Source organism: Mytilus californianus, unplaced genomic scaffold (genome assembly GCF_021869535.1).
Source record: "Mytilus californianus isolate M0D057914Y unplaced genomic scaffold, xbMytCali1.0.p SCAF_10, whole genome shotgun sequence".
Lineage (NCBI taxonomy): Eukaryota > Metazoa > Mollusca > Bivalvia > Mytilida > Mytilidae > Mytilus > Mytilus californianus.
In genome coordinates, this window is record NW_026262582.1 from 36,252,764 (window position 1) to 36,396,942 (window position 144,179).

General features: G+C 32.5%; 5 protein-coding genes and 2 long non-coding RNA genes across 8 annotated transcripts; 2 read left to right on the top strand and 5 right to left on the bottom strand.

Moving 5' to 3' along the window:
• Nucleotides 1–230: 230 nt before the first annotated feature.
• Nucleotides 231–8,277, bottom strand: LOC127718036 (E3 ubiquitin-protein ligase TRIM71-like). The gene is made up of 2 exons (XM_052223931.1): nucleotides 8,215–8,277; nucleotides 231–3,213 (listed from the first exon to the last, which is right to left on the bottom strand). The coding sequence occupies exon 2, from the start codon at nucleotides 3,199–3,201 to the stop codon at nucleotides 1,528–1,530; it is 1,674 nt and encodes a 557-aa protein (XP_052079891.1). The 5' UTR covers nucleotides 3,202–3,213; nucleotides 8,215–8,277; the 3' UTR covers nucleotides 231–1,527.
• A 4,527-nt stretch (nucleotides 8,278–12,804) lies between these two features.
• Nucleotides 12,805–16,956, bottom strand: LOC127718037 (uncharacterized). The gene is made up of 2 exons (XM_052223932.1): nucleotides 16,854–16,956; nucleotides 12,805–15,801 (listed from the first exon to the last, which is right to left on the bottom strand). Exon 2 carries the CDS (start codon nucleotides 15,790–15,792, stop codon nucleotides 14,119–14,121), a length of 1,674 nt encoding a protein of 557 aa, XP_052079892.1. The 5' UTR covers nucleotides 15,793–15,801; nucleotides 16,854–16,956; the 3' UTR covers nucleotides 12,805–14,118.
• A 21,385-nt stretch (nucleotides 16,957–38,341) lies between these two features.
• On the top strand, nucleotides 38,342–63,815 carry LOC127718040 (uncharacterized). Its single transcript, XR_007989536.1, has 3 exons — nucleotides 38,342–38,439; nucleotides 42,620–42,705; nucleotides 63,693–63,815. It is a non-coding gene; the product is annotated as an uncharacterized LOC127718040 (long non-coding RNA).
• Nucleotides 48,871–60,271, bottom strand: LOC127718038 (uncharacterized). Its single transcript, XR_007989535.1, has 6 exons — nucleotides 60,155–60,271; nucleotides 58,493–58,569; nucleotides 57,996–58,059; nucleotides 57,630–57,701; nucleotides 56,400–56,470; nucleotides 48,871–49,101 (listed from the first exon to the last, which is right to left on the bottom strand). It is a non-coding gene; the product is annotated as an uncharacterized LOC127718038 (long non-coding RNA).
• A 22,022-nt stretch (nucleotides 63,816–85,837) lies between the features above and the next one.
• On the bottom strand, nucleotides 85,838–93,876 carry LOC127718041 (E3 ubiquitin-protein ligase TRIM22-like). Its single transcript, XM_052223933.1, has 2 exons — nucleotides 93,811–93,876; nucleotides 85,838–87,578 (listed from the first exon to the last, which is right to left on the bottom strand). The coding sequence occupies exon 2, from the start codon at nucleotides 87,567–87,569 to the stop codon at nucleotides 85,881–85,883; it is 1,689 nt and encodes a 562-aa protein (XP_052079893.1). The 5' UTR covers nucleotides 87,570–87,578; nucleotides 93,811–93,876; the 3' UTR covers nucleotides 85,838–85,880.
• Nucleotides 93,877–99,398: 5,522 nt separating this feature from the next.
• Nucleotides 99,399–105,182, bottom strand: LOC127719078 (FK506-binding protein-like). Its single transcript, XM_052225119.1, has 4 exons — nucleotides 104,821–105,182; nucleotides 101,868–102,019; nucleotides 100,351–100,481; nucleotides 99,399–99,630 (listed from the first exon to the last, which is right to left on the bottom strand). Exons 1-4 carry the CDS (start codon nucleotides 105,012–105,014, stop codon nucleotides 99,463–99,465), a joined length of 645 nt encoding a protein of 214 aa, XP_052081079.1. The 5' UTR covers nucleotides 105,015–105,182; the 3' UTR covers nucleotides 99,399–99,462.
• Nucleotides 105,183–113,429: 8,247 nt separating this feature from the next.
• Nucleotides 113,430–136,239, top strand: LOC127718042 (uncharacterized). Of its 2 annotated transcripts, XM_052223934.1 has the most exons (12): nucleotides 113,430–113,518; nucleotides 115,302–115,385; nucleotides 116,400–116,458; nucleotides 117,038–117,192; nucleotides 119,868–119,990; nucleotides 123,992–125,590; nucleotides 126,405–126,546; nucleotides 127,305–127,378; nucleotides 128,099–128,256; nucleotides 131,890–132,083; nucleotides 132,864–132,998; nucleotides 135,105–136,239. In XM_052223934.1, the coding sequence occupies exons 2-12, from the start codon at nucleotides 115,341–115,343 to the stop codon at nucleotides 136,099–136,101; spliced, it is 3,681 nt and encodes a 1,226-aa protein (XP_052079894.1). In that variant the 5' UTR covers nucleotides 113,430–113,518; nucleotides 115,302–115,340; the 3' UTR covers nucleotides 136,102–136,239. The 2 variants fall into 2 exon arrangements, with proteins under 2 accessions (XP_052079894.1, XP_052079895.1); XM_052223935.1 differs by lacking the exon at nucleotides 119,868–119,990.
• Nucleotides 136,240–144,179: the final 7,940 nt, after the last annotated feature.

Consider the following 144,179-nt stretch of genomic DNA (forward strand, 5'->3'; position numbering starts at 1 on the left):
CATCCAGGTCTTCTACCTTCTGAAATATAAAGCTTTAAACAAATAGTTTACGCCGCCGCTACCGGATTGTAATCCTTATATCTCGCATTCTGCGACGAAGCAGTCGAGACATACATCAGTTCATAATTGATCTGAAACTAATCCATGATTGGTTCACAATGATCACTGATTCACTTGAGACAATAAACAAAAGTGTGTAACATTAACTTAATTGTCTGTCTAAACTGCAATAAAGTTTAAATATGTTTATTTCCCATTTAATTGCACATGGTGTTTGTATATTAAGACATAGGAAATGTGTGTTAATAACTTAAAATTCTTTATAAAGATACATTGCAATGCTTTTTTTCTAAAAAAAAAAATGAAATAAAAATTATATGAAAATTACACCAAGGCACTCTATGAAACCTTCTCTTTCCATACATATACATATACAAATTATTAAAGATAAATTATATATCAGGGGGAAAACGATGTTAAAATAATGCACCTTTCAAAATCCTAGAAAATTACATGAATCCTCATACTTTTGACATCAGAGTAACAACTAGATATTGAAATTATAAACATGAAAACTATCCACTGCCATCCTACAATCATTCATTTTCAATGGCATATAATTTTACCATATCAATAGGCAATCCTAAGAGAAGTTTGAAAAATAATAGACCACTGCTTGAACAGAGCAATGCCCCATTAACAGCCTTTTGCATGTAAAAGAGGGACGAAAGATACCAGAGAGACAGTCAAACTCATAGATCGAAAACAAACTGACAACGCCATGGCCAAAAATAAAAAGACAAATAGACAAATAATAGTACAGATGACACAACATAGAAAACTAAAGACTTAGCAACACGAATTTTAGGGGGAAATGAAATTGAAAAAAATTTGTTTCATGTCCCTTTATATATTGATCCCAAAGATAAGGTTTAAACCCAATAGTTATATATATAGAATAAGCGGTGTTTGATTTTGAGTCTACAAAAATGGTGTATAATTATAAATTTAAAAGAGACTCTAAAAAATTTACAGTCACCACCAAGTCCATAAAGGACATTTACAATTAAAGATAAAAATTAAAGACATCACTGAGTTAAGATAGACACACGAAGGTGTGTCGGGGTTAAATTACTGTTTGTGTTACCCAAACCATCAATTCAAGCATTAAATCACATCAACTGCTACTTTGAGTGCTTAACGCAATAAAAACAGTCGAATAATACAATGTAAGTATTTAGACAAAACCTAGATAGAATGGGAAAATAATCCGTTTAAATTTGATTGAGAAAGCTTTAGCTTAAGTTTTGTGTGGAGGCACAATTGTTTCATCTCATTTTTAAATAATTCAGCGTCAGTACAATTGTGATCATGAAAATTGCATAGAATACAGAAGGGCACTAATCGCGCCACATTATTATCCAACTTGAAAACAAAACAGATCAAACGTTTATCGTGTTCTTATGTTGTATATTGTATGAACGTTTCTACAAAAAAGGAATTTAATCCTACATGATTTGAAAAGTTTTAATTAACTTTGTATAGCGTAACCCGTCCCCTTTCGTTGCATATAAGTAATGTTCTTTTTTCTATGTCAAAATACACATCATTCGGTTTATTTAGTCCATCTTGTACTGTCAATAAAATCGTGCTGTCCTTCCCATCATGTTGTATGACTGTAAGATTACGGGAACTATGACCTACAACATACACGTTTTGCTTATTGTCTACTGTAATACCTACAGGCAAACGAATGGATTCACTTTCAAACTGCCATAACTCTTCTCCGTTCAAACGACAACAATGTACTTTGTTTTTGCTCGTGTCTGTGTAGAATATCCTGTCTTTGCTAGTTGTGATGTAATATACATCATTCAATTCCATTTTCAGTGTTTCCAGCTGTCTTCCCGATAGATCCAGGACTTGTATTGAAGAGTATCCTACCACGTAAAGTCTTCCATCCTCTTCAGATACTCCAAAGCAATCATCCTGTAATTTAATTCTCTTTTCAACGGTAAAGGTATTGATATTTATTATTTCTAAGAACTTTGCGTCACCGTATGACACAGCAATACGATTAGGTTTAATTACTGTAATATCATATGGACGGGAAGAGACCGGAATTGCACGCACATGTTTACCTTTATCATTATACTGTATTAAATGCTTTCCCTTCCCATTCGCCATCAAAAAATGACCATCTGGCAATGTAACACAACTTGAAATATTCATTGTATGCTTCCTGTATTTGAATATATCAAATGATGTCATTACCTGAAGCTTAATCTTGGACATGTTTCTTGATGTTGGGACAGTGATCCCTATTTGAGCTTGATCGATTTTTATGTCTCTGAAATGTAGACTGGTCGCGCAGTCTGAGACTTTAATCTGACCAAATTCTTTGACTTCATTTAATAATTTCGCAATTAGGTTGTGAAAAACTATTTTTAATTCATTGTCCTTGGTAGTACCGATGGCACTCTTAATTGATTCCGTCTCGCTTACGACCAAATTATTAATTTGACGTGTTCCAAGAAACACTTGTATATCAGAAGAAAATTGTTTCATATGTATTGTTTGTTCCCTCAGTTTGGTGAGCTTGTCTTCTGTTGATTCTAAATTCTGCAGGAATTTTGCACATTTCGATTTACAAGTGTGAGATGCTGACCTTAGTTCAAGTAATAATTTTTCCTCTAGCTTGTCTAGGTGGCCATTAATTTTTGCCCGAGTTTCATGAATAATGGTTTTAACCACTAATTCTCGTTTTTCAATTTCCTTTGTAGCGGATTGACGATTTATTATGCATTGTTTCACATTGAGCAGTGTTCCCTCAATCGTTTCTTCCAGGTCAGCTAACGCAGTCGATTGCGTTGCATTTGTTGAGGCAACGCTAATTGGTACAACACCAGAACATGACTTGTGATTTGACGTGACACAAACCATACATAAGGCTTTGTCGTGAGTTGTACAAAACCACTCTAGATTTTTTCCGTGATGCCCACAGACCTGTGAGATCGAAAAATTTTCAATCTTGCGATAATCTTCTATTGATATAACCTTATGATTCCTTGATATTTTACTTTTCCTGTGAACGTTTTCACAATCTTCACATAATCCTTCTTCACAATAAGTACACCATCTTTTTGCCACCCCGGCGACGTCATCATACAAACACGGACCACAAGATAATGCTGAGGCCATAATTGGAAGTTCCTATAAAAGAAAATGACATGAATGAGAGGTATAGTAATTTCCTCAAACCTTTTTATATATATTATAACCACTCTGTCTCAGTGTTGATGAAGGTGTTCAAATTATATTTTTACCAATGGATCGGAGCCGCTCATATAGAATCTTTTCCAAAAAAGTAGCATCCGTTCAGTAACCCATTTTAATCGTACAATGTACTGTTACTATCAAAACATTACAATGTATCTACTTATGTTTCAAATAAAGTTGCAAGTACCTTAAGCAAAGTTGAAGTTTGGTAATCTCAGCCATAATATCCATGCTAATTTAAGTTCAGATTCTGTGTTCTTTTATGATTAGATGCTAATACTTGTATAGTCTGAATGATGGTAGTGTAATAAATACTTTTATTTGAAAGTGAAGACACTGATAAAATACTTTACATTGTATGTAATGTGCAAATCCTAAAATGTCATTTTTACTGTATCCGTGATGAATTTCTGATGTAAATTGATAAATAAACAGACGACAGATTCAAGTTTTGAATAAAATAAGAAATAATATATAATGTGCACTGTTTTAATAAATTCATGATATAGGTATGAGATGCGGACGGGTTTTCATCGCGCCTACATCCATCCAGGTGCGAAATTGATACATAAATAGATAAATATTAAGAATAGTTCACGAACAGAGCGTGCAAGAGATATAAAAGTAGCAGTTAAGTTTCATTTGCAGTAAAATGAACCTTTTAACATAATTATTAATGTTGTTTAACTTAAAACAGGTTTTGTTATTCAGCTTGTTGATATTGAATCAAATTCCACTATGCTGTTTTCGTTATGCGATTCATGTTTACTGGCGAATAATGATACTAGACTTTCAATTTCACTGTAGGGCGATTCATTTCTATTGTATATGCGATGCATTTTCACAGAAGGAAATTAATTAATTTTCATTATATAAAGTCTTAATTCAGCCGACTCTCTAACAAACTTTATGAAGTCAGAAGGATTGATTATATATGCATACTTAGTGAGTGAAAGTCTGAGGTAATATATCAATAAATTCCTTAAACATGGTATCTATTGCTAATATAGTCAATTCTATTTTCTCAAATAATTTGTCCTGATCTATATGCAGGATAAAATTTATTCTTTCCTATGACACGTCATCATTAAATACATATATCTTGGACAGTTAAGCCAATCCACGTCACCGGAAAAGCACAGTTTCTGTGTCGGACTAAATCTACATTGCATACTAATAAATTAAACGTCATAAGAGCTAATTTCCTAATGCTTGTAGTTAAAAGGTGTGGTTGGCCTTGGTTGTATAAATGTTGCCTAAGCATTGTTATTAAGATTTAGCAAACGTTTATACAAACAAAGCAAGCCAACCAAACCTTTAAACTACAAGCGTTAGGAAAATAGCTCTAATTGCTGCATTTGAGATAACAAAGAGCATTCACAAAACGATCTTCATTTCACGATTGAATGAGTGGAAACGTTTTCATCTTGCACAAAAACAATTGACGCTTGGATGACTGGATAATTAATATTTATCATGCCATTGTGTATAAATCTTATACAGTAAAGAAAGTTCGAGCAACAGTCGAGTCACCTTAAATATGCTTGAATTTCTTATAAGTCGGTGTTACAAATAAGCCAATACGCAATTGTGAGAATACAAAGAAATATTGAAAACTGTTTATTGTTACATGTTTAAATGGTTCTATACCACGGGGTATAACCGCCGCACAGTTGATTCCGGACGTTAATCGCTACATCGCAAAGCAATGTTGGTAGATATACCGTTCTTATATTTACACCAAAGACTAATTGACTAACTGTTCAGTTAAGTATTCAATGTTTATGAAAACAAAGTTTACTGCTCCTGGCAGCATTGTATATCAGGTCTGTGAATTACTTGTAAAAATCGCGAAACAAACACTATGTGTAACTCAAACTTGATTAAACTACAAATTGAGCATAGTTGGTTGGCTCTTTCATTAAATGCGACCGTGTATTTTGTGCTTTGTTGTTGTAAAAATACATAATACGAATGAGAAACCCGTTGTTTTAATTTTATTTGAAGACATTTAGTAATACTTGAAAAACTGACCTCAGAATTTTGACATTGTACGATTCATTCTCTTTGTAGTTTGTTTTCTTTTTTAGTACCGTTCGGTGTACATTCTTGTACTGTTCGTTGTGCAAAAGCCTATCAATACGGTAGAAATATATATGACACGGCGTGACAAATGTTCAAGGCTTTATTAAGCAAGTTATAAAACTTTTCAAAGAAAATTCGTCGTAGAAAAACGTTATATTCATTGATGTTCTGCCCCAGTACATTTTCGGATCCATACAAGCTAATAGCAAACTCAACAACAATATTTGAATATTCATGATATGAACGTGGTTATACCCGTGTATATTCAAGTAAGCATCTACGACTAGCTTGCATTTCAAATTGTAAATATTATCAGTATTAAAGTCATTTAAAAACTATTTTCAGTTGTTGAATGTCGAATAATCATATAAAACGACAATGAATATTCATCGCACTTCCAAAACTTCCACATCAGAAATGATTGCACTTACAGTGATAATTCATCGCATCTATAGTTAAAATGAATCGCATTCAGTAATCAATATTATGGATTCTGCTGCTTAAATAACACTTTTAGTACCTTTTATGGACTTAAATCCTGTTATTATACATTAAAAAGTTATATTCTAATGAAATTGTGTTAAAACATACATTCAAATCTATTATTTTGTATTTTCAAAGAGTAAACAAACGCAGTTTTTCCCATCATCCTTTATTCTACAATAGACATACTCGCATACAACAATGAAAATAAACTAACTGGATTCGCACTTTATATACACTGCTTTTACATGTTTTAAAAGTACACTTTTAAATCTCTACACTATGTTCTGGATATTTCATATTTTTCCTTAGTTTCAATTTTCTAATCAGGAAACTGGTATTGATGATGGGTATTTGTCATTCAAAATATATTTTCGTTTTCACTTTTTTTTTATTTCATAATCTTTTCTTTACATAGTTTATTTGGTCTTTTACACATATAAGTTGTATATTAATCTGATATTTTTTAACCAAAACAATTTGCCTGTTTGTAGGGTATCTTCCCTTTAAGGCGATCTGGTACATATTACATTTGCTGGTTGGGTTTTAAATATATATTAACGTGTGTGTGTGTGTGTTCGTTTACCAGGCGTAGTTTTGCCAATACGAAAGAAACACACTATGTTTATAAGATATTACAAATTGTCTTGGGTTGTAACAATTTCAAAAAGGTATGCTAACATTCCATGACAAATACAAATATCTAGGTACAATATCATAAAGAACAATGCATTGGCATAATTAAGTAAACAATAGTTACATGTGACAGCAATCCAAAATGATTTAAATCAAAGCAGAATTATCCCTAACGCGATTTTGATACAAGAAAAGGCATCTAGAGGTCACGACCAATTTAAGACTTTCAGCAATAGAAATGGAAAGAATCTTTAGCTAGCATCAAGCTCTACTTCATTTTACTTTTAACCTATTTAGATTCTAATTGAAACAGAGCATACTGATAAACAAATTTTTTAATCAAATTACTTAAAAAGATACAAATACAACAAATACTGAGATTAATTGTCTTGGGAATGGCACATTGACTTTCTTTGGATATGTACATCAATTTATGCAAATGGTACAACCTTTTACTCCCCCTCACCCAATTTTTCAGGTCTTTCAAAATTACAATTATAATTCTGGACAGCAAAACACAAAATGTATGAACAAAACAGACTGTTTATCTTGGTAATTTAAGAGGGGCGGTAGGAGGGGATGTTATCCCGAATTCCCGAAAAAATAAAGCATTTTTTCCCGGTTCCTGAAAAAAAAATCTTTAGTTCCCGAGTCTTGATAAGGGTAAATCCCGACTTTCCGCGAACATAAAGGCCCTATCCCGAATTCCCGCAAAAATAAAGGCCGACGTCCAGAAAAAAAGTTTTCCCGCCACTCACTATACATGCAAACATCAGTAGATGACATTACTTTTAGATTCTTTTGTGAATCAGAGTCGATAATCGAATACGTCAGAAATAAGAAACCACAAAGTACATAAAAAAGAAATGATGATTACACTTAACTTGTCTTATAGCACATTTTGCTTTCAGTAGTTATTAACAGGCTATAAATACTTGTTTAAATGCAGACGACATTCAAATTCGTTCAATTGATCTATTGAGTCTTTTCATAGGTTGTAAAGAATTTTATATAAAAAAAAATGTACTTGTCAGTTTCAATTTTAAACTATACATTTCAAAATCATTTACGATAGATACCATACATGAACCATTGAAAACTGTGTTCTTGTTACTGTACGATATATATACCATTTATGTAGGTAAACACTAATTTAAATGAAAATACACTATCTTTGTCAAATGAATGGATGATATGATTTGAGTGGAAAATAGTGGCGTTTCCTCGAAACGCTGTCATTTATGATTTAAAAAGTATTTATTATGCTAATACTTATAACTACACTTTGAAGCAAATTGTTCGTGTTAGTTTGATACTTATCTATGTAATTCCCAAAATCTCAATTTCATACCACATCTTAATATTTTATATGGAAAAATGTTCAATACAAATGTATATTGTTCTTACCTCGAGTAATTTGTTTACTAATTACCTCCACTGAGTGCAGTATCGAGAGTCGATTCAGTGGTTGTATACCAAATTTTCAGATGACATAAACATGCTTAAGAACACGTTTTATTAAATAAAGAATTTACAACCAGAACAATTATTACAGATAAATCTGACATTTTGTTGAACACATGTTTTGTCAGAAAAGGAAGATAGAATAAGAAAAAATCCAGATTTTCTTTTTATGAATAACACATAATATACAATAACTTCTTGAATATGTTTGATATCATACAGTTATAAAACGGAGAACAAAATGAAGAATTAGAAACAGCTGCTTACCTAATTCTTATTACTAGTTTTATACCTGGACACGTCAACGTTTACCTTGATTACAACATAATATATCAGGTGACACGGGGAAAAAAATAATGAAAAATGCAATCTTTAAAATTCATTTTACACAGGTATGTGTTATGACATAACAGATACGATAAAAATAGTCAAACACGTTTTTAGATGTATAAATGATATTAAAACACGAAAGCAACGGAAAATAATTCGAATTTTTTTTATTGTTTTTTTTAACAGAAAATGGGTAAGAATTCTAGAAGTATGTCATTATTGTTGCACTCAATAATTTTCAGAAGACTGAAGATTATTCCCAAAATTGACAATAATTTGGTTTGCCACCATATTTCATTTTTGACAAGTGTTCATATTTACCATAAAAACGTTTTTAAAAAATCATGTATTTTTTTCAATTTGTTTCCTAAATATATAAGGATGTTTTGAATTTTACAGATGCTTTTTGTTATACTTAACATTTCGAAATTGAGTTTTTAATTCAGATAACAAACTATATCATTAGCAGAATTTTCAGTTCAATCAATAACCACTTGAAAAGTAAAAGGTGTTTTTGAGGATTTCGGTTTTTTAATACCAGGTTTTATACTTCATTTTTAAGAAAGGATTTCTTTATAACATCTTTATCTTTTACATCTTTTTAAACAGGAGTAGATAGGGGAAAGGGGGGGGGGGGTCATAGCTACGTTCTGGCCGAAGATAATGATGTGTATAAAACTAACTTAAATGGAGAATTACATAAAATCAAGAAATATAAATAAAAGAATTCTAAATGTTATGAAGTCACTCTTATATCGTAACGAGCACATATTCTAGGTAAATGAATGAACAATGCATAATTTATTTCCTTTGTCATCGAGCACAATCGAGAAACAGTACATTTAATCTAGATTAAAATTTATACAAATCAAGAAAAATCTGTAAATGTTATAACAAATTGTTGCCATAATAACTCGTCATATGTGTTTTACTTTACTACTGGGCTCCGCATAGAAGTGACTGAAATGACATAGTAAAGTTTTGTAGAGTTCACTTAAAATTTGAACGTTTTTACCTTATTACACACTTTTTGTGACGGACCCACGGCATCGTAACAAATCTTTTCAATATTCAGAATTAATCCCTGATTGACACTTATCAAGTACACTTTTCAAATATTTTTAAAGGAATTTTCTGACTGAAGTAGCAATACTTGTGAGAATTTGGAAACCTTGGTTTAACAGAACATGTAGAAAATCCCACTCTATAATCTTCTTTGTATCTGCTTTTATTTGTATTTATACGAAAAATAAAGGTATACATTCATGGTTTTCATAAATTTCGCCCTATGGAAGGGATTTTGGTGGGTAGATTGGATACAAGGCTGTATGTTATTATCCAAGTCCTGGCTATCGTTTTGCATGATAAGAAACAAATCAATATGTTAAGAGGGTTCATCATCAAATAAAACAATCCGGGGAAGTGTTCTCGCCTACAATCAGAATGTTTGAATCATTTGTAGTCTTTCAATCTTTTATTTATGGATTCAATGAATAAATATCTGAACTGTATTGATTCATTCAGATAATGGGGTTCGCTGTGTTCAATCGCTTTACCTTTATTTATTTGCATATTTCAAAAGTCCTTAACATCACACTAAAGTCATTCTAGTCTTTTGGCTAACAGTTCAATATAAACACCAATGGAAATAAATTTAGCCGAGTACTTGAAATGAAATGCTTGAACTTTCTTTTAAATAGTTGAAACTTATGAACTTATTTTCTAGTTACCCTTCGGTACTCGTTCGTCTTCGCCGGTCTTCTCAATTTCTAAGCCTAAGTCAAACAATCAACACTGTTTTTTTTTTAGCATTAACATTCGTGTAAATAATTGATAGAATTGGAACAAAACCTGGTCCACTGATACATGAACTATTACCACCTTCAGTATTAGAAACTAACCTCTCCGAAAAGTCTATTTCAATATTTAATGATAATATGCGTTTTGGTAGAAACAAGATAAAATTTGTTCAATGTTTTGTACTGAATCACATCTTAATCATAGTCAAATGATTTGCAGTGATAAAACTAGTCAACACTTTTCGAACTTAATCAAGCGATAAGATGTATAGTTCAAGGAACGGCGGTGGATTGCTCATCTACTCGAAACAAAATATTTCTGTTGTTGGAAAATCCAAATTTGAAAATTATTTAGATTAAATTAAGTTGGTTTAATTCAGGTCCAAAGGTCAATCATTACTTTAATGTTACACAAACATCATTACTTGCTAGCATTTTGATAATTGGACTGAAAAATCCCAGGCTTATACTTTTGTACGACAGACCCACTTTCCTATTACAAAAGTGACGTTCTTAAAAAAAAGAATAAAAAGGCCAAATAAAGAACAGAGTTGCCGAGCATTAAGGACCCAAAATTCCGAAAGGTTTTCTAAATACAATTAAGGTTACTTATCCTGGGAAGAAAATCCTTAGTATTTCGAACACAATCCAAAGTTGTATAAACAGTTAATTTATAAAAATAGATTTTGATGTTGCATCACTTGAACACATGTTAATGAACTTATCAATTGATGAATACATATAATTAAAAACATCATTATTAATAAACCAAGGTGGTTAAGGACTTACTTTATCTCATTGTTTTACACAATATAATATAATGATTTATGATAATGTTTATGACGAGTAATACAGATGTGCATTGATAAACAAATATGTTGTCTAAACACTGAAATATTTTTTCCTTAATTAAACTTACCAACAAATGAAAGAATTGACAAATTGACGAGTTAACTTAACATCAAATTATTGACATCATCCAGGTTCTAAATAATGAATTGGTATAGATCCAGGTGAACGATACAGGCTCTTTAGGACCTCTTTTTTAGTTTTTGATATATAAATGAATACATATTGATTATTAGAACTGAATAACTAAATTTAAGATAGGAATATAAATACTTGTGTCTTATTTGGATAGCTTGAGAATCTTGGATTTATTAATTTTTTCAAAGAGAATGGAAAATGGACGCAACAATTTGTTTTATAGTAATACCTTTCAGTGGTGTTGGGCTAGTGAGCTTGCTTGTTACATTTATTTCTTTCTTTTCATGATTATTATTCACCCACAAAAAAAGTTGTGGGAGGAATAAAGGATTTACTATGTCCGTTCATCTGTCCGACCTTTGTCCATATGCCTTATAAACGCGTCTTCTAACAGCAAGACGAATATTGATGAAACATTACACTTTTAACATATTATCAGGAGCAATTTCTACTTAACGAAATGCCTGTACCAAGTCAGGAATATGACAGTTGTTTTCCATTTGTTATATGTGTTTGAGCTTTTGATTTTGCCATTTTATAAAGGACTTTCCGTTTTGAATTTCCCTTGGAGTTCGGTATTTTTTTTTTTATTTTTTTTTTTTTTGCAGAACACAACCAGAGAACTCCCTGTAGAGAATTGTAGAACTGTACTACATTATAAGGCTAATTAATTGAAATTGATAAATTATATATCGCAATTCGACAAATAATGTCTTTTCAGAAATGCTCGAAGCAAAAACAAATATTTGAAAATCCAAAACTTATTAAATATGAAGATATAAAATTAACATAAACACTTCCAATTCAATACTGGATTGGACGAATATTAGTTATAATGGACCTCGAAAGAAAATCATTTATATCAGGTCAACTCTCCATGAACCTTAGTGTCTTTAGATATACACTAACTGTTCATTAAGGTAGATCGGGTGTCTTCCGCTATCCTGGGTTTTGAAATAGTAGGAAATAAACGGTATAGATCTTTAATGAAATAGGCAAAATTCGCGAGAAGAATGTAATTCATTTCTAAAACTTTTCAACGAAATGAAGAAAATTATGTTTTATGATATTTTTACGACTGTTTCTTACAAATACAGAATATTTTTGGTTTGATTCAATTTGTTTTCAACTTTGCCCTTCAAGGGGAGATAACTTAGATAAAGTTACTTTTATAAAGGAATGTGTTATGAATTTACCTATTTTGTTTTGTAGCAAGAAAACGAGTGCGGTGACCCAAAATTTTCTTTTTATTTTCTGAAAGCTCATCATAAGAGCTATCTTCTCATATTCTATCTTTATATTCTAAGGTTTAGTTTTCTTTATATCACACAAATTTTGATAATTTATCGATAATACTATGATTTTCTTCTTTTACTTCATAATCTTTAATAGGACTAATTTCACCTTTCATGTATTTTATCTCGCTTTCAATCAGCTTATTGACGTGACGAGTTCCCAGAAACACTTGTATGTCAGACGAAAATTGCTTCATTTATAGTGTTTGTTTCCTCAGTTTGGTAAGCATTTCTTCTGTTGATTCTAGCTTCTAAATGATATTCAGGGGGGGGGGGAGGGACATTTAAAAACGCCTGAAAGTTTGTCTAAGTTGGGATATTATATTAGTTATTTGAACTAAAAACAAAACAACAAGATAAAAGAAGAAAAACGCAGCTTAAGAAATCAAAACATTTAACTTGTTCATAGACCTTTTACTAGTTTATTAGAGTTCACTGGAAATTTTACAAAAAAATGAATAGTTCATTCAAAACAAGTGCATACACTTTCACACTTTAAACTGTAATGTATTTGGACTTATGTGTAATGATAAAACATTTCTTTATTCTATTATTTAAATAATATATAGCATCTTATAACAAATTTAACCTACCTGGATTTTAAATCACATTAATGTTCACGAAGTACTGTGTTTAGAGTTTAAAACTCAAATCATTGTGTATTTTTTTAATGTAAAATTAATAAAACAATAAAAACTCAATTAACAAAGTAGACCATCTAGATATATTGAAAAATTGTAATCGTCATACCTCATGCATCCTTTGTAAATAAGCTTAAACCATTTGGACTCTTGCTATGTGAAATTGTCGAAATCATTGTTTGAAGCTCCTATCACATTTTTTTTTCATAAAGTTGTAACAGAAAAGGCTTAATCAAAGTTTTTTTTACAAAGTTATACATTTTAAGGGTGCTCAAAATAAACAACACAAATGGAAATTTTTTGTCCTTTTTAGCTGTTAAGAATTTTTTTTCAACGATTTACACCACTTTTCATAACGTCTCCTTAAGACATGTTCAGTCCAATAACAAACTTTTCCGCTATCAGCTATAGTCACATGCATTGTTTTGTAAGAAGTCAACTGACAAAAAGGCTTTCAAATTAAAAAAGAATAACATTTTTGCGTCATACACTCCAAACTTTATAAGCTTATCTCCAAAGAGCAATGAATGGTACTTTGATGTAAACGGAACAATCCAGTGAGAAACGTAGTAAAGAGGAAACAAATCACTTTAAGATTTCACTTTAAAAAGAAATTCAAATTTAAGATTTAGTTATATGATATAAATCCGAATAAAAGATCAGAGGTATCCACGAGGAAGACATGTTTTTTTCAATTTAAAATAATTTACATATTTATATGTCTGTATCGAAGTACTGGCTACTGGGTTGGTGTTACCCTTTGGGACAAACAGTCCACTAGAAGTGGTATCGACCTACTGGAAGTAATAACAAAAAGTATATCTAAGATGCACATGTTGACATCTATTGTCTCTTCCGTGATGTTCGAAGCCAACATATTTGAAAAATTTGTTGTTTGAAAATATGTAACTAATGTAATGAAATGATCCGGTTACCAAACTATTGAAATATCAAAGACGACTATACTACATTTATTCTAACCACACATTCCAAAGTAACTTTTTTTTATAACGAAGGCATTGTTATAAAGTGAAATACTGCAGAATAGTGTTTACGGTTCATCTGCAAATCCCAATTGTCTAGAACGATGGAATCAATAGGATTTGAACATTTAAGTTGTTAAACGACTTTGTACAAGGTAACATTTCCTCTTTCAGAGCAAATGTGTAATGTACTTTTATCTGTATCAAAGTTCACAACTGTTGGACGATTCTGTCCATCTGATTCTGTCAGTAACGTCCTACTGTCTTTCCCGTCATGTTGTATAATTGTTAGATTATTGGAAATATAACCTACAACGTACACATTATGGTAAGAGTCTACTGTTATATCGTGAGGAAATTTAATCAAGTCACATTTGAACTTCCATAATTCTTCTCCATTCAAACGACAACAGAGTATTTGGTTCGTGTTGTAATCTGCGTAAAATATCTTGTCTCTGCTTGTTTTGATGCACGCTACACCTTTAGCTGCTGCTTTAATTTTTTTGAGTTGTCTCCCTGATAGATCCATGACTTGTATCTCGTTTTTATATACTACGTAAAGTTTCCCATCCTCGTGAGATACCTCCAAGCAACTATTTTTTAAACTGATGCTATTTTCAATATGGAAAGTATTGTTATTCATTATTTCTAGGTATAATGCGTCCCCGTACGTCACAACAATACGATTAAGATCTATCACGGCAATATCGTACGGTTTGCCGGATACTAAAATGTCTCGGATATGTTCACCTGTATCACTGTACTCTTTTAACTGATTCTCTTGTTTATGCGTCATCAACAAATGACCGTTAGGCAATATGATACAACCATAAATATTCATGTCATTTGTTTTCTCTATTTGAAATGTTTTGATAACCTGAAGCTTAATGTCGGATATATTGCTTGGTGTTGGGATAGTGATTCCAATCTGAGCTTGATCGATTTTTTGTTCTTTGAAATCTAACATGGAGGCGCATTCAGAGACCTTTATTTGTCCAAACTCTTCAACTTCGTTTGATAATTTCTCGATTATACTATGAATAGCTACTTTTAATTCATAATCTTTTGTAGAACCAAGTTCACTCTTGGTGGATTTTATTTCGCTTTTGATCTGCTTATTGAACTGACGCGTTCCCAGAAACACTTGTATGTCAGAAGAAAATTGTTTCATGTGGAGTGTTTCTTCTTTTAGTTTGATAAGCATTTCCTTCGTTGATTCTAGCTTCTGAAGGATTTTCATATATTTTGATTTACAAGTGTGAGATGTTAATCCAAGTTCGTTCAACAATTTTTCCTGTAGCCTGTCTAGGTGGCTGTTTATTTTCATTCTCGTTTCAAGAACCATGGTTTTGACCACTATTTCTTGTTTCTCGATTTCTTTTGTAGCGGATTCACGATTCTTGATACATTGTTTCACGTTGCGCAGAGTTCTCCCAATTGTTTCTTCCAGGTCAAATAATGCAGTTGATTGTCTCGAATTAGCTGAGTTAACAGTTATTGGTATAACATCAGAACATGACTTGTGTTTTGACGGGACACAAACAACACAGAGGACCTCGTCGTGAGTTTTACAGAACCACTCTAGGTTTTCCCCGTGGTGCTCACAAACCTGGGAGATTGAAACATTTTCAATCTTGCGGTAATCTTCTAGTGAAATAACTTGATGGTTTCTTGATGTTTTGCTTTTTCTGTGAACGTTTTCGCAATCTTCACACAATCCTTCTTCACAATTAGTGCACCATCTTCCCGCATCCTTCGTGACGTCATCAAACCTACATGGACCACAGGGTATATGTTTTCCTGAAGCCATTTGGAAATACTGAAAGCAATGAAAAAGATGATTTAATTTTCTTAACGTCGATAACAATATCTTTAATCTTAGTTCGTTTAAAAGTCCTTCTCGCATATCTATTAATCAATTAATTAATTATGCTAACTAAATCTTTCAAAAGTGTCAAATAATTTTGTTGGAATGTCAGCATCCGATTTTGATGTTAATTGTTTATATAAGAGCTTACAACTTCTTATACCTGGTAACAAGTAATTGATGATTGCAATGTTATATTAATATTTGGTTTCAGTTGATAAACAGATATGAAATAAGTAATTTTGGTGAGCATAGCGAGGGAAATGCATCAAAACTTTAAGCAGATACTGTATTTCTGTATATAAGTCATTATCACTTAAAGCTGATGAACAAATGAGAATAAATAAAGTAGGTCCCTTTCCTATGTATCTTCATAATAATATCACATTTAACTACATGTACTAGAAACGATTTTTTTCTTTACTGTATAAACAGTTACCAATGTATATTCATTCGTTCTTTAATTAAAATAATAGTAAATTATTTGAATGTTCATATACCATCCATACCACCTGTCCTGTAAAACAGCATATACGCCGAATAAAAACAAGTTGAAACTAAAGGTTCTGTGAGTGACGCAAATGTAGGTCAAAAGGATGAACTGATAGACGGACGGACGAACGGTTCGTCGGACTCACCAATCACTTTTCCATGCCACTTTAGAAAGCGGGTTTACAGTAAGCTGTGGAGAAACTGTTATGTCAGCACAATACACTCTGTAAAAGAAACGTACAGTACTAATGTCAAAACGTCTCATTCGCCTGTCAGCATAGCAACCAACGCTATGTAGGCAAAGACCAACACTACATCGAGTAGATCAGTCGACAAAATCCTTATCTAAACAAATATGCGAGATGTTGTTAAAAGCGATATCTTTCGAACAAGGAAGTTGATTATAATACAAAATTTCCCAATATTACTTTCTATTTTCAATCAAACACAATATCTTAAGAAAGATAACGTTTTCGTCATTTATAGGATAATGATATTAAGTTAAAGTTTACCTGCTATTCTGTTACCACCTATTTCATGTATATTTGTCCAAACACATTTTCTTATCCTTGTTTATGAACAAATATAGTGTAGTTCGTCATAGGTACAGTGACTCGTTATGAATAAATTTAAAAGCGGGATACTTTGAATCGTTTAAAAGTGTCGGCTAAAAATAAAGTATGTTATAATGTAATTATTTATTTTTTTCGTTGTTAATGTCTTTTCTTATAAATGCTATTCCTGACAATGACTTAACCATATACTGTTATGATGTTGTAATTATTATGATTATTTGTCGGCCTTATTTGTTTTGTGTGGCCTTATAATTGTTTACAAAATATTGTTATAACTGTGCAGTTTAGAAATCCCTGGAACAATCATAGATACTGATGGAATGATTAGAACTTTCTATTTGACTTACATAATGATTCCAGAATGATCATTATCGACGATGCTTAATTTAAACTTCCATTGTATTCTAGAAATTTCCCTTCTACAGTGTACTAGAAGTTTCCATTCTACAGTGTTCTAGAAGTTTCCGTGGTAACTATTTATAAAGACACCGAAATTAAACAGATCAGACATTAATATAGTTGTATTCTCAGAAGATCTTTGGAGTTGTTGGATTGACATTTTTGTTTACGAACGACATCATACTAGATTGCGAACTTATTGGACATATGTATTACATTGGATTACATTCTGTACAATTAACAGAAGAATTCCGGGTAAAGAAAAGACAAAGGATCGCGGACATATATTTAAACAGTTAAGTTGGCATTTCAATTTGTATAATACTTCTTGTAAACATATATGATAAATCTTGTTAAATTTTATCATTGATTTGACATGTGTCTTTTGTTGGCTACAATTTAAAGGTGATTTCTGGCCGTAACCCTTCTCAAGAGGCACACAAGCATTTCATCACCGTGATGGCATGATAACAAAGTATCAAAGTAGTGCATTTTTATAACAATTAATGAAAATTTCCCAAATCTCGTATAAGTACAATGTACCCCAGTATAACAGAAAAATCTATCAGCTCTTTCATTTTAATGCAAGGGGTATTAATTCGATTTGACAACTTCAGACGTACTCATCTTTCACCTTTTGTAGCTAAGCTGATCTCTATTCATCTGAGAAAACGACAATTTTATTACCCTTTTTTTTTTATCAAATTGCATGCTTGAATATGCATAACAGAAATTGGAGAGGTATGTTAAAAGTAATAAAGTCAAAAACACGTACTTACAAAATTAAAGGGGTTATCTGATTAAAACGATACTCTCTAAATTCTAAATCTAAATAGTTAAATATCAATCAATTCAGAAGAAGACAGTCTGTATTATCAGTATGACGAAGAACTAAAATACACAATCAAGTAAAGCAGTACGAAATAATACTTTTTTGAAGTTTGAATATCGTTATGAAAAGCAATCTCCTGGCCAATTGACGTATTCAACTTCCATGTTCCTCCCTCTCCTCCTTCATATATTCAAAATAATAATAATAAGTGAGTTTCTACTGTGCAATTTGCAATACATTTGTTATATATTAATTGTTTACATAATATAAAGTGCCACAGCTACCTGATATATTGTAGCTTATTGATATATACAGAATACATTTTGTTTGATTAATGGTCGTAGAAATACTTAAAATCTTATTTCAATATGACATGTCTCTTTCGCTTTGTAAACAACAGCCTTATCAAATTCTCGATATATCTTAACATTGCACTGACTTAGAGATGTACATATTAATTGCTCATATAATGTACCTCCCACATGAATACACATGTATCATAACCTATGTGCAATTTCGATGTTTTCAAATAATTGAAAAAAACTCCTACGTCTATTCTAATGCATAGCAAAATAATTAAAGCACTAGAGCTTCGAAAAAATACAAAATCAAAATGAAATAAAACTATTCGAAATTCCATGAATGCTCTTGATGTATTGACGTCATTTAAAAAAAATATCGTAATACGAATGAAAACTCTCAAGCTGAAGGTTATTCCGTCACATGTACGCCCAAAGATCGGATAATATTGTATAAACATGGAGTTTTGAGGAAGGTGTTGTATTATTTTCTATTTATTTTTATTTTTGGCACAATGATGCATTTATGAAAGTCGATATGGCGGCTCACTCCTTAGAAGTTACGATATGTCAGCTGTAGATTTGACGGTAAATAGTGGCCAACGAAAACAATGTTTTGGTTGAAAATTATAAGGATTAAACACATTTTTCTAGAGATCATTAAAGGTACATATGCAAGTCATAGATTTATTAGAGTTAATGTTCCTATTAGAATGGAAATATTTCATACAAGCCATCGATTTGTTCTCATATTCGCGTTCTAAATTTAAAGTTTAAGATGTGTAAAGTAAAGGTCTATTTGAATTTCTAAAGAATATAAGTCAAGTATTGCTATTTAAAACATGTTCATCATATAATGACTACTTCAATGTACACTAAGTGGTTTTACACTAGTAATTTTTGGGGCCCTTTATAGCTTACTGTTCGGTGTGAGCCAAGGCTCCATGTTGAAGACCGTAATGTGACCTATAATGGTTTACTTTTATAAATCTTGACTTGGATGGAGAGTTGTCTCATTGGCACTCATACCACATCTTCTTATATCTACTAAAAAGATTTATCCTGTTGAACTAACTATAATTAAAGCTAATACTAACAATGTACATTGTCCGTTTTTGGATCTTAATATTCATATCTCTTACGGGAAGCTTATTACTAATATTTACGATAAAAGAGATTATTTTTCATTCCTTTTGTTAATTATCCGTTTTAGATGATGACGTTCCCTTAGCACATCGTATGGTTCTTATATATCTCAACTTGTTCGATTCGCTCGTGTATCAACGTATTTGGTTATAACAAAAGAAATATATGTATTACTGAGAAATTATTACACCAGGCTTTTCGATATTACAAACTTTTAATTAATTTTCTCATAGGTACAAGGACATTATTTGTAAATATAAATCAACGTGCAGACATCTCATACTTTACCGTAAATCACATCCCATCTTTTATGGTAATATTCTATACAAAGCGCAAAAATGTCGCCATTCACCACACATTCAAACAGACTTGTTCACAAGGTATATAGTTACTATATTGTTGTCAAGTCATTAACTCATTAACGATGGCATTTTTTAAAATGAATACTGATTCACTCAAAGAATCTTTGCATCGGAAATGAACACATTTGTTCTAAAACCAGTTGTTGGCATGACACGGGTTAAGTTTTTCTCGTATAATTTATAATGACATGATACTCAATCCCTAACTGGAGGTATTGTGGCTGATTTTCATATGATGAAGACATAATCTTTCGATCAGTTTAATTGAGGTCTGGAGCTGGCATGTCAATAATTGCTAGCAGTCCTTTTCTAAGTTATATTATCATTGTCATTTTGCTTAATTGTTTCTGTTACCTATTCTAACATCGGACTCGGACTTCTTTTCAACTGATTTTGACTGCGTTTTGCTGTGTGTTTGTTCACTCCACTCAATATTTTCTGACATCGACCAACATGATCGAGGGGTCAAAACTAATAAAGCATGTACTTTTTGTTTTGTATGATAAAAAATAAATAAAAAAATATATATATGTCAGTCATCCAGTTAACCAAATCGTCCTCAAATAAGAAATCAACAAAGCATTAGCGATTAATGCAATGAATTGAAGATCTTAAATTTCAAATCAGTTTTACTGACTATCAAGGTTTATTTACAAGATAACATCCAAACACATTATAATTATCAGAAGATCACGCTAGAGTTACCCGAAATTTCTGTAGAGTGCATGATTTTTCTTTTAAACAATCCAATATGTTTTATCATTCATGTAAATGTTATGATATTACGATTATGTTGGCGGTAGACCAAAACATTAGGAGTTAAATTTTATTCCCACTAAAGATAATTTGAAACAAAAATGCAAATAAAATGTAAAAATATGTTTGTATTCCTTTATCTAATACACGTGCCTATGTTACCTTGTACACATTCACGTTTGTATGTTTATTTATTTTAATAAACATTTGCCGTTGGACAAGTCCGAATAGGTTCCTTAACTTAAGTTACAGTCTGAGTTTAAAGTTGCAACTAATTTTGCATGAATTTCAAAAGCGGCAGTAGATGTCTTTATTTAATAAACTACACCTTATAAACATTCAAAGCTCGAAATTAAGTGCAGTTAACCCACCCTTCTACTCATAATCATGTGTATGGAGAATATATATGTGTTTTCATTTATTTCTATACTGACTGTTTCTGTCTTTGTAGATATTTCCACAAGGCAGCGGAAAGTGCAGATGTCACATGTTACGATCTTTTTGATACTTATCCATCGTCATCTGTGGAACAGTTTTTCCAATTTTACGTGATGTAGTTTAATTAGGTAGTTCACATTCGGGAAAAGGGGATGGGATTGTTTTTACGACATTAGGAACATATTCGCTATCATCTGTGAAACGGATATTCCATAACGGTCAACCAACTCGTAATGGCGTCCGTAAAATTTACGAAGGGATGATTTCAACTTCACCACTTGGTTTAATAGCTTCCTTGTGAGCAGCAACCCTCTATCAAGGAAATCATTATAGGAAAAACAAGCCTTGGAGTGTCATATCAACTGGGAGATATATACTTCGTATGCAGGCGCTGCTGGAATGTTGCTACATAAAAATGGAAAGTTCACAATTGGGAAGCTGAAAACGTCTCCTTTGTCATAAAGTTTTGTTTTAAACCGACCCTCATTGTCAATATCTAGATGTAAGTCAAGATATGAGGCAGACTTAACTGTATCTGTTGTATACTTTATCTCAAGTTCGATGGGATAGATGCGTTCAACATAGTCACCAAATTTTGAATTATTTAGTGAGAGAACATCATCTATGTAGCGGAATGAAAAGCTAAAGGATACTGCTAACTTCTGTTCTTTCTTCCTAAAAAGTTCCCGTATGACGTCAGATTCATATGAATAAAGGAACAAGTCGGCAAGAAGAGGGCACAGTTGGTTCCTATGGGAATGCCGATTGTTTGTTGCAAAACACGTCCTCCAAACGTAACAAATATGTAGTCAATCAAGAAATCAAGCATCTTGATAATGTCAGTTTCAGAGAATTTTTTGTTAGAAACAGAGTGATTTTTTACCAAATAGGATTTATCCCTCCCTAAGACAAGATACTTGTATCTACGTTGGCCATTCTTCATCTTTGGTTAACATTCCAAAGGAACATATGTAACAGACCTATGATTATCCAGGATTTCCTCTTCAGTAAGTGTCGTGGGGGTATATGTTGAGTTTCCAAGTGAATTGTCAATACATAATTCATTTATCAAGCAGTTTATGTAATCTGTTTTACAATCGTGTTTATCCAGTCATGCAGGGACATAATATATAGTGTTAGTATACCATTTCTAGAGTCATTCGATATATATACGACATTTTGTATTAAATTAATTGAGGATTGAAGGAATAGAGAAAGCAAATCACTTTAATTTGAAGTTAACCTTTTTTTATAATTGAAGATGATAAAATTCCAAATGTTTGTTTCTATTATCACGTTAAACGTTGTTGTAGCCCAAAAAATAAGAAATATATAATTAGAATGCAATCAAAATCTAAAACGCAATAAATCAAATAAATGCATGTTGATCTGGATGTTAAATCAATACATAATCATACAAATTTTTGTCTTTTCAATGAAATTAAATTGTTTTTATTCACATTTAATCAAAAAAGAAGATTTGATTTGACTGCTGATGAGACAACTCTCCACCAGAGACGAGTTGTTAAATTTTGAACTTGTACTATTAGTGCGTTTTCTTGACAACCCTGAGATGATTTTTTTTAGGGAATTTTAACAGGATTTGAATACACAGTCATACAGAAGAACAATTCCATAACGTCGGTCTTTTATAGAGTGTTTTAAAATAACATTTAGAATAGTGGTATCTATGATGAGTTACTGAATTCGACCACTTGATTCGGCAAGATGCATTTAAATAATATATTTGACATCACACCGAGTTTCTATTAATTGATTTCTTGTAACCGAATACACATGAAACATTTAAAATAGGTGTCGTCCCTTCTCTAGGTGCGCACAATAAATTGGAAAGTTTGCACCTTTTATGTCTCAGCTGTTAAATACTTGAATGGCAAATTTACTTTCGCCGTAAACCGAAAAAGAAACTTGTTAATGGCAAAAATAATTGAACTTAATACATCTAAATTGGAGAAAAATCTTGTATAAAATGAAAAACTACTTTTAATTGAATTCCCTTGTCATTTATTTTTTTTAAGCTTTTCCGCTCAATCAAAATGCATTGAATAGAAACAATATTCAACAAAAAGAAAATAATTCTAATTCATCTTAAAACGATAGCAGTTGTTATATATCTTCAGGTTTTGAATGACAATTAGCGTGTCGGCTTAGGTATATACCTGTGGATATATGGTGGAAACGATGCTGGAAGCTTTTCTGGTCTATTGTTTGCGTTGTCGATGATAATATAATGTGAAATACGGGGTTAATATCCACGAGATGACAGACCTTTCACCCACAAAATTCACCAAATAGAGGTCTCTGTAAACTTTTACAGCATGAACTGGCTGCCACAATGTATGAAAAGCTTTAAATCCCCGCCCCAGGTGACAATGTATTTGAGCAAAATGATTCATTCTCCGGAATATACACGTACATTTAAAAATAAATATAAATACTGTAAATCTCCGAAATGAAAGAAAATCACACAGATAATAAAAGGCAACAACAAAAATAAATAACTTAAAATTTAATTTTCAACGGAGAAGGATGACTTGAAATACAATCGTTTACCTTAATCCTTTCATTTCCTTGTGCTATTCTTGAAAAAAAAAGTCCTTGCGTATTTAGATGATAAAATTGAGAATGGAAATGGGGAATGTGCCAAAGAGACAACAACCCGACCATAGAGCAGAAAACAGCCCATGGCTTCCAACATATATCTGACATGTTCGATCTTGAAAGTTAATATAATAATTAACAAAATAAGATGCGGTAAGATTGGCAATGAGGCAACTTGTCACCATAGACCAAAGGACGTGTGTGAAAGCAACTATAAGTTACAGTACGGCCTTTACCAATGAGCTAAATCCATTTCTAATAGTAAACTATGTAAGACCCCGCCATGTCAAATATCGAAACAATTAAAGCGAGAAACCCCACAGGCTGGTTTATGCTAAAACCCAAATATTACAGACAGACAGCACCCAACGACAAGCACTGGATTACTGGCTTCTGACTTAAGATAGACACATAAATAAAGTGGCGGTGTTAAACATATTTGTGAGTGCTGAAACCCACATTAACCTAGGTCAGTGGTAGAACACCACCACATCAAAACAAACTGTTGAAAACAGTTGGAAAGGCTTGACTTGTTAGATAGACAATAAACTATTTGAAAAAAAAAGACAAAAGATGTAAGTACCGATGTGAAGATAAATTGTTTTTCTGTACACATCCAACATGAATATTTATAGTTCACTGAAAGATGGAAATTTGCTGTCGATGTATACTGTTCAATTCAACAATTATAAATTGTCAATGGATGTTTATACTTTTAAAAAAAAGGACAGACAAAACGAATTGCCGATGGATTGTTACGAAAGAACTGTATGATAACAGCTTTTCGGCTGCACAATTATATATTAAATATTAAAATACGTTTATATCAGCATGCTCAATCTATGTTGAATAAAGATATCTATTTTATCTATATGCATTTTTTATTTTCTAATTTGGTAAAACGTATAGCGACGTTTCAGTGTTTTAATTGAACTAATACACTCCCAGGTTTCAACAAAGATTGAACAGGAACTTCGGTATTTAATTAATTTTACAAACTTCACCAAACTACAGAAAACATGAATCCAAATTATTTTATGGATAACATCTGGTATTGGTTTTCACTGAAGTTAGCTTTTAAAGATCAGCGGGTGTTAAACCCCTTAATTGTTCGTCTTATCACAGACGTCAAATTATCCAGTGACCCCGCATGGAGCTTGGACGGGTTATCGTCCTTGTTCATACATAGATTTAATTTCAAATTTGGTTATCTCCCTTAAACCGGACTGATTCTTGGCAATGAAGGATTCAGTGGACGATTTTATTAGATCCAGTGTTACAAAATAACTCTATTAAGCTGTCAGATGACAGGTTCAGTCAGATAAGCATCAATCTAATTAAAAAACCGATTTGCATCGCTTCCGTATTCTGACATTTCGTGAATACACTTAGCATTTGTTGTATGTTTAACATTTTGGATAATATTCTCAACACCATTTGGCAAGTTAAAACTTACCTTGTGCACGATGATTAGAAAATGTCATAATTTGTATGTGTATTAATAATAAGCTAAATAGGAAGCTTGGTCATACCACCATTAGACTTTAATATCTAAGCAGAATGTTAAAGTACTGATATCACACATACGTTCTTGCCTTGGTATTTTTTTATAAAAAGTATTTATTCAAGAAATGCCAGTTTTATAGCCTATGGAGAAAAATTACTACCGTTTTTCCTGTGATGTGACTGGTAGAGAAAATATATAGCCTTTGACAAGAAGGAAAACAGAAAGATAGAAAGTAAAACAGAGAAAAAAGTTCTTGCTAAATATTTCCAGAAAATAGAAATGATAAACAGCTGCGCCATGAGCGCATAATACACCCGTCGCTTTTTCAAAGAATAAAGTTCAATTACTTCTCAATGTCATATCAGAAATTTATAAAAAAAACTAAAGGGAGGTTATTTAAATATATATAAACCAGTCACCAAAGTTTCATGAAAACTGCTCAAAGCACTTTTAAGATATTGTCCGAAAACTGGAAAATCACCCCTTTTTTACTCGGAAACGCAAATTCTAAAATTTATAGAAATTGAAAGGGAGCTTACGTCAATATTTATAAACAATTCAGCAAAGTTTCATGAAAACTGCTCAAAGCATTTTTTGAGTTATTGTCCGAAAACTGGAAAATCCCCCTTTTTTAATTAATAAAATCCCATAATTCGGAAATGTAAAATCTAAAATTCATAAAAATCAAAAGGGAGCTCACGTCAATAGATGTAAACAATTTACCAAAGTTTCTTGCAAATTGGTGAAAGTGTTTTTGAGTTATTGTCCGAAAAATGGAAAAAAAAACTTTTTTAATGAATAAAACCCCATAACTCGGAAACGTAAAATCTAAAATTTAAAAAAAATCAAAAGGGAGCTCACGTCAATAGATATAAACAGTTCACCAAAGTTTCATGCGAATTGGTTAAAGCGTTTTTGAGTTATTGTCCGACATGTTGACGACGGACGGACAGACAGATGGACAACGGTATACCATAAAACGTCCCGTAAATGGTCGTATAAAAATGACGTAACCATTTTTATTTCTTCGTAATCATTCTTTTAAAAACAATAAAAATTAATTTACAGTCAATTTAACATAAACTGAATTAAACGTATCTGTATCCTTTCCCAATACGCGCACCATAACTGTAAAGGCTATTATATGACGTGTAAAGACTTAAACGACTTTGTATAATGCAAGAGTTTTTCCTCTATTGCATATGAGTAATGTTCTTTTATCCTTATCAAGGCCCGCACTTATCGGACAATTCAGTCCATCCGATTCTGTCAGTAATGTCTTACTGTCTTTCCCGTCATGTTGTATAATTGTTAGATTATTGGAATCATAACCTACAACGTAAACATTATGGTGATAATCAACTGTTATATCACAAGGCAATTTAGTAGAGTCACTTTCGAACTGCCATAATTCTTCCCCATTCAAACGACAACAATGGACTTTGTTTGTGTTGTAATCTATGTAGAAAATCTTGTCTCTGCTAGAAGTGATGTGTACAAAACTATTAGATGCTATTTTCAATGTTTCCAGGTGTCGTCCTGAAAGATATCCGGAACTTGTATAGTAGATTTTCCACTTACTACATACAGTTTACCATCCTTTATTGCTATTCTCAATCGACCTTTTTTTAATGCTATTTTCTTTTAAAACTCTAAAGTATTGATATTCATTATTTCTGCGAATAAGGCGTCAGCGTATGTCACAACAAAACGATAAGGATCTATCACTTGCAATATCAGATGGCATGTCTGAGACAGGAATTTCATAGACAAATTGACATGTACCACTGTACTCTGTTAAAAGATTTTCCTCTGTGTTGTTTGCCATCAACGAATTACAGTTAGGCAATATGACACAACCTCTAATATCCTTTGTATTTTCCCTCCCTGATTGAATTGTTTGGATTCACTGAAGCTTGATGTCGGATATGTTATTTGTTCGTCTGACGATTATCCCAATTTAAGCTTGATCGACCTTTAGGTCCCTGAAATTCATCTTAGCGTCACATTCCGAGACTTCTATTTGCCCGAAATCTTTAACTTTTTTGGAAATATTCTTAATTAAACTATGAAAACCTACTTTTAATTCAAAATCCTTGGAAGCACCAATTTAACTCTTGATACATTCTATCTCGTTTACGATTCGCTCATTGATCAGATGCGTTCCAAAAAAGATCAGAAGAAAAATGTTTCATGTGTATGGTTTGTACCTTTTTTGATAAGCATTTTTTCTGTTGTTTTTAGTTTCTGAAGGAATTTCATGTATTTTGATTTACAAGTGGCAGATGTTGATCTCAGTTGGTGTAACAACTTTTCCTCTGTCTTGTCTAGGCGGAAGTTAATTTTAATTCGCATTTCATGTATCATGGTTATGACTGTTGATGTCTGTATTTCAATTTCCTTTAATGCCGATTCACGATTTTTAATGCACTGTTTGACATTGTGCAGTGTTACATCAATCGATTTATCAAGGTCAAATAAAGCTGTTGATTGCCTTGCATTTGTTGAGGCAACACTAATTGATATCACATCTGAACATGCCTTGTGATTTGACGAAACACAAACCATACATAGAGCTTTGTCGTGAGTTTTACAAAACCACTCCAGGTTTTCTCCATGATGCTCACAGACCAGGGAGATCGAAACATTTTCAATTTTCCGATAATCTTCTATTGAAATAACTTTGTGGTTTCTTGACGTTTTGCTTTTTCTGTGAGCGTTTTCGCAATCCTAACATACTCCTTCTTCACAATTAATACACAATCTCCCTGCATCCTTAATGACGTCATCGAACTTACACGGACCACATGATATATGTCTTGTTGAAGCCATTCGGACTTCATGAAAGGAATGCAAAATATTATTTAATTTCTTATAATCGTTATCAGTATCTTTGTTGTTGGTTCGTTAATAACACCCCCCCCCCCCCCCCCCCGAAAAAATCTAATAATATGTAAATGTTAAAAAAGATCTTTCAAAAATGTCAAAAAATATGTTGGAAATGTCTGCATCAGATTCAAATAAATCATTGATTTAGGCTACTTTAAAATTTATCAAGTTAGACCAAATGTTCAATGTTTAAGCATAGGAATTGTGGTAGCAGAAGATCATTGAAAGCCCATTGCACAACCCACTGATCAATTTATATACTATAAACATTCCCGAAAAATTGCTTAATCCAATGTCTTTTCAATATGAAAGCATGTTTCAATACAGTAAGATTATGGTTTTTTTTAATATCGTATTTGTTAAATTATTAGCAAGGTATACAGTCATTTAAGAAGTAAATACATTTCCTGAACTGGTTTTTACTGTATGTTCTTTTCTGTAAGTTTTGTTAATCTACTGATCGATATTTAAAAAAAAATGTGGGTTGAGATCTAAAATTTATATTTTCACCCCGCGACATTTTCATAATCCGGTGCCAGTCAGAAACTTCGTAAGTAGTCATATATCATAAAGCGGGAGGTTTGGCATGCCATGAAACCAGGTTCACCCCACCTTTTTTTCTTAAAATGTCCTGTACCAAGTCAGGAATATTGCAGATGTTATCAAATAGTTCGTTTTTATGTGTGATGGCGTTTGTTTTTGTTGCACTTCAGTATTCCTGTTGTTCCTTTGTTTTCCTCTTATAGTTGTTGTGTTTCACTCGGTTTTGTTTTGTAACCCGGATTTGTTTTCTCTCAATCGATTTATGACTTTTGAACACCGGTATACTACTGTTGCCTTTATTTCATATCTTACTTGAAGTTATTTTCGTTTTTTCGTACAATTTGGTTTCAATTACAAATTTTATTTACTATTTCAAATGTATTCATATTCACAATTTTTATAAAGTCCCGGGACGATTTAGAGCTTGCCATTCTAATACACTTATCTTTCGTTGAAAACAGTATGTTGCCCTCTAGATTTCGTTTGGTTTTTTCGTTGGGTTTCTGTCTCATTGACTTTAACTGTACATCTTCTTTTTGTTGTTCACCCAATTTTGACAATATAGCGGAATTATAAACAACTGACATACAAGTGGGAGGTTAAGCTAGCTTTAAAACCTGGTTTAACCCTCCAATTTCTTCGGAAAATGCCTGTACCAAGTCAGGAATATGGCAGTTGCTTTTCACTTGTTCCGTTGATTGATAGCGTTTCATTTTGTCAGTTTTTATTGACCTACCCTTCTGAATTTACCTTGGAGTTTGGTATTTTTGTTACACTTTTTTTATATCAATGACAAAAGCATCTCTACTTTTTTAAATAAACGCACAATACAGCAGTGTTATCATGCCAGTGTTCAACGCTGAATTAGGAAGGGAGAATGCCGTAAACTCTAATAACATTAACATTTGTGATTTATTTGTTTGTTAAGTATCCAAACTCAACAATTGTTATACTAGTAGTTTGAACAGAAAACTATTTTTAAAAAAGGTCAGGCGGGTACCAATACTCTTCTGTATGTTCTGGATTTTGAATTTTTTGATTCAGAGTTCATTTTGCAAGTCAAAATTAAGAGGTTAGCTGAACAGTTTGACATTCTCTTGGGTTCTCACAAGAAAACTTTAAATAGTCATCACTGGATGCCTTAAACGAAAATTGCTATAATTTTTAAACAAATTAATGCTTGGATATTTCAATGCAAGATTAAGTTGTCAAAGTGATCACAGTGTACCCAATAATGACCTTGAATAAAAACAATAATAATGATTCATAAGACAGACCTGGTAGAGTAAAAGCTCGTAGGCCAACATTTTGTGGTTTAGTGCATTTTCTAACTGCAAGTCAATTAATTTTTGGTACTGCTTACTCAGTCCTTGGAGAATCTGAAATACGCCACTAATTGAGGAGAAGGAATGACAAGAACCACTATCTGACCCCAGATGTTTCACAAATGATAAGGTATGTTATGTTTTTGATAAATCAATAGGATTATAAAGTCGATTGTTACTTAGGGCAGATTTGTCGTTTATCAGCAGTATAAAATTAATAAAAAGCGTGAAATAGTAGTTATGCCTTGCCTAAATTGTCTGCATGTATGCAAAACAACCAACTGCCTTGTAGGCAAACCAATTTCTTAGTTGTCGTTAACCATTTACCTAAATCTTTATTCAACAAAAAGTAACCTGATGTTGGAATCGAAATAAGTCGCACACATTTTCACAGTTCCTTTCTTTTTACAATAAAACGCAGTGTTTTAAGAAAATTAAGTGCTTCACCATTTACAAAAAAATAAAAACAATAATGATAAGTCTATATATACGAAATTTTACCTGTTGATTGTTGACAGCTATATTTCCTGACACGTCTCATGCAAAGGCATACGTTCATTGACCTGATAAAAAGCAATGAAGTTATAATATTTCAAACCATTCAAGGTGTCGTTTTCTTGGTTTGTGTTTTATTATTATCTCATCCGGCCTAGGTAAATGTGAGATTTTGTCGTCACTTGGTGTCCGTCGTCTGTCTTACGTCGTTCGTTATTTTTTTTATAAATGGTGAGATCCCATTTTTGTAGTTTTTTGCATTACCTAGAAACTGATTACTGATATAAAACAAAAATGATCGAGGAAAATGTTCACAAACATAATATTTACAAATAAATAATATGGCCGAAATCGTCAGTCGACTACTTATAGGAGTTATTGTCCTTGAATAACATTTAGAAATTATTTTGGCATAATAAGCAGAACTAAAGTATGTAAAGAGCAACTGTAATCAACAATATGATCAGCAAAAAAAGATTTAAAAATAATTCAACATACCTAACATCGTCAGGAGTTATTGCCTTTGAAAAAGATTTTTACCATGTTTGGTGCTTTGGCAGAAACTATAAAATATAGAAAAGAACTTTCAAAAACCAAATAACTGAGCAAAACGAGATCTCAAATTGTCAACATGACCAAAATCGTTAGTCAACTTCTTATAGGTGTTTTTGTTCTTGAATGATAATTTTGTCCATTTCTAATTAGTGTTTTTCAAAGAAACCATTATACGTATAGTGAAACTTCAAAAAGGATAAAAATGATCACCAAGTTAAGACAAGATCTGCTAATAAGTTATTGAATAGACAAAACTTAGTGCGGCAAAAAGTATCGGACAAACAGAAATTTGGCCCATACACTTTCCATTTAAAACAAATATAATCAATGCATCCTTGTAGCGGCCAAATTTGAGAACAAAAAACATTGTTGCCTATTGTTGTATTTTTGGTAATTAGTTATATTCTATTTTAAGATAAGGTGTAAGTTACTTTCCCTTTACCTTAATGAACCCCTTTAGGCAATTTGCACGAAATGTGATTGGTGAAAATCTGTGATTATGATGAAAACAAGGAATACCAGAGTCAACCAATATGGTATGTTTCTTTTATTTATTACAGATAAATTATCTTTCATGTTAAAAGATAGAAAGTTTGAGTTTAATTGATGTAAAACTGATAAAACTTGACCTTTATATTTTGGCAATTATTTACCGTAAATGTTCAACATATTACTATTTTGAAAGAGAACAAGTGTATGTTACTACCGTAAATGTTATAATAGATGCACTTTTGTATTGTATTATAGTTCAGAAATTGTTAGTTTTGATAATAGAATTTAGTGTGTTTTATCCTTTATTTTGTAGTTAATCTTTTCGTACCTGAATAAAGAGATTTGAACGGAAGGAATAAGTATTTATTTGGTATAGACATCATATCATTAACATATTGACATGGATTTAACAGAAAGCGACACAAAAGCTACTGAAGATGAAGAAAGTGCAAATATAATAGACACGAATGTAAAAGAAGAAACGATCAGTACGACTAGTTCAGAATCAGAACATACAGATGGTGCCAGAGCAAGAACATTATCGGAAAAAGGACAACAATACGAATTTGATAAGCTAACCCAGAGTTACGGTGGCTTAAATCGTCTCTCTGAAAACATCATTGATCTGATATCGGACAAAGCACCATATGATACCATCAAAGGGAAGTATTCAATGTGGATGGACAAATATGAGATGTTCATTGAACAACACCAAAACATTATGTTTAAGATAGGTCACGAGGCCGACAAAGAATCGTATATGATGGTTTTCCAAGAAAGAGATGAATCTTTACGCGAGATCAAGAGATCAATAGAAAATTATTTCAACGTTATTCGCGAAGAAAATAAACAAACACAGAGGTCAAAAAGCGTAATTACTAGTAGTAAACGATCATCGCAACTATCAATATAGAGTTTATCATCGCAAAGGTTAAAAGAAGAACAAAAACGAGTTGAATTAGAGACAAAATTGGCAGCACTAAAACGAAAGAAGGACATTGAGTTAGCTAAGTTAAAAATAAGATTAGACGAAGAAGAACTGCAATTAGACACAGATATAGCAATAGCAGATGCAAAAACAAAGTTATTGGACAAGTATGAAAACCTTGAATTAGAATCAAATAGTACACACGTTTCCAACGTAGAATCAAAACCAAAGAAATCTGACATTGTACAAAAACAATCAGTGAATTAGAATGTAAAGGCAGAACTATTTGTACCTCAGAACGAGATGAAAGAAGTACTCGATATTAGACCTATTAAACCAGTTAAGGTCAATAAAATTGTTACTACCGCAAACAACACACATTTGCAAGAACCTAAAAATGAACCTTATATGACTATGGTATCCAGAATAAAACATGATGAAAATATGAACAATATACAGGCTAATACCGTCGAAAATAGTATGTCTGCAGTAGTGAAACACTAACAAAAACCAACACCTGATATTACGAAATTTAGAGGAAATCCTTTAGAATACAGAAAGTTTTATAGACAATTTCAGGCAAGAATAGTTGCAAATACAGATAACGAGGAGGAGAAAATGACTTATTTGGAACAATTTACATATGGCGAAGCAAGCAAAGTAGTAAGTGGATTCAGTCATTTAATAGGCGAACAAGCATATAGTGCAGCAATCAAACAATTAGAAGAAAGATACGGAGATACAGAAGTTATTGCAAATACATTCATTAAATGAGCACTAGAGTGGCCTACCATACAAGCTGGAGATTCATAGTCACTTGATGATTTCTCTTTATTTTTGATTGAATGTGAAAACGCAGCTGAAAGCATGGAAGCTATGCGTATTCTGGAATACTCTAAGAACATTAAACGACTAATGATTAAATTACCATTCTACTTTCATGATCGATGGAGAAATGTAGTAATGCGAACAAAGGAAAAGAAAGAGTCATTAACATTTACACACTTTGTGCAATTTGTGAAACAGGAAGCTAAAAAAGCCAACGACCCAACTTATGGAAATATAGCGGTTTCTGCAAAACAGAATAATACAAGAGACCAGAAGGCTAAAAATGCGACTGATAATAAATCGAAACAGACTCAAAAGATGAGCTTTGCCACAGATGTTAAAAACGAACATGATAAGCATGTAAATGAACTGAAAGGTACCTACTGTGGAAACTGTCATAAATTGGAAGATTGCTAAGGCATACTATCTTTGAGTATTCGAAACCGTTCTGAACATTTAAAGAGCAAAGGTCATTGTTTTGGTTGTCTCAATAAATAGGACACAGGATAGTTAACTGTTAAATGCAAGCCACATGCCTCATTTGTAACAAAAGACATCCGACTTTACTTCACGAAAAGACAAAGTACCAAGAGATATTATACCAATGAGACAGAGTGAAAGTTCGACAGAGGTGGAAAACAAGACCAGCGCATGCACAATCTATTTATCAGATACTAACAGCCAAATAGGGGCTGGAGATATGTCATGTGCAATGGCTATAATACCAGTAAGGGTAAAACTGAAAAATAAAGCACTTTGTGTAGAGACATACGCATTCTTTGATTCAGGAAGTAGCGTGTCTTTCTGTACGGAAAATTTGTTGCATAAGCTAGGTGAAAATGGTAAAAGAATGCAGATAACACTTAATACCATGGGAGAACCGTATAAGATGACAACTTATGCAGTTTCTGGATTACAAGTATTAGACCTAGAAATGAATGATGTTGTAGAACTCCCAAGAGTCTACACAAAGGATGAGATGCCAGTCTCAGTGGATCACATTCCGAAACAAGAAGAAATCTCGAAATGGGGTCACTTGTCGGGAATAACATGGCCTAAGCTAGATGCTAGTATTGGACTTATGATAGGCAATAATGTCCCAGATGCCTACACATCATTTGAGGTAGCAACAGGACCCATTGGATCCCCACATGCCACACGCACTAGATTAGGATGGATTATATGGGACATGATGCGAGAATGTACATGATCTAATAAAGTCGTTAATCGAGTACAGATGTCTGCGATTCACGAAGAAGAGAATTCAAGGCTTAACGAGTTAGTTGAAAAATCTATGAACTTTGGTTTTCCTGAACGCATTATAGATGCCAAGAGAGAAAACTCAGTAGACGACAATTCTTTCTTAGATTATGTGAATAAAAATATTCATTTTGAAAAGGGACAGTACTACATTCCACTACCCTTCCGTGACAACAATGTGAAACTGCCGAATAATGCTTCCCAGGGCCAGCAGCGACTGAGAAGTCTTAAGAACAAGTTTATCAAGAATCCTAAATTCAAACAGAACTATACTGATTTTATGGAAAAACTGTTAGAAAGAGGTTATATGGAACACGTCCCAAAAGAACAGTTCAACAGAAACGATAGACGAATATGGTATATCCCGCATCATGGTGTTTACCACAGTCAGAAACCAGACAAAATTAGAATTGTGTTTGACTGTTCAGCTACATATATGGGTGTGTCTCTGAACAAACAACTCTTACAGGGACCAGATCTCACTAATAACCTTCTAGGTGTTCTCGTAAGATTCCGTGAAGAGAAAGTTGCAATTTTGGGAGATATAGAAGCTATGTTAAACGTTTCACCAGGTGAAAGTACCACCACTTGATAGAGACTGCTTAAGATTTTTTTGGTGGCCGAACGGTAACTTTGAGAATGAACCGGAACAGTATAGAATGACCGTACATCTGTTCGGTGCCACGTCATTGCCAAGTTGCTGTAACTGTGCGCTAAAAAGAACAGCTGAAGACTTCGGTGACATTATGACAAAGTAGTAGCACACACAATAACTAAGAGCATGTACGTTGATGATTGTCTTTCGTCATTATCGACTGACGTTGAGGCAATATCGTTGATAAAGAACGTAACTTCTTTGTGTGAAAAGGGTGGATTTCACATGACAAAATGGATCAGTAACAGCCCACTCGTAATTAAATCGATACCAGAGGAGGGGCGTGCTAAAGAGGTCAAGCAGTGCAGTCTTGAGGATGACCTCCCAGTTGAACGTGCATTAGGTGTGCAATGGTTTATAGAGACTGACACTCTTGGATTCAGAATTAAGTGCAAAGAAAAGATAGCGACTAGAAGAAGTATTCTTTCAATTACTAGTTCAGTATACGATCCTTAAGGAATAATATCGCCGTACGTGCTGAATGCTAAATCTATTCTACAAGGTTTGTGCAGACAAGGATTTAGTTGGGACAAAGAACTTACAGGAACTGATTTAAAGAAATAGAACGATTGGTTAGATAAGCTTTCCGACCTTGAGAACGTGAGAATAGACAGGTGCTATAAACCTGAAAACCTTGGAAAGGTTGTTTCAACTCAACTTCATTGCTTTTTGGATGCTAGTGAAATTGGCTACGGAATGGTATTCTATTTACGCCTTGTTGATGATGAAGGAATGATTCATTGTTCTTTTGTACTTGGCAAGTCTAGAATAGCACCATTGAAATGGGTAACTATACCTAAGATGGAGCTTACAGCCGCAACGCGCGCAGTAAAACTTAGCAAAGTAATATTGGAGGAGTTAAACTATAGTACAGACAAAACATTCTTTTGGACAGACAGTATGTCAGTATTACGCTATATCAGCAATCAGAATATACGTTTCCACTCTTCCGTTGCAACCCGCTTAGAAGTCATTCATAAAGCTACAATCGTTGACCAGTGGAAGTATATTAATACAAAGCTTAATCCCGCAGATTATGCATCTACGGGAATGTCAGTTTCAAAGTTTGAATCAAACCCCAGACTGGTTCAATGGACCAGAGTATCTTTGAAAACCAGAAATAGAATGGCCAGAATGGCACATAGACAAGACTATTATTGATGAAGATAAAGAAGTGAAACGATTCGTTAACACTACACTATTGTCAAACGAACATCATGGATTAGATAGACTGTTCTCTCTTTTCTCAAAATGGAAGAAACTGAAGAAAATAACTAGTTGGCTATTTATTGCTTTGGACAACTTTAGGAAACTTGTTAAGGAAAGAAAACATATAAGAAACAAACGTCATTCAGAAGATGAGAACTCAGTGGATAATCAGAATGAACTAACAGTTAGAAGATCATTGAACGGAGTAACGAAAGATGTTCAGATCACGTTACCGACAACTGAAACTCTTCATAGATCAGAAATGGCTATCATTAAATATAAACAAAATGTTCACTTTGAAGAAGAAATACATGTACCTCAAAATATCGACCGAGGTAAAGTGTTAAAGAAGTCATCTAAACTCTTCAAACTTTATCCATTTATAGACGACGATGGTTTGTTAAGAGTAGGAGGAAGATAAGAGCGTGCTGATTCACCGTATGATGCGAAACACCCAATAATATTACCGAAAGACTCTAACATTCCAAAGTTGATCATTGAAGACATTCACCGTTCAGTAGGACACTTGGGTAAAAACTCAATTCTGGCGGAACTAAGGCAAAAGTTTTGGATTATTGGTGCTAGCTCTATCATTAAAGGAATAGTATCAAAATGTGTAATCTTTAGGAAGTACTGTGCACCATTTGTTGATCAAAAAATAACTAACTTACCAAAGGAGAGACTTATATCCGACAAACCACCATTTACGATGGTTGGAATGGATTTTTTCGGACCGTTTCAGATCAAACAAGGAAAACGTTCAGTGAAACGATATGGAGTTATCTTTACTTGTCTTTCCATCCGTGCCGTTCACTTGGAAATCGCACATTCTATGGAAACAGATTCTTGTATAAACGCAATCAGACGCTTGATATCTCGCAGAGGAAATCCAGAATTCATTAGATCCGATAACGGAACAAATCTTGTTGGAGCAGAAAGGGAAATTAGAGTGGAAATAGAAAGATGGAACATAGACAAGATAAGTGATTTCATGCTTCAGAAAAGTATAAAATGGGCATTCAACCCTCCTGCCGCGTCACACTTTGGAGGCGTGTGGGAGAGATTTATAAGATCAGTAAGAAAGGTGTTATATTCTGTCGTGCAAGAGCAGAGCCTTCGATTGAACGATGAGAATCTAAATACATTGTTTTGTGAAGTGGAAGCAATCTTGAATAACCGTCCGATTTCTGAAGTATCTGAACACGTAGACGATTTAAAGGTGCTTACTCAGAATCATCTTCTCTTATTAAGACCTGGTGAATACTTTCCTCCAGGAACCTTTTGTAAGACAGACAATTACGTAAGAAGACGATGGCGACAAATGCAATATCTAGCAGACATTTTCTGGAAGAGATGGACTCATGAGTATTTGCCTTTACTACAAAGTATGCAAAAGTGGAACACTGAAAAGCGAAACCTGAAAATAGGAGACATTGTATTGATCCAGGATAATACACCGAGGAACCTTTGGAACTTAGGAAGAATCATTGAAGTACTAAAGGAGAAATCAGACAATGTTCGTATAGTGAGGCTAAAAACATATTCAACAACTTTATTACGACCAGTTGCAAAGTTGTGTTTGGTATTAGAAGCTGACATTTAGAGTAATTTTTTTTCATCTAAAAATATCTTTATTGCACTTTTCTTTGCTGTATTGACAAATTACTCGACCTACAGCAGTTGGCCGAGTATCCCTGTGAATTAGTCACTGAATAACCGGGGAAATTACCCAGTGAATTCATATTTATAAATAGTTAGTTAGTTTTACAACTCATACTTAATACAAACATTTTTGGAAATTACATGATCGCATGATTACGGAAAATGTACAGTTTTGTCCGGTTTTGTTTCTAAGTATTAGAACTTTATGATCATTGACCTTAACCTCTTGTAAAGAACCGTTAATCAGTTGTCCTGATGAATTCATGCGTCTTATCGATTGTTCTCGCAAACAGCTTAAACTTTAATTAAATATTGGAAGTGGTAAGTCTTGGAGTCGTAAGTTAGTATCAACATTCTGATTGAGCCGTCATGTAATAAATAATGCGCATATGAGTTTGGAGACAACTACTGTACTTTCGTTTTCAGTAAGCATGCTGTTTTAATTTCTTACCACGTGTTCAGATCTATTTAGTGCATACATGATGAGATTTTACACAAGTTTTCGTATATCTGAAAATAGTAGATTTCTAGCTATTCATGATTATATGTATCTTTTTATATCATTTAAAAATTTGCTGTTTTTAGCATTAATGAATTTGTTAATTTCGTATGTATTCAAAATTTCATTTCTGAAAACTGCATAAGCATCTATACCTTTTTGTTTATAATTTGATATATGAGTACTTTTATGAATTGAGAAGATTAAGATAGTTAAGAAAAGATTTATATCATGATACATAGGATCATGTATTTTATAGCCCAAAACTAAAGTTTTTATATTAAATATATATGACCCTATCTTTGTTTTGCTTACAAGCGCATATACTTTATTCCAAAATTCATGAAAGTATTGACATTTGAGAAAACAGTGTTCGTAGTCTTCAGTCAAACTACACAGGACACACATACTTGTATCTTCTATGTTCCATTGTTGTAGTAAATGTTTACATGGGAGGATGAAATGGAGCAATTTCCATCTTAACATTTTATATTTGTTATTTATTAAATAAGAAAAAGTATATTGAAGCATATTACTTATTGGAGTGATTGATTCTAGCTTGAAGATGTTTTTTCCATTTAAAGAATCCTATAGGTCTCTCGTCATTCTTGATATTTAAATTGTTGTATATTTCTTTAGATAACATATTTTCAATTAGTTTAGTTGTTCTGTTAACAGTCAATGACAAGTTTAAATTTGTTTTTACCGAAGTTTTCATGGATATATCAGATTTTAATGTATTAAGCCATTGTTTTGGAATTGAATTTTTCAATTTTGAAAGTTCTGAGATCCAATTAGGTTTAGAGGTTAATTTCTCCAATATAACTTTTTGTGAAATATGCCCTTTATAATCAATAATATCATTGATGTAAATAATACCATCTTTTATCCAATTAAGATAAACTAAACATTTTCCTTTTAAATTTTATATTTTTGTTACCCCACAACATTTGCTGCCTAATATTTGTAAAGTTTGTGATGGGTATGATACTTGTCGGTGTATTATTTGCTTTGTACCAGCTCTTTAATATGTTCAAGTAAAATGAGGGTAATGTGTTACTTAAATTGGATATTGAGTTTATGTTGTCTGGCATCATATGAAATATAAGGTTGTTTTTACCAAATTTGTTAAAATAATATGTTGGAATGACTTTCCAATTAGCAAATTCCTTTGTAGTTAATCGTTTAACCCATGAAATTTGTAATGCATTTAAGAAATTATCAATGTCTGTCATTTTCAGACCCCCATTTGTGTGATCTTTGCTAAGTGTTGAACGTTTAACTTTTTCTTGTTCATTGTTCCATATAAAATTATATATAAGTTTTTTGAAGTCTTTTATGTAGATTTAGGGTATATAGACAACCGATGCTAAAAAAGTAAGATTGGTAAGATAAGTGACTTAACAACTGTTATTCGACCTTTCATTGTTAAATTTCTTCTTTCCCAATCGAATATTATTTTTTGACTGTTTCATTATTTTTTCAATATTTAATTTGTCACATTTGTCTTTATCTAACCCAAAGTAGACACCTAAACTATTTATTGGTTCTTTGCTCTAGTGTATATTTTCAATTTTTTCTTTACAATGTTTGAGTCTACCCAACCATATACCTTCTGTTTTAGATTTATTGAGTTTTAAACCAAAAAGTGTTCCGAATATTTCTATTAGGTTTAATGCTAGGCTAATTTCATTTTTGTCGAGCCTGCGACTTTTGTCGCAAAAGCGAGACATAGCGATCCTACATTCCGTCGGCGGCGTCGTCGTCGTCGTCGTCGGCGTCGTCGTCGTCGTCGGCGGCGTCCACAAACATTCACTCTGTGGTTAAAGTTTTTGAAATTTTAATAACTTTCTTCTTAAACTATCCTGCATTTCAACCAAACTTGGACAGAAGCTTGTTTATGATTATAAGATAGTATCCAGAAGAAAATTAAAAAAAAAAAAAAAATATCCTGGTTTTCCGTATTTTACTCACAAATGGACTTAGTTTTTCTGCTCGTTAACATTACATTCACTCTGTGGTTGAAGTTTTTGAAATTTTAATAACTTTCTTAAACTATCCTAGATTTGTACCAAACTTGGACAGAAGATTGTTTATAATCATAAGATAGTATCCAGAAGAAAATTTTGTAAACAAAAAATCCTGTTTATCCGTATTTTACTCGTATATGGACTTAGTTTTTCTGCCAGTTAACATAACATTCACTCTGTGGTTAAAGTTTTTTGCAAATTTTAATAACTTTCTTAAACTATCCTGAATTTGTACCACACTTGGACAGAAGCTTGTTTGTGATCATAAGATAGTATTCAAAAGTAAACTTTGTTAAAAAAAAATCCTGTTTATCCGTATTTCACTTATAAATGGACTTAGTTTTTCTGCCAATTAACATTACATTCACTCTGTGGTTAAAGCTTTCAAAATTTTAATAACTTTCTTAAACTATCCTGGATTTGTTACCACACTTGGACAGAAGCTTCTTTATGATCAAAAGCTAGTATCTAGATGGAAATTTTGTAAAAATTTATTTCCTGTTTTTCCGTATATTACTTATAGATGGACTTAGTTTTATTCCAGTTAACATTACGTACAGTCTGCAGTTAAAGATTTTAAAACATTTATTAGATTCATAAACCTTCTTGGATTTTTACCAAACTTGAACAACACTTCTTTATGATTACAGCTAGTATCTAGAGGGAAAATGTTAAATAATTTTTTCCCCATTATTGTTGAGCCTGCGACTAACAGCAAAAGTAGGCGAGACACTGGGTTCCGCGGAACCCTTACAAATTTTTAGAATTAAGAAAGAGAGTTGTGTCATCAGCCATTTGGGAATTTTTTAGACTATGCGTTTTTTCTTCAAGTTTAATTTGAAAACCTTTAATGTTAGAATCCTGTCTAACTCTACAGGCCAGGATTTCAACTGCTCTAACAAAAATTAGAGAACTTAATGGACATACTTGTTTTATCCCACGGTGAAGACTGTAGGTTTCTGAGATCCATCCGTTATTCGTCAGGCACCCTTTAGTATCATTATATAAAGTTTTAACCCATTTTAGAAGGAGTGTGGTAATCCAAATTTTAATAAGGCTTCATACATGAAGGGCCATTCTAAAGAATCAAAGGCTTTCGAAAAGTCGATGAACAATACAACTCCATCTATATGAAATCTTTTTGAGTAATCTATAATATCTTGAATCTGGCGAATGTTAAAACCTATGTAGCGATTTTTTATATAAACATTCTGATCACTATGAATAATTTTGGACAACACCACTTTTAACCGTTGCGCTATGGCATAGGCCATAAGCTTAGTATCTACATTCAATAAAGTTATTGGCCTGTAGTTTTCTAATGATAATGGATCATTTTTTTATATAAAAGGGAAACAACAACAATTTTTTGGAGAGTTGTCATTTCTTCTTTTTGATAACATGTATTTAATACTTTCACTGCAGATTCTTTTAGGTTTGACCAAAAAGTACGGTAAAATTCTACACTTAGACAGTCTAGTCCAGGGGATTTATTCAGTTTCATATTGAATATAGCATTTGTGCATTCTTCTATTGTTAGGTTGCCGCCCAATGGTTGACTATCATTATTGGATAATGAGTGATCTACCTTTGTTTCGCTAATATATTTTTTTTATTTCAGAAGGGTCTGGTTCAGTACTTTTATACAAGTTTTGGTAGTAATTTTCCCAAAGAATAAGTATATCTGATGCGTCTGTAACTATATTACCTTGATAATTTTTAAGGGCAGAAATAGTTTTTTTTGTTTGTCTTGATTTTTCAAGACCCAAAAAGTATTTTGTATTTTTTTCCCCTTGTTCTGCCCATCTGACTCGGGACCTAATTTGTGCACCTCTTGTTTCCCTTATGTATAAATTTTGTAAATTGTCTTCTACATTATTTATTTCTATTTTATAATTTTCTGAATTACTTGATTTTTCATATAAGCATTTTAACTTGTTTTCTTAAATTTTTATTTCATTTTTACTTTCAGCAGCCTTTTGTTTGCAGTATGCAATGGTTACCTCCCTTACTTCAGTTTTGAAAATGTCCCAAGTAACTCTAGGATCATTATTTTTGGTGAGTATTTTTTCTTTATGGGTGTCTATAAGATTAATTATTATTTCTTTGTACTTTTCATCATTCATTATACTATTATTTATCTTAAAGAAACCTTTGCCTTTATTTTGAGCTTTAAGTCTTATTTGTATTGAGATGGCTTGATGATCTGTATGTGAAATTAATTCTGGGCTTATTAGAAACAAATTGTAGATTTCATGAGGACACGAAGCGTCCAATATGAAATATAGATTATACTAAGAAAATGATTAAGATATAACATTGCAATTGCCTTCATTTATGAACTCTAATCGAGCTGTTTAAAGTTAAACCACTCAGGTGAGAAAAACAGCTCACCTGTGTACTATATAAACATGCGTGTCACTTAAATACTCGCTTTCAATTGCGAGCAGAACTTCTAGAATATAAGAATCCTCTTTATACTAATCAACATACATGTACCAAAAACAATAATAACCAACGACAACTGTAAACCATGGATATTGAAAACAAGAAATGTATAATTCTGCTGCCACTGCCAGTGCTGGTACAAATTTCCTTTCCTTTCATATATGATTAATAAAAAGAATATTGTTTCACCATTTAATTGGTCAACAGATATATCTATAACATATACAAAATGTATTGCAAATCTGGACTGTTCCAAAACTTTAACATGTCTCTATTGGAATCTATGAAATGTCTGTTGACAAGAAATTAAACACAATGATTCTTCCACATTATCATCACGAATGAATCGAATCCATAAAATTACAGTTCAAAAGTCAATCATCACAATCTCTCTGGCTGCTAGGACTCCATGGTTGATGCATCTGAAAAATAAAGTTTAATGATAATAAACCTGTTCTTCATAATAAATATTATCAATTCAATTGATATGTTATCATTACTACATGTATTATTTTATATAAAGATCTTGATTTTTTTGATTTATTTATTTTTTTTTTTTTTTATTTTTTTTTGCGTGTGTATATATAGTGTATCATGTATATGTAGTATCTGGACATGAATAGTCTCTTATACATTGACTCTTTGTACTAATCCACATAAAATATTATCTTTGGGTATTGGGTGGGAGGAAAATTGCAATGTTATATCTTAATCATTTTCTTAGTATAATCTATATTTCATATTGGACGCTTCGCGTCCTCATGAAATCTACAATTATACGTCAGAAAAACTCATAAGATATAACATTGCACGTTCAAAGCGTTAATCATAATTACTAACATACCTGAAGGTAAACTTAATACTTTCTTTGAAAACTGATCACTAGTACTATCCTCCAGCAATGGTCTGAAATAGAATTTTTTTAAAGTTAAAGCATTTGACCAATCAGCTATTTTCAAAATCTCTGATATAGAAACTCCTTGACATTTAGCCTTACTAGTTGAGGACCCTCTAGTTGAATGAGCCTTAAACTTAGTTGTATCAATACCGGCTAACTTCATAATATCCTTTATCCAATTAGCTATAGTATTAGACGAGGCACCTCTGTGTGGTTTAACTAAAGTTCTAAGTAATGGATTTGGCTTAGACTTATCCTTCACTCGAAAATCTACAGAACGATTTAAATAAGCTTGTAAACAATCAACCACACATAATTTAAGGTTGTCCTCAAATTTTGGATAAAATATTTCTTTGGATTACAATCAGATTGAGTTTTTGATATACCTGGGAGCTGAAACTTAGCCCCTTCATTGTTTATTTGCATAAATCTAATATCAAGTCTAGCAATTTCAGAAGATCTTTTCGGAGCAGCTATTGCTAAAAGAATTACTAATTTCTTGGTTAATGTTTTAAGATCCAAATCAGGGTTAACAGACTGAGAAATGAGAAATTTCAGAACAATATCAATGTCCCACATTTCCTGATATTTAGGTAAAGGTGGATTTTCCCTCAAAATGCCCTTCATTAATTTTTTAACTAATTGTGTCTGTCCCACTGGTTGACCATCAATATGAGGAAGAATAGAGGATAATGCAGACCTATGGACATTAACTGTTTTGTATTGAAAACCCTTTTGGAACATCCATGCCAAAAAATCTAGAACAGCGGTTAGAGGTGCTGAAAAGGGATCAACTTCCCGTTCCACACACCAGCTAACCCACTTATTCCAGGCCGAATCGTAAGATTTCTGAGTTCCTTTCCCCCAGGAGCTGAGCAAAAGTTTTTTAACTTCCTCTGATATTGACATTGTTTGATATGATCTCCTGAGACAAGCCATCCGACTAGTTGAAGCGATTTGTTTTGAATCATTGGGTGAGGTTCCCCTTGATGTGACTGTAGCAGATGTGGAAATGTTGGCAACAGAATTGAATGTTGTATTGATATTTCCAGCAATATTGCGTACCATGGCTGTGCCATCCAAGCAGGAGTTACCAGAACTACAGTTTTTTTCTCTGCTTTGATTTTTTTCAGACATTGAGCTATCAAGCAGAAAGGGGGGGAAGGCATAAGCCTTGAAACTTGCCCAAGGATGTAGGAGAGCATTGAACGCTAATGCTCCTGATCGGGAAGCCAGCTTATGTATGTTTGAAGTTGATTGTTGGACCGATCTGCGAAAAGATCTATGTTGCAGATCATTGTCTGCCTCATTAAAAAATTGAAAACCTTTGAATGAAGTTTCCAATTGCTGGAGTCTAAATGATGTCTGGACTCCCAATCTGCCATCAGATTTTCTCGACCTGGGATGAAATCTGCTTTCAGCACTATGTCTTTCTGGAGACACCATGTCCAAAGCTCTAGGGCTAGTTTGTTGCAAACTTTGGACACAGTCCCTCCCATTTTGTTGATATAAGTCATTGTTGTTATGTTGTCTGTCTGAATCAACACCTGTAAATTGTGTCCGTCTTTTAAGAAAGATTTGACTGCATGAGTCACTGCTATTAATTCCAGGGCGTTTATATGAAAACTTTTTTCTGATTGTAACCAAGGACCCCCTATGGACACTTTGTTCATTACTGCTCCCCATCCCACATTGCTTGCATCTGTTTGGATGATTACAGATGGTTGGATGGAAATAAGAGACCTTCCATTCCAATGAATTAACTCGTGTATCCACCAGTTTAATTCGTTTTGTGCTTTTTGAGACAGGACTAGTTCTGAATTGTAACTGAAAGTCTGATTGAGCTTTTGATTTTTTTCTACCTGTAAATGTCTGTAATGAAGTGGGGCTGGAAAAATTGCTTGAATTGAAGCCGTCAGATTTCCTATTAATTCTGAAAGTTTTTTCACTGTTATTTTTTCTGAATTTTTTACTTCCTTGCATAATTTTTGTATTTTTTGAATTTTTGGGGTCGGAAGGGACAGACTCATATCTACCGAGTTCACTAGAAATCCTAGAAAAAGCATTTGTTGAGATGGGACAAAAACTGATTTCTTTTCGTTTATTAGAAATCCTAAACATTGGAGAAGCTTTACTGTTACTTGTGCTTCTAACTGACATTTCTCTTTTGATTGGTTCATTATTAAGATATCGTCCAAGTAAACCACTAGACGTATACCCAGTCGTCTTAGAAAACTTGCTGGGACTTTCATTAATTTTGTAAATACTAGTGGGGCGACTGAAATTCCAAAGGGAAGTACCTGAAATTGATAGGTCTTTCCCTGCCATTGAAACTGGACATATTTTTTATGTTGTTTTAACACTGGGACGGTCAAATAAGCATCCGTCAGATCTATTTTTATCATCCAGTCTGATTTTTGGATTAAATCTTTTACTGAATGAATCCCTTCCATTTTGAAATGATTGTACATCAAATAATTGTTCAACTGCTTTAAATTTATTACAGGACGGTGTCCTCCCCCTTTTTTCTCGACCTAGAAAAGGTGACTTAGAAAATACTCCTGACTTTGGGATATCTGACATATTGCTTTTTTGTCTAACAATGATAGAATTTCTTGATTGATCAATGTTGTTTTCTCTTTGTCGAAAAATAGTTTGGGGCACTGAATTTGTCTTGGCGGTATTTGACAGAATTCTAGTTTTAGACCCTGAACTGTATCTAAGACCCAAGGATCTGATGTCAACCCCAGTTCTGGACAAACAGTTTTGTTCTCCCCCCTACAGGTAAGTGAGCAAAATGGTCTGTTGTAACGGGGAAAAAACTTAATTCTTGAACCTTTACCTGTTGTATGTTTAATTCTTGGGATTGAACCCCTTCCTTTGGATCCCTGGTGTCGATCTTGACTGACCTCTGCCTCTGCCCCTGCCTCGGCCCCCCAAACTTCTGGTTCTGGTTGTTTGGGGGCTCGAGCCGAAAATACTGGTTATTGCCACGGCCACCATTTCCATGACCACCACTGAAGTTACCATTACCAAATCTAGATGATTTATTTTTGGAACGGCGTACAGTTTGAAGTAAGCTAAACAATTCCCTGTTGTCCTTACTTTCTTCAGTGAGCAATTTCCTGAACTTACGGCCAAATAGTTCATGAGAACTTTTTAACAGAGCTTTCTTGCCATCTTTATCCGCTAATAAATCTAAACATTCTGGTAATACTCTACCAAGCATAGACCTACGACGATCAGATAAGTATACATATGACATCTACTGGATTTAAACCACGATCACGTCTCTTATTTTTCTCTGCTTCTGTCCATAAAATTGCTAAGGGACCAGTAGCATCTAATATTCTGTTTTCAGAGTTAATAATAGAACGTTCTTTCTTGGCATTAAGTGGTTGATTAAACTTTTACGAAACAGTTTCTTTATATATCTATCCGTTTCTTTCGAAGCGAGCTTTTTACTTATAGGAATGTTACAGTTCTTCGTGACTTCTAACCTTACGTTCTTAGTGATGCCCTGATTAGCATATTTCTCAATGTATTTTGAAATTTTACCCGGTACCTTGATACCTTTCTTCAAAATTTCAGACGGATCAAACAGATTGTCATTATCTGAACTTTCCCCACTATCCGAGGAGGAAATCTCGGTCTCCTGTTCCGATTCATCACCAGAATCCTCCACATGTTTTCGTTTACCGGAAGAAGATGATTCTACTGGATTTCTTTTATCCGGCAACCAGTTACGTGTGGCTCTCTCGTCACTTTCACAATCTAAACCAGACGCCCCATCGTCTGATTGTGCATGAGTTTTGCCCTTATTGGCACTTAATTTGCCCTTATTGGCACTAAGTTTGCCCTTATTGGCACTTTGTTTTTCCTTATTGGCATTGTGTTTGTCTTTAGTGGCACTTGAATTGCCCATATAAGTATTGCCCTTATCGGCACTAGAAACATCACCTTCATTGGCATGTTCAATGTCACTAAGGTCACTAAACTGACCATCGTCAAACAGTTCAATTTCATCTTGAGATTGAACATCAGACAAGTAGTCTAAATCTTCCAACAAATCTCGGGAAGGAGTATGTTTCCCTCTAGAACTGGGCGAGTTTAATTGAGTTTGAGCCATATTATTTTTTTTTCAACATTAAATCTTACCGAACATCTCGACTGCGAGCTAAATTTGAAAGCGAGTATTTAAGTGACACGCATGTTTATATAGTACACAGGTGAGCTGTTTTTCTCACCTGAGTGGTTTTACTTTAAACAGCTCGATTAGGGTTCATAAATGAAGGTAGCTACTTCAGGAAAAAAATTCAACTTCACTACAATCTACTTTTCTTCATAAAATATTCACCTGGAGACCTTCACCTAAATTGTAAATATTACACTTTTTGATTGGATGCTAATTTAAGGACGTTATTGAAGCATCTTTATATAGTAACAAATAGGTATTTCCCAAAAATTGACTTGGCAAAGAGAGATAACTCTTATTCATTTTTATTACTTACTATAAAAAGTTTGATTAAAATAAACTATAGTCTCTTTCTTAAATCAATATCTGAAAAATTAAAAAAAATTATTATGTTGACAGAAAAGAACAATGGAACAAATTGTGATCACATAATTCTTCGATTCAATGTTCAAATGATTTTTTTTTATCGTCAACATTTTTTAATAAATTCTAAGTTTTTTTTCTACAAATTAAATTAAAATGACCACTTTTAAAACTGTCTGAATGGGTAGCTTTATTTGTTATTCTTACTTTGTGAGATCATGTTTCTCTATTCTTTATGTTTTTCATTCATTATTTCTAACTCTTCAGATTTAAGCAACACATTCTTTTCTATTTTTTTATTTTTAGGATATATTTTTGATTTTAAGGGTCATTTTGAGTCCTTCATGGACATACTCCTACATGTCCAAGTTTTCCTTGTAATTTCAAAAGATAACATCTAAAATTATTTCAATTTATAGTTATTGAAGAACACTTACATAATCTTTAAAGTCCCTTCACTTATGTCTTTTTTCAATTCATTCACTGTTAAGTCATACTTTTCAAGGTTTGTGTTCTCTATTTGGCCCTCCAGTTCATTCCAATATATTACCTGTTAAAAGAAATATATTCTTATTTTAGCTTTTGTTAAAGTAGATTCAAAGTCGTATTTCACAACACTGTACAGTATTAGTAAACAAATAAATTTTCTCAAATCATTATTTAAAAATAAAATAAAAGCAACACAATAATTAACTGGCACAAAGCAGCAACATAAAATGACATGAAGTAACATAAACTAAAAAATGCAATATGAAGTAACACAAAGCAACATAAATTAACACAAAGCAACATAAAGTAACTAACACAAAGCAACATAATATATAAAAGCAATGCAACATAAAGTGACAAAATGCAGCATGAATAAAGCAATGACAAAGCCACAACTTAAGCTATGAAAGCATTATTGAACAGTGAAATAAAACTAGTGTTTTGTTACATACAGGGGAGCAGACTGAAGTAGTCATTCTTTATGGCAGCCATATCAGTAATTTTATTGCAATGAATTAAATTTTGCTAATTAACATATAAAAGAGTCAATTTTTGTGGTAGGCTTCAATTTTTCTTGTCAAAGTTTATATGGTTTGATATTAAACTTTCAATTTGATCAGTTCCATTGTACACAAGTCGCTAAAATATTCAACATGGAAAATTTTAGGAAATTGAGTATAATGGAATTACAAACAGGAAAAAGATAGACTTGGAATTTATTTTTAAATACTGAATAATTGCAGTTCCATATATATATATATACATGTATCTACATTCTACAATCTATATATACATTTACATAGCTGACTATGCGGTATGGGATATGCTCATTGTTGTAGGACGTACGGTGACCTATAGTTGTTAATGTCTGTGTCTTTTTTGTCTCTTGTGGAGAGTTGTCTCATTGGCAATCATACCACATCTTCTTTTTTATATATATAATTAATAAATACAACCTTTAAATGTGTGTAAACCCTTGAAATTAAGTTTGTACAATGCGTGAAATATTGTGTTCCTACCATAACTTGTGAAGGGATGGGGTGTGATGATGTGTTGTAATCCTACACCTTGGATGTAACATGATATATATATTTAATGATAAAGTGTGTGTTAAAAATTGCATGCATCAAATGAAATAAAAACATTTGCGAATATATGCTTCAACAATGAATAAGGAAGGTATTTTGTTCACCTCAATAAGGTTGTTATATTATTATTTTCCCATGGTGACAATGTAAGTCTAATTTTTCAGTACACCATTAAAACAAATGTGAAACGAGGAGTCTACATGCACGCCAGATAAATTTGAAATTTTTTTTTACCCTAAAAGTTTTTCTGCGTGCCGCATAATGTACAATTTTCCCATGGTAGGTTGTCAATTCTGACCCCTCATCCCAAGTATGTGTTATGTACTTCTGGTTAAACCAGCATGGTGGTTTAGAAATTAATTCATGTTGTGTTGGTGCAGATGGAGATGCAGACTGATTACGTTTTGGAACGGATGATGATGATGGCGACTGAGAATTATTAGCTGTTGATGGTTCAGGTGTAGATGGTGACTGATCAGGGTTTGAAATTACGGTTGAAGAAGCTGGCAGTGGTGATGATGGGTTGTCATGGTTACTTAATATTCCACTCAAATTGATATCTGCATCTACCTCCATTGGAACTATGGCATCCTCAAGATTTGTTATTTTGTTTTCTTCTTCCATCAAATTTATCAAATTTTTTCTGTAATTGCTGTATATCTAAATTTCTTCTAAATAGGGTTTTGTCAGAAATTTGTTTTTCAACATCTTTTCGGAATAGAATTTGGGTTTTTAAAGCATTCAACTTATCTTTTTTATACTGCAATGCCTGAATATAGCTGTTCATTTCAAATTCATTTTTCCATTTCCCCCCCATTTTGTCAATTTGGTTAATTACATCTTTTAAATGTTGTTGTGATTTTTTCAATTTTGCCTCTTTTTCTTCAATTCTTTCTTTGATAGTTTCTCTCCTTTCCTGCTCTATTTTTATGTCATCTGCAATAGATTTTTCTTTTAAAATTTCAGCATCTTTTCTTGCCTGGGCCATAATTATACTTTTATCCTCCTCATTTTTTTCCCCTAGCCATGCCATTGTCTTGTTGTTTTTCAACATCAACTTTGCATTTATTGTCGGCAAACTTATGTTGGGTGAAATGGTTTTTTGGCGGTCGAGTTGTCCCATCATTCTCTCTAAAGAAATATTATTAGACGGACAAGTTGATGACTCATTAATTGTTTTTAAAGATGGATTATGGTATTTTCCTCCTGGAAGATAATTTGTGAAAAATTTCCGGCATTTACTTAAGATAGACAATGCCATTTGTCCAAGACATTCTATGACTGTAGAATATGCTACCAGTGGTTTTAAAACTGCCATATTAAAAGTAGAAATTTCCGAAGGATGACCTGGAAACATTATATATTCTGTATCTAAAAGTAAAGCGGGATTTTTAACGATTTTTTCTAATTCATCAACCAAAGTGTTGTAAGTTGTTGCCATTTCCAGTGCAGATTTGTTCTGAGATGCCAAAGAAAAATAAGGAGCGGTAATTTTGATGTAGATGATTCCAATAGATTGTATTATTGCTGTGATGACTTCATTCTCAAATAGTTGCAGAATAGATGTGAACATAAAATTCGGTTTATCTTTTGAAGAAGTAATGTATGATGTCAGAAGATCTTTAAGGCAAAAAGTACCACAAGCATTATAAAATAGAGTATTGAAGCGATTGCCCACAAAGTCTAATATAGGGACATGTACTATATCATTTTGCCGTAAAAAACTTCGACAAAAAAGGGGGTCTCCAACTTTGTCACTATGAAATAACTTGGAAACACACCGTATCAAATTATGAGAATACGATTCGCCTTTGTTTCGGAATAAGTTCTTAAACTTCACATCATACTTCTTTTCAATTTCCTTTGCAACTTTTTCCACTTCATCCGCAAATTGTAACAATGGGTGTACGGAGCACTGAAACTCATTGAGTTCACTGTCATTTGTCAATTCCTCTTTTTTTAGTTCGATAAGTAACTTGTTGGATTTCAACTCGGTCGCACTCCTGTCTGTCATGCAGTTCGTTAATTTCCCAACAAATTCAGTAGTGGTTGAAGCCTCATTGACCATATCTAATGTCGCTTTTACATATTTGTCTGCCGTCCCACTTGATATCTCTTTTAATCCTGCAAAGCATATGTTTGGTGATTCACATATAATAATAATACTATGTGTTCATCCTGTCTTGTCAGGAATATGCATGAAATATTTGCCACTGGCTGTTATGGTTTTCATTCTTTTCCCATATTTTTAATCAATTTTATGATACCTTAAATATGTTCACAGTTCACAACTAAATTATATGACAGAAGAGATAGAAAATCTTAAAATGTGAACATTCCATTTCTCTATAATTGAAATCATGCAAGGCCTGTACACAGTTTAGGTTTATATTTTGGTGGGGTCCTTGTTGTTGTTGGACCCCTATTTGTGACCAACCGAATTAGACTATTTAGACATCTTTTTTTACATGAACTAAAAGTAATATCAATTACCTAAAGTAAATTCTCCTGTGCTGCAATTTATTTTCGCACCATAAAATTGTCTCCCTGGTTTTGTTGTAGCATCTTTCATTATGGTTAAATTGTCAGAATGTTTAATTGCCTCTTCAAGTTGCTTATTGCATATTGCTTTGGCCTCTCGTGAAATGTTATGAATTGATGCAACTGGGGGCAAAGTGTCTATTTCCTCTACATTAAAAATTTTGCATATATTGCCAATCACATCTGAAATATTTTGCATTGGCACATTTTTCGAAATGCATGCCAATACACATTCCCTGATTTTATGGGAGAATGGATTTCCTCTAGTTTTTTCTTTCACCGATGGTACAGGTTGATCTCGTTCATTCATTTGGTTGATTTTGATGACTTCATTTTGCCAGTAAGTTATTTCATTCTTTAATTCCATGCTGTCTAGCCTTGTCAAATTACACTGGGAGCCCATGCTGATTTTAGGTAATGTTTTTACTGCATCTGTTTGTACGTACTTTGCTGTAGATTTTGGCCTCTTGTTCAAAACTTTAATAAAATCAATTTCTTTCTTCAAATTTGTTATTTTAGTATTTTTTCTTTTCACCTTTTTCTTCTCATTTGCCAATTGTAAGTATAAAACAGAAACTTTCTTCTTCAGGGAGATTAGTTTATGCTGAGAGTCCAAATTTGTGCTGGTTGGTTTAATGTGAAATCTCTTTGGAATTTGGAATAAATGTTTTTCATATGCATCAGCTTCTTCATATCTTCGTGTGGTTTTTAGTTTTCGAAGATTGGCAATCACGGATTTTATTCTTTTGAATAAACTGCTCAAATGTATCTCATTTTCATTTTTATTCAAGAAAGAGCATACCCATCTATGCAGGATACGCTGACTTCCTGCTCTAAAATGCGTTTTACTTTCGTGAAATAATTTGATCACATGTTTATTTGTTAGAGTTTCCATGTGAAATGGAAGAGGAGGAACGTGATCCATTATGTGCAAGTTTATTACCTTTGTATAAAAAGTGTGCTGTAAGTAAGACACATTTTGTCAATTCTAATCGTAAAATAAACATCCCTTATACATGTTACCCATAACACGTTCTTTTTTTTATATGAACTAAAAGTAATATCAAATACATAAAAGGGACTGTACTCTAAATTCATTTCTTGTAAATGATCTGACAATTTGTAAAAGTAAAGATTCTAGCAAAACATTATAAGTGTTGGAATATCCAGTACCACTAAGATAAGTTTTGCTTATTGAATCATTGAATCAATGTCAAACTTGTTAAAGAATTTAAATAATTCATATTCCAAATTAGTTTTTAACCTGAAATAGTGGTAAAATGTATTGAAAATATTGTGCAATAACAAATATCAAAAGCATGTGATTTTTATTAAAGCTTTGGGAATAATTTCTCACCTTACAAATAAATTTTAATTCCTTTATATAAATGATTCTGGTCTTATTAGAAGTCATTTCCATTATTAAACATTATATGCTCATTTGCCATATTAGGTTTTCTTCATTGGTAGCTAAAAGTGTGTATTATATCCCGGAGTTTGCAATTTCAAAATTTACCAATATAACATCACAGATTTAGAACAAACTGACTGACTGATAAAAGTTTTCAAACACATAAAAATATTTATAAATACATGTTTAATTGACAAAGTTTTAAAATATTTTCATAACCATTATTTCAAATAAAGAGCTGTTGTGATAGTATGAAAATTGCAAGTAGCTATTTCTTCATAAAAACTAGAGTACAGTAAAAAGAAATCTAAATCCAAATGTATGTGACGTTATCACAGTTATAGTTATACTCTAGCTTTTGTATAGACATTGATAGAAGACAAATAAGATGTAAACAAGAGTCCTGAGATAAACAGAAATTTATTTATTCAATTTGTTCAGACATGCAATTACCGAAAAATTAATTCAAAGTAAAAACCATTGAAAAATGTACTCATTAGTTTGGAATTTAAAATTGATTGCATGTCTAATTGCCTGCATTTTGCAAAACATAATTTTTAAAAATGTAATAAATATAAAAGGAACACATAAAATTGCACCACTTTACTTCATTTTCTTGAATTTGATAAGGGAAACAGAATGGGATGAACAATCTGTATCACTATCTTCATCCTGTTCACTTACCAAACTCTGGAAAGAAAGTATTCCTCCTTCAAAATCAGTTGGCCATTGAGTCTCGGCATCACTGAAACTTGGTTCATCTGATGCTAAAGGCAATCCATATACAAAACCAGCTGGTGCCTGAGTTTCAGCATCACTAAAGCTTGTTTCCAATAATTTTAGGGATGGTAAGCCATCAACAACAGATGGTAATTGAGTTTCAGTATCACTGAAACTTAATACACCTGCTGCTGAAGGTAGTTCATCCTTAAAATATATGGAAGGCTGAGTTTCAGTATTGCTGAAACGCGCATCAACTAGTTTTGGATATGGTATACCAAAATAATCATTTGAGCACTGACTTTCACCATTACCAATACTTAGACCACCTGATTCTGAAAGGGGTTGGTTGAATATGTGTTCGCCATCAGACAAACATTGGCTATCTAAATCATCATAACTCTTCGAGATATTTGATGACTCAGTTAACCAATGTTGATCTAAATCTAATTCCTCATCAACTGAGAACGACTTGCTTTCAACAAATATTGAAGCAAATGATTCATTATGTTGGTGAGGAACTTCAATGTCCTTGGAATCAGAGGTTATCCAACTTTCACTATCACTAAAATGTGATGGTGAAGTAGGAACAGCCTGTGATTGCCATGAAAGTTCAATTAAATCTGAAAACCTGTTGCTTAATGCAAACAGAGAATCAGATGAATCAATTGTACTAGGTGCCGCTATAGTACTTGCTCTTCTTCTACAATTACAACAGTCACAATCTCCTAGATATGTACAAACATTAGATAATTCCTCAGAAATATTACTATCTGGAAGTACATTACAGTATTCTCCAAAGAGAAACCTATACATAATGGCATCACGAGCATTTGTATAATAAGGAATAACTTCAGTCCAAAATTCACATCTTGCCATTGTCTGTAAAAACAGATTGAAGTAACTTCTTAAAAGATAATACACCTTAATTCATATTTATAAACAGTTGCAACAAGGAATTAAAAACTATGTGTTTAAGGTAGTTCAGGGGTATACCGCCATCTTGAATTGTACAATCACAGTACATAATCGGTCTGGTTCTTTGCCCAAATCTGCAAATTTGGAAACAGATTTGCAATTTATTGGTTACACTGTTTATTTATATAAAGAAAACTTAGTGATTCATTGCATTATCGAAAATGTTTTAACAAATACCAAATATTTGTGTTTTTAGAATCAATTTTTCAAATAAGCCATTTAAGGGGAGATAACTCTTTTAGTACAAAATTTATACTGGACATATAGGGAAATTTTCATTTTTTACTTGTAGCAAGAAAACAAGTTCGGTGACACCATTTTTTCTTTCTATTTCCTTAAAATATATTATAAAACCTATCTTCTCATATCTTATTTCAAAATTCTGTCTTATAGATTTCTTTTTATGCACAAAAATGTGTTTTTTCATGAACAATCTAAGCAAATTTTGGCAATTTTGAACGACTCGTACCTTGAAAAATAGCGCGGTGACCCATACTTTTTATTATTTTTTTTAAAAAAGCATAGTAAAATCTTCATTTTGGCAAAGTATAAGAAAATTCTGTCATTTTTTTTCTATACCCTTGAACTACCTACAAAATATTGAAAACAAAAGGTACTTACTTAACAGTGAGGTAAAATATAAATTTTCTGTATCTAATATAAATATATGGTCTTCTAAGGTTGCAGATTCTCTGTAAAATAAATAAAGTATATATACATTTATCTTACCTCCTATAGATTTATAGAGATATGATTGGTTAAAGGACTACACGTGGTGACTTTGTATATTTGCTATAGGGTGTCCTAAAAAATATACAGTTAGCAACCATACATGGTTAGTTACCATATGGGGTTAGTAAGGAGTTACTTCCCTTTCAAAACATAAATGATGCCACAACCCTTCATTAAAACAACAATGCTCTCACCCCATATTGAATTTACTGACCCAATATATCGTATTAGGTCACTTACACATCATGTAACTAATATTATCAATTAGAATTTATATGAGGCAAATTTAAGTTAGGAACAGAAATTTGGCCAATTGTAAAGGGGCATAACTTCAGAACGGTAAACGTTTGTCCACATGTGTCAACTGTTGTGAAGCTCATGTTATTCTCTAAAGTCGGTAAATAGTATTAATTCAGAGATATATACTACGCATGCAGGAGCTTCTGAAAGCGAATCCACTGTCACACAAACTTGATCTGTATGTTGTGGTAATGTATTTATTATTTTGTGTGTTAGGATGGATTCTTTGTATGTGGCTCTGATCAAATAAAGCAGTATTGTATTGCATGCTAGTTTCACTTATCTATCCATTAAATAGTCATGATAATCTTACAATTCAAAAAACTAAAAATTTAAGTACTTACCTCAACAACAAGATTAAATATAAATTTCCTGTATCTTAATGTAAATAATTAAGGTCTTCTTAACTTGATTCTCTGTAAAATAAATAAAGAATATATATATTTATCAATTAGAATTCAAATTGGTTGCCTCAAGTAAATAAGTTGATTAACTATCTGAAAAAGTGCATAATAAAGAACAATAACTCTTTGTTTCAGTCTGGCATCTGCAAACAATTACTAAATGTATGCCATAACTGTGTTTAAGAATTCAAATTTTACTTGCTTCAGTTAAAAAATATCTATGAATATGTGCAGATCTTTATTGATAAAGGGACGTAACTCAATGTATTTATTATTTTGTGTGTTAGGATGGATTCTTTGTATGTGGCTCTGATCAAATAAAGCAGTATTGCATTGCATGCTAGTTTCACTTATCTATCCATTAAATAGTCATGATAATCTTACAATTCAAAAAACTAAAAATTTAAGTACTTACCTCAACAACAAGATTAAATATAAATTTCCTGTATCTTAATGTAAATAATTAAGGTCTTCTTAACTTGATTCTCTGTAAAATAAATAAAGTATATATATATTTATAAATTAGAATTCAAATTGGTTGCCTCAAGTAAATAAGTTGATTAATTATCTGAAAAAGTGCATATTAAAGAACAATAACTCTTTGTTTCAGTCTGGCATCTGCAAACAATTACTAAATGTATGCCATAACTGTGTTTAAGAATTCAAATTTTACTTACTTCAGTTAAAAAATATCTATGAATATGTGCGAGCAAATAAAGCATTATTACATTGCATGCTAGTTTCACTAGTCTTATAATTAAAAAAAGTAAAAGCTACTAACCTTTACAGCGAGAATAAATGTAAATTTCCTGTATCTTAATATGTGGTCTTATAAACTTGATTCTCTGTAAAACAAATAAAGTATAAATACATTTATAAATTAGAATTCTGGTTTGTTTTCAAAATAAGTTGTATAATTATGTGCTTTTGGAACTACCTGCAATAAGATGTGTTATCTCTATGTGATTTCATTAGCAATTTGTTGCCTACTTTTTTTTATAAATTTCAGAGGAAATAAAGAAAATGTGATGTAATTATTAATTTTCACCAAAGAATAACTGAAAACAAACAAACCACACCTTCATTAAATAAAAATAATCAGCAGGTCAAGAAAATGATTAATCTAATGAGAATAAGCATAAGGGACATAATTATTAATTTGTGTGTGACTCCAAATAAAAAAACACAGCAGTATCCATTGCATGCTTGTTTCCTTTATCTACCTATAAGTTGTTGTATAGTTCTACAATTCAAATATTGATAACAGAAGGTACTTACCATAAAGGTGATGTCAAATATTACTTCTTCTAAACATTATACATGATGTATATATATGGTCTTTGAAACTTGATTATCTGTAAGAACAAATAAAAGTATATATTCATTTATCAATAAAAGAACTAAGTTTCAATGTCCCACACATTAGGCATATTTGATTTATTCAAGGAAGGGCGACTAGTATACAAAATAATTTAGGGGGTTCTTTAAAACTTTTTATTAAAATGAATACATTGTAACTAGGAGAATTAAAGGCTTCATAACAATTGTACACATGAATGAGGTGACAAGACCTGTCGGACACACACATCAGACAGTATTTATATGTCCCCTGCATGGCGTTTCGCAGGGGACAATAAGAACTGTTTGTTTATTTTTGAAAACCCAGAAATTAATTGGACTAAAAATTCAAAAGAGAAGTGCATAATCATGATAATGGCAATACATCAATAATGTTCTGAGAAATGCATTCATTTAGTTAAAGCAAATGTGAATGTGTTGTTAAATGTGATGTGTAGCGAAAGAATTCCATTTTGTATGATTAGAATACAAAAATGGAATCATGAGATTTGAAATAAGTATTTTGTCATTCAGTAGTTCTCATTTGTTGCAGTATACAGATGTACACTACATGAAGTTGTCAGTGGCAGATCAACAAATTTTATGGGCCGCGCCCACTGACTGCCTCAGAGGGGTCCTGTTCTGGTCATGCTTCAGTGATTCTCTATATAATTAATCATTTTTTTACAGGGAAACGGAGGGCCGGGGCCCTGCCCCTAAATCCTACTCTGGTTGTCATTTGTTGCTTTATACATTTACAGTACATAAGGTTGTAATTTGTTGCAGTATATTAAAAATTTACAATATGTCATGACTCATGAGGTTGTCATTTGTTGCAATAAACATGTACATCACTACATGTATCTAGTTAGTTATATTATGCCTTAGCCTTATATGGAAGATTGGTCATTTAGTTTTAAATAAATCATTAAACAATTAGGACAATTGATCATGGCTTTGAATTGTATTCATGATACTCATTGATATTGATCCTTGATTGCTGCATAGATATATCTACATGTATGTGACCCTCAGGCAAAGCTTACAATTAGGTTAATCATATTTGATAATCTGTAAGGTAAAAGAAAGGATTGTAATCAGAGACTGAAAGTGGGATTGTATTGAAATGGTTTAAATCACATGTTAGTAATCAACTCATTATGAATTAAGGGTGACAGCTAGGTTTTGAATGACTACACCCCCCCCACCCCCCTTTCCCCTTCTTTTGTCAATATCAAAGTTTTTATATAAAATTTGGAAAACGGGATTTCATCATTGAATGATATTCCCCATGAAAACCTTTTTGGGCAAGGTTTATCATACTTTTGAAGAAAAAAAAATGACTATAGATCTAGGGGACCAAACTTTCATTCTCAAAATAAACTTTTTTTTTCACATACTAACACACAATTTTTTGGTCAAAACTATTACATCCAAGAATAATTGGTCCCTATATATACGAAAAATACAGGTACTTTTAGGTATAATCAATTCTTTATTACAATTTTTGAACTTTAAAAAAAAAATTCGTACCTTCTTCCGCAAAAACTCTCCTTAAAAATCGTTTTTTCTCAAATAACATGCTTCAAAAATAATTTTTACCTGTATTTATATTAATTGTATTATATTATGATCTGCATGCAATATCCTTTCAAGTCAAAATAAGTTGTTCAATAAATGATATAGGTATATCCAACCGTCGTGCATCCCGTGCGTAATAAGAGTGATGACCTAAGCAATTTTAAAGTCATTTTTTTCCTGGAGTTATCTACCCTATCTTATGCTCTCTACAAAAGGAGGTCGTTTTCTGAAGTAGCTAATGAAGGCAATTGCAATGTTATATCTTATTAACCCGAATAATTCAGTCGTTATATTACGATCACTACGATCACTCCATTAACGCCTGAATGCACGTACAGTCAAAACGCGTCAACCGGAAGTTAAAGAAACGAGCTGCATCATGGGATTAATATATCTTGACGTATGGCGCGAAATAGAGGAGGAGTTTAAAATTGTTTGTAAACATGTGCAATGGAGCAAGAAACGTGTTTTCATTGTACACATGTGTTTGATCTGAAGAATTTAACGAAGGAATGTAGGAGGAATATTAATAAGATTCACGGTGAAATCAATATATTAGAAACTTTGGAGTCAGTTTACGGTGGTGTTGAACTGCATGATTTCAGTGGTAATGAACAAGACTGTTTTGTTTGCAGTAAGTGCTATAATGTTATACAGGGTATATATAGGAGTCAGAAGAAACTTTCTACTTTGACAGACTCTTTGAAAAGTGTAGCATGTACAAAATTTTCATCGCTGAATCCTGACAGGGAGAAGTGATACCGTGCATGTGTCATATCGTATCATTTGGAGTTTCTTCATTATTTCGGTTCTCATGGCTTGTGTTGCTGTTGCAGTAAGGGCTACAAAGGCTGTTTTTTCTGGAAAAACTGATCTCAGTTCATTAAGTCTGTTATATTCTTTTCTAAATTCACCACCCCTGAAATAAGAGTACATTTAAACTTAAAGGATAATTATAACACAGAATAAATCTATTTTAAAAGAAGCAATTCAACATAATTCAAACTCAGTGTTGCCTATTTTATTTAAGCAACTGACATACATTACTGTTAATTCAGAAATTTTTGCAAGGTTTTTATTAATGTTGATAATGTGACTACCCGACGACTGTAATAATAAGAACTCTCATTATGATATATACCAAAAACATATATCTGATGCAGCTTTCCCCAAATTGCAATAATTGAACTCTTAACTTTTATTATTTCTTCAAAAATTACAATAATAATACACGCAATGATGAATTTACAGTATTTCATTATCATGTGCAATGAAAATTTATTATACATGACCAACAACATTTAGAATTTATCATTAAAAATTTAATTAAGATCAGTATTTTTATTTTTTTTTTATTTTTTTCCTCAGTATATGCATTGTATATACATGTATGGAACAATTCAGTAAATTTATAACAATTTAATACATGTTAATACAAACAATTATGAATAGCCAATTTATTTTTTGGCAGTGATCCCTTCCTTTCATGCCTTTCAAGACATCATAAATACTGGGACCAGTAATACATTGTACATGTAAGAGGGTCTTGATGTGATTCCTCAGTTCTTTGGTCTTTAATAGTTTATACCATTTTTCTTTATACTTTTTTATAAAATGATTCCCATCATTTTCTTTTCTAAATACCCAATCCATCCTCTTTTTTTGGCATAATGTCAATTATGATAGATACAGTACAAGGATGAATATACAGATCTAGCCATGTTTAAAATTTAAAAGGGGGTCCTATTGTATGTCCTCATTTATAAAAGCATTGATCATAAAAAAGGAGGGTTCAAATCACCAGACCCCCACCCCCTTATCCTGGATCCGCCACTGCTATAATACAATCAATAAGAGATTAAACTTACCATTTAGTTATACAATGTGCTTCATCAATGACCACTGCCTTTACACGATCATGGAAAACACCTGATGTCAGACTCTTCCTCCACATTCCAGATGTCAATGCAGCCTCTGGCGAGGAAAATACTATTGAAAATTGTCTTTCTGATATTTTCTGGCCGACACTTTTGTCTTTCTGGCGTTCACCAACCACAACTGATGTTATTGACAGTTTTTCCAGTTTTTGCACTTGGTCCAGCATTAATGCTTGTAGCGGTGAAATGACAACAATAGACGATTTCTCTCCAGTCAAGGTCTCAAATATCTCGGGCAGTTAAAAATAAATACTGGACTTTCCATAACCCGTCGGCAGAGTAATGAATGTATCATTCAATTGGACAATTGCTTTAATAGATTCTCCTTGTTTTTCTTTAAACTTGAAGTCATATTTATCTTCTATCATTCGGAGGCATTGATCGATGTCCATTTTGAATTTTGTAAACAAGCGGTATTTACCACGGAAGTAATCTTTTGCGCAGACTCGCCATGGGATAGACTCTGATTGGTCTGTACAATTTGTACAGGGCTGACGCGACCAATGGTCACTATGCCTTCAAGCCCTCGAGAAAAGTAGTGGATAGAGGGCGCTGAATTATTCGAGTTAATATCTTATGAGTTTTTCTGACGTATAATCAATTCTGCTTGCAACATTTATATTGCTTTTTCTTTATCCAAGTAAACTGACTGGTGTTTTGATTTAGTTCTCTCCATATATCAATAAGTTTATGTTTTTTTATTAGTTGTTTTAAACTATTGACAGGTTTATTTTGATTATTACATCTAATGCTTTTTCTATCATATGATGTTAAAGTTTCATTCATGTCACCCCCCATTATGATTATTCCTAAACGGTTATTATTAATGATATTATTTAATTTTTTGAAAAATGAGTTTCTGTTTCGACGAGTATTTGGAGCATACACATTCAGTAGTGTAAAGATATCACCATCAAGTTCTATATTAACGAGTATTATTCTTCCATCATTATCTCTAATTTCGTTGATAGTTTTATGTTTAATGTTTTCTTTGATTAGTATTGAGACCCCTCTTGATTGAGAATTTCCGAAACTGTGGAAAAATTTGCCTTTTATCTCATTGTTTATGACATTTTCATTTTTTCCAATAAAATGTGATTCTTGTATGAATAAAATATTACACTTGATTTTTGAACAATAGGTTTAGTCTTTCTCTTTTTTCTTTTTGCCCTAAGCCCTGACAGTTTAAGGAACATATATGTAGTTTTTCACTCATTATAGATGTAATTAATTATAATAAATATATGTTGTGCACAAAAAATAAAATATATCAAAAAACAATCTATTGAACTAGAGCTTGACATACTTTCTTTTTTGCATTGTTTATATATGTTAGTATTCATTTCTATATTCCACATGTCTTCAAAAGTATACAATATAGACAATAGTTTTAGCATATCAAGTAGATAAGTTGAATACATATATAAAGTATGCAGATTAATTTCTGAATTACATAATATCATAAGTTTAATAACAACAACTTCAATAACAATGAACATTATGTTGTATGATACATAGTTATCGATATATATGGTATACTTTATTTTCCTGTTATTTTTAACCTGCTTGTGTTTGAAAGAAATTTTCAATCTTATTATTGTTACTTTTATTTTTATTTTCAGGTTAAATCTGTTGTTTGGCAGAGATATTGCATTGTGCATTTGCACTAATTTACTTTTTGGAGTTTCATGATACATAAATAGGAGCAATTTTAATTTTGTTTTGTGACGACTGTGATTTTGGATGTAAAGTAGAATCATTTAGAGTCATAGTTTGGACTAGTCATGTTAGAACAGTAATTTGTGTTTAAAAATACATTGTTGTATAAATAGACTATATATAGCTTTAGTTTATTAATCGTCACTTAAATTGGGAAATTATGTGGCCTCCTTATAGTTTAGATAATTGAGTTCTTTAAAACCACAATTAAGGGGCCGGAATGTAGCGTCCAAATTTGAGAACAAAAAATATTGTTGCCTATTGTTGTATTTTTGGTAATTAGTTATATTCTATTTTAAGATAAGGTGTAAGTTACTTTCCCTTTACCTTAATGAACCCCTTTAGGCAATTTGCACGAAATGTGATTGGTGAAAATCTTTGATTATGATGAAAATAAGGAATACCAGAGTCAACCAATATGGTATGTTTCTTTTATTTATTACAGATTAATTATCTTTCATGTTAAAAGATAGAAATTTTGAGTTTAATTGATGTAAAACTGATAAAATTTGACCTTGATATGTTGGCAATTATTTACCGTAAATGTTCAACATATTACTCAAGTGTATGTTACAATAGATGCACTTTTGTGTTGTATTATAGTTCAGAAATTGTTAGTTTTGATAGTAGAAATTAGTGTGTTTTATCCTTTATTTTGTAGTTAATCTTTTCGTACATGAATAAAGAGATTTGAACGGAAGCAGTTAGTATTTATTTGGTATAGACATCATAATCCTTATATTGTTATGCAAATAGGCCAAGTGGATGTTGGTATACAGACTCTTTCAAGGTTGTTACACATTTGACAATAGCTGCGCTATTCAAAACTTTACAAGTAATAGCTGCTCGATGATAATCGAGAAAAAGCATCTAAATACCAGTTAAAGCATGGAAACGAAAAAATTCTAAAATAACAGAAAAGACAAACATTTAGAAGCAAACGCGCTTAGCAACCAGATTTGTGCGTAAGAAAGATGGTTTTCAGATGATCGAGCAAATGTATTCACTGCATCATTATTGTGAATAATAGTTGATAACATCGTTTGATGCCCCCTCTCCGAGGATTTCCATGAAGTTTAAAATTAGTCAAAGTTTCTCTTTCGGAGGAATACGACTAACCATCAATGGTCGTCCGTTTGCGGGATGTATGAATATGAAGTCACGTCCGGCCGGAATGGGGTCCTAATATCTGATGCCTCGTGTATGAATAGTACGGGACTCTTTGCACATTAATATATTCTAGCAACATCTCCTTTAGATTTCTTACAAAGAAAAGTTCTGCGAACAACGATCAGTTAATTGTCAAACGCATTGCTATGGTATTTGGTTGCTTGATAAATCGGTATGTATTTATTTCACTAGTGAATGTAAACTCATCACGCGTTGAACTAATTTTATCACATATGAAGTTTCTGCATATATGGACAGGTGAGACGAAGATAAAAAATGTGCAGAAATAAGATTCTTTATCTTTTTTTTGATAGGAAGTCATTATTTTACTCATTGATAAAATCTAATAATAGTAAGCTAACCGGATCTCTCTCAGATTAGGAGCTTGTATTGTGCATATTTTATCAGGTACTTTTTATATGGTTACATGGTGTTGAGCGCTAACATTATACAATACGATGATGTGGTATGATTGCAAATGAGACAACTTTCCACGAGAGACCAAATGACACAGAAATAACAACTATAAACATGTTTAACCACGCCACATTATGTGTGTGCCTGTCCAAAGTCAGCAACCTTTTGTTCATTGGTTGTCGTTGGCTCATGTCTGTCATACTTGTGTTTTCGTAAATTGTTTTGTTATGAATTAGGCCGTTAGTTTTCTTGTTTGTATTGTTTTCATGTCGAAGCCTTTTGAAAGCCGACTATATGGTATTGGTTTTTTCTCATTGTTTAAGTGGTATGTCCCATTTACAATCATACCACATCTATAAACGGGACGATTTAAATTTTCCAGGGGTGCTTTCATTGTGTTAAAATGGATACATCAGTGTTATGAGTAAGAACGACTGCAATCGACACTACACAGTATATTCTGTCACTACACAGAATTTGTTTGTGTCTCAACTAACATTCAACTTCACGCTGAGTGGCAGCCCAGGCAGCCCAGGCTTGTAATATTGCTCTCGGGCCTGTAAAAATCATATCTACAAGCCAACAGAATCTAACTAAAAATTTTCAAAAATTGAGCTCCGGGCCTGTAGATTTAGCAGTTCATCGTGAAGACTGCGTATATCCCGATTGGATTTGTCGAGCCTGCGACTTTTGTCGCAGAAAGCTCGACATAGGGATAGTGATGCGGCGGCGGCGGCTACGGCGGCGGCGGCGGCGGCGTTAGCTAACTTCTTAAAAGCTTTATATTTTAGAAGGTGGAAGACCTGGATGCTTCATACTTTGTATATGGATGCCTCATGTTACGAAGTTTCCGTCAGTCACATGTCCAATGTCCTTGACCTCATTTTCATGGTTCAGTGACTACTTGAAAAAAAAGTTAACATTTTTTGTAATGTTAAATTCTCTCTTATTATAAGTAGTAGGATAACTATATTTGGTATGTGCGTACCTTGCAAGGTCCTCATGCCCGTTAGACAGTTTTTACTTGACCTCAACCTCATTTCATGAATCGGTGAACAAGGTTAAGTTTTGGTGGTCAAGTCCATATCTCAGATACTATAAGCAATAGGTCAAGTATATTCGGTGTATGGAAGGACTGTAAGGTGTACATGTCCAACTGGCAGGTGTCATCTGACCTTGACCTCATTTTCATGGTTCAGTGGTTATAGTTAAGTTTTTGTGTTTTGGTCTGTTTTTCTTATACTGTATGCAATAGGTCTACTATATTTGGTGTATGGAATGATTGTAAGGTGTACATGTCTAGCTGGCAGGTGTCATTTGAACTTGACCTCATTTTCATGGTTCAGTGGTCAAAGTTAAGATTTTGAGTTTTGGTCTTTTTTTCTTATACTATATGCAATAGGTCAACTATAATTGGTGTATGGAAATATTTTATGATCTACATGTCAGTCGCGCAGGTTTTATTTGACCTTGACCTCATTTTCACAGTTCATTGCTCAGAGTTAAGTTTTTGTGTTTTGGTCTGTTTTTCTTAAACTATAAGCAATAGGTCAACTATATTTGTTGTATGGAAGAATTGTTAGCTGTACATGCCTGCCTTGCATGGTTCATCTGACCTCGACCTCATTTTCATGGTTCATTGGTCAATGTTTAGTTTTCTTGGTTAATGTTAAGTTTATGTGACAGTTGTAATAAAGCTTTATATTTAGGACTATCAACATAATATCAATGATTGGTAAAGAAGGCGAGACATTTCAGCGTGTGCACTCTTGTATCAGTTCTTCAACGTTTGTCTTAAGTTTGGATGTTCAAATATTTTTGGCGCATCTGATTCAGTAAAATTTGTACAGTTAAGTTTATTTTTACCACTGGGTCGGTACTGGCATGATAATTGCTTAATTAATATTTACGGTTTTACAATTTTGAAAGGAATATATCTCCATCATGCAAACCTCTGATTCCTTGTTCAAATTTGACAATGATTTATGTCCTATTGGTTTAATCAGCTCTTCAGCTTTTATATTATGTTCTGGATTTTCAAATATTTTGTCATCGAACATCCCTGAAGAGACATTGATTGTCGAAATGCGCATCTTTATATTTCAGATCCCAAAATAGAACGACATTATGGCCCTGTAAGCAATAATGCGTGGCAGAAACATTAATTTTGTTAAACCATTTTACAGTCAGACATTCATTAAGTATGGTTTGGATTTCACTCATTTATTATTACAATTGATTTGTAAATTGTCAAACAGTAAAATTTACACATTATAAGATATGTAAGATGGTCCTTCAGCAGCGAGGACATTAAATAATTATACAAAGCTTAAAATTGCAAATATTCACCAATTGCAAGTAATAGTTTTTATTCTTACAATTTTGAACTAACATATTTGGGATATGACAGTTGACCTTATGCTAGTGTTCATTGATTTACTCAGTCTAATTCAAGTTGTTGCACTTGTGTTTGCCTTCAGTTGATAAGATCACTCCTACGTTTGATCATTAAATGCTAAGAAACATACATGTCAACGTGACAGAGTAGTATGATCTTGGGCTCTTTTAGATGGTTTACAAGGCTATAGAAATATGATCTTCCTTGGTCTTCTCCAATCATACGGTAATCCCCTTGCCGAAGAGGGTTGTTCAGTTGTCTGTGCAAGTGTACCAATTCGGAGTCATTTCCAGTCAGAATGGGAACGTCATAGACCTTTTAGATGCCTGGCTACAACTCTCTGAGAATCATTTGTTGGCCTCTTGCCAGAGAAAATTTCTTTCCCAATCCAGCATACCTTCATTTCCAGTAACAGTCTATAATTTTGAACCTACCAAAACTTGAATAAACTAAATAATGTATTAATTGTTTGTTTGCTCTCGTCCTCAATATGCATGTAATAGTTGCCGTTGGATTTAATTATTCAATTAAATAATCAATATTTTCATCATTATAAGATAAAATGTAACTTATGATATTTTATTATGCCGTTTATATGTATAAATAATATTATCATTATCATCATTATTGCAACGTGATAATTTCGATTCTGCGGACAAGGTTTGTCAAAACTTAGTGATTGGTCCGAGTTGCTCATCAATAGTAAATGTCTTGTAGATGAAAACAACGCTAATTAAATGTCTTGAGTATGCCGCGTTTTTATGAATTTATTCTCATAATTAGACAAACCAAGCATTCGGAAACCAGGGTTGTATATATATACCTGAATGTGTGGGGAGCTAATTGACTAAAAGGAACATAAAAATAATAGCAACATTTATTTAAGGCCTACTTGGTTTTTTTTTTAGTAATTTCTTAATTTATCAATTTAAAGAAAAGAATGTTATTAATCATGTCATTACTATCGAGCTGACTACTGATCTGATGATAACATCGGGTTAACAGTCCGTCAGCAGTGGTATCTAAGAAGTGCTGGTGAATGAAAAATAACACTTTGTAAATTGTGTTCGTCCGTAGAGCTTTTCTTGATTTACCTTTATAAGGAACGTTCAATCTCAAACATTTGCAATCTAAGCATGTATGAATACCTAAAACTCCTAAGGATTTTCTGATCTAAAGAGACCTAAAATGTCCTTCATATAAGTTCAACTTCTCTTCAGGAAATGGCGCTTTGAATCAAAGATTGTATAAATCTTATTTAAGAACTAAAAGTATATGTCAGATTTAATTACTTACAGAATAAGCTCACCAATTAATTTTTTTTTATTAGAAACAAAATATAGATATTTTTAGTTACTATAGAGGAAAATCTTGAACATTATAATATATGCAAGGAGAATTACACATATGCATATTTAATTTTATTGTATAGTTACATTATAGATCCCTAAAAAATAACGTAAAGCAAGCGTGCAATATCAAATCATACTGAACAAGTGCAGATATACGTTTGAACTATGGACGCCATTAGTGACAAACATTTGATTGAATCAAATTTTAAAACTGTGTCCTACAGTTTAGGAATTATGAAAACAATATACCATTGTGTATGTAGTCCCACGTAGGATATAAATCGCACTGACTAGATCGTGCAATATCAGTATCTACATTGGATAATATTCACCAATATTCATACAAAAACCTTATTGTATATAAATTTTGTAGTTTTCCTAATTCTTATTTTTTTCCCTCAAAATGCGAGTTCTTCTTTATCATATTCATTCTAATAAGAGATATATATAAAAGGGAAACATTATTTTGATTTTACTCTGATAATTGACCAGGCCTCAAACGATAAAAAAGTAGCTTTAGGAAACACTTTTAATTTACCACATACATGTACAAACAAACAGAGAGGCCACTCCCATGCAATCAGTATTCATTGATGTACCTCCAAGAGTGTGTTTATTTGGGCAACCTTGGGTAAACTCTTATTATGGACGATGGCTTACAACTTTGTATAGTATACTATAGACTTTTCATCAGAAATTATTAAAACCTATTTGTGTGACCCCCTGACAATATGGGCCAATCAGGAGACACTTCCAAATCAGCCGTCAGCATGAGTGTCTAGCGAACAGAAAACTTATTTCATAATGTATTGTTTAAAAGAAAGAAAAAAATCAAATAGCAATGTCGCCTGATGGAGCTTGAACGTATGCTTGGTTTGAAATTACAACAACGTTTTCTACTATTTTTTTAATAAAATAGTTCGGTTGAAAACTAAAACGGTCACCATATTTAAAAGCTTACTGTAAAACACTACCAAAGCAACCATATCATATAATGTTAAAACAAAGTTCTGTTATTAAGACAACAAAAATTTAATGTTTCAATATTCCTAGTCATTTAATTGAATACTAGTACATGACAAATTGTACTAGCTTTTCTAAAAAAATAAATACTAGAATCTCCTGCGATTTGATGTGACCAGTTTTAAACGACTTTGTACAATGCTACGTGTCCTCCTTCATTGTATATCAGCAATATATTTGTAACCTTGTCATAAAACAGAGCCGTTGGATACCGCAGTCCATCCAATTTTGTCAGTAATGTCTTACTGTTATTCCCGTCATCCTGAATTATTGTTAGATTTTCGGAAATACAACCCAAAACGTAAACGTTTTGGTAATTGTCTACTGTTAAACCTTTAAGAAATTGCATGCTGTCATTTTCGAACTGCCATAATTTTTCCCCATTCAAATGACAACAATGCACTTTGTTGTTTTCCCAATCTGAGTAAACTATCTTGTATCTGCTCGCACAGATGCGAGTAACATTGGTAGATGCTGTTTTCGTTGTTTTCGTGTGTCTTCCAAATAAATCCAGGACTTGTATACTGTCTCCAAGTACTACGTAAAGTTTCCCATCCGCGTGAGACACTCCCAAGCAACTCTCTTTAAAACTGATCTTCTTTTCAACGTTGAAAGTATTGTTATTAATTATTTCTACGAAACATGCGTCCCCGTACGTGACAACAATGCGATTAAGATCTATCACTGCTAAACCGTTCGGCGGGCCAGATACTTGGATGTCACGGATATGTTCACCTGTATTGCTGTACTCTATTAAATGATTATCTTTTGTGTCGTTTGCCATCAATAAATGACCATTAGACAATATGACACAACCTGAAACATTCAGTTCATTTGTACTATTCATTTGAAACGTTTTAATTAGCTCAAGCTTTATCTTGGATATGTTTCTTGACGTTGGGACGTTGATCTCAATTTGAGCCTGATCGATTTTTGGGTCTCTGAAATCAAGGTTGGTTATTGATTCCGAAACGTTTATTTTTCCAAAGTCTTTAACTTGGTTGGATAAATTTTCAATTAAGCTATTAATAGATACTTTTAATTCATAGTCCTTGGCAGCACCGATTTCGCTCTTGATGGATTCTACCTCATGTATGATCCGCTTATTGACCTGACGCGTTCCAAGAAAAACTTGTATGTCAGAAGAAAATTGTTTCATATGGAGTGTTTGTTCCATTAGTTTGGTAAGCATTTCTTCTGTTGATTTTAGTTTCTGAAGAATTTTCATATATTTTAATTTATAAGTGTGAGATGTTGATCTTAGTTCGTGTAACAATTTTTCCTGTAGCCTGTCTAGGTGGGCGTTTATTTTTGTTCTTGTTTCGAGAACCATGATTTTGATGTCAAGTTCTTGTTTTTCGTTTACCTTTGTCGCAGATTCACGATTCTTGATGCATTGCTTAACATTGTGCAGAGTTCCTTCAATCGTCTCTTCCAGGTTAGATAACGCAGTTGATTGTCGTGAATTTGCTGAGTAAACAATAATTGGTATTACATCAGAACATGCCTTGTGTTTTGACGGGACACAAACAACACAGAGGACTTCGTCGTGACTTTTACAGAACCACTCCAGGTTTTCTCCATGATGCTCACAGACCTGGGAGATCGAAACATGTTCAATCTTACGGTAATCTTCTATTGTAATAACCTTATGATTTCTTGAGGATTTGCTTCTTCTATGAGCCTTTTCGCAATCTTCACATAATCCTTCTTCACATTTAGTGCACCATCTCCAGGCATCCTTCGTTACGTCATCAAAGCTACATGGACCACAGGGTATATGTTTTCCTGAAGCCATTCCGACTCCCTAAAACAACGAAAAAGAAGATGCAATTTTCTTAAATGTTTATAAATATCTTTGTTTTTGAATTGTTTAGTAGGCCACCCCCACTTCTAAGTATACGTTAATGTGTGGAGCAGATATATCTTTCAAAAATTTCAATAGTTTTGTTCGAAATGTCTGCATCCGATTCTTATGATACAAGATTTATATGTACTGATTATCAGGTTGCCTGCATATTGATTTGTAAAATATTAGCTGCGAGTGAGCGCAGCAAACGACTTCAACAAGGCTTCATATTGTGTCAAGGAGCTGCTATTTTACAATATAAATATGATGAAAATCTGATAATCGATTTATCGAATTGTATTTGTGTATTTTACATAAAAAAAAACAGTGTTTTTTTTTTGTTTCACCAACAAACCGGAATATTACTTGATAAGTTCGGGTCAAATTTAGCAACATCGGTTCAATCATTATGACGTCGGTGGTAATGTTCGGGTCAAAGTTATTAAGGCTAGGTTAATGTATTTGACGTCACAAAGCCGTGATATACAACTATGGGAGGACCTCAGCAGAGTGAAATAGACAGCAGAAACACCGATAAACGCCTATATTGAATTCATTAAATTAGAACAAATTTCCGCTTTTTAAGTTAAAGATATTGTGCTTACATTAAATCTATGAAAGTCACAATCTAATGAACTTACTGAAAACCAATCCCCAACGAAACTCGTAATTGATTATCATTCCAGTTGTTAACGTTATTTAAATTTAAAAGGCATTGATTAATTTACATCTGAGGTATATGGTCTACAAATTTACCCCAAAAAATTTTTAAAAAATAATTTATTTTGGGATCTTTTGTCTTTTTGTTATCATTCTATTATATATTTTGATATTGTTTTCCCCTTTAAACAATTGAATTTCAAGAAGTGTTTTGCCTGAACGAACTGGTATATTCCGTCATATACGTTTTATTAACCTTCTGGTCGATATGAGAGAGATATGGCGAGGATTGAGATCTATAAAAAAAAAAATAGTTTAAACCACCCCACTATCATATTCCAAAGTCAGAAATATCGTACCAAGTAGTTTTTTTCAGTTTTAAGAGACTTTGTTTTTAATTGTAGATTTTTCATTGTTTCTTGTCAATATATTCACATCACATAACATAAATCTGTACTATGTAATGCTTAGCATATTGCGAAGACACCTGTCGTTTACTGAAAACAGATGTATTTTGTGTTTTTTCGTTAGGTTTCTGTCTCATTGAAGTTCACCCTACAATCCCTTTTAGTCATATCATTGCAAAAACAGCTCAACTGTTGAAATAAACGCACAATACATCAATTGTATAATGCCAGTGTTTATAGCAGAGGAAAAAAGGGGTCTTGTAGATTGTAGTCAAACCAGTAGTAGGCTTCTGATTCCTTTTGATTCGTAGCCGAACTGTTCTTATTTTCATATGAGTTGGAGAAAAAACAATTAGATGAAAGAAGCTAGATCATTTAACATAAAGGTTTTCTGAATGGGTCCTCTTTAATTTATCTCCTCCCAGAACTAGATGTGGGAGAAATCACAGAAACAACTTCTTTCTCTTCATTTCTAGACATATACTTCGAATTTGACTACAGCGATCATCTCAGTGCCACAATATATGACAAACAAGACTATTTCAATCTTGAATCTATAAATTTTCTTCACCTTAGCCATGTTAACAGCAATATACCATCTTCACCCGCGTATGGAATATACATTTCTCAGCTCATACGGTATTCAAGAGCTCGCAGATGCTTCTCAGACTTTGTAATACGTCATCAGTGTCTGAGCAAAATGTTAATGAGCTAGGTTTTTGTCCAAGTTATCGTCCTTTTCTCAAACTGTTTATCGTATGACTCTCGACGTGACTAGGTATTTGTGCATCCACCTATCAGGTTTTGGGTTTTGTGTCATACTAGTGCGGGTGGGTTCATAAGGTACGAAACTGACACGAGAGGTTTTTACCGTGTTGTTTTCTCTTTATTTACCCTTGTATTTATATTTTACTTTATCGGGAAAGTGTATACTAGTAGAGCATTAATATTTCCATATACTGTATGTTCTACCAACTACAAAAACTGTTTATTGTTTGCGTCTTTTTCAAATTGACTATCAACAATTATACCTGTTATGTTGTCGTCTTTGTCAGATTTTGTATATTGTTAGCATTTTTAGGCAGTGGTTTTGTTTGTCTGTGATGTATGATTACACAGTTTAGGCTGCTAAATTTGGTTATTTTCACTTAACCAAATTATGTCTATTTTGCTTGCTCACCCAATTTGTCAATATAACGGAGCTATAAACAACTGACATACAAGTGAGAGGTTTAGCTAGCTATAAAACCAGGTGTAACCCTTCATTTTCTCTGAAAATGCCTCTACTTTGTTCAACTTTAATTATAGACCTCCCCCTGACTGAATTTACCTTGGAGATCGGTATTTTTATAACACTTTTTTGGTATGTTACTTTGACAGGGTCTAATGATTTATCTATATGTATTCTCTCTAATCTTGATTTAATGATATCAATAGTTTGACAGCAACAAACACTGTTTAAAAACTGAACACAATTTTTAAAATAGGTCAGAAGGGTGTTATAATAATTTTCAAAATATATTTTCTGGACTTAAATGTTTATGATTTAGAGCTCATTTTGTGGGTCAAATTTAAGAGGTAAGATAAACATTTTCACATTATTTTGGGTTACCTTAATGTACCCGATAATGAATGAAATTGAATAGAGACAATAATTTTGATATAGTTTATTGTATGTAGGATTTCCAAAAAAATGTTATATTTTAAACCTTGTTGAAATAACTATGTTGATAAACTTAAATTTTATCAAAATAAAATCTATATATTGCATACGCGGAATAATTTAAATGTGATGTAATAGTTAAAGCAAGGCATCACTCTAGTGTCGGAAGGGGAAGTTTCTAATTCTGTTATAAATAAAACTTGCCGAATTAGATAGTTTTGTTTCAAGTACTCAGAAATATTTCTGCAAAGGAGACTAAAATTCATTACTAAGTTGTCTGTTTTAATGCCAATTTGAGGAGTCTAAGAGCAGGATATATATTCATGAATACTACAGATTGAAAATTAATTAATATGTGCATTTCTAATTTTCAGGAACATGTTGTGGGCAAACATATCCTCTTTAACCGAATATTGCAAAAACAGGTACTTAAAGGGAGATAAATGAAAAAAATGCCTCGCTATTTGTGGATACAAATGTGGGACAGAAAGACGGACAGATTTATGCTCGAAAGGACGGAAGGACGCACGATCGAACGGGTTCTCTAATCAGTATACAAACCCACTTTCGAAAGCTGGGTATAATATTAAAAAACCTTTTTTCCTTAAAGGGGCATTAGCTACGAGATAAATAAAAAAAATATGATTTTGTTTTGTTCAATCATTAATGCAAGTGACAAAGTGAAATACTAATTCGCTTTTAGCAGCCAGTTTGGTTCAATTTTGTCAAATTAAGATAAGAAACATCACTGATGAATTATTCACTTGCAAGAACTCCTTAAATCTTTATTCATGTGACTTTCAATTAAACCCCTTAGCTGGAGATGGGTTACGCATGTCTAGTTATTAAAAGGAAAATAATGTCAACATTGAAAGTGAAACAAGGATGTACTATTTGGTGTTCTGATTCAATCCACAAAAAAAACCATTCCTATACAGGTAAAAACGATGATAAACATACTAAAACGTACTTTAAACCTACAATATGAAACCAAACAGACCTAGAAAAATCCAATTGCACGTGGGCGCTATCTGTTTGTATTGTTAATATTGGGTTATATGACTGTCTGCAGTCTTCGGATGTCATCTCGACTGTTAATTAGATGACTTCTGGAAAAAATACACACGAAATAGTGATACATATTATCGAGTCCACGCATAGTTAATTATTTATTTTAGACTTTTTGCAATTTGGATATACGTTTTAGTATGTTGTATAGATGAGAATATGAGTCAACTCGGTGAACATGAATTTGGCAGCTAATGTCCCTTTAGTGTCATCATGGTCAGCAGAGTAAAATTTGCAAAAATATAGGGACATTATATATTTGATAAGGTCTCATGTGCCTATCAGCAAAACAACCATCCTTCAATTAATCAGTACACCAAATCTGTATTAAAAAAAATGCAACATTTTGTATACACAAAAGAAATCTTTTGAACAAGGAAGTTGATTAAGATACAAAATTTCCCAATTTTACTTTCTATTTTCAATTAAACACAAAATTTTAAGAAAGATAACGTTGTCGCCATTTATATGATAATAGCAACAGTAACAAGGAATTTGAAATACGAAGTTAAAGTCTACCTGCTTTACTGTTACCACCTTTTTCACGTATATTTGTCGACACACAGTGTTTAACCCTGTTTATTGACACACATACTTTGTCATAGGTACAGTGACTTGACATGAATAAGATTTAAAAGCGCGATATTTTGAACTGTTTATAAGTGTCGGTTTAACACAATTAAGGTATGCTATAATGTAATCATTTAAAATTGAGATTGGAAATGGGGAATGTGTCAAAGAGACAACAACCCGACCATAGAGCAGATAACAGCCGAATGCCACCATTGGGTTCTTTTCGGTTGGAAATTTCGTTCTTGTAAATGCTGTTTAAAAAATGACTTTACCATCTTTTCAATAGACATAAGCATTTCATCAAATACAATATGTTCCATCATGACCAGATTATTTTTACAACAATTGTTAAAAATTTCAAAAATCCAATCTAAACAAGTATAATGTAATCTTTTAGGAAAACTTTGCATCAAACTAACAGGAAAATCTATCATCTCTTTCAATATAATGCAAGATATTTATTAATTAGATTTGACAAATTCAGACGTACTCATCTTTTAACTTTTGAATATTGTTATGAAAAGCAATCTCCTGGCCAATGGACGGCCGTCGAGATTCCATGTTCCTCCCATTTTCTTTATATATTGAAACTGATAATGATAAATGGTTTTCTCCAGTATAACTTGCAATACATATATATGATTTGTTCCATATCATAAAGTGCCACAGCGACCTAACATGTGTCTTTAGATTATTGATACAGGATATATTTTGATTGAATAATCGTGGTAGAAATACTTTAAAGTTTATTCTAATATGACATTCTTCTTTCGCTTTGTTAACAACAGTATGGTCTAATTTTCGATATGTCTATACTTAGCGCAGACTCAGAGATGCACTTAGTAATTGTTGTTACAATTTCCTCCAATATGAATCCACAAATTTCTGTTGATGTGGAACCTAATCTCCATCATAATTAGTCATCTGGCAGCATCCTTAATTTCTATCATGTATCTCTACGAGCCTATTTACATGCTTCCTTCCGCTTGGCCGCCATGAGGAAATTTCCTCATGGAGTCAGCCAATCGTATTGCAGAGGTCATATTAAGTGTAGACTTGCGGAGCATGTACGGAACGGATATGAATTCTGCGCCGGAGATTGAAAACCTATGCGCGATTTCGATGTTTTAACGTTGAAATTGACAAAATTCCTACAGAACTGTAATTCTTATTCTAATAGATAGCAAAAACATGAAAGTATTAGAGCTAGGAAAAAAGACAACATAAAAATGAAATAAAACTCCGCGAAATTCCATGAATGCTCTTGGTGCATTGACGTCATTTCAAAACATATCAATTTAAAACTCTTAAGCTGAAAGTTATTCCGTTACGTTTACGCTCCAAGTTCCGATAGTATAGCATAAATATGGAGTTTTAAGTTAGGTGTTGTTTGATTTTCTATTCTATTACATTATACGCACAATGATGGATTTCTGAAAAGTCAACATGGTGGCTCGATCACTCCTTAGTAACGACATGTGAAATAATGAAAACAACACGTTATAAATGTCATGCGTCCAAAGCGTTTTTTTCTGGAATTACCTTCATCAGGAACGCCCAAAGCCGAATATTTGAAAGTCAATGATGTATAAGAACCGAAACAGTTAACGACCTATGCGAACAAAAAGGACCTAATAATAGCCAAATTGATCTAAGGTCAACTTTGCCTGAGGGAGTTGAAATCTTAGTTTCTTTTAATTTCAAAATTTTTTACCTGAAAATTTTAGAAGGATTTGTTATTAATCATGTCGTGTTAAAGTACTATCTACTGAGCTGATGATACCCTCGGATAATGATAGTCCACCAGCAGAGGTATCGACCCAGTGTCAACTGTATATTTGACGGTAAATAGTAGCCAACTAAAACAATGTTTGGTTTGAGGATTAAACTCATTTTTTCTAGAGATTATTTTAGAGATACATATACAAGCCATAGATTTATTGGGGTATAATATAACAGCAACACGTATTTTTATTTCTATTTAAATCGAAATAACTTAAGCAAGTCATAGATTTGTTATCATTTTCGCGTTCTTAACTAAAGGTTTGTAAAAATGTGTAAATTAATGTCTATTTGAATTTCTGAAGAATATAGGTCAAGGATTACTAATCTAATACATATTTACCATATAAAGATGACTTCAGTATGTACACTAAAGAGATTTATCCAATTCAACTTACTTTACATAAAGCTAGTACTAACAATGTACATTGCCCTTTCCTGGATCTTGATATTTATATCTCTAACGGGAAGCTAAATACTGTTTACGATAAAAGAGATGATTTTTCATTTCCTATTGTCAAATGTCCGTTTTAAGATGGTGACGTTCCATTGTCACCATCATATGGTGTTTATATATCTCAACGTGTTCGATTAGCTCGTATATGTAACAACGTATTGATTTTAATAAAAAAAATCTCTGTATTACTAGTGATATACCACCGTTGATTTTCCCCTATTAGTCTTTTGTTAAATTTGCACTTTTTAAAAAATTGTTCAGAATTTATCGTTGTTTCAAATAAAGAAATACTTGGCATGAGTAAAGTTTTATCCTGTCCAGTACTACAGTGAAAATTTCACATAACATTTCATTGCAAATAAGAAAATTATCATCACTGGAAGTTAACCAATCAAATTGACACCCCTTTTTTCCTTGTACAACCTCAAGTGTCCAAAATATTTTATAGAAACACCAAATAAAAAAATAATGGTGCTTTGAAACACCCAAGATATATGTTTATGACTCAGAAATTTTTTACTGCAATGAAATGTAGGATTAATTTCCTCCAACTGTCAAATTCAAGGGAATATGTTTTTTTCGACCCTTTTTCGTATGTGACGTACTATGATTTGGTGGTATTACACCTTACTGCAAAATTATTATGCCATGGTTTTTGATATCGCAAACTTGTCAAAATATTTACTTGATTTTATGATCGGTACAAGGACATCATTCGTAAATATAAATCAACTTGCAAACAACTCATACTTTCAGGTATTTCACATTCCATCGATCTTTTATGGTAATATTCTATACAAAGCGCAAAAATGTCTTCATTCGCCACAGTAGCTAACAAAGACAAGATCTACTCATATATAAATTGATAGACACAGTAAGGTCAGGCAAAAAGTCAAAACGCGGGTATGTTAAGGCAATTTTTTCAGGGGCAAATAACTCTTGTGATGCTCATGAATATTAATGAGCAACGTTGCGTCTCCATAGTGACGACACTGTCCGCTTCATTATCTCTGGTCATCAATCGCTCTCGTATTTTGTTCTTTTTATTGATAAACTATGCAGAATTAGATAAATAATGACAATTTGTTGTAATTAAAAACCATATGTCACATTATTTTACAAGCCATAACATTACTTGTATTGTAGTAAAATTTTTATTCTAAAAATGTATAATTAAAATTCAATTATCTTTTATTTGTTTTCTATAACTATTAGCATTTACTTTTCCTTAGTGCTGGTTCCGCATGCACGATTAGAATGATACATGTTTTCTCATTGGTTCAGTGAAATTCCTTTTTTTTACCCGGCTTGTCCAGTTCAATTGGTCCTACTGGTAATTTCTACTCAGTAAAGTTTTCCTTTCAAATCACTATATTCGTATGGTCATTATTCTAATCAGTTTTCTCTGACAAAAATCTACCCTTGAAGTTGCATCTTCTCCCCCTTTTTTCCATCTGTTCAGTAGAATTTAGAAATTATCCCTGAACCAAGGATTTGTATAGTATACTATGCCTGAACTATCTTAAATGCAAGTCCATTGATGGTCCACAGTGTTTATGTGCAATTTAGTTGAAGTTTTAGAATACCCACGAGTTGTCCTGGAAATTTGTTATGCTATAGTTACACTTTTTGATATAAAAACAAATTAATGTGCTCTAGCCTATTCCATGGTTGGCCAGTTGACATTCAATCTGTTTGAATTCATGAATCATGGATATTATTTCTTTTGAGAGCGAGTGATATCAGAACATGAGATTGGCAACTCTGATAACAAGTTGACTGGTCTAAAATGAATCTGAAGGCAACTGTAGAAGAAGAAGACACTAGACTGAATTTTCTACAAAGACCCTACCTCAATATTATCAATATAAAATGTATTGAGCACCTTTATTATCACAGAGTTTATAACTTCGCAGACAGTGTGTAGGCAAGACACTGCCAGATGTTTTGAAGTTATCTATGTACATGTTCAAACCACACTTTCCCTCAATTTCAAAGCTGCATCATGCAAGGTCAGTTTTTAGACATGCTAAAACAACAAAAATTCTAGATTTTTATTCACTTAAAGACTTGAAAGACTTAAAATTAAGTGTAACTGTATGCTGATTGATTTTTTATTCTTTGGCTACCGCAGGCCAGATTCTTATTTTCAAAAGAAAATTCTGCATAGTACGTATACCTATTCGTCTGTCGTGTACAAAAAAAATGTAGTACTTACTAAATAGAAATTCTGAGAGACCTAAAAGAAGTTTTTTAAAAACCTGGCCTGTTGGTTCTGTGCCCAAATGTAAATCTTATATATACAAATGTATATACCCTTATTTTATTCTGTATGCTACTTTGTACATCTGTACATGTTGTAGTTCTTTAATATGTATATGAATAAAAGGAGATGTAGGGTGTACATTGTTCATTGTTTGTGTACATAATCATATATCATGAGACAGCTACAGAAGTTCTTTCTTTTCGACATGTTGTACTACCAGAATAAAGTTCATTTTTGTTTCATTCTGTTTAATTATATAACAGTCTGTATGAAATATGTTACATGTATTAAAAGGGAAAATAAATATTATAATTATTCAGCCTAAGGCTAAATTGATGTCATGTATGTCACATGGAGGTGTCTTCGAAAAATATTGAAAAACAAATGTCACCCACGGAATCAGACAAGTATCAAATAAAAAAGATTTACATTTGTATCTAGCTTTCCTCTCTTACATAATAATATAGAATAAGTAATATCAAAACTGGAAAACATATTATGATTGCCAACAATTCACAGCATGAACAGATCCAAATGAAGTAGAAGTTAACATCTATAGGTCACAGTGTTCTCCCCAGACACTTTATTTAGCATCTTGGTAAACTGGGAAATTAGAAATATCATCTTGTTAAGGTTTTTATTTTATGTCACTTATATATATGACAATATAGAATTATTATTATAAAAATTATAGCATCACATTGATATTAAACATTATCTATACAAAAACTAATTCAGATACAGAGGCGGATTCAATGGGGGGTCCTGGGCGCACCTTTTCTGGGGAAAATTTGGTTGTTTATATATATAGGAAATCACTGAAGCATAACTTGAGCAGGCCCCTTCTTAGGCAGTCTGTGCAGTGGGCCCCATCTTATGAAAATTTCTGGATCCGCCACTGAGATAGCATCACTTTCAAGAAATAAAGTATCACATGATGCTGAAAGACCCTCGGGATCGCGAACGCTGGGTTGCTGTATGGCTTTTAATGCTAATTTGGTATAGGGTCCCCCCTTTTGTTGGAAAAATTTGGTTGATTATATAGGGAATCACAGAAGCATGACTGGAGTGGACCCACCTTAGGTCAGTCAGCAGCCCACCCCCCCCCCCCCCCCCCCCCTTTATGTAAAGTTCTGGATCCGCCACTGGTCCTATATATAGATTCGGAAAAGGCGAATACCTACCTAAAACTTTTTTGTTTCAACTTGGAGGCTGGAAACAAGCATTAGTTTAAATTTGTTACTGCAAAGGTCAAACGATTTCAACATATATTGTCAATAGGACCAATTTTTGTTGAGGTATTATAATGTCAATGTCAATATTCCCGCATCGTCAACTGTGACAACAGAGTTGCGGTTCTTTGATGATTGTACGAGTCTTCAGTGCGCTTGAATAACATAGACAATTTATCGAAACCATAGTTACCAATTCTAAATTCACAAAAAGCGGGTTACCAGAGACGATATTTCTCAAAAAAATAAATTGAAATAGAAAGCTATAGATAAAACCTAACAGAAAAGTGCTGCGCGCTTATTGAATATGAAACTGTAATCAAAATAGGAACGAAACTATGTACAAATTTAACGTTATATGCTGCCGAGTTAACTAAAAATATTATTTTTATTTAATATGTTCACTTCTGGAAAATCGCGCAGCACTTTTAATTAACGGGAAAGCACAAGGATTCGTTTAAAAAAACAGTTTGTTGATTTTTATTCAGTGTAGTAACACGTTTTTTGCCAATTTGGTTAAGGCATTTTACCCCTGTAGAAGTCACGTGACCTAGGCGATCATGACCAAAATTTCGGTTTACTGAATCCTTACTACACGAATATATAAATTCAACAACTTAGATTCCTGAATTTTGGTTTAAACAATTTTATTCTTGAATTATCATAATTTTGCCACTATTTACGTTTCAAAGTTCCTTAACCTACCTGCGAAAGTCAAATGCCATTTGTGGGATACAGACTCCTTCGAGAATGTAACCTTATAATGACATATTTGACAATTTACGGCGCTAATTAAAATTTTACAAATAACATCTACTCGGTGATGTTCGGGGCAAAAGCATTTGGATACCAATTAAAGTATAAAAACGAAGTTCTAGAACGACAGAAAGAAAAGACAAATATTTAGAAGCAAACGCACTTACTAACCCGCGTATGAATGATTGTTTTTTGATGATTGAGCAAATTTGATCACTGCATCATTCTAGTAAACAATATTTTATTACATCCTTTCATGCCCCCTTCCTGAGAGTGTCCATGAAGTTTAAAATTAGTTCAAGTTTCTCATATTGAGAAATATGATTTTCCAAGAAGGCCCGTCCGTTTACCCTAGCAGGATGTATAATTGTGCAGTCACGTTCGGTCGGAATGGGGACCTACTATTCGATGCCTCGTGTATGGACAGTACGGCGCTCGTTGCACGTTAATACATTCTTACAACATTCGTTGTTGCTGATTTCCTTACAAAGAAATGTTATGCAAACAACAATCGGTTATTCGATCAAACCCATTACTATGGTATTTGTTTCTGGTCTGTATATGTATATTACACAAGTGTGCATAAACACATCACGCGTTGAACTAATGTTACCAAATATGAAGTTTCTGCATGTGGGGACAAGCGAGACGAAAATAAAAATTGAGCACCAAAAAGAAAATTCTTTTTCTTTTTTCAATACGGAATAGTTTTCATGTTTTATTTAAGCAAATTGCAACTGATGTTTACAGTCTCTTCTGATATTGTGTTGTTACAGCACTGTCTCAGGTTATGGGGGATCTGGAGTGTTGAGCGGTCACAAACATGTTGAACCACGCAAATTCTTTATGTGCATGTTTAAAGTTAGGATCCAGTAGTTCATTTGTTGTCGTTGGTTTATGTCTGTCATATTTGTTTTCCGTAAATTGTTTTGTTATAAATGAGGCCGTTAGTTTTTCTCGTTTGTATTGTTTCACTTTTTTTAGTCTCTTTATAGTCGAGGTATGAGTTGTTGAAGGTCGTACAATGGCCAATAAATGCCTACTTCCACTTTATTTCAACACTGGTGGATATTTGTCTCATTGACAATCATACTACATCTCCTTAATTTTATTTACAAAAAATGTTTACGCCAGACGCGAGTGTAGTGTACAAAGATTTCCTGTCTCAATCGAATCAAAAAAGTTAAATCAAGTAACAAGTTGAAGAGAATTGAGGACCAAAAAAAATCAGAAAGGTTTTGCCAAACGCAAACCATAATGATACTAAACGAATTTTAAGAAACTAGGATCTATGATAAACTTGACGATTTCAATTTTCTAGAAGTGCGTTCATTTCGTTAAAATTGATACATCATTGTTATGAGTAAGAACGGCTTTAATCGAAAACTACATTGTATTTACTGTCACCACAAAAAAAAAATATTTCTGTGTAGCAAGACATTTTTGGGGACTTATCCCGATTAATTTAATCGGGTTCCTCAACGTTTGTATTAAGTTTTGGATGTTTAAATATTTTGGCGTATCAGGCACAGTGAAATTGGTACAGGTAATGTTTTTACTATCACTGGATTGGTACTTGCATGTAAATACGGATATTGTTTGATTAATATTTGCTGTCATTTGAAATCAAGGAATATATCTCCATCATGTCAAGCTCTGATTCCTTGTCCGGATTTGGCTATGTCCTTTTGGTTTAATCAGCTCCTCAAAGTCTCTACATTTTTTTGATTTTTAAAGATTTTGTCCTCAAGCATACGTGAAAAGAAATTGGTTCTCGAAATGCGATTCTGGTGCAGAAAAATTGGTACCGTTAAGGATGCACTTAGGTCAATTTTAGGAATTCTTATCAGATGTTCGGACTCCTTAGTTTTTTCCTACGATACAGGGTAAAAATATTTTGATCCATAATACCCATTTTTCTTTTCATATAAGACTTCATTAACTTAAAATTTAAGCAAATCTAGATTTCTTTCTTTCAATTTGATACCCAAATAATACCAATGCAAATATAAGGTAAAAGTCCGAGTCAGCCTTTTCCCGCCATTTAAAAAAAAAAAAAAATCTCGAAAAGGAGCTCTATAACCTATCAATATTTTTAGCTTATTTTGTTCCTTAACTAATGCTCTTCTAACTTATAGTATCAATTTTAAATTCTAGTTTTTTATTTATTTCACCGAAGTACATTCTTAATGTTCGTACAGCAGATACAAATGACATGAATGTCTTCATTCAAATGAAAGGTCTTCACATTCATAAAATTTCTGTTTCAAAACATACTATTTCATTATTGAACTTTGGTGGATAGTTTTCTCATTCGCAATCATACCACTACTTCTTATTTTTATATTATTTCACAAATTATATTTCAGAACCAAAAGGCGGTAAATTACACTGTGCCGTTTTGTTTGTTTTGTTCACACATTGTTGTCAATATAATGAAATTTTATGCGACTGTAATACAAATGAGAGGTTTAGCTAGCTATAAAACCATGTTTAATCCACCATTTTCTACATGAGTTAAAATGCCTGTACCAAGTCAGGAATATGACAGTTGATTTCCGTTCGTTTGATGTGTTTGAACTTTTGATATTGCCATTTGATAAGGGACATTCCGATTTGAATTTTCCTTGGAGTTCTGTATTTTTGTTATTTTACTTTTTCAGGACCAGCTAATGCAACCTGCCACGCAAAAATCGAAGTTAAGTACCAAACGCCTTGAAGACAGATACAATTAACCTCATGCATGCGAAAAACACATTATTCACTTAGTCAGACGCTTGGATTTTTTAATCTAATATAAAGATATCCTAATACAAAAGGTAAGCTACAAAAAAATTATAATCATAAAAATTTCAACCAGAACTGTAAGAAATCTCCCTTAATTACCATATGATGATATAAAAATATAACAAAACGAATCCCAGTTTTTATAAGGGACAAAATGTCATATTGTTTGTTTTCTTATAGGTAAACATGCGATATGTACGATATGTTCTCATACACTATGATTTAAAAGTGTTAAACGACTTTGTACATTGCTACCTTTCCTCCTTTATTACATATGAGTAGTGTTCTTTTATCCATATCAAAGTCCACAGCTTGTGGATAAAATAGTCCATCTGATTCTGTCAGTAATGTCTTACTGTCTTTTCCATCCTGTTGTATAATTGTTAGATTATTGGATACAAGACCTACAACATAAACGTTACTGTCATCGTCTACTGTTACACCATAAGGATGTGAAACGGATTCCCTTTTAACCTGCCATAACTCTTCTCCATTCAAACGGCAACAATGTACTATGTTCTTTTTGTAATCTGTGTAGAATATCTTGTCTCTGCTAGTTGTAATGTTAAGCACATTATCAGAGGATAGTTTCAATGTTTCCAGTTGTCTTCCGGATAGATCCATGACTTGTATTGTAGACTTTCCACTTTTTACATAAAGTCTTCCATCCTCGTGTGATACTCCATAGCAATAACTAAGTAATCGAATTTCTTTTTCGGCGCGAAAAGAATGAGTATTTCTTATTTCCATGAATTTCGCGGTGTCCCCGTATGTCACAGCAATACGATTAGGATCTATCACAGCAATAAAAAATGGCAAGGCCGAGACTTGAATATCACGCATGTGTTCACCGGTATATTTGTACTCTACTAGCTGATTTTGTTTTGAGTTATTCGTCATCAATAAATTACCATTAGGCAATATGACACAACCTCTAACATCTATTACATATTCATTTTCCCTCTTCATTTGGAATGTTTTAATTAACTGAAGCTTCATGTCTGATATGATTCCTGATGCTGGGACGTTGGTCTCAATTTGAGCTTGAACAATTTTGTGGTCTCTGAAATCTAACTCAGCACAGCTTTCCAATACCTTTATTTGCCCAAAGTTTTCAACTTTTTTTGAGAAATTCTCAATTAAACTATGAATATCTACTTTTAATTCAAAATCCTTGGTAGCACCAATTTCACTCTTGATGGATTCGATCTCGCTAACGATCCGCTTATTGACCTGGCGCGTTCCGAGAAACACTTGTATGTCAGAAGAAAATTGTTTCAAGTGAAGGGTCTGTTCCCTTAGTTTGGTTAGCATTTCTGTTGTTGATTCTAGCTTTTGAAGGAAATTTTTATATTTTGATTTACAAGTGTGAGATATAGATCCTAGTTTGCGCAACAATTTTTCCTGTAGCTTGTCTAGGTAGCCGTTCATTTTTGTTCTCGTTTCAAAAACAATGTTTTTAGCCATCAATTCTTGTTTTTCAATTTCCTTAGTAGCGGAATCACGATTCTTGGTGAATTGTTTCACGTTGCGAAGTGTTCCCTCAATTGCCTCTTCAAGGTCAGATAAAGCAGTTGATTGTCTTGCATTTTTTGAGGCAACACTAATTGATATAACACCAGAACATGACTTGTGATTTGATGTGACACAAACCATACACAGGGCTTTATCGTGATTTTGACAGAACCACTCTATGTTTTCTCCATGATATTCACAAACCAAGGAAATGGAAACATTTTCGATCTTACGATAATCATCTACTGAAATGACCTTATGGTTTCTTAATATTTTGATTTTTCTGTGAACGTTTTCACAATCTTCACACAACCCTTCGTCACAATTAGTACACCAACTTCCTGCGTCCTTCGTGACATCATCAAACCTACACGGTCCACAAGGTACATGTTTTTCTGAAGTCATTTGGACTTCCTGAAATGGTAGGAAAATATGAATTAAATTCTCATAACCGTTCCCAATATTTTGCTGTCATTCGCATTATATAATATGGAAATTAATAAGTAAATAAAAATCTTTCAACATATCCTGTATTTTAGTTATTGCATTAGATTCTGTTGATTAACAATTGCTATAAAGTAAATCCTATGGAGAAAAAAACAAATTTACCCCCTTAAAATGTTATTTGTTTTATTTTCCAGTAAGGCCAGAACTTTTGTAGTCTCTTTTAAATTGATTCACAATCTAGTGATCAATTTACACACCAATAAGCGCTTCCATAGTTTAACTTCTGTGTAATTTCACTAGAGGGTGTAATTTTAGTAATTCTAGAAAGCCAGTGTCTTCTGATTGTCACTTCACTTTCGAAAGAACATGTTCATCCCTTTGAAATGGACGAGAGAAAAAAATAACCCACCAATGCCAAAACATCTCTACTGTTATAATCATATTTCTTGGTTTTATTACACAATGCAGCAATGCTATAAGACAAGTGTTTAAGCATGAACAACAAAGAATAATGCCATAAGTTTCAAATGTGACAAACTCTATGTGAAAGGGCCTGAATTGTTCCATAAGATGCGAATTAGAAAGATCGCACCTGCTCTATCCCAAAATTATTTTTAACAAAACTTATCAAGTCATCTTCCAGTTTGCAGGAGAAACAAAGTAAAACTATTATTTCTATCTTGAAAAAAACACAATACAAATAAATCGGTACTTATAAACCGATTTCTGCAAAAATGATAAGTTTGTTATTCCAAACACAGCTGAATTTGTAAAGATGCTGCAATGTGTATAAAAAGGTGTTTCAGAGGATGATAAAAAGTTGTCATAGATGAATCTTAATATCCCTTCGCAATTTTGTTCGGGAGGAGATATATGTAATAATAATAATGTTAACTCTTTTCAATGAAAATTCCTTTTAATCAAAAACAGCTAAACAAACATGTCACAAAAAAAAATACACAAATAAAAATGAATAACATGTATACTGTAGATGTAAAAAAAATATATTTGTAAGTGAACACTTCTATGATAAAATCAAAGAGGGCAATTATAGTAAACAAAATGACATGTGATAGAAAGTTCAAAAATGATTAAGGTACAGTACATACAAATGTACATATATATATGTAGACAATATTTTATTTGAAGTTTATAAATAATAACAATATCTCTTTGTATTTGTCACACAACATTTAAATTGTCCTTCCTTGTGTCTTTTATTGTCTGGTCATCATACCACATGTCAGTATTACATGTATTTAAATGATGTATGCGGTTGCTTTTTAATTGCTTACATCCCCTTCGTTTGAACTTTGGTGGATAGTTGTCTCATTGGCAATCATACCATATCTCTTTATTTTTATACTGTCTGGCACTGTGGTTTGAAGGACAGTTTATACTGTATGAATAAACATGGGACACCAACTTTTTTTTTTGCAAAATAAAATTGGACATCACCTTTTCTACACTTGTATAACCAATGGACTTTTTTATAGTTAATTTCAGTTTAGAACCGGTCCAAAGTCTTGATGAATTTTGACCAGTCCCTTATATCAATCTGATACAAAATGTGTGTACTTACAAAAAATTAACCAACTAACTGTAAAATACGTCACAATTTAAGAAATTAATAAAATGCACAATTAAACCTTGTATAATCAAAATATCACTTCCTGTGACGTTCGAAACAGAATTTAGCTAGTCTAAAGAGCAAAAAGAGAAACATAGTTTCTCATTAGTCCATAACATTATAATATACAAATAATCCATTCAAGCTATAAACAAACAGATAGTTTAAGCAAAGTATAATGCATTAGTAAAGCAAATAGCGAGAGCAGTTGACTAATGAAACTAAGCTAAACAAAGCAAAATTACTAAGCTAATAAAATAATAACCAAATACAAAAACACTCATTCTTACCTCGTATGAGGTACAAAGGTTATGCCTCAATGAATATTTACATCATATGCAGGACTCTGGTTAATAAAACATGTATAACAAATCACAAAAAGGTAAAAATAACAGAAACACCGAACTCCAAGGAAAATTCAAATCGGAAAGTCCCTATCAAATGGCAAAATCAAAAGCTCAAACACATCAAACGAATGGAAAACTAAAGTATCATTACTTTGCATAGACTTATATAATACTTAAAATATATCAAATGAGACAAAAATGATATAATGACTCTAAATAATATTCATCAAAAAATCCTGAAGTATGCACCTACATTAAACTTTTAAAGCCCATAGAAACAGATGTAAACAATTCAAATATACCAACTTTGCCATTTTTACCTTCTCTTATAAAGGGTTCCATTTATTTTGTTTTATTTCAACTGGATATCAGCCCGGTTCGCAGTTTTCTATTGTCTCTCTATTTTCCATGTCTCACAACATTTATCATATGAGGGGAGCTTCTCAAACATCTTTCCGAACTTAGTATATTTTGGTACCTTCTGCATGAACGATAAAAAATAAATAGCAAAATCCTTTTAAATTTTTACTATATTAAAACTGAATTTGCTTTTAAATTTTATTTATTGAGTTCCAGCCATGCCTTAAATTTTTTTTCTATATACGCAAGTTTGGCTATTATCAGAGTAAAATGGTTGGTGTAAATACGGTCATATTTGCAAAAAGGTTATGATGAACCATTACCTTTTAAATAATTTACATCATTCATTCAACAATCACATGATACACATTCTTACTACGAAGTCATGCTAAAATGGAAAGTTACTTGTCCGTGAAATACTGATTAATACAGGAATACAATTACGATGAAATAATATATAAGCAGAATATCTAGAATGAGCAAACTGACCTTAAATAATTGTGGAATTTCTCCAATACAAATTTATGAAATATGAAACAGCAAATACAGCGAATAAAGACTAAAGAAAATATATGATACGTGTCTTCGGTTTGAACATAAATCCAGAATTAATTATAGACTTCAATAGAAATGAACCACCGAAATATATATAACCAATGAAATATGCTAAATCAAGCGTAAAAACAATGACCATCAAAATAGAAAACGGAAGTGAGTAATATATAATCAAGACGAAAATAGCCAATTGTCAAAGTCTGTCAATATAAAATACGTATAGGTTAGATAATACTTGGTCATGTTTTATGAATATTTAAAGCCCGAGGTATAGCAGAGGGTTTTAAATGTTCATAAAACTTGACCAAGCATTGTCTGACCAATTTAGAACATATTCACACCTTCGAGTGACATAACAAAAATATCCTTTCCCATTGTAATGATCACACCTTAATATGAGCTCACTTTAAGTGTTAACATGGTTAGGAAAAGGGGTGTAAATAATATTTGATAGTCATTTTAACAGATGGAATGAAATAGAAACGAGACAAAAAGGATAAATTATTCAAAAATGGAGATTTCTTCTGATTCATGCACAATTTAATACTTATATATCTAAAATTCATTCAAATTAAAAAGCACACAATGATATATAAATCAGCTTTTCTAAAATTGTATAGTTTTTGATAATGACAAAACTTCATCGATAAATTTTAAAATTACAATCGTTTCAACATCAGATCCTTACTTTTTTAATAGATGAATATAATGGTTTTTTTTTATTTGTTTTATCAACAGTCATTGTTTCTTAAAGAACAATATTGATTTTCAGGACTCGTATAAAAATTAGATTATATTATTTTACCTACACTTTGCCCCTTTTCAGTTCTTTTTCGTCTTGTTCTATATATATGTACCATTATATAACGTTTACAATATTGAAATCTCAACTTAAAATGCTTTTATAGTTCTATTCTCCTGTTTTCATTTATAATAATTAGACAAACAACAGTACTCATGATATTTTTTCTTTTGCTCTTTTCCTATGGAAATTGCCTTGGGAGATTGAGCACTTTGTTACTGCAGTTTTTAAGATTTCACTTTTATAATCAACCTACAATAATTACATTAGATGTATGTTTCATTATTATACTTTATTTTGATTGGCTAACAGCAATTTCGCGTCATTCTTCATTTCAAAATGAATTGCATGAATTGAAACATACATGACGACACACGTTTCCACAATAAAGTGCACAGGTAAATAAAAGAAAAACTTGATAGTAATCGTCTTTTCATGATCATAGCGAAAATATGTAATTATAAGTATAGAATGCTTCTTTTAGTAATTTCATAGGGTTGTAAAAGCGTTGACCGTGCGTACACTTTTAGAATGAAGCGCTTCCGCGCTTCATACAAAATGTACTTCGGTCAACGCTTTTACACCCCAATGAATTTACAATAAGAAGCATCCAATTCCTAAATGAAAAGCCATTCATGTATAGCATTTTATACTGCATGGAAAGCTATGTACTATGAAAAATAGAAGGGAAAAATACTGATTTACCATTGGACGAGAATGGGTGAGTATGTTCTTAAATTGGTACAACTCATAATTATTTACAATCCATAATTAATCTATTTGAAATTGAAAACACAAATATGAATTAAGAATAAAATCTTTTAATTATTCTAATGTACATTCAATTAAGAAATTAAATACCAATTACAAAAGTATATCAATATGTATTCCATCATCAATAAATACACGCTAGCACACTTATATTGCCAATGGGGAAAGTTTAACTGCTATGTTGAATCAAAAGATTTAGCAAATTTAGGGGGCAGGGGGTCCCTGATTACCACTTCCCTACTTCTCTACCCCCCCCCCAAAAAAATCGGTAAAACAAAAACCAAGAACATCTCTACATTTACTCCCCCTCTTCCCTCGGTTCCCGCCGCGTGACTTCCGCTCCCCCCTGACTCCCGGCTCCCGGCTCCCGTCACCTTATTCCCATGTTCCCTTACCCATGTCCAACCCCTCTAAATGAGGGTCTGGATGGGGGGTCCTTCATTTCTGTATTCTTTAATTTTTTAGGCCATTTTTCTCTTTTCTTTATACTTTTAGTCCATTATTCTCTATATGTTAGCACCTTATTATTCTCTATTCTTTATATGTTAGCACCTTATTATTCTCTATTCTTTATTTTTTTGGTCCATTTTTCTCTATTCTTTATATTGTTTGTCCATTATTCTCTATTCTGTAAACCCCCATCCACACCCTCATAAATTGAATAGTGGCTGATTGTATTTCAAGAACATATATATGCAGATTTTTGAAAAAGGATACTGAATTTCGTTAGTAATCTGTCTTTTCAAATGAAAAACATTATTAGCCATGCTAGCCTCAGAGCAAAATGAATTATTGAATAATATTACAAACCCCAGTTGACATAAAGCTCAAATGGCTAAAACCCTTGTACCTTTATATTACATTTCCTTACTACCAAGCCCCGAAACTGCCACTATTTGAGGAGGAGACATGCCAAAATGGTACAACTTGGACCCTGGGATTTATTAAGTAATTTAAATTCTCATTCCAATTGAAACTAGTTTACTTTTGTTAATAGATTAATAGGATGACAAAGTCTATGGCCACTAAGTGCAGATATGTCATCTATATATAGAATAGAATAGAACAGATTATTTTATTGTTCCAAATTACATATGGCCCATAAAGAGCACATAAAATAATGAGTACACAGCAGGAAGGCGCAACAGCAAAAAACAAATAGAATAACCTTTCACGACGTCATAATTATTTGGTCTAATAAATCAGATACAATGATTATAGTAATAGAGTCAACATTAAGACATTACAATACAATATAAATATATCTTTCTATCAGGAGTATATTAAGCTGTATTTTAAAGGGAGACAAAATTATCACTAAGACTCCTTGGCTAAGCAAAAAAAAACCAATGTAGGCAAGTTCAGTTTCAAGTTCAAGTAAACCAGTCGCCTTCCGCCTGGCAAACGTAAGGGTCTTTGATAGTTACCAACACTCACCTCACGAGGCGTACCTAGTATGTCTTTTTAGGTTTTAAAAATTTGTATTCGACGTTGTACGAAGTGCTCCTTTGAAAGAGGGATTTTCTATAACAGAACAGAACAGAACAGATTTCAATGAGCATGGAGGCAAACGAAATCTGAACAAACAAGGAAGTTAAATACATCACAAAATTTTCCTCAAATTCTTTCTTTTCCCCAAAACATGCAGTGTTTCAAGCAATATTATGTTTGTGACTATTTATAAGAAAATTAAAAAAAAAGACAGCAACAATGAGTTTGTACAAGAAAGTTTACCTGTTAATTGTTGCCAGCTATTTTCTACGACACATCTTTATAACGTTTTGTCACCGTTCAAAGACGACACAGGGTCAGTGACCTCAATAAGCATGATAAGAATAATATATATATGTAAACGCGCGGTATTTCAAACCGGTTGAAGATCGTTGAATAGTGTCGGATGAATATAAACAATGATAATGTAACAATACCGATTCCATATGGAATGTTTTCCTGTTTAATGCTGTAGACTTACTGCATTTACTAACCCTGTTTAGAAGGGATTATTACCTTATAAATTGAAATTCTTTATTCTTTATTGTCATATAAGTAAACAAGATACTTGTGACAAAAACAAATAATAACAACAACAAAAAATAAACTGATTTGAATATATACCCCTCTACCAAGAAATTTGTTTTGCATACACACGCATAAAATTTGCGGTTTTTATCCAATGCAATCATAGGTTTGAACGTTGTTTTTAATTTAGACTTGTTTATATTAATTCGTTTGGGCTTGTATTATATTTGCCTTCGGGTCTATATAATCCGTTCAACCTTTTTCGACTCTTCAAAATTCAAGAGTCAATCCTAAACTGAGGTAAATTATATGGCCTTCCTAACATCACTGAAGAGACAATATATGTCAATGTGTACAAGTTATCATTTTGTACAAATTATGATTTGTACAAAAAAATTGTACAAATTATAATATGTATTTTGACTTTGTACAGATTGTAATTTGTCCCAAAAGTGCTTGACAAAATTTGACTAAAATTCACTTATAACTTGTACATTAACTTATAATATAGATTTGGTTAAAAAAAGCACTTTTACAAACTGTAGGATTTTTATTTAATGACCACACAATAATCTTCTTTTACAAAATACAAAAATAGTTCTGTATTATTTGTTTGAGCATGTGGATGAATTATGGCATCATGTTTTGCACAACATCTTTTCCTTTTTACATTTCCGTTTAGAAGTGCTTCTAAAGCTTTTTAACTGCATCACGTAGCAAAAGTTGATGCGTTGCTGCGTATAAGCATGTGTCTTTAACAGCTTCAATTGAATTTCTAGACAGAAATCCTGTTAAAATCCCTACAGCTGTTCCAATGCAGTAACCAAAATCTCCAGATTCAAGTATTACGCCTAAGATATTTCTGGGATCAGTTGGGGCACGATCATACTGATGAACAGGTATAACGACATTATCCCCCACAGCAAGTTCTGATAATTTCCGTTTTGTTTTCTTGGTAAGACATTCGCCTTGGAACTGTTGGCCAGTCAGTGCATGCTTCCAGTCACGTATGGTCGGTGTTTCAATGTCCGTTTCATCCTCATTATCACTGTGGCCAATTTTCTGTTTCTGTATTTTCATCAGGATCATCTGTTTCATCATTTTCTTTTTCTTCTATTTTTTTCTCTAATATGAGGCAGACTTAACTGTATCTGTTCTATCCTTAACTTCAAGTTCGATGGGATAGATGCGTTCAACATAGTCACCAAACTTTGAATTATCCAGTGAGAGGGCATCATCTGTTTAGCGGAACGTGTAGTTAAAGGACAATGCTAGCTTCTTTTCGTTATTCCTAAGAAGACCCTGTTAGAGTGTCCACAAACACCTGAGATATATATCTTTGGTAACTTATTAAGACAATTGACCCCAAAATAATGAACAGTTGAAATGTGTTCAATCAGTTTAATTGAGGTCTGGAGCTGGCATGTCAGTAACTGCTAGTAGTCCTTTGTTAATTTATGTATCATTGTCATTTTGCTTAGTTTCTTCTGTTACCTATTCTGACATCGGACTCGGACTTCTTTGAAACTGAGTTTTACTGTGCGTATTGCTGTGTGTTTGTTTATTCTACATTGGCTAGAGGCATAAGGGGGGGGGGGGGGGGGTTGAGATCTCACAAAACATTTTTGCGCCTGTCCCAAGTCAGGAGCCTCTGGACTTTGTTAGTCTTGTATGTTTTTTTTTTTTAATTTCAGTTCATTTATATGTTTCGGAGTTTAGTGTGACGTCCATTTTCACTGAACTAGTACATATTTTTGTTTAGGGGCCAGCTGAAGCAGTCTCCGGGTGCGGGAGTTTCTCGCTGTGTGTTGAAGACCCATTGGTGGCCTTGTGTTGTTTTCTGCTCTTTGGTCTCCTTGACACATTCCCCATTTCCATTCTCAATGTTATCAAGAAGAGTTGACTACAAAAATGTTCTCCCCTAGGTAATTGAAATATATAACTGTTAAAAATATATTAAAGGCCATCCTTTTTATCATGTTAAATTACCATATATCCTTTGTACAAATTGTTATTTGTACAAGCATTTTCTGGACAAATTACAAATTGTACAAAGTTAACATACAGATTATAATTTGTACAATTCTTTTGATATGATAACTTGTTCACAACATATACAAGCAAAAATAACTAAGATTCCCCTGTCCTCAGCCCCAAAGACTGGAGGGATTTAGCAGGACCACTAGTTTTTCAGTATCAGAAAGATTTAAAAACATAGGATTATCTATTGCGATGTGATTAAAAAGTGTTATACGTAATATTTTATTATTTTGGCAGTAGAGGAGAAAATGGTTTTCATCTTCTACGGTTTTACAAGTTAGACATGTTCTTTGGTTTCGAGGTATATTCAGATATCTGCCCTTTCCTATTATTAAATTATTGTCACTGATTCTAATTTTTTTAAATAAACGTTTAGTTTCAAAATTTAGAAATCTAAGATAAAATATTTGGTCATATTTGACTTTAATGCTTTTATAAACGTTTGTTACTTTCGTTTAGACTGTCTATTTTATTTTCCAGTAATTCTGAATAAAAGATGCTTGAAACATTCTTAATTCAAGTTTTTAGTTGTTTTACGACTGTCATATTTTTACAGGAAACTATTTGTTGTATATCAATATTCATTTGTTGTGAAGAATCTCTGATAAAAGTGGACCATGAATAAACTCCTTGTGTGTCGAGGTGTTAACTTAATGTATAACTTTCTTTTAGTAATGAATTTATGTTTTCGGTATTTCATCTAGCCAAATAAAGGATGCTTGCGTTTTTATTTCTTTTCCAATGGTTGTCTACCAAGTTCAGCTGTAACCTCTAAATTAGAAGGTGTCTTTTTGGTACCTAGAACATATTTACAGAAATTAACATGAACCTTTTCAGAAGGAAGGAGTCTTGTCCAAATTTTGGAAATTATCTACATCTTTGTTTTGGGATTCTTATCTGCCTTCGGCTTTATAATAATAATGATATGTATCCATGTATGACATTTCTACATTATATGTCAAATTGGCTTAGCAAGAGAATCAACGAGAATACAGGATACATTAAAAGGTACATTTCCCCGAAAGGCTGCATGTGATTTTATTGAAAAAAGAGCTTTCCTAGCTTTTTTTTTTTGGCAAAATCTGTTAAGCTCGCACTCAGATTTCCATTATTTTTTATTAAAGTTCCCATAAATTTATTTTCTGTAACATTATCCATTTTGTCATTATTAACCTTTAAGTTACTATATATGGTTCCAGTTTTGTAGTTCTTTGTTGGATGATCATTGTTTTTTTGTTTTTTTAGTATATAAACATAACTGCCATTTTTCACAGTAATTCAAGTTATTTTAACTATTCTGAAGACCTTCCTTGCTTTCAGATAATATGATATAATGACACAATCAACCATGTTTACAAGTAAGGGGACGTCCATTTGATATCTTTGGCAATTAGGTGGATTTTTCGGCTGCGGAATATTCATTTTAACCTGTACTACATGTGCTAGGCAGGCTTATATACTGTGGACGGCTAGTTTTAGATTTTGTACACAATTACGTCCTGTATTTTGTGGGGCAGAATACTCATTTCCATCTTGTCTTGGGTAAAATAATTTATTGACACTTCGTACAAAGCAAGCGCATTAATTTCAAACCCTCCACCCCCTTTCGCCGTGAAATCAAATGGTCGAATATCTCTTTGATGATGCTCGAAGCCAAAGCTTAATACTTAATTTCCCACAAATCAAACAATCAAAGAATTAGGACTAATACAACCGAAAAGATCATAATGTAGAACAAAATGCGCTTAAAAAAAACCCAGAGATATATGTAAGAAGGATTATCCTCAGTTTTCAAAATGCCGGATTTCTCAAACCTTTTCACTGAAAAACATTTGTAAACAATATTTGATTTGAAGAGGTATAAAAATAAGCCGCAGTTTCCACGTTTCAGTTGTGCGAATTTCTCGATAGGGTCGTCCTTTCGGCTGATATCTTAGATATGGGATATTTTTCATGTCATTTGTCCATTGTATTTCTATGAAATATTTAGAATTATACAACCTTCAAAATTTGATAAATATTTTTAATTAGTAAAACTGATCTTGTTCTTTATCGATATTGTTCAAGTACTTATTACCGATTGCTGATTTATGGAATATAATGTCTACTATACGGGTTTCTGGTTTATTTTTTTCGCCTTAGTAAGCATGTTTTTTTTCACTGTTTTTATTTTATCGGTGATTTTTTTCATTTGAAATAAAGAAGGGAGGTATCTCTCTGTGTATCCTTTTTCTATAAACTACAGTTTTTAAATTATTTCTAGAGACTCTATTATGTCTTGATAGGGTCCTTCATTTTTGTATTCCTTAATTGTTTAGACTATTTTTCTCCATTCTTTCTTTATTTGTCCATTATTCTTTCTTCTTTAAAATTTCAGCACCCCATTATTCTCAATTTTATATTTATTGTGCCATTTATACTGCACTTTTGCTTATAATGTTGTATTATGTAAACCCCATCTAGACCCTCCTCTATAGTCACCACCGATATATTTCTTCTTTAAAATTTCAGCACCCCATTATTCTCAATTTTATATTTGTTTTGCCATTTATACTGCACTTTTTGCTCATAATGTTCTATTATGTAAACCCTATCTAGACCCTCCTCTATAGTCATCACCGATGAAAGATTTGTCAAACCAATTTCTTTGCAGTAAGAAACACTTTTCTTGGGATTTTGGAGGGGTGAAGTTTATATTCAAATACGTTCACCGAAAACCACTGAATCGCAACAGAGCAATTAGTATAAAAACAATGTATCTCTGTTGAATGGTAAAAACATTGCTGATTGTTTAACTCTGATAAGTACATATGAAGCGAATTTAAGCAACTATTGGTCAGCGTACGGCCTTCAATAATGAACAAAACCAATACCTTATATAAAAGGTCCCGAGTCCGACATAACAAAATGTGACACAATTCAAACGAAAAAACCTGTTTGAAGACAAAGAAAAAAAAAAACGAAAAACAAATATGACAGACAGCAACAAACGTCAACCACAAAATAACAGGCTCCTGAATTGGGACAGACACCTAAGGAATGGGTCGGGGTAAAACATGATTGTCAAGGATCTGTCATCTTTAAGACGTTGGCCCTAAAAATAAAACAAATACGGGGAATATTGGTCCTACCTCTTAAATTGCTTTTCACTTCCAATTTAACTGACTGTAAAAACTTCTACTATGGGTGCGAAACAAACATTACGGACTGATATACACGGCTGTTCTATATTATCTTATTATTGTTCAATTCATAAAAAAAAACTATTTTAACATTTTAATACAAAATAACTTAATAAACATAATATACAATAATTTATAGTTCACGTTATAATTCATCATGTTTTGGTCCAGTGAATTCTTCATGGGAAATTTTCCCATCTTTATCTTTATCTTCTGTTTCAAATAAATCGTGAAGGACCTTCTGTTGTTGCTGAGAGGCTAAATCGACTGGTATCCCCTGCTGTACTGCTTGATGGGACAGGTACATGATCAACTGTAAGAGAAGATAATTGGTTATTGAAAAATATGATTTTCTATTGACTTAAATAGAACACGTGTCTCGAACGTTAAATGCACTGTGATAATCTTTTGTACTGGAAAATATCATGTTTCATGAATAAATATTGCTTAAGATTTTTTTCAGATCAAGTCTTTATTTGCCTTATTTCACGATTGCAATGTATAACTTTTCGACCCGGGGTTAAATTCGCGCATCGATTAAACCATACGTGTGTCCTCCACATCAACAATTTTTATTTTTTCAAATTATTCCCACGTTCAGTGGTGGAAGTTTTATGCAATATACATGATGGCGAAAGAAGCGGAAATAAATCCGGTGCGATAAGTTCTACGTTTACAAAAGTAGTCCAATGACTGGTAACATTTATCTGATATATACTTAACAACACAAATAACGCACCACATCAATTCTTACCATGTATAGTATTTTCATAATTTTTAGTTTTTTTTGTTAAAAATGTGTTTTTTGAGATGTCAAAAATTAAAGTTAAGAAAGTTCTCACTTTCACATAATTTGGTCTGTATGACTTCAGAAACGTTGTGTAAAAATTTTGACTCATTTCAATCATTTTTTTTAAATTACATGCAATCTCCAAAGAAAATAATGGATGCGGTGCGTTTCTTTTGTTGTTAAGTATAGTATAAAATATTATATATATAAATATGCATATGTGTTAAAAATATATTATTTTACCTCATCTCTTGTTAAAAATTTATCGTTGTCAATATCAATCATTCCGAATACATTTGGTGGCTTGGGTCCATCGTGGACTTGCAGTAATTCAATCTCGAACATTAAATTGGCATTTGGAGGAATCACTTCACCTAAAAAAACAATACATCAATGTTCAATCAGATACGGTATTGTATACGTTTTCACATTTTGAATCAAGGAAAATAGAGGACTAAAAACATGGATATCATCTTTGAAATTAAGATTCATGATTTCGGTATATTTCATATTTCAAACAAATCTATAGCATTCCTAGCTCCTTACTTATTTTTCATTTGGATAAATATCACAAGAACATGTCAATATTCCATTTTTGTACGAAATTCGGGGGCTGGGGTGGGGGTGGGGAGTCAGAAATATGCATGAAAGAACCTATTCATTCAATAACTTTTTCTAAAAAATAAGAATTCCAAATATGTAAACCGATTTCGAATTTCACAACACTCAAAGATTTTTTTTTAATTGTTATGTAATTGAGATTATCGAAAATCAGAAACCGTTTTGGAAATATGTTCATTATTGGAGGCCTTACGATTACCTGAAATTATGTATGCCTTTGTTATTATGTCTTCAATGTCTCAATTGTCTCATTGGCAATAATAATATTCTTATTTTGATATAAAAAAAAATTATGTGCGCATATTTCCAAGATTTTGTTTATAAATGAGGGTCTGGATGGGGATTTACAAAATAGAGAATAATGGGTGAAAAAATATAAAGATTAGAGAATAATGGAAAAAAATAAATAATAGAGAATAATGGGGTGCTAAAATATAAAGAATAGAGAATAATGGGAAAAAATAAAGAATAGAGAATAATGGGTGAAAAAATAAAGAATAGAGAATAATGGGGTGCTAAAATATAAAGAATAGAGAATAATGGGCAAAAAATAAAGAAGGGAGAAAAATGGCCTAAAGAATAAAGAATGCAAAACTGAAGACCCCCCCCCCCCCCAAATCCAGACCCTCATAAGTATGCAGCAACGATAAGCAAGAGTAACAAGCGTCAAATGCAACTTCTTTTTATAATCACGGGTTTTTAAATAACTTTTAACCAGTATGGTTACCGATGTAAATACACGTAACTAAAATTCGTAAGAAGAGTTACTATTCCATCAATATCAACTCACCGGTTACAATACCCTTCCCTTTTCACGAATGTGAATTACCGAATTAGACTATTTACCGGATTTGTAATAACATAAGCAACACGACGGGTGCCACATGTGGAGCAGGATCTGCTTACCCTTCCGGAGCACCTGAGATCACCCCCAGTTTTTGGTGGGGTTCGTGTTGCTTAGTCTTTAGTTTTCTATGTTGTGTCATCTGTACTATTATTTGTCGGTTTGTCTTTTTTTTTTTGGCCATGGCGTTGTCAGTTTGTTTTGATCTATGAGTTTGACTGTCCCTCTGGTATCTTTCGTCCCCCTTTTACACCGATTGCAAAATTATATTCTTTAAAAAAATTATTCATTATACCTGATCCTTTTTCTCCATATGCTAGATGTGACGGAATTGTTAATCTTCTTTTTTCATTAGGACACATGTCGAGTAAACCCTGCTCCCATCCTTTAATGACGGCACCAAGTCCTAACTGAAACTGGAATGGAACAGCTCCCACTCTTTCCCGACTGCAATGTATGAAACATTTTCAAATATAAAGAAAAATCAAAGTATTCACTTTTAATTGTTTTTTTTTATCTCATTGGGATGTAAAAGCGTTGACCGGAGCACATTTTGTATGAAGCGGCTTCATGTTGAAAATGTGTCCACATTCAACGCTTTTACAACTCTATAAAATTTCAAATGCAAAGCCATCAATTCTTATAAATACAAATGTGTGTTGTACTCATGAAAAATCGAGTTAAATCAAGCTTTCCGTTTGTTTTCCTATAGATATAAGAAGATGTGGTATGAGTGCCAATGAGACAACTCTCCATCCAAGTCAAAATTTATAAAAGTAAACCATTATAGGTCACAGTACGGTCTTCAACACGGAGCCTTGGCTCACACCGAACAGTAAGCTATAAAGGGCCCCAAAAAATTACTAGTGTAAAACCATTCAAATGGGTACATTGTTGTAACGTTGTTATATAATAATCTTTATTGCAAAATTACACCCATAAGGGTCAAGCAATACAAACAATTATACATTTTAAATACAATGCAATACAATGTAATACAATACAATATAATAAAACATATTTTAAAAGTTCAATTTTAAATTTATGTAAAAAACACAATCATAAGCTTGTCTGACATGGGTCTGACCCCCTCAGTTCTAAAGACTGCTTAATAAAGACTCCAATATGACAAACAAATTCAGGGATGGGGTTTAGAATGTGTTTTAGTTTATTAAATGCATCAAGATGTTGAAATAATGGTACATAGTCTTTTAGATAAGCAAAAAAATTGGAACGCAATGATATGTTAATGTTACAATACAAAAAGAAATGAAATTCGTCATCTAGGACTCCACATTTTTTACATAATCTTTGTGCTCTTGGAATGTTTCTGTACCTTCCCAATTCAATGCCTAGGGAATAATCACTGAGTCTAAATTTTGAGAGAAACTGCCTATGTATAAAGAGTATGTGCAGTCAGAGATGTTGCGTTGTATTGAAAAATAAAAGACAATTTTTGAATACCTCGTGATTCGGTTGTCGCCAATCAAAATCACGAATTCTTATGAAACATTTGTGTAATGTTCTAATTTCAAATTTGATATAGGCTAACATTGGTGTGTAAACACATGTACGCGGGTATGTATGACTATGAAATTAAAAAGATTAAAAAACAATTTAACTATCACGTCAATTGTATTCAAAGTCAATTTTTGTACATATACATCTTTTTAGAACACGTAAATGTCCATGTTTCCCTACTTAAGGTCACACATAATACTTCGGGCAACAATCACTCATATAAAAATGACAGGCAGTTAAAAATGATATATTTATGTTAGATATACACATCAAAGGTTTAGTTATTGTATACTGTTTGTGACAGAGCTACAATATCACATTCTTTAAGTGCAAATATTTTTTGTTGATGAATAATTTTATGTTTTACATCGATAATTAGTTATTGCATGGTGCACATGGGACATTCGGTTTTGGCATTTTCAAGAAATTTGGTTTAATTTGGTAATTGTTTTTTTTTTTTCGATTGAAAAAATCATCAGAAAATTGAAAAAAAACAAAAGACTTTAAGATAACTTGTTGAGAAAAACAAAAAGTAACAGATTCACATATTTGCAATTTTATTGTAATCAAATGATTTTGTATATGAATTTGAGACTGAATAGAATATTCAGGTGTATGCAGATTTGGCGTATGACCCCTCATCTACACAACCAACAAAAAGACATACATATGAAAAAAAGGTTTTTAGTCATATTTATTGCATCAATCTAATGCAAAAATCCCAAAAGAAAATTCATAAGATAAAATCTGTTTTTTGTCATATTTATTGTTTAAAGCAGTTATGCCAATGTATTAGACTTATCGATTAATAAATGTATTAATAAATGTCATTCCCATATTAATATACGGATTTGTATGCCCCCGCCGTAGCGGAGAGGGCATAACGTTTTACCCTTGTCCGTCTGTACGTCCGTACGTCCCAAAATTGGTTTCCGCTCTCTAACTTTAGTTTGCCTCAACCAAATGTTATGAAACTTCTACACAATGTTTATTACCACAAACACAAAACACAGATCAAGTTGAATTTGGGTAGCGTCACTTTTACCGTTCTAGAGTTATGCCCCTTTACAAATGGAACAATTGCTGAAATTTTGTTTTCCGTTCTCTTAACTTTAGTTTGCCTCAACCAAATGTTATGAATCTTATACACAATGCTTATTACCATAAAACACAGATCAAGTTTGAATTTTGCGGTGGCGTCACCTTTACCGTTCTAGAGTTATGCCCCTTTACAAATGGAAAAATTGCTGAATTTTTCGTTTCCTTTCTCTAAGTTAAGTTTGCCTCAAACAAATGTTATGAAACTTATACACAATGCTTATTACCACAAAACTTAGATCAAGTACAAATTTTGGTAGCGTCACTTTTACCGTTCTTGAGTAATGTCTCTTTATAACGTTATATGCAAGGGAGGGCATCATCTGTATCCCATGGACACATTCCCCATTTTTTTTTGGGGGGAAAGGGGGGGGGGGTTGTTTATTGCTGGTTCATTAATGTATACCAACATCTCAATTCAATTTATTCATATTATCACAGGTCAGCATATATGTGTCTCCGTTTATTCGTTGCATTTGTCCTGGCATCATATTTCGACATGAAAAACCATGGGGAGAACTAAAACCTTAACAATATTAAATGCAATACGATCCAGGACTGCTCTTCATGTTTTGCAAAATATCTATATTTTCTTGGTGATTAAAAAGATAAAGAAAACATGTACGTACCTTGAATCAAATTTCGTTCCATTTTCAAAGTAACCTTCATAATGCAAAACAACCATATCATGCTTCTTAACTTTTCTTGCGCAATCTGGCGGCGGCGCTTGAAGGACTTCTATATTTAATCCGGATTCACCGGATTGTGCATAAACTGTACTTATAACTGCCAACCCTAAACAAATGATTAATTCGGACCTCATTATGACCAGTCTTATGTTGTTCGTCTCGGCTTTGTGTCCCGATTCAGAAGTTTAGCATTTGTCAGCGTATCCAATTTTAATACAAAATTTCAAAACCGCCCAGGAAGTTCCTTATCTTTTCCCACGTGGCATCTTTATAAGTTTCCACGTTGATTATTGTAGGTACTTAAACGGAAGTTGTTAAGATTGTATTGACAAGACAGATAGATATAAATGACTAGGAGATATTCTTACCTGAAGAGGTGAACAAGATAAGATTTTCACACAATATCATGTAATATTGTGAATAGGTATCACCTTAGGGGCTGAATTTGCACATTATACAATTGAGAAAATGACATTTATTATTTTTGAAATTTTGAAAAAAAGAAGAAAAATTGTTTTTGAGAAACTTTAATAAATTTAGAGGAAAGTCCTATATCTTAGTTTTAAATATTATCTTAAAGTAGTTATAATGTTCTCTAATAGAGAATAGATAAGATGATACGTATGCAGAGTAAAAACAGTTTAGTAACAAATATTTTTAATTTCATATGTTGTATTTCAAAAATAAACTATACTTCTAAACATATAAAAATAGATAAATTATTGTTATAAAGAAAAATTCCATAAGATGCAATTTCTTCAGCACAAAAATTTAAACATTGGGAATTTTTGTTTGTGATGTATTTTTTTAATTAAAATGTCTGCTGCTATAATTTTTTTACTCCGTACATATGAATAATATGTAAAAGCTGCAGATAATGTAAATGAATATGGTGTAGGATACTTATAAGATAATCTTACCCTTAAAGTTGGAATATATTCCTATTACTATAAAAGTAAGAAGATATGTTATGATTGCCAATGGGACGACTATATTCACCACAGACCAAAGGGCGTGGGTGTAATCAACGGTCGAAGAACAGCCTTCTCGTACTGTATAGTAAGCTATAAACTACCTCAAAATGAAATAAAAATGTGCAACAAATCAAACGAGATAACCAACGGCCTGATTTATGACCCAAAAAAAATAAAGAAAAACAAATATTGCAGACAGTAACCCACGAACTACAGAATCATAGGCTCCTGATTTGCTACATGTACATACAAATTGTGGCGGATTAAGCATGTTTGTGAGCGCTCAACTCTCCGCCAACCTGGGAAAGTGGTGTAACAATACAACATTAGAACAAGCTGTAAAAAGCACTGTCAAGTTGAAGAGGCTTGACTCTGGTCTGTTCAACGCGAAGCACAAAAGGCAATTAACAAAAAGGAAAAAAGGCAAATATGAGTGTATACACTTTACATTAAGAATACATACTGGTATAATAACTAACAAATTTAAAATGCGTCATATTTTAAAAAATGGGTAAAGAAAGAGATGAAATAGGGGGAATGTTAATCTAATGATATTAGTAACAAAATATTGAAAACATAGGATATGGGATGAGGCCGGCGTTCTGTAGAACATTAAATACAAAAATTGAAATATATTGGAGAACTGCAACAACACGTCTCAGCAAATATTCGTTGATTCGAGAGTCGTTGGTGCTGAGTGGCATTTTCATATATTATACATGTACAATGTCGATTTACTTCTATATTATTAGAATAATAATAAGATTGATAAATGGAGATTTGAGAACAGTGGCCCTGGGGGAAAAGCACAAAAAGTATAACAAAAATAATTAACTCAAAGGCAAATTCAAAAAGAGGCAGTCCTAAAAAGCGTGATTTTGCTCGTGGGTCTTGTACAAATCAACATAAATGATCATAAACTGTCATCAAAGGATTACCCATGTGAAGTCCACAAAGAATAATCAATTAATGTCAGTGGAGAGATAGAGGTCTCAATTAGGCTAGAGGTCACTATTAAGCTAGAATTCACAATAATGATAGAAGGTCACAATTAGCTAGAGGTCACCATAATGCTAGAGGTCACAATTAGGCTAGAGTTCATAGTTATATACTGTCTTTAACGATAAACAAAAAGCTATTGAAATGAAAACATATTTATAAAAAAGCATGTTTTTTTTCTGATTTGAAAAGTGGGAGGGCAAGATTCCCCTGAATTTATTCCACACCATGCAGGGCAGATCACTTTTAAAAAGTCTTTAAAAAACTGAAATTCATAGTATATAGCTTCCTTTGTAGACTTTTTAGTTTCTATCAACATAATAACGTATATCTGAAAATGTGGCTCAAAACTGTAATTTTGAAGGATTTTGACAAAATTCGGGAACATTTTAAACAAAAACACAAAAAAAAAAATGAATAAGAAGGACTTTCTTAATCAAAAGTCATTTCCTATCCGAAGTAAAGGTATCAATTGTTTTCAGATACATATTAATCATTTTGATTAATAATGACCTTCAATTAAAAATTTTACAAAATTTTAAGATCGCAAGATTGTAATAAGATTCCCTTATCAAGGGTAATATAAATGAAGTTCCGCTATTATTAAACAGAATAATAAAAAATAATAAAAATGAAAATCCAATATACACAAAGTGTAGATTAAAATTTACTTATATACTAATGATAGATAGAGCAATTCATATGATATCCCTTAAAACTTTAAAATTACCGTTTAGAAAAGAAGGAGGGCCAATTTCTCCTGTTTTTTTTGTTTTTTTTTCTATTTTACACTTAGGTCATTTATAAACAAAATGCAATGCTTACTTAAATTTTCAGTGACTGGAAAATAGCAAATGTAATACCAGTTTTCAAGAGTGGTTCTCAAGAAATTTTATCCAACTATAGACCAATCTCTCTGTTATCTATAATTGGTAAAACGATGGGAAAATCTGTTTAAAGATTTATTTAATTTTCTTTCTCGCTATAAAATAATTACACAGTTACAATCAGGTTTTATGCCTGGAGATAGTACTGTTAATCAACTTATTTATATTACCCACGATATTGCTAAAGCCCTAGACTCTGGAAAGGAAATCAGAGTTGTGTTTTGTGATATCAGTAAAGCGTTCGACCGGGTCTGGCATGAAGGCCTCCTTCATAAACTAGTAAACTATGGAATAAGAAGGGACTTCCTGAAATGGTTCAAAAGTTATTTATCCGAGAGAAGACAAAGAGTTGTCATAGGACAGATCTCTGATGTTTATAGTATTAAAGCCGGTGTCCCCCCGGGCTCAATTTTAGGCCCTGTATTATTTTTATCATTTATAAATGATATTGTATGTGACATCTCATGCAACATCATACTTTTCGCTGACGATACATCATTATATATAATTGTTGAGGACGAGTATGCTACGGCTGAATTAATGAACTCTGATATAGAACAAATTCACTTATAGTCTCAACAATGGCTCGTTAATTTTAATCCGAGAAAAACCGAAACCATGTGAATAATACGCTGATACAAGAGGCTGAAAAACATAAACATTTAGGGTTAATTTTTCAAGAAAACGGCTGTTGGGAAAATCATGTAAATTATATCATTGATAAAGCTACGCCGTGCTTAAATCTTATGAGGAGCTTAAAGTTTAAGTTATCGCGTAATTATCTACAAGTATTTATATCAGTTTTATCAGGCCTATTCTCGAATATGTGGATACTGTGTGGGATAACATACCAACTTATTTGAAGGACAAACTAGAGAGCATCCAAATAGAAGCGGCTCGTATCGTCACAGGTGCAACTAAACTTTGTTCCAAAACTAAACTTTATAATGATATTGGTTGGGTATCTCTGAGTGAAAGAAGATCCAGACATAAAATCATCAAATTTCACGAAATGTTTCATGATCAAGCTCCCGATTATATTTGTAGTCTCTTCCTCAACAACTTTATCAAGTTTATAACTATAATACTAGAAGGGCATTTAATGTTCAAAACATGAACTGTATAGAACTTCTTTTTATCAACATTCCTTCCTAACATCTGTTATTCGTGAATGGAACAGCTGTCCACAATCTGTAAGATGTAATCCATCAAAAATCACACTTAAAAAATTATTTAAATCGTGATATTAAGAAAGTCCCTTCATATTATAATACTGGTTGTAGAAAAGGCCAAGTACTTCCGGTTGAACTGCAGTGGCTTAAATGAACACCTTTTCCAGAAAAAAATATTGTTCTTTCCAGCCTCTGTATATGTGGACAAGTTGAGAGCAGCAAACACTATCTGCTAGAATGTCATAATTATAGACTCATTGGGACACAAACCATCTCCACACTATCAAGATATAATATACAAACATTATTATCAGGTAGTGAACACATCAGTGATGAGGAAAACGAAAATATTTTTTAAGTTGTACAAAGTTTTATTTTGGAAACAGGGAGATTTGGTTCATAAACTTTTATTTTTATGTCGATTTAGATGTTGAAACTTTATAATTTAACCTTATTTCTTGAAATATTTACATATTTTAACAGCTACATGCGAGACCATAATTATAAAAATGAGTTGATCAAATTTTTCGATCAAACTGACTTCTGACTAACGGGCAAACCACAAAATAAACATATAATGTAAATTGAAAATTATATTATGCGGGTTACTTTCACTATGTTCCCAATTTTGTCTTTTTTTAAGGGAGACGGATTTATATAAGTTCTTCTTGTTTCCGAATCCCTGTATTTCTATTGTATAATTGTAATTTGTGCACTTTTGAAAAATAAAATATTGTTTAAACTAAATTTTCAGTGTCGCAGCTTCATATGACTTTTTGTTCTTTTAAGATGTAGTAACATTGTGTCATATTTCTTAGGAAGTACAACCAATATAAGAATGTCTAAGGATGGCACTAAACTTCAAGTTTGAAAGAATTCGGCAAATTTCGAGCATTTAGAAAAAATGAGCGAGTAGATCATTATCAACCAAAAACAAATGTCTATTGGATGTAAAGCTACAAACATTGATTCAAACATTCATGTCATTCGATTCAACATTTTCATAGTTTTTTTACGTATGAATTGCTGGTTTATGGTGACTATATTGAAACAAAGTTTTGACTGACATAACAAAAAACATCTGGATATGCTACAGAAATATTTGGGGGAATTTGTGCCTGTTTTTCATTTTTGGCGCTCTTAAAAACGTAGAAACTTATCGCTCTAGAAATTGGTAGGTTAATTTGAATAGTATATACATTTTTTTTTATACATTTAGATAATTGACAAAAAGGGAGGGTTCATGTATTGCAGTCTTGTGAAAGGTATGACATACATTGTTATAGTCTGCAATTATACAAAAAATACACCAAACTGTGAGATTATTAGAGCAAGCACACATTAGAGAGGAGAGCTGAGCGCTCGCAAACATGTTTAACCCCGCCACATTCTGTATGTGCATGTCCCAAGTCAGGAGCCTGGAATTTAGTATTTGTCTTAGATCATCGTCTATCATATTTGTTTTTTTCTTTTTTTTTTGTTTTGTACAAACATCAGGATAGGCCGTTGCCAGTTTTCTCGTTTGGATTGTTTTACTTTTTTTTTCATTTCGGGGCCTTTTATAGCTTACAATACAATATGTGTTTTGCTCATTGTTGAAGGCCATATGGTAACATAGTTGCTCACATCCGCATTATTAGGTAATTATACCACATCTCCTTATTCTAGCTTTTATAACAGTATAAAGACAAGGGCGTAGGAGTTGGGAGCAAAGGGGCGGGCGGGGTGGGGGGCAAAACTATATGCTATTATCCCAAAAATGAAAATGAAAAAGGAAACTGACTAACTTCTTGATTATTAGACTATAGATGTGAGAGGCTTGTTTTTGTTCGGCTTGTTACTTTCGGAAAAAAAAATGAAAACAACACGTCATAAATTTCATGCGTCCGAAGCGCTTTTCTGGATTTACCTTCATCAGGAACGCTCAAAACTGAATATTTGAAAGCCAAGGATATATAAGGACCGAAAACGTTGAAGAGCTATAAACCAAAAAGGACCTAAAATAGCCAAATCCATATAAGGTCAACTTTCCCTGAGGGAGTTGAAACCTTAGTTTTTTATAATTTCAAAATTTATAAACGGGCAATTTTAGAAAGTTTGTTATAAATCATGTCAGTACCGACGTACTGACCAATAAGCTGATGATACTCTCGGGGACTGATAGTCCACCAGCAGAGGTATCGACTCAGAAGTTTGCCCTCTCCTTACTTTTCAGTCTTTTCATACGCCACTGTAACATAATAATTAAATCCGGGTTTGACAAAAGATTCATTTGTTAACATGTTACCATGAACTTTGCATGTTATTTACATTTTTTTTTCTTTTGATGTAATACATCATGACATGCTTGACTGTGCTCAATTGCTTAATTGCTTTTATTATATAATGCATGTATACACTGTTCATTGCTGTCCTGGATTCTGAGCAACTATCTGAATATTGTATTTTTCTCGTGGTGATGTTGCCACGATGTAACAGAAGCAGGGATTCGAATCCCGCAGTGGGAAGAACAAGAATTTGCTAACGCAAATTTGCAGATCTAACATTGTTGGGCTAAATTTGAGACGTATCAATCATAGATTTGAAGACACCCTAATGATGAATTGATAAAAAATATTAAATTATGACATGTATTACAAATGGCTGTATACGTCACTCGGTATATATAGTTTCTTTGTAAATATGTGTAAGAAAGCAAACATTTGATTATATGATTGTATTACGGGAGATATAGGACAATGGAAAATTACAAACACAGGCCACTTGGTCATATAAAATCAGGTTAAAGGTGCAATAAAAGATGGAAATAAAAGTTATTTCATTACAACAGTGAACAAATAATGAATTTCAGTCACGAAAGAAATAAAATACAGCAATATGAGTAATCCAGCAGAAAAACTGCAACAATCAACAACCGTTTTTGGTGGACATTCTTAAGCGACTGAAAACATGCTTACTCCATAAATCTAGATTGAAATTATTGATTACTAGTAATGGCTGTTTCATGTAAAGTGGCAAGTATTACGTACACTAAGCATATTCAGAACAGATTGCAACTACGCGCAATCTCCGCCGCAACGACTATAGACGGGGAAAGCTCGACCCAAGATGTATTGCTAATCACAATAACCAAAACCGAGCGGAATAATTACCTAAAAATTAATTACAATGATAATATATTATGATAATCAAACAAATTGTAATTAAAAAAAATATATATAATGTTAATTAACCTGCTTTAAAATGTTACTGGTGCATACGGCATGTCATGATATATCAACTTCCAGTGACACAGTATGATAAAACGAACAAGCTGGACTGGCCAAGCCTGTCCAAGATGAAAACGAAAACCTTTGACTGTAGTATTTGGATACATTCTAATAAAACAGTTCAAATTAATTTCATTTTTTTTTTTGTTAATTATAAGTAAATTTGTTTAATTTCGGAAATTACAATTTGTTTACAAAAAGTCGAGGATTTATTTTTTATATATGATGATGGAAGTTTTTAACGACCTTGACTGGCTATACAGCCCTCGCACGGTCATATACTTTTGATTAATCCACGCAAACGTAGTGACTTTTCAACAGGTAAATTTCGCGCAAACGTAATGCGATTTGTCGCACAAACGTAGGACGAATTCGTGCAAACGTAATGCGCCGATCTGGACCAACCCAACCTTCCACTTTCTATCTATAGCTATACCTGTAAGAAAGTATTACTATACTACCTGTTTAAAATTTTAACTTTGCTGATACCCGTCAGTAATAAAGGGTGTGGATAGGGGGTCCTTCGTTTCTGTATTCTTTATTTTTTTAGGCCATTATTCTCTATTCTTTATATTTAAGCACCTTATTATTCCCTACTCTTTAGTTATTTTTGGTCCTCTTTTCTCTATTCATTATATTTTTTGTCCATTATTCTGAGTCTTTTCTGTGAACCCCCATCCACACCCTCATACAAGGCATGTCATGAAATAGAAATTCCTTTAGAGCCTAATATAAGTCAGACCAAATGGAAGAAATATTCTGTAATATTTTTTCCACTGGAACAAACATCTGTTTTTATTTGGCACTGTCCTGCAATGTAACCCGAGTCAGCCTATATCTGCTGATAATACAATATTAAAGTTCCTTTATTCCAGACGGTGTCGGACCACTTATTAATTCTTCAGTTGCTTGGATGAGAAGCAGCAAATACCAGTAAAACCCATTGCTTTGTTTCGGTCGCGAACTACCTCTCGGACTAAAGAAACGGCTACTAGATGTCGACAGTTTTCGCGCGGATTTTCATATTTTGAAACCGAAGAGTTACCTTTCTTTTGGTGTGCGTAGTAATACACAGTTGACGTATTTTCAGCCTTAAAAGTAAACCCTGTCTAAAAATCAACAACTGTTTGTAATGTGATCATAGAAAATTAAAATCAATGGAAAGTATATATATTCAAAATCAAAATATCAAAAGAAACTGGATGTGAACTATTTCTTAAAATACACGGAAACAGAAGTTGACGCTTTATTTTGAGTAAATGGGCTTCGCAGAATTTTCAAAGCATGAAGTATCTAAAAGACCAAATGCATCATCTTTAAACCCTTTGGTTTTTAATGTATGAAAACCCGAATTACTTTAAATTCTTAAAACTTGTCCAGTATGTATAAGCTAAGTGATACTTGTTGATGGTGCCATTGCAAGTGTAAATAAACAGGTCCAAGCATGAAACTCATTTTTCAACCCACGGGTTTTCACATTGGTACCGGACAGTCAGACAAGCTTTATTGTCGGTCCCTGCAGTGTTTTATGTCAATCGTCTTTTTCTTTGTACTTATGTCTTTTTTTAAGGATTCTCAGTGACCTGTGTTCTAAAGACGGAAAGCCGTCCTCAAGTAAATTCTCACGGAGTAAATTGCTAACCATCATCATTAAATAATCCTTTTATGGTCTAAGTTTAAATTCAGCCCAGTTTTTGTTTATAACCTTTCAAATTTTACATATGCACTTTCCTAAAAGCAGGATATTTTAAAAGTTGGACTCTTCCAAGAAAAAGAAATTTGTTATCATTTCTCTTTATAACTATAAGTCTGTATTACTTATATTTCTTATAATATGTATCCTAATTTTTGTTTTTTGTTTTTGTACATGAACATTAATTATGTGTTAACTGTCGATACACACATATTTATAGTCTTTTATCCCCCCTGTGAATACCACTGTCACTCTAATATAATTATAGTCAATTTAATTATTGTCAGTTTATTGTCTTAATACTGTATGCCATAACCATTTAATGTAAATGTGTTTGTGCTAATAAATATTGTCTATTGTCTATAATCATGATAATGATTAGCCTATATAGCTAGCTTAGCTGCGGAACTGAAGCTCAGACTTATGGTCCTTGTGATATTTTGTTGAAAGTTAAAATCAAGAAAATCGTTTTAAATTTTAAATTGTTGCAGCGACAAATCTTATTACAGACAAAAAAAAGTAGCTCATGCTAAAACATTAACAAAATTGTCTGAAATTATTAGCTCTTCATTTCAACATATTTAAAGCTAAAAGAGAATTCAGGGTACCAAAGAGTACAAATAAATGTCAGAAGCATATTGACACAGGAAGTGCAGAGCAGTCTTTTAATATCAACCCAGGGACCCTCAGACATACACTGACATACCAGAAATAGATTTGAATATATAACATGACAACTGATTACATGTTCCTTAAACATAAAAGAATATAACTAGGCAAGAACACAAGTGATTGTGAAAAATAGTCCAAGTGTTGCAATATCTCAGAGCAAGTGTCCCCGATTCAAGAAAATAGCCAAAAAATGTCTATTGATTTAGGCCACTCAATCCCAATGCACACTTGACAAAACCAAAAGCTAATGAATTATTTTTTATGCCCCACCTACGATAGTAGTAGGGGCATTATGTTTCCTGGTCTGTGCATCAGTTTGTCCATCCGTCTGTCCCACTTCAGGTTAAAGTTTTGGTCAAGGTAGTTTTTGATGAAGTTGAAGTCCAATCAACTTGAAACTTAGTACACACGTTCCCTATGATATGATCTTTCTAATTTGAATGCTAAATTAGAGTTTTTACCCCAATTTCACGGTCCACTGAACATAGAAAATGGTAGTGCGAGTGGGGCATCTGTGTACTATGGACACATTCTTGTTTATTTGAAAATTGTGCATGGATTCTTTTTCCATGTACATGATGTAGTACACATGCAACAATGTACTTGTGTTTGGTCTATTTTGTTGCTTTTAAAAATAGAATATTTAAATTATTGAATAGAAATTCATGTACAACATGTTATTTTGAACCTTAAGTAGGTCAAAGTCAATATTTCTAAATTATTTTCATGTATCATTAATCTAATTTTCATTGTAGGTTAGCTTTTGTTGAACAGTACTATTGAGACTAGGAGTCATGAACAAAAAGAAGGATTCACAAACAAATCCAGTTAAATCTAAGGTATTTATCACTGGTTGTAAATGATCAGGTGATATCAAGACAGTGTAATGCTATGTGTATGATTTAATTTAAGAACCAATCTACCTAAGAATCAGACCGTGGTGAAAACATGACAAATAAAAAACTGCTCAACTTTACATCAATATAAGTTCAAAATGTATAATGGTGCATGAATATAACATTCAATTCCTTTTACTGTTCTTGTATTACAAGATATCATTTGATTGTAATGCACTAGAAATTAACAATTAAGGGGAAATAACTCCGTCATTTACTATTATTCTAACCAAAAGTTATTTAGAGATTTTTCAAATTACCAGACACACAGAAACAAAAGACATACCATTTCTTACTCTGAATGAGGGTAACTTCAAAATAGGATGGTATGGTTAGCTGTTTTTTTTCAGCCATGTTTGAAATTCTATTACAATTTCCTGATTCTTACAAAGATTGAAACTTAAGTAATTTATATACACCTTAAAGACATGTACTTAAGAAAAAAATGCTTTATATTACAAGAAATATTACACGATTAAAATAAAGATCAGAGGAAAAGGATGTAAACAACTACGGGTCACTGTACAGCAATCAAACAATATGAGCATAAACCATACTGTATAGTTCATTTGTAAACTATAAAAGGCCCCTGAATTACAAAAACAAGAAACAAATCAATAGAGAAAACCAAAATCCTTTTTTAAGCAAATAACAAACAAAAAATGACACAACAACCCTTGGACTTCATGCACAAGCACAAAAAGAAAAAAATTGGTTGGATAAACATGTTTATATGCACTAAAGTTTTGGTTAGTGGTGAAACAGAACAATATTAGAACTAACTGTAAAAATCAGCTGGAAAGAACTTAGACTCATCTGATCCATTCTATTAAAGCACAAAAAAGCAACTAAAAAAAGAAAAGACCTTTATTTTTAGGTTACTGATCAAACTTAATTTTGACAGGTCTAATAACAATTTCAAATTTTAGTGATTAACATTATATTTTCTAATTAAAGGCTCCTAAGCAGAAGACAGTTGCAGTGAAATCAAGAGTAAAAGGAGCACCAGTAAAAAGGTTATTTTTTTCATGATTAGAAAAACATGGATTAGGGTCTTAAACAAATCTTGTTACACATGAATGTTTGATGTAGCTATCAGGCATGTCGGGTGTATGTTAGGGAAGAAAATAAGAGGGCAACTAAGGATGTGCCAAATCATGGACAAAATCGTTACCTAAAATAAAAAAGACCAGCATCAGTTCTCCAAATTATATTAGCTGGAAGCTTACTTAAACTTTGGGAAAGGTATGGCAGAAGAGAAAGCAGTTCCTGATTAATGACTAAAGAAATAAGAAAATAAAAGGAAACTACAATGTAATTTTATTGTTTAGAATTAGAATAAGGAGTACAACTCATTCTTTTACAAATTTGAGAAATGTATCAAATTTCACAGTATTTTGGGTGAAATTAAGGGTTCGGTTTTTACACTTTCAATAATTGGAGCATCCATTTTGCTTCATACAACTATTTCTTTTAGATGCACATGAAAACAAGTGTTAGGTAATCCAAAAATATATTTAAAACATATTTAACTATCTTAATATATAACCTTGTATAAAGTTTCTATTGAACTATGATCATAAACTACTTTGAAGGCCAAAATCTGCTGCAAAAGAAAAGACAAAAGTAAAACCAGCTCCTATTGTGTCAGCTGGATATTCGTTATACTCTGCAACATCAGACAATTCAGTTAATGGGGACTTTGATACGTGTAGTGAACTACTTGCCAGACTGAAAGAAAGGAGAAAAGGTATTAGTTTGTATTTGTTGTAGCTATTTAGTATAATAACACAGGTTTAGCACTTAATGCAGCTGGTAAGGTTTGCATTGTACCACTTTTTATGCCCCACCTACAATAGTAGAGGGGCATTATGTTTTTCGGTCTGCGTTCGTCTGTCCGTTCGTCCGTTTGACCCTGTTCAGGTTAATGTTTTTGTTCGAGGTAGTTTTTGATGAAGTTGAAGTCCAATCAACTTGAAACTTAGTACACATGTTCCCTATGATATGATCTTTCTAATTTTAATGCCAAATTAGAATTTTGACCCCAATTTCACGGTCCACTGAACATAGAAAATGATAGTGAGAGTGGGGCATCTGTGTTCTATGGACACATTCTTGTTTGTCTATTGCTATATTATAGAAATTATACACAAATTTAAGATTCACGATCCTGAATTTCAAGAAAAACACATTTTTTAGTGTTTCACTACCAGCTAGCCCCGCAAAAAAAGGGGTGCAATTCCCTTCTGGCTTTCTAGTCCTTTCCGAAGCAGTTTTGTTTTCTGAAGGAAAATATTTTTTTTCTATAAAATATAATTTGAACCATTGGAAAAATACTTTATACATACATGAACAAAAATATTACAAATTCAGCAAAAATTCATGAATGTATTCACTTGTTTCAATTTTGATCTACAACCCGACCAAAAATTAAGGATCTTATAAATTCCTTGCTATGAGGGATACATCTGAAGGAAAAAATTGTTCCCCTCATCAAAAATTTTACCTCTGTGTCGTTGATAGTATATAGCTAGTAAGTAAGTAAGTAAATTTTATGTGTAGTATGCATATATGTTCATAATAACAAATTAAAACATCAGATCTGGTCACATGAAAATCAGTTAAATGCACAATAAAAAAGTGCATTCAAATATAAGGAAAGCATATAAGTCTTCACAATGAACTTTGGAATCTACAGGCCTGAAGCTGAATTTTATGAAAATTTAAGTTAGATTCTATTGGCCTGTAGAGACAATTTTTACATGCCCAACAGCATTTTTACAAGCCTGGACTGGTGGGTCTGTGGTTGAGTGTGAAGACTGGCATATATATATATATATATCAAATTGGATTTCTTAACCACAAGTCAATGCCAATGTAGAATTTGCCCCTCTGAGCACTGACTTTGGGGACCAGCAATTACTGTGATATCATAAACATACTTTGATGTACTTTACCTCTTGTTCCCCTAGGCTACCATGAACCTTTTCATCCAAAATTAGAAAGAAAACTGAAGTCACCACCAAAACTTGTCTTTGTTGCAGAGACTGGACATACAAAAATTGTAATGATAGAAACCTTTCTCAATATCCCCTACCATTCATCTATTATTTTATTTATAGTGGTCAGAATGAGAATGTCTTCTTGTTCTTGTTAAACCTATATTGATTAAGACAATGCAGGAGCTGTTTTTGGAATGTATTTGATAGTTTGATCTCAAATTTGCCATCTAATGTATTTCTGAATTTCAATTTATGTGAGAGACATGGTCGTCTCTTTTGTATTAAACCTGAAGTATACATGCTTAATTTTGACCATACCATATATAAAATTACACTTAAAAAAACAAACAAAAGCAATGTTGATTCAAAATGGATACTGACTTTTTTTTTACTATAAACCACTTTATTTTTTAAGCGTTTTATGTTACATTTGTTTACAGAAAAGTTAAGCCACTATGTCAAACTTGGATCTTCCCTTAAATGAATACATTAAAGCAAAATTAAAAACCACAAAAATAAATATTACAAAATTTACTAAAAAGGCTAATAGTGAAAAAGAAATATCTGCCAAAATAAATTTGATTTCAATATTATTCAGTTGTACCCCTGAATTTAGAGAGAGAGAGAAACAGAAAGCAAGTGTTTTAACCTTGTTCCCTATTGTATTGTTCTTCTAAATACTTCTAGAATAGATGAGACAAAGAGCAAGTTTGTATTGGCTGTAAAAAAAATATGATTTACTGATAAATGATTACCCATTTTTGTCACTGCAAAATAACGATTTACACTGTAGTTAAACATATGATAATCGTTTTAACAGTAGAAACAGTAAAGGTGGCAGTTTTGTAATTGACTGCTCCATAATCTTACATGCAAAACAGCTGATCTTTGATTTTTTTTTTAAATAAAATGCTACATAGAAATTTTTTTCATGCACATATCTTGTATGTTGTAATGTGAAATTATGATTTAATGGAAAAAAAAGTGCCTCATGCCACAAAGAATAGAAAGTTATGAAACCCTGAAGTCAAAACCACTTATTTTGTTGCTTTTACTAGTCTGTACCACTTCCAGTAAACATGATATCCTTCCACTTTCCTGGTTTGATATCCCAAAAGAGATGCAACATTTTTTTTTACGTCTAAATAGACGTTTCAATTCAGCATAAACTTTTAATCAAACAGAAAAAATTGAGTCCAGAAAAAAAATCAGAAAAAATGGACTATTTTATTTCACTCTGTGTTTTGACATGTACAAGAAACTGGAGTTATAATACAAGACTGGTACCTAGAAAGTTGTGGCACAAAGTACATTATAATTATGATTTATCATTTCATAGTCAAGCCCATGAATTTTCACTGGTGTTTTAAAATTCAGGGTAAGTGTCAGTTCATATAAACATGTATAAATATTATACTTTCAGTGACAGGAAATCATGTCCAACATTGTATAGATAAATTAGCGTCTTCTGATGACAGTCAACAAACAGATCCTTCCTTTCATTCTAATAGACTAACTGTTGTCTTACCTTCTGCATATGATCAGGGTCTGTTTGATTTGTTTTGCTTGTATGGGTCTGTTTGAGTTGTATTCAGAAGCCTTTTTTTTTTTTCACAGCATACATTGCTTGTTTTGGTCTGCTGATTTGCTTTTTGCACATGGTTTGTTTTGCTATTTTACATTTGTTTGAAATTGTTGATATATTCAACTGCACATTGGCTAGATTTTTAGACAGAATAAGGAATTGATTAAATGATTGAATTAATTTTATGAAATTTTTGGCAACAACTATCGAAAATATTTGCAATAACCATTTTGGTTACTACTATCAATATCCATAAAATATAATATCCAAACATATATATATATATATATAGATTCTACCACTGCTTTCAGTGTGATACAATATTTCTCCACTTGAGACAGTTAAATTTTTCAAATTTAAAACACGAGGCTTGCCGAGTTTTTTAAATATCTAAAATTTAACTGTACAGAGTGGAGAAATATCATATTGCACGAGATTTTGTGGTAGAATCTGATGCTCTATTATTGATTTTTAGACGATATGCAGACAAACTTAATTCTACTTTTCCAATGATCTGCAAACAGATGTGTTCTTTCTTTGTAACGTCATCAGACATGGTCGCCTTTTTTAGTGACGTCATAAAATGAAATTCAGAGGAAAGCAAGACAATTTGATGTCAAAATTGAGTTTTGACTAATGAAGAACTGTGATCAAACGAACCACACATTGATTAAATATATATACTGAAAAGTTCTTTTAAAAAAAAAGTGTACTATATGAATGCTTTAGGGTGCTTCTATCTGATCTCTTAAAAATCGCCAATTCTCCAGGTTTTATCAAGATCAATGCAAGAAAATTGTAGTCAAAATATGTATTATAATATTTTATGCTGTTGGATTGCTTTGTCAAAGGATATATTGATTTTATGGTCCACCTAGCAAATTTATGTCACTGTCAATGATTGTTGTATGTACTCACTCAAGTTTATCTGCTGTAAACCTTTAAGTTAAATGCATAGTTTATACTTCTTTACAGTTATTTCTCAAGAATTGGACTCTCTCTGTTCAGCAATCGGTAAACCAGATCATTATAACTAACAATTACTATACTGTATATCTGTGTAAAATTAAATTGTGTGATTACAATTAATATTGAATCATCTTTCTTTCAAATGTACTGGCACATTCACAAATCACAATTATATGGCTGTATGCACTATTATGTGACTATACACATAAGATTGTTCTTTTGATGTTGTGCACTTCTGATTTTTACCTTTGTTATGAGTGACTTACTTTTGTATGCTGGAGACATTAAGGGGCTCAACCTGGCACCAAATGAAAGATATACATAAGAGCTATCAGTCAGTGGAATTACTGAAATAAGTGATTTATAAAATCACTTATTTAAGTAGCAATTTCGAAATTTTGTCATAAATTGTGATTTTGTAGTTTTACCAAAATTTTAAACATATAGGTTTAGATTATATCTTATAATTAGTAAAATTGAAAAAAAAAATGAACCTTTTGCTTCTTTTAAGTAGCAAGGTTTATGCCTTTGATGCAATCATTTAGCTGTAAATTCTATATTTGTTGAAAAAAATGCTATAATGAAGGCTTTACATAATGAACTGATACTTTCTCAACAGATTTTTCCCAGCAGTGGTAGTATTTTTCCGGTAAAATTCAAGGTTTCATCTTACAGATTATGTTATAAAATTTTAGTGTTCGCGATCAAAATTTCACTGTTCTGGGGTGTTAAAATTAGTGGGGGTAATTAAAATAATAATACTTAAAGAAGTGATTTTTTGGAAGAAAAGAGAGGTATGATACTTAAACAAGTGAATTTCATGTTATTATCCCAGATTCAGTACAAGGTCATCACCTGACATGATCGGTCATCCTATCAACACAGATGTTGGTTCTGATAATTTTAGCAACATAATTAGTCCCTGGATCATAAGTATCTTATATTTAAAGCTACAATAAAATTAAATCACTTAGTCTAGTGATTTATTTGTACTATTAAATAGGTGATTATTAAAAAAGACAACTCTTACTTCCAACATTTGTGAACAAAATGTTACTTGAATCAGTGATATAGAAATCATTCATTTACCGGTAAGTAAGTACCCTGACTGGCTATTTGTATTTTCAGCTAAAATTAAGGGGCCCAGCAAAAATTTAGTAGCCAGCCTAGGCCCCTGCTTACCCTTTTTCCCCATATTTTAATGAGTTCATTTTGAAAATTTATAAGTAGGGCATTTTATTATCTCGCCTTGACAGAGTCAAAAAGCGAGACATAGGTATGCTGTTTCGGCGGCGTCAACAATGTATTAGTTTGTGATTAGGTCTAGTTCATGGTGAACCACTAGTGGTAGCTCAATGATATTTGGTATGCAGTTGTATTAGCATTGGCACATTTCATTACAATGGAGATTATTTGGCCCCGCCCCCTCAGTCAAGTTCTATTGACTTTGAAACTTTTCATAGTTTACATGTATTAGTTTGTGATTAGGTCAATTTATGGGGAACCACTAGTGGTAGGTCAATGATATTTGATATGCAGTTGTATAAGCATTGGCATATCTCATTTCCATGGAGATTATTTGGCTCCGCCCCCTTAGTCATGGTCTATAGACTTTGGAAATTTTGCTAAGTTAACATGTATTAGTTTATGATTAGGTCAGTTCAAGGGGAACCATTAGTGGTAGGCCAATGTTAATTGGTGTTCAGTTGTATAAGCATTAGCACATCTCATTTCCATGGAGAATATTTGGCCCCGCCCCCTCAGTCATGGTCTATTTACTTCGAAACTTTTGCTTAGTTTACATGTATTAGTTTGTGATTAGATCCGTTTAAGATGAACTGCTAATGTTAAGTCAGTGATATTTGATATGCAAATTTATTGGCATTTGCAATTATCGTTTCCATGGAGATTATATAGCCCCACCCCTGATCATGGTTCATTGACTTTGAAACTTTTACATAGTTTACAAGTTAATGTTTGTGTTTAGGTTTGTTTAAAGGGAATGACTTATAATAAGTCAATGGTATTTGGTATGCAGTTGTATTAGCATTGGCACATCTCATTCCTTGGAGATTGTTTAGCCATGTACCTTCAGTCATGGTTCATCGACATTGAATATTTGCATAACTTACATGTTAAAGTATTGCTATTTTAATTTCAACATTTGCATTATCAAAATTACAAAAAGGCGAGACATATCTCTGTGATAACAGTTTATTACTTTTGTGATGCAATAGGAAATTTATTTTAATTGTCATAAACAATCACAAAGTACAAAATGAAATGTTCCCAAAGATCTGTAGAAGATACTATTTAAAATTGACCATGCTTAAGAATTTTGACAACAGAATTATACATAATGTTATTTGTCAGTTCCTGCTATGAAGGTAAATCTTTTTGTTACAGAAAAAGCATTCTTTGTTTACTGGGTAAAGGTTTATTTTGTAATGGAATAGTATTTTATAGTCCTTTAATGTCTGAATATAAACAATTCTTTTCTCTTGCAGCACTTTTATCATTTGTGAAATAAAAATAAAAATATGTGGTATGATTGCCTATAAGACAACTCTCCACCAGAGACCAAATGATGTAGAAGTTATCAACTATTATATATAGTATGCTTAAACATGTTAAATATCTAATATTCAATAATAAAATATTGCATGGCAGTTTAATAAATCAAAGTGAAACAGTAGTTCTGTAGAATGCCTTGTATACAATGTTTTCTGCTCTTTGGTCGAGTTGTTGTCTCTTTGACACATTCCCCATTTCCATTATCAATTTTAATATTCCATACAGATGGTGGAGGCAAACAACTGAAAAGCTTTGAGTGTTGATTTTTTTCAGGAGTGAGTAATTTAAGATTGGTGTAGTGAAAAGCCATGCAGTACATAGATTTTTTTTTATTTGTACATTTTATGCTTTATACCATTTAATTCATGTTATTATACTGTTATCCAATGGGTAATACATATTATATTGTTTAATTTCAGAATCTGTTCAGTCTGATACAAATGCCCCTTTCAATCAGAGATTATCCTCATCCACGCCTGATCCAGAAAAAGCAACATTCCTGGCAGAACAAGGCAACATTTTCCAGACTGTTCCGGAAAGAGATAGCTCTGGTCCAATAACCAAGGAAACAGCTACAAATAGACCAAATTTTCCTTCAATTACTCATAGTCAACAGGGATTCAGTTTGCCTACAACTGCAACAAGTATAAACATACCATTTGGTAGCTATGGTCAATTTGCTACTTTTGGTCACCAAGGAAACACAGAAGAAGTTGTAAATACATCAAGTTCAGGCTTTATACCTACATCAAATACTTATACGAATGTTGATGTTCAGAACTGGGCAAGACGTGATAGTGATATTCAAACTTATCAGGCATATATACCAAGAGAATCAACAGGATTTTCTGTAAATGCAAAAAACCTGAAAGACAGCAATGATTCGAAAGGAAATTCATCTGGCAGTTCTGGTGCAAAAGAAATTTCACACTTAATCTCTAGACAACAAAGTATCAATTCAAGTGGAACTGATTATGTTGTGTTGCCATGGCCAAAAGGGGGAACAAGTGGTAATGCTCTACCCCCTGGCACCCCTGTTTTCCAGTTACAAAATGGACTGTTCCAAATCAGACCTGCTAATGTGCAGGGTCAAGGTCAAACGGCATCTGCTAATGAACAGTTAGGACAAGTTAAAAGGAAAACACCAAGCCCAGTACAGAATGATTTAGGAGGCAGCTATTTAGCTACTGATGCTTTCCAAATTCCAGAGAGGGATAATGGGCCATCGGTTCCTCAAGGAGTGAGAAAGATCTCTTCAGTTGGATTGACACAGGAAACTTTGTCCTCTATAACCGGGACAAATTCACCCCATCATACAATTACACCACTCAGTCAGCGGACAACTTCTGTTACCATGACACCCAGAACAGAATCCTCCATAAACACAGAAAGTGTTCATAATACAACAAGCAATAAAAACTCAGATGGAAACAAGTCAAAAGAAAATCCAGGGGAGAAAAAGGATAATCCACATAGTTCAGGAGGTCAAAAACAGAATTTTGATGTAAACAATAAACAAGATTCAAATATGGTTGGCAATTTTTTCCAAGGACAGAGTACATGTACAAGTTCTGTCAATGAGAGAAACATAAGTAACCACAAACAGAATGTTAGTAACCAGGGTAACAGGAATCTAGTAGGTCAAAATATAAGTGGACAAAGTTCTCAGGGTCAAGGGCAAATGTTTCTTCTTCAGACTTCTCAAGGAGGTTTAATGGGCAATAACTCTTCATTTCAGCTTATTCCAGTGTCAGTCTTGCCAAATTCAAATTTACATAATGTAAATAATGCCTCAGGTGCCACAACAACTTGCCAACCAGAAAGTTTAAGAGGACAAAGTGACAGACAACAACAGGCAAAAGAAGTAAATTCAAATAAACAGCACGAAGCTGTTGAAATACAAGGGGAAACAACTCATGCCAATATTGCAAATCCATGGAGTAAAGTCAAAATGGATGCTGGATTGAAGAAATTGAGATACCTATTGGGAGAATTAAAGGAATGTGGAAAGATTGGCAGTAAGTGTTAATGATAAATATTGGCAGTAAGTGTTAATGATAAATATTGGCAGTAAGTATTAATGATAAATATTTAGACCGACACAAGTTCAGCTTGGAATATAATATGAAAATAAGAAGATATGGTATGATAGCCAATGAGATAACTTTCCACCAGAGGATAAGAACGTAAAAGCTGACAACTATAGGTCACCACATGGCCTTCAACAATGTAAAAACCCATGCCGCATAGTATGCTATAAAAGGCCCTGAAATACTTTACAATCTTGCAACTGGAAATTTAAAATGACTTATTACATTGGTTGCAATAAATTAATGATTTCCCAGTAAAATAAAAACTATAATTTCACTCCTCTGATGTCGTACAACAATGAGTTGAAGTTTCTCCTGATGAAAATTACAAGTCTGATAAATTGTTAAGATTTCACAGAGAAAGGATGAAACTAAATAATCTTCAAACAGCACGTTTATTTTTTATTCAAAATTGTAAAATCTTTTTATTAGATTGCTTTAGTCTGTTACATCTACAGTACACTTAAGTTTCACTCTTGGTGGTGAATTGTTACGGTGAACAATGGTGAATATTAGTGATTGTAATTAGTAAATCACTCTAAAATATCTCTGTATATTTATATGTATTTAAAGTTATATCACCTCAAATCACCAGAATTCTGTCATTTATCAGTGAATCATTTGACTCTGGTTAGAGTGATTTTGACTGAATCACCTTGTGTGTACTTCTAGTCATGTTGTTTTCAAATGACATGGATGCAGTAAGACAATTTTAGATAAATAAAGTGTATTATGTTTTCAGAGGATGTTGAAGTATCAAGACTCGTAAAGGAAGTTGAGAAAACCATAGAAACCATACCAACACTCAGTAGTAAATTTAATTTAATGGCGGAAATTGATCTGTGTCTACAACCACTTAGAAATGAGAATTGTCAGTTAAGGAGGTATGTGATTTCTGTTGAAGAGAAAAAATTCTTCAGTGATTTTTTGCATCAGGTTACTAAGAGCACAAAATTTCTACACAGAAATTAAAATCTCAAGTTTTATTGTCAAATTAGGTTTGTTTTGATACTGTATGTTACAGCCACAAAATTCACATACATAGTAATATAGGGTTATTGCATGAATATTGGGGAATATTGTCCCGAGTAGAATTTTATATTGCATGAGCTTGCGAGTGCAATATATGTTCTACGAGGGACAATATTCCCCAATATTCATGCAATAACCCTTTTATTGTATAGCAATATAATATTTGAAAGTAAAAATTGGTTTAAACTAAGATTTTGTCGTTGATGACGTCATAAATTTTGAAGATTTATTGCACTAGTGCAATATCAGAATTTATTGCACACTAACTTTTGGTTACTTTCTGTGGGAAATATTATATTGCTATGCAATAATATAATTTCTTGGTAGCTAATAAGTTCTACCAGAATAAGAAAGTAAAAGCTTACATTTCTTACTCTTGGATATAAAAAAAATTAAGTTTGATGTTTCAATACACATAGATCATTTCATGTAACCTTTTGGACAGCATTTTCAAGATTAATGTGTTGTTCAGATACAGAATAAAGAACATAGTTTACTGTAGATAGCCAGTTAAACAAATGATGCTTGCACAACAGTAATCTATTTGAATTTTTCAAATGTTTCATCTTGTGATGCTTACAATTATGTTTTTATTTTAATCCATTTTCAGACAACTGAGACTAGTTAACCAAAAAGTTAAAGAAAAAGAAGTTGTGAAAGAAAAAGCTGCCCTAGACTTTGATGGTAAATTATGAGAAATAATAAACAAGAATTAAGTTCTGAATTTATAGTAATCAAAAAATTTAAGGACACATGGGGAAAATGGAAACTCAATTATTTCTTGTTTGATACACATCAGATTTTAAAAGAAAAGTTTTTTTTTAGATGAGTACTTTTTATTTAGCCTTGAATTAATTCAGTCATTGGAAAAATGAGAAGGGAAGCAAATCTACTCTCCATATTTAAGGTTATAGGCAAACATTGTGCTGAAAGATATTTGTTTTCATTTTTCACAGTAAATCTTTTGAATTCTTCTCTGACAAATTAGAAAGTAATTAATTTAAATCTTGAAATGCTTTTGATTTTTAGAACAATGTGAATAGGAACGTTTTTTTTATTGGAAAGTGAGATTTCCATCTATTTGTTAAGTATGAATGTGGGTAACTGAGTTAGCTCTACTAAAGTGTTTAAATTATTTCCGCTATACATCCTTCACATACCTTTCATATTTGAAACATTTAATAACTCTTCAATAAACTCTGGAGGAGTTCAGAACCATTTTATGGAAATGTGGCCTATATAAATAAGAAGATGTGGTATTAGTGCCAATGAGACAACTCTCCATCCAAGTCACAATGTATAAAAAGTTAACAATTATAGGTCAAAGTACGGCCTAGCCTTTTCATTGACTGGGGTCTTTTGAAGAAAGAGTTGCTCACTATGAGAGGTTTGTTCTCTTTTCAGTCATACACCTTCAAGCCAGTAATACAGCTTTACAGAAACAAGTTAAAGATGAGAAAGAGACCAAAGTAAAGCTAGCTATGGAACTAAAGGATTTACATTCACAGATAATGAGAATGAAAATAGAAAGAAATAAACTTCTGGCTGCTCTCAGTGAAAAGGTAGAGATATTTTTCTGTCCTGCATTACTTTACGCAGAGGTTAAAGATTTATTTCCATTTTTTTTTCAGTGGTTTGGAGCTCATTATTCACCATATTTCATTGGTATAAAAAGCAACGTGTCAGCTATTTTTTATTTTTTGTTCATCGTGAAAAGGCCATTTTATTTTTGTTGAGCCTTCGACTTTTGTCGAAAAAGCGAGACATTGCGATCCTACATTCCATCGGTGTCGTCGTCGACTGCGTCCACAAATATTCACTCTGTGGTTAAAGTTTTTGAAATTTTAATAACTTTCTTAAACTATCCTGGATTTCTACCAAACTTGGACAGAAGCTTGTTTATGATCATAAGATAGTATCCAGAAGTAAATTTTGTAAAAAAAAAAGTTCCTGTTTTTCCGTATTTTACTTATAAAAATGGACTTAGTTTTTCTTCCAGTTAATATTACATACAGTCTGCAGTTAAATTTTTTAAAACATTTATTAGATTCATAAAATATCCTGGATTTTTACCAAACTTGGACAGAAGCTTCTTACAATAAAAAAATTGTATCGAGAGGAATATTTTTATTAAATTTTTTCCTCATCTCATTTTTGTTGAGCCTGCGATTAACAGCAAAAGTAGGCGAGACACTGGGTTCCACGGAACCCTTACAAATTTTCTGTTTGTCTAATCACATACCAAACTACTAGGATTATAGAACTATAATACAATCTTTATGTAACATTTTTTTAGGCTAGAATTTACTGCCAAATCAACTATTGACAAGTCTGAAGACGCCATATTAAATTGCAGGAATCCTCCATTGTTTGATTAATACAACATAATGAAAAATAAAGCAACATCTAGCTCAAAAACACCATTTCATTGAAATAATATCCATATTTATGGATAAGCGTTGCCAGTAAAACTGTATTTGTGACTGTCAAATCTTCAATTGACTGCGTCTACCATTAAAAGGCTTGTATAGTCCGCGGTTTTATTCTCCAAAATTGACCCTGACAGCAGGGGTGCGGACTATAGAGTACAATAAGCAAGAAATAAGAGAGTAAATTTCAATTTCGCGATGTGGTTTGTTTACGTTCCGCCATGTTTGTTATTGACATTGCAGAGGGCGCTCTTATCATTTTTCAAACCAACAATTTTACCCAATCCATATTAATAAGTTATTTTTATTCAGTATCAAATTAATACTGATAAATTTAAAAATTAAATGCTTCATTACAAAATTCTCGTTTCTTTTCAATGCATTGCTAAATATAAACTGGTATCTGCTTGAATGAAATCGTACAAAAAAAGTAAAAAAAGACACGTAAACCAGCTTATGATGTGTAAACTACAAACGTAATCGGTTATTATTCGTTCCGTTTTGGTGTTTCCTATTGATAAACATGTTTTGTATTAGCTTAAGACCCTTCAAACATTAATGTGATAGATATATTACCTAAACACTGTTTTACATAAGGAGGGAACTGTTTTACTTTCAAAGTCGTATTATAGTGATATCTAGTATGTACAGATTTTGACTCTCACCGGGTTTTTTCATCTTTTACACTTGCTTTTCAAACTTCCGGTTTAAACATACACAAGTTGCTAAATTGTTTTTTGTGTGATTTAGACTTATTTTAACCAGCGTAAAGTGTTTTAGAACCATTTACAAGCAGTTTCAGCTTTTGTTTGGTGATGGAAAATAGGTTTTTCCAAGAAAATACCGCAAACGACCACACACGATTTAAAATTACCAGAGTTTCATTAGACCTTTTAACAGTTAAAAAAAGTAATTTTTACCTGAAATTTTGTGGAGAAAAGGGGGGTGCGAACTATGTACCAGTGCGAACTATACAAGCACAATTACGGTACTCTTTTTTCAGTACTGTTTTTTATGCGGTCGTATATTGGTATGACGTTGGCATCGTCGTTGTCCAAAGACACATTGGCTTTCGCACAATAACTTTAGTTTAAGTGAATGGATCTCTATGAAATTTTACCATAAGGTTCAATACCACAAAAGGAAGGTTGGGATTGATTTTGGGGGTTATGGTACCAACAGTTAAGGAATTAGGGGCCAAAAATAAGCATTTTTGTAACTTCCAGACAATAACTTGTGTGTTAGTGTATGGATCTCTCTGACATTGTACCACAAGGTTCCATGTCACAAAGGGAATGCTGGGATTGATTTTGGGGGTAATTGCCTCAAAATTTTAGGAATTAGGGGCAAAACACAAGCATTTTTCTAGTTTCATGACAATAACTTGTGTGTAAGTGTATGGATCTTTCTGAAATTGTACTACAAGGTTCAATATCACAAAAGAAAAGCTGGAATTGAGTTTGGGGGTAATTGCCCAAAACGTTTAGGAATAAGGGGCCAAAAAAGGGCTAAAAATAAGCATTTTTCTAGTTTCCAGACAATAACTTGTGTTCAAGTGTATGGATCTCTCTGAAATTGGACTGCAAGGTACCATACCACAAAGGGAAGGCTGGGATTGATTTTGGGGGTAATTGCCTCAAAATCTTAGGAATTAGGGGCCAAAAAGGGGCAAAAAACAAGCCTTTTTCTAGTTTCAGGACAATAACTAGTGTGTAAGTGTATGGATCTTTATTAAAATGTACTACAAGGTTCCATATCACATAGGAAAAGCTGGGTTTGAGTTTGGGGGTAATTGCCCTAAATGTTTAGGAATTTGGGGCCAAAAAACAAGCATTTTTCTAGTTTCCAGACAATAACTTGCGTTCAAGTGTATGGATCTCTCTGAAATTGTACTACAAGGTACCATACCACAAAGAGAAGGTTGGGATTGATGAATCATAAGGGGGTTCAAAAAATTGGGGGGGGGGGGGGGAGGGGTCCTGTTTTTTTTCCTTATTTTTTTTCTTTAAAATTTTCCATTTTAAGTTGGTTATTTTTTATTTATATATAAAAGCAAATAATAATGATATGGTTTGATTTCATCAAAAATTGAAATATTGGGGTTCTTTGATATGCTGAATTTAACTGTGTATTTAGATTTTTAATTTTTGGTCCCGTTTTCAAATTGGTCTACATTAAGGTCCAAAGGGTCCAAAATTAATTCTTGGGGTTCTTTGATATGCTGTATCTAACCGTGTATGTATTTAGATTTTGGATATTGGACCATAATAGGTAAATTAAAAAATTTTAAGTTCTTAGACCACGTTCATTCTGTGTCAGAAACCTATGCTGTGTCAAATATTTAATCACAATCCAAATTCAGAGCTGTATCAAACTTGAATGTTGTGTCCATACTTGCCCCAACTGTTCAGGGTTTGACCTCTGCGGTTGTATCAAGCTGCGCCCAGCGGAGCATTTTTTTCCCATTTTATAAAAATACAAATAAAATTTGGTAAACATACGTAAAAAAACTATTAAGAGTTATAGATGTAATGAAGGTGACCTACAGATAATCCGTAAAAGCAGAGAGCATATTTCAAATGCTGTCCTTTAATATATTATGCATAGCAGTATCTATGAATGACATCTTAAATTAAAAACTCTGGCAAATAAAATATAAAATCTACATCAGACATTGACCTCAGATTACTCATAAGGTGTTTTTGTTTTTTTGACTTCAAACTTAAATTTTCTAATATGAAGTGTTAGTAACCTTGTTTGTTTTAGGAAACAGATGAGCTGAAGGTTAAACAGGAATGTTTATCTGATACACAGAAGTTTCGACATGAGATTGAACAGCTACAACGACAGACAGATGGTATTCAGATGAAACATGAGGCTCTGGAACAGGAAAACCATATTCTACAGATCACAGTACAACAGAGAGATACAGAAATCAGCAAAATGCAGGAAGTCGTCAAGTAAGATGTGGCCATTTTATTTTCTGTTAGTATTAATCATTTCAAATTCATGGGTCTAATGGTTATGTTTGTAGCATGTTTGTCTCAAATGCTGAAGAGCAAGGTTTTGTTTCTGATTCTAAGCCCTGTCAAATCAAAGACTTTAAAACTGATATGTGCTGCTTATTAATTTCATGAATCAAAGGCCCCAGTTTTACTGCATCAGATACCCATTTCAACAAATAACATCACTCTCCTCTCTTGCCATGTTGAGTAAGTGAGAGACCACAACATTAATTTTTTCAATAGAAAAAGGTATTAAACACTGTTCCTGAATTGATTGTATGGAAGGGTTGGAAAGCCTTTCTATAAAAATTTGATTGGTGGAGATATTTAAGAAAGATAGCCTGAACAATTTTATAAAATTATCAATTTAAATTTTAAGCACAACAGGGTAAAAAGAGAAGTGCCTTCCCACCTTATACTTTTCAGGACCAACCCTAAGAAGACAATATAGAAATATTTTGTAAGGGCAAAAGTCTTTAATGCAAGCATGACAATGTTCATACAAAAATTGGGTTATTTCTGTACCTAAATATGCTGCATTCTTGTGGATAATTGACTTTATGGGTATTACAAAGTCTTCACATAGGCTTATAGGAAGTTTTTATATTTTTTTAACAATTTTAAAAATGGTTCATTTTTCTCCAATGAATCCACAATTATTGAAGAGTATGTAATTCTTGTTGCAAGTTTGAAATTGTATTTTAGTATAACCAATTGCCTTTGTTTATATTACAGTGAAGTAAAAGATTGTGTGGCTTCATTGATCCAGGAATTAGAAGAGAGTAAAGTAGGAGATAAGAGCTTTGTATCCAACAACAGCTTTAGTTTACAGAAATTGATAAAAGTCCTAGGTGAAGATAGTGTTGCAAGGTAATGTTACAGGGTTTTTATGCCCCGCCTACGATAGTAGTAGGGGCATTATGTTTTCTAGACTGTGCCTCCGTTTGTTTGTCCGTCTGTCCCGTGTCAGGTTAAAGTTTTTGGTCAAGGTAGTTTTTGATGAAGTTGAAGTCCAATCAACTTGAAACTTAGAACACATGTTCCCTATGATATGATCTTTCAAATTAGAGTTTTGACCCAAATTTCACGGTCCACTGAACATAGAAAATGATAGTGCGAATGGGGCATCCGTGTACTATGGACACATTCTTGTTTTTTAAAGATTTTTGTCTATTATAAACCTTAAGGTCTTTTTAAAGCTGAAATATTAGAACATTTTCTGCTTTCCGCTTGAATCTCAGGAATCAATATCCAACTCAACTAATAAGGTCTTTTTAATGACTAAAGCCATGTCTATGCTTGTCTTTTTTTAAGGAGAAGTAGATTTTTGTGCATATTGGGCCTTATAATTCACTGAAAATACAAATAATCATACTATTACTAATAACATTTTTTTAAACATTAAAAAAGGCTCTTGGTAATGTAAATATTGGCTTACCTTTGATGACACAGTTTGGGATTTTCATATTTTAGCTTAAAACAGACTAATTGCAGTTACATTTTGACTAAATTAGCATAAACCACTGGTACACCAACAGTAACATTTGCCAGTGTACAGAAATACACAAAATGCACTTCATGTGTCAATATCTCTTTAGATGATGATTGTGCTCTATTATTTCTATTAAGCATGCTGTTAAAAAGACAACATTTTGTTTAATTTTGCCATTTTATGAAATTAGCTGTCATTTTATGGTTGTATAACCCTTGAAAATGGGTATATTTTAAACAAAAACTGATTTGTTTTTATATGCGTGTTTATGGGACATATTATGGTATACCGTTGTCTGTCCTTCGTCAACATGTCAGACAATAATGCAAAAATGCTTTAACCAATTTTCATGAAACTTTAGTGAATTGTTTATATCTATTGACATAAGCTCCCTTTCTATTTTTATAAATTTTAGATTTTATGTTTCTGAGTTTTATTCACAAAAAAGGGGGGATTTTCTAGTTTTCAGACAATAACTCAAAAATGCTTTGAGCAGTTTTCATGAAACTTTGGTGACTGGCTTATATCTATTAAAATAAGCTCCCTTTAGTTTTTTTTATAACTTTCTGATATGACATTGAGGAGTTATGGAACTTTATTCGTTGACAAGCAACGGGTGTATCATGCGCTCATGGCGCATCTCTTTATTTATTAAAGTACATGAATTTAACATTGGATTCTGTAAACAGTTTGCAGTACATAGATTTTTAGGCAGGTTAAGCCCAAATCTTACCTTCTCCTTTTCTAAGAACTTTTGGGTAACATACAAGGGTATGACCATTTTCCTTTCCTGTATTTGTTCGATAGAAAATAGACTTTTTTCACATTGAATTTTATGGAACGGATAAAAAGCAATGAAATGAAAGCTTACAATAGTGGATTAATCCAACATAAACCAAATTAATCAAGGCTTTTCCTTTTAAACATTTGTGGAACCCCAGGAAGGCACTTTCAAGATGAGGTACCTACCTATAGAGGAAAATTTAGAATACAACTTACATTTTCACTGTACTTGACACCCACCCGTAGTTGAGATTTCAAAGTTCCTTTCCTGTGTGTTTATGGAACAGTCCTCAGTGATTTTGTGTCAAACTAAAGAGTTGGAAAATAGAAATCAAACTTACCATAATGATTTCCAGTCTATGCTTCGTAACTCTGTCCTATGGTTGATATGTCTGTTAGTTAACCAGAACTGTACTGGTCATTGTTTTGGATCAGAGTTGTTTTTGGTCACATCAACTTGAAACTTTGTACACATGTTCATTATGAAGTGAACTGTATAATATATATGACAAATAAGTGTTTTGACAAACATTGCCTGGTTCACCGAACATGGAAATAAGACATTGCAAGGGGGTCATGGTGACCTATGCACACATATTCTTGTTTTGAAAAATTTTATCTTTTATTGTAGAAAGCATAAAACACATAACAAAATTGAGTATTCTGTCAAGTTTTAATCTTAAAGTTTTAATTTTCTTCAGCTTTACACAAAGTAAACAACCTCCTAATCGCCAACAGTACACTAATACTCAGCAGAGCCTGTATTTAGTCCCAAAGGAACCATCAACTCCAAGACTAACAAAGCAGGCATTGGCAACACATGACAAAAAACAGCCTCATGGTAGCCGTGGTAAAATGTTTATCTATGATGCTCATCACACTGAAGACTTCAAAACTAGCAATTCAGACACTGAAGTTGAATTAAATGTTGTAAATCATGGGCAGAGAAGAAAACAATCTCCTGGTAGGAGGGGACAAAGTTTATCACCTCCAAGTAAAAGAGTTCCATTAAGGGAGAGAAATATTAATGGAAAGCATAAATCACCTGAACCAAAAAAGCAGACTTTTGTAAAGCAATCTCTGCTAAGAAATGAGGAAGTAGCAAAAAACAAAAGAAACCTGAATCGTTCTTTGTCTCCAGCTTATACAAGAAATCCTAAGGTTGCTTTTGATTTCTCTAAAACTTCATATAGACATGACAGTGACGATTTTCAAGAGGAAAATTATTTAGCGTCAAATATTCAACAGAGCTGTAATCAATCAGAAGCTTCTCGTTATAGTGTAACAGACTATTTTAGAAAGTATCCTCAGAGTAAACCAAATAGTAGTGACACTTATAGAAAACGTCTTCATCAGCGCTCATACAGCCAACCAAATCATTATGAACATTCAAATAGTAAATGGACATCAGCTCCAGCTGCATCACTGCCAAAAGAATTTACCTCTCCTGTTCGAACTAGTAGTAGAAATAATCCGTCTACTTTTTCTCCGCAGGACAATTTATATCACGGAACAGTGCTAGATAACTCATTAAGTGCTATTACTGACGATAATATATCTAGCGTATCAGAAAGAACGTCTACCTCAACGGCTACAACTGTTAATGATACGTCTTTCAGAAGGGGTATTGCTGCTCTTGATGCAAATATTCTCAAGTTGCAGCTGGCATTGCAGAAAACCAAGAACATGCTGTCATGAATTTTGTTTTATGAATCAATATTTAATTTAGTTATTTATGATGAGATTTCTAGTAAGGTTTATATAATATGTAATTATGTGGAATATTATTCATATAGTTTTGAAGAAAGATATACAAGTAAAGTTTTGTTTTAGTTATATTTATAAATTCAATTAAATTGATTGATTGATTGATTTTTGGTGTTTATCACCACTCTTCGCTTTATCTTGGTGTCCTCTTTAAATTTGCGTAGGAAGCTCGAGAGAACCATGACCCGTGCAGACGTAAGTAAAAGTGGCAATTTTATTCAATTTAGATCAGAGTTCAAGGCACTAGTCATAGGCATGGTTCAAACTTCAATGTTGACAGACTAGGCCACCCTTAACAAATTCCTTGTTTGATGTTGCCTACCCATGCCTTGTAGGGTTAGGTAGGAAGGTAGGGATTTTTTTTTTTGGCCAACAACATAAGTTACATGTTGTAGACAAGAAAAAAACGTTAGGGCAGGAAAAAATCTTTTAAAAAGAAATTTGAAACGATTGGTGTGATAAAATTTTTCTGGTAGGCTGCTTTTTAGATGGGAAGGTAGGCAACATCAAACAATTTAAATTTCATTTTTGGCCTTAGTGATCACTTAAGATGAACTACTTATACCACTTAGTCTTTCAGTTAAATTAAAGTTATACAGTTAATCATAGTTGGAGACGAAATCGACCAGGTATTTTTTTACTTTTTATTTAGTGGTTTGGAACCAGTATTATTCATTTTCCCATATTTAGCACACAAAAAGTTGAGCCTCACATAAGGTCATAGATAAACATTCAGCTTCTAATATACTTATGAATGAATGAAGTATAATTGCAGTTCATTTGATGTCAAGGTCAGTTAAACATAAGGTGGGTAAAAGTAAAATTTGCAGGTCATGACCAGTAAATCCGACAACTGCTTGTGGATGCACTGCATGATATAATAAGTTTGGGAATAAATATAACATGTTTAAAAGAATATGTAGCATATACATCAATGTGATGGCAATATAGAAAGAAAGAAAAAAAGAAGAGGTCAACTTACAGTTACAGACATAAAAAAAAAGACAGCTGTAGCTGTGTATACAATATGCCAACCTCTTATATTGGTGGGTGTACTTTAGATTAGATTTCATACAGCAAAATCATCAATAGAAATGGAAGACACATATGGGAAAATGGCAAAAAAACTATGTGCAGAAATTTAAAAAAAAAACATTTTAGTCCCGCTTCAAAGTATGAATTACCACACTGATGTTCATCTAAAAAAATATGTGACACAATTAAAACAACAGGAAAAGCATTAATAGATTATAATCTTCAATATGTGTAGGATGCCAAAAAGAAAGATTTTAAAGAGATGACCTAAGTCTAGCATCAATATAAAATATTTTGATAAGGGGGGAGGGTAAAGTAAAAACAAAGAAAAGCAGTCCGAATGAATTTGAACAGTGATATATATATTTCCTATTTAAATGTAGTTTGTTTGTATGAAAGAATAGAATGCAGATAAATGTAAGTTGACGTATGAAATATTTGGTTACAATCCGTGTTATTGATGGACTAAAACAATGAAGCAATCTGGCAATCATCCTGCTTTCCCCCTAACACTTAAAAAATGGTGGCAGCTCTTTCTTAACGTTTATTAACCTGTTGTATATTTAATTTCTCCTTTTGTTAGTTATAGATTCCTTGAGCATTTTAAGTGGGCAATACAAGAGGGTTGGGATGGGGGTCTTTCATTTCTGCATTCTTTAATTTTTAGTCCATTTTTCTCTATTCTTTATACTTTTTCCCATTATTCTCTATTCTTATATTTTTGGTCCTTTTTTCTTAATTCTTTATATTTTTTGCCCTTTACTCTCTATTCTGTAAACCCCCATCCACACACTCATACAAAATATTCACCCCATCCCTTTTTCTTCACTAATGCCAGCCTATTTATAGTAACCACAACCTTGATCTTTGGAAATGATCTCAAAATCTATAGGTTTATTGTAAAAAGGTTAATGTGACTGTATTATATGCATGTGTTGTAAATATCCAATGTAAGAGGGTCTGCATGGGGTCCTTCATTTCTGTATTCTTTTAATTTTTCTATTTCAAACTTTTGTGTATTTATATTTTTTTTTGGAATTTTTTGTTCTTTTCAATACAATTTTATTGATTTCTAAAGAACAGATTTAGCATTATGTGATTTTAAAACTCTTTTTAAACTAACCAATAGTATTGCTAGGAATAATATATCAGTACTTTCATCTTGTGCTGTAAAACGGGAAATCTTTAAAAATTGATTGATTGATTGTTGGTGTTTATAACGACACTTTCAACACTATTTGCTATAGAAGAAGAAGATGTTTTATTTCCATCAAATGGGCTTACAAAGAGCAGAATTTTATTACAATATAAGACATTATTTTAGTAGACAAAAAAAAACCAATAAAAATTGGCGTCCAATATTTTTTTTTTTATTGGTGGAGGAAGCCGGAGTACCCAGAGAAAGCAACTGACCGTCGACAGGAAACCAACTGGCAATCCTAGTAAATAAGGATCGGAATCGAACGCCCTGGCTACAAGCGGCATTCATCGAATTAACAACCTCAGTGTTGACAGGCTATTGATTACTGTAGATAAACTGCTTAGATCGCTCGGCAAACGAGGCCTCGGAAATTCTTTAAATAACAGAAAAATAAAAAGATGTGGTATGATTGCCAATAAGACAACTCTCTACCAGAGACCAAATGTCATAGAAGTTAACAACTATAGGTTTTCATCGTACTGCCTTCAACAATTAGCAAAACCCATACCGAAAAGTAAACTATAAAAGGTCCCGAAATGAAAAATGTAAAACAATTCAAACGAAAAAACGAACGGCCTGATTTATGTACAAAACAATAAACGAAAAACAAATATGATATACAGAAACAAACCACAACCACTGATTTACAGGCTCCTTACTTGAGACAGGCAAACACAGAATGTGGCGAGGTTAAACATGTTTGCTGGTGCCAAACCCTCCCCCTAACCTGGGACAGTGGTGAAACATACAACACACTCGGACATTCCAAAAGTGTCTCTTTTTAAGAAAACAGATAAATTCTTGTATAATGTTTAGGTCGACTTGTCAATAATTTAAGTCCCCTTTGTAGATATTTAGGTCGAATGTCACACAACTATCTGACAAGTAGGGTGTAGACTTTGGTGTTGTCTCACAGAATTTTTTCATTCGTTTAACTCATAATAAAATGCTTCGCTGGGCGCAGCTTGATACGAACGCAGAGGTCGAACCCTGAACAGTTGGGGCAAGTATGGACACAACATTCAAGCTTGATATAGCTCTGAATTTGGATTGTGATTAAATATTTGACACAGCATAGGTTTCTGACACAGAAAGAATGTGGTCTAAGAACTTGAATTTTTTTGATTTACCTATTATGGTCCAATGTCCAAAATCAAAATACATGGTTAGATTCAGCATATCAAAGAACCCCAAGAATTCAATTTTTGTTAAAATAAAACTAAGTTTAATTTTAGACCCTTTGGACCTTAATGTAGACCAATTTAAAAAACTGGACCCAAAATTAAAAATCTAAATACACGGTTAGATTTGTCATATCAAAGAACCCCAATAATTCAATTTGATGGAATCAAACAAAGTTTAATTTTGGACCCTTTTGACCTCAATATGAACCAATTTGATAGCGGGCCCACAAATAAAAAATCTAAATACATGGTTAGATTCAGCATATCTAAGAACCCCATATATTCAATTTTTGTTGAAATCAAACAAAGTTTAATTTTGGACCCCAATTTGGACCAACTTGAAAACTGGGCCAAAAATCTAAAATCTAAATACATGTTTAGATTCAGCATATCAAAGAACCCCAAGAATTCAATTTTTGTTAAAATCAAACTAAGTTTAATTTTGGACCCTTTAGACCTTAATGTAGACAAATTTAAAAAACAGGACCCAAAAATAAAAATCTAAATACACGGTTAGATTTGGCATATCAAAGAACCCCAATAATTCAATTTTTGATGAAATCAAACAAAGTTTAATTTTGGACCCTTTTGACCTCAATATGAACCAATTTGATAGCGGGGTCCACAAATAAAAAATCTAAATACATGGTTAGATTCAGCATATCAAAGAACCCCATATATTCATTTTTTGTTGAAATAAAACAAAAGTTTAATTTTGGACCCCAATTTGGACCAACTTGAAAACTGGGCCAAAAATCAAAAATCCAAATAGATGTTTAGATTCATCATATCAAAGAACCCCATAAATTCAATTTTTGTTAAAATCAAACATAGTTTAATTTTGGACCCTTTGGACCTTAATGTAGACCAATTTGAAAACTGGACCCAAAATTAAAAATCTAAATACACGGTTAGATTCGGCATAACAAATAAATAAATGTGGTCAAAGATTTTAAAAATCTAATGCGCCATACTGTACAATTAAAGATTACTTCTTGAAATTTTTCAATATTTGAAATTTGAAAAAAAAAATAATATTTGAAGAATAATTCTTTTTAATTTCTGAAATCTGAAATGAGAAAAAATTGACCCCCCACAATTTCTTTTTACCCCCCCCCCCTTTTTTTCCCCCAAAAAAATTCTTTCCCTCAAGATATGGTCATAATCTCAATCAAATTTCCAATGGAGTTTGCAACCATAATTACCCATTTAAATTTACCATAGTGCTAACTTAATCTATTTTATAATAGAATTTAAAATATAGTGTCAAATCTTTCATATGGATTTTTTGGTAAAATAAAAGATGCAACATTTGCAGATATTTTTACTGGTCTTCCTTTATAAATATGCATTTCTTTAAACATAATTTAAAAGCAGTGTAAGGGAAGTAACCAAAACGTTGTATTTGGATTACCTCCCTTACACTGTTTTAAATTATCTTAATTGTTCATTAACCATTACTTTATTCATAATTTAAAAGCAGTGTAAGGGAGATAATTTCAATGATGTATTTGATTTATCTCCCTTACACTGCTTTAAATTATGTTTTGTACTAAAGTATTTGTCCATTAACCAGGACAACATTGTTTTTCCCCCTTTTTTGCCCCTAGTTCCTAAACGATTTGAGCCATAACCCCCCAAAGCAAATCCTAACCATCCATTTGTGGTATGGAAACTTGTAGTATAATTTCAGAGAGATCCATACACCGTTCCACAGTTATTGTCTGGAATCTAGAAAATGCTTATTTTTGGCCCCTTTGTGGCCCCTAATTCCTTAACTGTTGGAACCATAACCCCCAAAATCAATCCCCACCTTCCTTTTGTGGTATTGAACCTTATGGTCAAATTTCAAAGAGATCCATTCACTTAAACTAAAGTTAAGAGTGCGAAAACCAATGTGTCTTCGGACGACGACGCCGGACGACAACGACGCCGGACGACGACGACGACGCCAACGTCATACCAATATACGACCGCAAAAATTTTTTGCGGTCGTATAAAAAACTGCTTCGTATATATGAGCAAAAGTATTTCCAAACGCATTTTACCGATGTTAACTGGATATGTACCGTAAGACTATTTGCAAAATACCCGGCAGTTCCAGCTCCGATCCGTAATGGAAACGATCACTGTACGGGGTTTGGCCTATTTGTATACTAATATCAATCAAGAAACGTTAAACAATGACGTATGGAATATATCATTTCAAGGACGTATATTAGACATAAGTTCTAAGTGGAAAATATATTCTGTAATATTATTTCCACTAGAACAAATATTATAGTATTTTTTCCTTACGGAATAAAGGTTATATAGAATATTTTTTTCCAACAGGAACAGATATTATGGCATAGTTCATAACAAAGTTTCCAGTGGAACTTCTGTCAGGCGGAACAAATATACGTTGACAGTACCCAAGTTTGGGTGTATTTATTATATGTAAAAAACGATCAACATTTTAATTGATACGAATATTATACTTGTATGATGTAAGTAATGTTTGAATTTCTGATTTGGTCTTCGGAAGATTTTAGTAAATATGTATTTTTTTTTGTTGAGTTGCTGTCTCATTGAAATGTACCCAAATCACGTTTTATTAAAAACTAAATGTTATATTGAAAAGAGGAACGCATTTCAACGAGGTGAAATAAAAATTTTATTCTAAATTCATATGTTGGGAATCCTGTTTTTGAAATAGATACGTAACAAATACACTATATGATGCAAACATACGTTGCCTATATAGTAACGTCAAATTAGAGATGCTGTGACATTTTGGTAGACCACCATGTGACCGCTTTATTTTGATGATTTGTGCATTAATCTTGATTTTAAATATATCGAAATGTTCCTTCTGCAAAGGAATTTGATATTATAGTTATTTTTTTTTCAAACAACTGTTTTCACTCTTTTTGAAGATTTGTAACAACTTTTCCCTAACAATTCAAAGAAAAAATGAAGACGCTAACATTGTGACATTTTCCTAGACACCCTTTCAACGCATTGATATTTGATACTAATCGATAAACATGTAATTGAATGCTTAGAATATTATCTTTTTTATTTGGAATTTATAATACTGGCTTCATTTCTCCGTTCTAAAATGCATAACACATTATTTATCATTGTTTTCTGTAACCCACCCCGGAATTACTAACGTAAAACGTTAGTTAAAAGTTTTGTGACGGGAGACCTTTGGGAATTCATATACTTATTATTTGTTTGTTTAATGCTAAAAATGAGATTGCTGTCCGAATAAATGTCGTTCAAATGTTATAGATTAGGAAGCATGTTACATTTTCTGACTAGATGAAATGGTTTGCACAGTTATACTCAATACTGATAATTTCTTTATAGAAAGTTTTTTTTTAAACGTTGTTGTTCATGACAGTGTACTTTGGGCTAGGTTTTTGGTAATGATATCGAAGTTTTCATGGGATTTGCTCTTTTACATTGGATTTCTTTGCTTTCAAAGAGTTGTCAAAACTTGTTTAACAAAAGGATATGCGCTATCATCAATTGGATAACATAATACTCTCGCTATACGTGGATTCTTAACTGTTGTGCCGTAAGGTAGTGACATTTTTCATTGGTGTCTACAATTAATAATGACTTCTTTCAAGGTCTACTCGGTCCAAAAATTGCGTTATTTACGTCTTATACACATGTCATCCTAAAGACCTAATTTCCCTCTTCCAAATGGTATAGTATTGTTATAATTTATATACTTATAAGTACCCGAAAATAGGAGGAATACTCGAAGAGCAACATTAGTATGTTACCCGTCTACACGAAAATATAAGATTTTTCTCGTTAGTATTCGGACAGCTGATTGACAAAACAAAATAGAAAACGATCAGCCACCTGTAATTTAAATTCTTAAGTGCTTTATAGATTTTTTTTACACAGGTACATAAAATCAGAAAACGTCATCAAGATTGTGCGTAACGTCTGCATATTAAGGAAATGTTTTACTGACAAAACTTAAGATTGTCAAAGCCAAAAAAGCTGCCTGTGTATATACGTGGCCAATACTAACAACACCTTTGTAAGGAGACTTCTCTTGAAAATATAAACCTGGATTTTCCAATCGCGTGAAAACAGAAACGGGCCTGCAGAAGAAACTACCGTTTTGTGTTCTTATTTTTCATGTAAGGCCAAAACAGATGATGAAACAACTAACGTATAGTATGCCACAGTCCACTGACGGAAACGTTAAGTGACCACAATAAACACATCGATGCGTTTCAAAATTTAATGAACCTATATTTTGAATGACCAGTAGCAATAAGATAAAATATTAATAATATACCTTTTAATTTTTTTTTTCTCAAAATTTTCTGTGAGCAGATGAAGTGCACGCCATGGTGTGTTAGCGTATATATGGAGCTACGCCCCTGATCTAAACCTAAATACCCCATGCTAAACGTTCGGCGTGGTGTATATAATGGTGCTAGATGTACATTGTAGGATTTCCAATGTATTGATTTTGTCTACAAGTATGTCCATTCAACTTAAAAATTTTGACCATGATTTTCAGTTTCCTGTGCGACTTTGTAATTCCCGATTGCATGTTATATTTATATATC

Bases quoted from the DNA above. Each gene is read 5' to 3' on its own strand.
- LOC127718036 (XM_052223931.1), bottom strand. From the start codon at position 3,201: ATGGCCTCAGCATTATCTTGTGGTCCGTGTTTGTATGATGACGTCGCC.
- LOC127718042 (XM_052223934.1), top strand. From the start codon at position 115,341: ATGAACAAAAAGAAGGATTCACAAACAAATCCAGTTAAATCTAAG. The intron at 117,193-119,867 runs GTATTAGTTTGT...TTATACTTTCAG, and splicing joins ACTGAAAGAAAGGAGAAAAG to TGACAGGAAATCATGTCCAA. The intron at 119,991-123,991 runs GTCTGTTTGATT...GTTTAATTTCAG, and splicing joins ACCTTCTGCATATGATCAGG to AATCTGTTCAGTCTGATACA.
- LOC127719078 (XM_052225119.1), bottom strand. From the start codon at position 105,014: ATGAGGTCCGAATTAATCATTTGTTTAGGGTTGGCAGTTATAAGTACA. The intron at 102,020-104,820 runs GTACGTACATGT...CATACATTGCAG, and splicing joins GGAACGAAATTTGATTCAAG to TCGGGAAAGAGTGGGAGCTG. The intron at 99,631-100,350 runs GTAAAATAATAT...CTTCTCTTACAG, and splicing joins AATTTTTAACAAGAGATGAG to TTGATCATGTACCTGTCCCA.
- LOC127718041 (XM_052223933.1), bottom strand. From the start codon at position 87,569: ATGACTTCAGAAAAACATGTACCTTGTGGACCGTGTAGGTTTGATGAT.
- LOC127718037 (XM_052223932.1), bottom strand. From the start codon at position 15,792: ATGGCTTCAGGAAAACATATACCCTGTGGTCCATGTAGGTTTGATGAC.